This window comes from Hyaena hyaena, unplaced genomic scaffold (genome assembly GCF_003009895.1).
Source record: "Hyaena hyaena isolate Hyena2069 unplaced genomic scaffold, ASM300989v1 scaffold_193, whole genome shotgun sequence".
Lineage (NCBI taxonomy): Eukaryota > Metazoa > Chordata > Mammalia > Carnivora > Hyaenidae > Hyaena > Hyaena hyaena.
In genome coordinates, this window is record NW_024080823.1 from 345,901 (window position 1) to 488,344 (window position 142,444).

At 43.5% G+C, this 142,444-nt stretch overlaps 2 protein-coding genes across 9 annotated transcripts; one reads left to right on the forward strand and one right to left on the reverse strand.

Annotated features, from left to right (window-relative positions):
* Positions 1–19,946: 19,946 nt before the first annotated feature.
* TAF5L (TATA-box binding protein associated factor 5 like) lies at positions 19,947–51,847 on the reverse strand. 2 transcript variants are annotated; one of them, XM_039241267.1, is made up of 5 exons: positions 51,636–51,847; positions 41,601–41,745; positions 37,482–37,586; positions 29,239–29,963; positions 19,947–21,973 (listed from the first exon to the last, which is right to left on the reverse strand). In XM_039241267.1, the coding sequence occupies exons 2-5, from the start codon at positions 41,740–41,742 to the stop codon at positions 21,176–21,178; spliced, it is 1,770 nt and encodes a 589-aa protein (XP_039097198.1). In that variant the 5' UTR covers positions 41,743–41,745; positions 51,636–51,847; the 3' UTR covers positions 19,947–21,175. The 2 variants fall into 2 exon arrangements, with proteins under 2 accessions (XP_039097198.1, XP_039097197.1); XM_039241266.1 differs by lacking the exon at positions 51,636–51,847 and adding an exon at positions 50,818–50,955.
* An 88-nt stretch (positions 51,848–51,935) lies between these two features.
* Positions 51,936–81,184, forward strand: URB2 (URB2 ribosome biogenesis homolog). 7 transcript variants are annotated; one of them, XM_039241269.1, is made up of 10 exons: positions 51,949–52,193; positions 53,827–53,965; positions 55,546–55,722; positions 58,157–61,469; positions 65,832–65,992; positions 67,877–67,987; positions 69,492–69,734; positions 72,827–72,914; positions 76,216–76,355; positions 80,749–81,184. In XM_039241269.1, the coding sequence occupies exons 2-10, from the start codon at positions 53,840–53,842 to the stop codon at positions 80,944–80,946; spliced, it is 4,557 nt and encodes a 1,518-aa protein (XP_039097200.1). In that variant the 5' UTR covers positions 51,949–52,193; positions 53,827–53,839; the 3' UTR covers positions 80,947–81,184. The 7 variants fall into 7 exon arrangements, 5 of the variants coding, with proteins under 5 accessions (XP_039097204.1, XP_039097203.1, XP_039097200.1 ...); XM_039241270.1 differs by having other exon boundaries at positions 51,949–52,163; XM_039241271.1 differs by having other exon boundaries at positions 51,949–52,069.
* Positions 81,185–142,444: the final 61,260 nt, after the last annotated feature.

Below are 142,444 nucleotides of genomic sequence, written 5' to 3' on the forward strand. Positions count from 1 at the left end.
AGCATCTGACTCTTGATTTCAGCTCAGGTCATTATCTCATGTTTCATGAGATGGAGCCCTGTGTCTGGCTCTGCATTCACCACTGGGAGCCTGCTTGGGTTTCTCTCTGACCCTCCCCTGCTCTCTCTCTCTCTCTCTCTCAAAATAAATAAATAAACATGAAAAATTTTTAAATAAAAAAAGAAAATTTAAAAATAAAACAGTGAAGAAAACACATGTAGAAAAAGAAACATATCAACTAATTATACACAAAATAATTTTAACACAGAATGAATAGATAAGGTTGATCTATGAAATAGAAAGGTTTCCAATGTGTCCAATAATACAAGATCAACTGTATTCTGTATATAAAAGAAAGGTGAGAAAAAAGGGACAGAAAAATGGAAATAAACAAAAGCAAGTTCTGTGATCTTGATGGCAGACAAAGTAGAATTAAAGCCAGAAAAAAAGCACTAACCATGAAGGACACATTTTATTTTATTTTTTTAAGTTTGTTTACTTATTTAGAGAGAAAGCACATGCACAAGCAAGGGAGGTATAGAGAAAGAGGGAGAGAGAGAAAGAATCCCAAGCAGGCTGCATGCTGCCAGTGCAGAGCCAGGGCGTAGGGCTCAAACTCATGAACCATGAGATCATGACCTGACCTGAAATCAAGAGTCAGACACGTAACCAACTGAGCCACCCAGGCACCCTCCCTCCAACCCCCCACAACATCTTTCTTAAAGAGGAATCTCACTAGGGGCATTTCTGTTAAGATCAGGTACGAGAAATTATGCCCATTATCTACGTTATTATTTCACATTGTACTAGAAGTTTTAGTCAATGCAAACTCTGAAAAGAAATCAGAGACAGGAGAATTGGTAATGGAAGTAAAACGATCTCTATTACAGATTATCATAGTATCCCTAGACAGTCGCAGAGAATCAATGATAAAGCTGACAGAAACAACACAGTTTCATTATGATAGCAAAATGTGGTATCGACATATAAAAAATAAAAGCCTTCAGATATGCAACAATTATATAACAGAATATAGATTTAGGAATAAACAAAAATATATGTTCAAAGTTTATATGAGGATACTTTGAAACACTTTTGAAAGATTAAAAACATGGATTTTAAACAAATGGAAATATATCCAGTGTTCTTAGGTAAAACACTCAGTATCATACATTCTCTGTAAGTTAATTTCTAAGTTTAACACAATCTCAATAAAAATGCCAAAAATCTTTTCTATAGTTCTTCCATAAAGTTCTTACGGAAAAATAAACACACAACTAGAAAAACAGGGCCAAAAAATATGAATAAGTATTGACCTTACTAATAAAGTGCTAAGTTAAAACCATGAGATACCAATCTCTATATTATATTAACCAATTCTATTAACCAATATATTAAATGGGTCAATACATTTTAAAATATGGTGCCTAATATTGTGGAGAATGTAAGGGACATCACACTCATGCACCTGTTAGTGGTATTCTTTAATTGTACAAACTTTTTGGAGGACTATTTGACAACATGTTAAAAAAAAAAAGGAAAAATACCTTTCTTTTAGTGGTTCACTTCTTTTTTTTTTTTTTTAATGTTTTATTTATTTCTAGGAGAGAGAGAGACAGCGTGAGCAGGGGAGGGTCAGAGAGAGAGAGGGAGTGACAGACTGAAACAGGCTCCAGGCTCCGAGCTGGCAGTCAGCACAGAGCCCGACTAGGGGCTCAAACCCACAAACCGCGAGATCATGACCTAAGTGAAAGTCAGACGCTTAACCGACTAAGCCACCCAGGCGCCCCATAGTGGTTCACTTCTTGAAAGTTAGCAGAAAGAAAACATTAGGAATGGGCAGCAAACTAATGGTCCTTGGTTAAAGACTTGTAAAATGAGTTATGGCACACACCTACAATAAGGCCATGAAAAATCATGCATAAGAATATTTAATGACAAGAGAAAATATTCATGACATATTGTTAAATGAAAAAGGAAGATGACATTAGTAGCACTGAAAGTATATCCCCAATTTTTAAATGGAAAGAATTGGTTAAATAGCCAAACATTATGCAATTCTCTCTGGGTAGAGTAGTTACCTATAATTCTAATATTTATCTTTGTGATTATTGATCTTTTCCCAGGGATCTTTAATAAAAAAGAACCCTGTTTTGCTGAGAAAAAAAAAAAAAACCACACACACACACACAACCCTCATGTACTTACATGTGTCCATCTGTGTCTATACCAACGTTCAAATACCTAATTAAATACTTGAATTTAGGATGTATACATTAGTTTCATTTTCCAGAAAGGCAGTACTTCATTTTATTTTTATTAAAAAAATTTTTTTAATGTTTTATTTCTGAGAGAGAGAGAGAGACAGCATGAGCACGGAAAGGTCAGAGAGAGAGAGGGAGACACAGAATCTGAAACAGGCTCCAGGCTCTGAGCTGTCAGCACAGAGCCCAAGGCAGGGCTCGAACCCAGGAACTGTGAGATCATGACCTGAGCCGAAGTCGGATGCTCAACCGACTAAGCCATCCAGGCACCCTGGCAGTACTTCATTTTAAATTGAATGGGATGATCAGAGTTTGGGAGAAGTACATGAATTGAATAACTGTCTCACTGTATAGACTCTGTTTGGATTGCCTAAACTGTCCCTTTGGCTTAATCAATAAGGATCATCATGCCTGTGTACAAACCATGCACTTCCATCTTTGTTCTTGTCTTGGCAGCAAGTTTCCAAAGCAGATTCCTTGTTATATATTTCCAAGGGGTGTCAATGGGCTTAAATGAGATTAGGAAAAGAAACAAACAAACAAACAAACAAAAAACCCAGTGGTGTTTCTGCAGCTAAGTAAGTTTTGGAACCAGTTGTTATAGTTTCCAATAAATTACCAAGCATGACTGCCTCTTACAAATATAAAATCAAAATGTGTCAAAGATCTATTAACTCCATTGTTAATGAGGGGATAGCAGGATGATAAAACTAGTTCTGAAAGTATTGAAGAACAAGAGGGCATGTGTTAATCAGGAAAATAATTTTTTTTAAAAAATGTAGAATAATATTACAATGTTAGATACAAAACAAACATAGTTTATTTCCCACTGGGCAATAAATGATGCTTTTGGAGGTTATCTTTACTCTAATAAGACACTTACTGTTTGCTGTACTGTCAATTGTCTTCAAGTTAATCTCCTTCAGAATTGCAAATGTTCTAATTAATAGTAAGTAGCAAGTCAAACAAAGGCTTCTCTAGCAAGCTTGCTACAAACTTTGAGTGGGATGTTGAAATAATACCCAGTAATCCCTTTTGCCTGTTTCCAAACGTTGGATCATTTTTCTTAATAAGTAAGTTAAACCAAAGCTAAACAGGTTTCTTTCCCACTGGATGTCTTCGGTCAATATGTTAACATGCATATAACTGGTATGGCAAACAAGCAGGATTTTAACATGACAAAAATTCTATCTATCATCTATCTATCTATCTATCTATCTATCTATCTATCTATCTATCTATCTATCTATCCAGTCTATCTATCTGTCCATCCATCCATCCATCTAATTGAAGTATAGTTGACACACAATGCACATTAGTCTCAGGTATATAACATAGTGAGTGATTTGACAAGTCTATACATTCTGCTGTGCTCACCACAAGCGTAGCTACCATCTGTCACCATAAAATGCTGTTACAATGCTATTGACTGTATTCCCTATGCTGTACCTTTTATCCCTGTGACTTATACATTCCTTAACTGGAAGCCTGTACTTCCCAAACCTCCTTCAGTCATTTGTGCCCACCCCATTCCCTCTGGCAACCATCAGTTTGTTCTCTGGATCTATGGGTCTGTTTCAATTTTGTAATAGTCTCCCACAACACTTATAAAGTTTACTGAGCAGAGGTAAACTTCCCTCGTTCCTGGAAGAAAAGTCAGGATTTTCTTAGGTAACAGACAGTTCTAATTTGGCACCAAATCTCCTTCCTTGTAACCTCTGGGGTTATCTTTTCTATCTGACAGAAATCTATATAAATAAGTGCTTCAATGATTCTGGGCTGTAAGGAAATAATAAATCATGAAATCAGACAATGGACTCCTCTAGATGTCTAACTGAATCCTCTGTGTAAACTGAATTCACATGCCACTTACCTTTTACCTTTTGTGTCCCTTGGGGCCTCTGAGAAGCAGACACTGAGTGCAAATGGGTTTATTGGGAGGTAGATGGGTTGAACTGTGTCCCTCATCCTCAAAGAGCACAGAGGAGGGGGGAAGGGAAGCATAAAGTTCCCCTCTGGGTCAAGGAGATGATGATAAGGAGGCCACTCTCACTTCTGCCCTTTGGTTCTTTGACCCTTGCATTCTTTCTATTGGAGATAGCACAGTCCAGAGACCTCAGATTCAGTGCCTGTGACCTGGAAGAGAGCATCGCATCCTTGTTTCCCTACTGACTCAGCAATGCCAAGGCAGGCCTTCTGGTGCGCTAGTGTGCCTGCTCTGGGATGGGTTTGGTGACGTGGGCCTCCTGGTAGGCTGCTCCATGGATCGGGCACTTCCTCTGCCCCTGGGTGTGCTGCTGGCTGAGGCTCTCTGGGCAGAAAAGGCTATCCTGGCTGGAATAAGTGTTTACTCCTATGGGGGCAAACCGTGGACCCTTCCAGGATAGAAAAGACCCAATGCTGTAAACTTCCCACTAAGTGGGTGGTTGGTTGCACCAAAAATAGTGCCATATTGGGGCATCAGAGATGGTTTCAACCACTGGTAGATTGGACATTTAGAAGCAACGGTAGCTAGGGGCGCCTGGGTGGCTCGGTTGGGTGGCCGACTTCGGCTCAGGTCATGATCACACGGTGTGTGGGTTCGAGCCCCGCGTCAGGCTCTGTGCTGACAGCCAGCTCAGAGCCTGGAGCCTGTTTCAGATTCTGTGTCTCCCTCTCTCTCTCTGACCCTTCCCTTCTCGCACTGTCTCTCTGTCTCATAAATAAATAAAAAACATTAAAAATTAAAAAAAAAAAAGCAGCAACGGTAGGTAGAACCCCTTGGTAAGTGACAATCCATGCAGCTGGTCCCATGTCAGACATCCACCTCTGGCACCATGCCACTCTGTTCTGGGGTAACTGATGAGACAGCCTGGCTAATGTCAATAGGCCGAGTCATTCTGTCTATGTAGTTGACTGGCCCTTCTTCTGAGGTGGATGCTTTCACTGAACACAGCATGTACTTCAGAGATCTTCTCGCCCACTCTCTCATGTCCATCCACATTCCCTACCCAAGACTTCCTGGTCGTGGACTTCCAGGTCACTGCCTCAATCAGTCAGGCCACTCACCACCACCTATGAGTCCATATGTATTTTCATCTTGTGCTGTTCTTCCTTCCACACACCACACATAAGCAGGTGCGCTGCTCAATGTTCTGCCCAGAGGGAAGGTTTCCCCTTTCTACTTTCAAGGTCAACCCTGAATGTGGCTATAATGTAGCTGTCATTTTTGGCTGGAACTTACTCACTAGGCAACCATCATAAATTAAGCCTGGGTATTTTCTTCTGTGTCACCTGATCATTGGGGACCCTCTACCCCAATGGCTATTCATGTAAGTTGAGGGAGGGGTACCGGTGCAACCATGGAGAGTGGCAGGGGTCTGGCTACTTGCTCATGTGGTTTACTTATACCCTCTTGTCATGCTTGGGCTTGATCTGGATGTACCATTTCCATCTTATGATGGATTATCTCCAGGCTCACCTGATCCTAAGAGTTAATCAGTCTGACAGAAGCCAGGTTATGAATGCATGGCCACTTGGTGTCCATGGTCAAACATCTGATCTCTCCCAGAGCCCTGGAGCACATCAGGAACTATTTTTTAAATGTCTTATTTATTTATTTTTAGAGAGAGAGAGACAGAGACAGAGAGCGAGAGAGAGCATGCATGTGTGTGGGGGAGGGGTAGAGGGAGGAGAGAGCAAGCCCAAAGCAGCCCGACATTGGGCTCAAACTCACACAACATAATGTCACGACCTGAGCCAAAACTAAGAGTCAGACGCCCAACTGACTGAGCCACCCAGGCGCCCCAAGAGCTATTTTTTAAGTAGCAGATAGGACCTTGTTCCAGACCCTGAGCCTGCACTGTGGCTCTCCTTCTGGAGCTTGCCATCCGTTCCCTAGGGTATCTTCTCTGCCACTGACACCTCCAGTAGCTTGAGGCCTGTTGGAGGATATGGCTTAAACAGGGGCTGTGTTGCCTACAGCCTGGGTGTGTTGAAGGGTTCCTTCCTGCTCTGGGCCCCATTCAAGGGGGAAAGCCTTTTGTGCCACATGGTATAGGGGCTGGAGGGGTCATTCTGGGGGTGGAATGTGTCACCTCCAGAATGTAAAGAAGTTTTTTTCTTTGTAGTGAGGGATGTCCGCTGTAGCGTTTGGCTTTTACTTGGCAGGAGTAACCCAGCATGCCTTTGACTACCACATCCCTAAACACCAGGCTGATGAGGTGAGCCTCTGAGTTTCTGTGTACCTCTACCTCTTAGCATCTGAAGCACTGTGTCTTACCAAGCCTCCAGCACTCTAGCAATCTCTTGCTTATGCAGTGGATCAGCACAATATCAGCGTTGTATACTGTATGTACCTAGAAAGGTCAGCTACCTTCCCAGGTGTTGGGCCAGGCATGTAAAGTGCTAGAAAAACATGACATAGACCTCCAATATAAAAATATGTGGTCTTAAAGCAATAAAAGAATGACTGAGGGAGATATTTTGCCATGCCAATTTTCTGGCTTTGTTTGAGACCGAATCTTTAGATCAGGTAATGTATAACACAGCAAAAATAGACTTAAGTTTTAAACAAAGTGTTGAAATCTGCCATAAAACTGGATTTTGAGCTTTGTTTTTTTTTTTAAGTAAAAAACTTGAACTTAAAAAGGAAGAAATTTGTCTTTTCCTTAATAGGCTAGATCTAGGACATTACTGTTCATAGGAATCTCCTGACACATTGGGCACACTTACCAAGAACAAAACAAAACATTACCAGGCAGGCTCAGCCCACACCATTAGTATTCAACTTAGAGGCAAACATTTCCTGTGACTGAGTACTTCTTAATAAGAAGGCTAGCGTCTCTGTTACCTGAAAAATGGAGGTACCATTGGAACAAAGCTGGAACAAACCTGGAAGTGTGACAACTTCGCCTTGTGTCCAACAACCCCAACAACTTCTAGAAGTGGGCCCTACCTATGACTGTTTAGAGGGCATGGCTGAAGTAGGGCTAAGTGTAATGAAATATTTTACATGATCTTACAGTTCCTGGGCCACACACATTCTCTTCTTTGAACTTGCAAAACATCGCATCAGTGGGCGGGGCACCTCGCTGCATCCCCCCCATCTGACCCAGTAGAAGTATTATAGGTATTGTTATTTGCTGATAGGCTACATCCATGGCATTATGGTTCTGAGGAACTTCTGGAGTGGCTGTGCACACTTACAAGGAGCATGCAGACCTTAAGGAGCAATGCTGATATTCAGCCTGCAAGCGAACATTTCAGATCAATGATGTCCGAGCACCCACCGTGAACAAGGCCTACATGCTAACTGAAAAACAAAGTAGCAGTTGAACACCAGTCTCTATCTAGGTTCTCACGGAGTCTCTGGCACCTAGCACAATGCCTGGCACATGGTATATATTCTGTAAGTGATAGCTGTGATCACTATCCTTCATTATTATCCTATTATTCTTCTATCTGCTTCCCTCTTCCCCTCCATGCCCCCCCAAATGTCCTGGAGACCAAAAGAACATCACCCCCAAAGAGTCTTTTAATCCGGCTGCTATGCTGGGGTCCTACAGAAAAGAAACACCTGGCAGAGGGAGGGAGAAGAGAAGCTACTTCCTCCTGCTCAAGGGATTCACTTTTTATGTTCTTCATCATTCACAAAGAAGCTCAGAGGATGGGGGAGTGAGGGAAGATGTATGGGACCTTCAGAACCAATGTATAGGCCGCTGGCTGTAAGAACTGTGTCATCGGAACAAAAAGCCCTGAGAGAAAAGTCCAAAAATAGAGAGGAGAGGGGAAATTAACTCATGGCCTGCCTCTAATTCGTGTAGATTTTGCTCAGAGCCAGCAGAGGGAGATGAGCAATGTGGACAGGAAGCTGTCTGCTGCAGTCCATGGGAGACTCCCAGGTGGCCTCATCATGGCACGCTTTTGGACCGCAGCTCAGATGGGCACGGCACACAGATAGAAGGCCATTTCAGGACTCCCCAGCTGCCTTCGCCAGGCCCTCTGTGTGCTCGGACTGTGGCTGGAAGGAAGCCCGAGCAGCTCTGTCCTCACTGTTCAGGGCTCACAGAGCTCTGTCCTCACTGTGGCAGCACGCCGAGGAGGAGTGGGGCTCAGAGCCCAGGCTGGGAGCCAGAGGCCCGATCCCGGCCCTGCTCTGTGCTCGGGTGGTGGGATCCAACTGGTCACGCAGTCTCAAGTCAGATTCTAAGTGATAGTTATATTTGGGGAAGTCTTAGCAAGTCTAGAAAAGGCATGAGGCTTGAAAGAAACATGGGAGGGGCACCTGAATGGCTGAGTCAGTTAGGCGTCCGGCTTCAACTCAGGTCATGATCTCACAGTTTGTGGGTTCAAGCCCCGTATCAGGCTCTGTGCTGACAGCTCAGAGCCTGGAGCCTGCTTCAGATTTTGTGTCTCCCTCTCTTTCTGCCCCTCACCCACTCACGCTCTCTTTCAAAAATAAATAAACATTTAAAAAAACTTTTTAAAATGGGAAAACTGGCTAACAGAGAAAGAGAAGATGAGATAAGAGAGGAAGAAGTTTCTCCAAAGAGTGAGCAAAACTTTGGGGGTGACAGATTCCCAGTAGCACTGGACTCCAGGGATCTTATTCTTTTGGGGGCTTGAAAAATAGTTTATAATTAAAGAGAAATGTTTCTAATTATAGAAATACTAGTTTTCTGTCCTTTAAGAGGTGGGTTTGTTGATTTCTCTGTTTTATAGAACTAGCCCTTAACAAAGGCGATAATTATGAAGTAGATGAAGTGTACCTCAGTATATAGCACAGTATAGTGCATTTCTGAGCACTTTTGATATCACTGCAAATCACTTTATTTTATTCTTCTGAAGCCAAGTAATAATTGCTCTTGTTATGCTTACCTGTGGTTTTATTCTCAGAGGCCAAAGGAGTTTACCAACATAAATTCAATGAGCCACCAGACAGCTGTGGGTTAATTTCGGTTTGAGCTTTGTTTCATAGATAGAGACAAACTTAGAAACATTGATAAACCTCATGATATTAGCTTAGCCAAGAAATATATTTCAAATCAATTTTAGAGACACTTTTAGAAGGCATAAATCCTGTTGTTGTTTTTTTTTTAAATAGCAAAAGAAACTGGAACAATTCAAAATAGAGAGTGTAAAGCACTGAGTTGATATTTGTGGCTCTGCTCAGGTGAAGTCAGCCTGCAGGTAGTTGAGTTGAAGTCTCGTCAAGGGTGAAAGAAGCTCTGGTTATTGTTTCTCCCCCATGACTGTGTAGCTATCATTTGCTATGTATTTGCTGATTCATTTTGTGAACATTTGAGTGCCAATTATAGGCCAGTTACATCATTTGGATGTATATCGTTATCTTTTGGGAAAAAAAACCCCAACTTTTTGGTAAGAGTTGAGATTTAATTCACCCACCACACAACTTGCCCATTTAAGAGTGTACAGATCTGGGGCACCTGGGTGGCTTAGTCGGTTAAGCATCCAACTTTCGCTTAGGTCATGATCTCACGGTTCGTGGGTTCGAGCCCCGTGTCAGGCTCTGTGCTGACTGCCAGCTCAGAGCCTGGAGCCTGTTTCAGTCTGTGACTCCCTCTCTCTCTGACCCTCCCCTGTTCACGCTGTCTCTCTCTCTCTCTCTCTCCTAGAAATTAAAAAAAAAAAAAGAGTGCACAGATCAATGGTGTTTAGTGTAATCAGAGTTGCACAGCTGATGATTGATTTGCATCAGCCCTTGTTACCTTTGGATTTTATCTTTGATTTCCCCAGGCAATCTTGTTGGCTTTTCCATATTTTTGGTAAGAGATATTTTACCAAATTAGATTTTTCGTTTAATATCACTAAGATCGCATTCTGGCACCATTTGATGATGGAATTTTAACTGTCTTAAATGCTACTTCAATTCTTTTTTTCCACATTCACGGATGGAAACAGGTTCAGAGAAGCCAAGTAACTTACCCATGGCCATGGCATACCTCACTGCAGCTGGAAATCAACAACACGCTTCACCTCTTCAGGCCACAGTGTTCCACATTCTGCAAATAAACCCCGGTCTCCCTCCTCTGCACCAGCTCAAACTAAGCAAGCCAACTAAAATACCCTTTCCCCCTGCTCCCCCTCCCCCAAAGAAAAAGCCCAGATTGCTTTCTGACAAGTATGTGCATTTCGTAGCATCTGAATTCGGTGTCTACACTGCTGGAAGGGAGTACACTATACATCCTACTGCCTCTCCAGGAAGGTAGACGGAGCAACACCGCCAGGCTATGGGATGATCAGGTCTCAGCTGAAGCAGTCAGAGCTGCTGGGATTGTCCCCAGACAAAATAGCCAGCATTCACTGAACTCTCTGGGGTTTTTTGTTTGTTTGTTTTTTTCCTTCTTCATGTTTTCAAAATCAATCTCAAGTTCAGAGAGGCCAGCAGCTTGCTCTGGTTATCATATCTCTGTCAAAGCCGAGGATTGTGAACAAAACCTAACGCAAAAATACAAGCCTGAGTGAACCAAAATAAATCGTATTGGTTCATAAGCTCATTCTTTTAGTTACAACATCCCTCCTTCTCCTTTTCCTTTCTTTCTTCCTACCTGGGGAAAGGCCTGGGCCCAGGACTTCTGCCCCCGGCCCTCCTACCTACCCATCTCTGTGGGCAACACCACTCGCCTCCACCACCCCCAAGCTGGGCTCCCCTTCCCAGAATTCAGAGGGGCCCTGGGAGGTACTGTCTGATTTCTAGGCGCTAGCCTCACTAGTGGGCCATGGAATTAACCAGTTCGTTGTGACCAGTGGTAACAATTATATCACAGCACAACACACACAGGAAGTTGTTACGCACTACACTCCGTTTAGTCTAAGATTTAATTAAAAAATTTTTTGGAACATTTCTGGAATCAAGAGAGGATGAGACTTACAACTGGATGACACTCCAGCTGCTCTCGGCCAGGTGGTACTTGTGACACATGAAGTCCCGACGCCAGGACGGTCTCACTGCCACAACCTGTTAGTTTCATCAGCAGACTATTTAAGGACCATTTAAGGAAGGAATGCGAAGCCTGGTTGTTTCCTGAAAGCCTTCTGTTGACACCTAAGATAAAGAAGGTGCCAACATTAAACCTTGCAGAGTAGCTTGGAAGGAAATTCTGGAGACAACAGTGGTGCCCTTTTCTAGGATCCCTTATCCAACCTTTATTTAGGGGCATGGAAGGGAAAACTTTGATACTGATGGCTGACTCCAAATGTTGAACTGAAGGTAAAGTTTTCAGAACACGATAGCAACGTATTTCACTCATGGGAGAGGAACTATGGATGTCTGAAAGTTTAAAAATGAACATAAAGTTTTAAATAAACATAAAACTTCTAAGTGACAAGAAAGCATTGCTCAACATTTGATGATAGCAAAAGATGTAAAAGGATGGTGCCTCTTATAGTCAATGGAGTCTTAATTTAATAAAGCCCAGTATACGTGCATACTAGGTCACAGTGCAATATATATATATAGCAGAAGAGAGAGAGAGAGAGAAGTGGAGCTCACACCCAGGGCTTATTTTTTATCAAAAGTAGGGCACTGGCCCACCCAAAATGGGACTTGTGTTCACCTGAAGCAGGTTTATTTTTATTTTAGAGAGAAAGAGTGCAGGCAGAGAAACAGGCAGAGGGAGACACAGAGAGAGAATCTCAAGCAGCCCCCATGATCATCAAGGAGCCTGATGAGGGGCTTGATCCCACAACCCTGGGATCCTGACTTGAGCTGAAATCAAGAGTTGCATGCTCAGCTGACTTGGCCACGCAGGTGTCCCAAAATACATTTTTACTCTCTGCTGAGGTCTCAACATTTGAAAGCCTCCACTTTAGGAACTTTAGAGACCAAAAAACTTAGAAACCAAACCAAACTGGCAAACTAACAAGCCTCAGTCTCTGTCCCTCTTCAAGTCTCTCAAGCTATCTGCACCCTGCACTCCACTTTCTCATCCCCTTTTTACTCTTTCGGAAATGTTTTAATTGCAATGAAATAAAACTTCTTTGTACCACATAACAAAGAGTTCTCAAGTATACCATGGGGTAACCACCACCCAAGTCAAGAAGGAGAACATTCCTGGCACTCCAGCGCATCCCCCTGATTAGGACCTTCCCCCCGTTACAGCTCTGTCATCTTTGTACATATCATACTAGCATTGATACAGTCAGTTGGTCTGATTTCAGCTCTTTGTAAATGGAATCATTCTGTAGGAATGAGTTGTCTTTCTTTTCAGTCAGCACCGTAAGCTTCACCCTCGTTGCTTGTCTCTCTAGTGTTTTGTCAGAGTCAAGGCTGTCCTTGTAGGACTAGTCGATAATGTATTTACCCTTTCGATTCATGGGCATTTAGTTTGCTTCCAGCTTTGGGAAATGATAGACAATGTTACCATGGATGTTTTCATATATGTATCCTGGTGGCTGTAAGAATTGCTGGGAATAAAAGAGCTCACCTCTCTTCAGCTTAGGGGCACGGCACAATACCATAGGGCTTCTCAAATAGGTTACAAATTTACATCCTCACCAGAGTAGGCAAGCCCAGATGCACCCACACATGGCATTGTTAGGCTTTTACAGTGTTGTTGGTCTGACCGCTGTTTAACATTGTTTTACATTTGCATTTCCCTGTAATACAAAGTTGAGTAATTTTTAAGCATGCTTTTAGTTAATCTATCTATCTATCTATCTATCTATCTATCTATCTATCTATCTATCTATCTATAGAAGGGCAGAGAGAGAGAAGGAGAGACAGAGAATCCCAAGCAGGCTCCAAGCTGTCAGCACAGAGCCCAACGTGGGGCTCGAACTCAAGAACAGTGAGATGATGATTGGAGCCAAAATGAGTTGGATGCTTAACTGACTGTGCCACCCAGGCGCCCCTTGAGTAATTTTTAATTTGTTTATAGCCCATTTGGATTTCTGGGGAACTGCTTCCCTTTAAGACGTTTGCCTTTCCCTGCCACTGAATATAGGCTTTTTCTCTCACTGATTTGTAGTTCTTCATCTATTTTAGAATCCTGTGATCTGACATGTTATCCACTAGTCTCCTGTGGTCATTTAGATATAAATTCATAAAAAAATTCAGTTCCTCAGTTAAACTATCTGTATTTCAAATGCTCAGGGGCTACCTGTGGCTCATAGCTACTTTACTGGACAGCTTAGAGCTTAGAACTATAGAACCTCTTTCCTCAAAGCAGCTTCTGCAGGATAGGAGAGACTAGACTATTTCCCTCCTCACACAATGTTCTTCAGGACGGGACAGAACTAGAGAACATTCCGTTGCACAGCTGATTCCGCTGTACATGTTGCTCTAGACACTTGTGTCTGTCCCCCGTGTGGTACCAGAATCTTCCCACATTCATGGCCTGTCCATTAGTTCTTTTGATGAATGGATGCTTTGATTTCATCAATCTTTTCCTTTTTGGTTAGGGCTTTTGGTCTCTTTAGAAGTTTCTTCCTACCCCAACATCCTGAGGACATTCTTTAATGCTCCTGGAAACTGGTTTTGTGTATAGAGAGGAGGTGTCCAATTTAATTTCCACCTATGGACAGCCAGTTGTGTCAGCCCTTTAGTAACAGGGCCAAATGTTCTTCCTCCATTGCTGTGTCACCTGTCACAAATGAAGTATCCACATTTGTGTGTCTCTTAGCTTTCTACTTTTCAATCCATTTCAATGTCCTTTCCATTTCCATCATTCAACTATAACTGCTGGGGTCCAGACTGTCAGCCCCCTGCCCACTAAAGCTAACAGATCTTCTCCAATCCTTGTTTGAGTGAGTTCTCAGTAGCATCAGCAGCTGACCACTCCTCTATCTTTTTTCGAAGATTTCATTAAATTTTTTTTAATGTTTATTTATTTTTGAGAGAGAGGGAGAGAGAGAGATCATGAGCAGGGGAGGGGCAGAGAGAAACAGAGACACAGAATCTGAAGCAGACTATAGGCTCTGAGCTGTCAGCATAGAACCTGATGCGAGGCTCCAACTCATGAACTGTGAGATCGTAACCTGAGCCAAAGTCGGATGCTTAACTCACTGAGCCATCCAGGTGCCCCTAAAGATTTCATTAAATTTTTTTCATGTTTATTTTTGAGAGATAGAGAGTGACAGAGTGTGAGGACATGAGGTGGGGAGAGAGGGAGACACAGGACCCAAAGCAGGCTCCAGGCTCCAAGTGGTCAGCACAGAGCCTGATGTGGGGCCTGAACCCACGAACCGTGAGATCGTGACCTGAGCTGAAGAAGGACTCTTAACTGACTGAGCCACCCAGGTGTCCCCAAAGATTTCATTTTTAAGTAATCTCTACACCCAACATGGGGCTCAAACTTACAACCTCAAGATCAAGAGTGAGTTGCACACTTCACCAACTGAGCCAGCCAGGCCACTTGCGCCTCTGTTTTTGTTTTTTAAAAATTTTTAATGTTTATTTTTGAGAGAGAGAGACAGAATAGGAGTGAAGAAGAGGGAAGGAGGGAAGGAGATACAGAATCTAAAGCAGGCTCCAGGCTCTGAGCTGTCAGCACAGAGCCTGACGCGGGGCTCAAACCCACAAATTGTGAGATCATGACCTGAGCTGAAGTTGGACACTCAACCGACTGAGCCCCCCAGGTGCTCCCCATGCCTCTGTTTGAAGTACTTTCTTCTCCTGCCTCCTGGGACAGTGCCCCCTCCTATTTTCCTTTCTTAGTTGGCTGCGGCTCCTTTCTGAACTGTACATGTTGGAGAACGTCAAGGCCTAGCTGTAAGCCCTCACCTCTTCTTACTCTGTGCTCTTGACCTTGGTAATCACATCTATTTGGGAGGCTTCATACATGCTAATGACCCTTGCCCTTGTCAGGGACAGGTTCCATGATTAGCAGGCCTACTTGCAAATTGGAGAGGTTTGCTGGAGCTTCTAGACACGTTTTCCTTGCTCTTAAGAGCGAGGGATGGGCAGTAAGCTCACATTCCCACTTGACATGACTGAGGGGAGCCTGGCCTTCACTATTGTTGGTGGCTCTGTGACAACCACAGGAAAAGCCAGGCTGCGATCAAGCCAACCACAGAAGAGAACACAGAGGAGTTACTGCACGCAGGCGGGGGCCTTAGTGAGTTGCACGCAAAACCCACCTGACCTCTATGCTTTGTTATGTGAACCAACAAAATTCCTTATTTTTAAACCACGTGGAGTCAGATTTCTGCCCAGGACAGAAACACTCTAATGAATAGCAGTCCTAAACTACATGTCAAGGCCAGACCTCTGCTGTAAGCCCCAGCTCTAAATGCCTATTTGGTATTGCCACGTGGTTCTCTTATAGTCACCTCAGACTTAAGAGGTCCAAAAGTGAACTCTTGACCTTTTGCCTCAAACCTCCCCTTCCTCCAGGATTTTCATCACAATAAGTGGCAACCCTACCCACCAAACTGCTCATGCCAGAAACATGTGGGTCATCCATAATTCCTGTTCCCCCCTACCCCATACAACCCAATAAAGTCTAGCCAACCCACCTCTATAACATTCACTGAATTTGTCCACTTTTCCCCATTTGCCCTGTGGCTACTCTAGTCCATCCCACCCTCCTCTCTCCCCTGGACAACTGCAATGATCTTAACTGGCCTCCTTGCTCACTCTCATACCCTCAATCCATGCTCTTTACGCCTGCCAGTGGTTTTTTTGAAATCAGTAATGATCTCATTTTCTATAGGGTAGCAGTTAGAAGAATGGACTATGGAGTGGGACTGATGGGTTAGTTATCTACTCTACAGAAGTAATTATCCCAAACCTTAGTGGCTTAAAATGACATTTAATATCTCATGGTTTCTGGGAGTTGGGAATCTCAGCAGACTTACCTGGATGTCTCTGTCTCAAGGTCGATCAGGAGGCTGCAGTCTTATCTGAAGGCTCGAATGGGACAGTATCTGCATCTGAGCTCACTTGTGTGGTGGTTGGCAGGGTTCAGGTCCTCACAGACTTTTGGTTATAGGGTGCTTTCAGTTCATTGCCCAGGAGGTCACACTATGTATGCCAGCCCAGCATATGGTCACTGGCTTCCATCATTCAGCTGTGCCTGTAGTGCTTGGTACAGACAGGTCCAGGAAGTATTGCTTAGTTATCCTTATGTTGAAGTGCAAGTCCACTGCAAATGTGTCTATGTCCTCTTGCTGTCAGTGATATTAAGGTGGAACTTGGACTTCGTCGCTTTGCTGATAACCCTTCAATGGCTTCCATCCCACCTAGGATAAAAGCCAGACTCCTGACAGTGCCCAAAACTCTGCCAATTATCCAAACTCATGTTGTGTTGTCCTGTTACTTACTCACCTTGCCTCAGCTGCAGTGCACTTCTTTGAGTGTACCAGGTTTTTCCCCAGTGGGGGGTCTGGACCATTCTTTCCTGAACTCTGCCTAGCTAACTCCTGCTTCCCTTCCAGGTCTCATTGTTACTTCTTCAGGGAGGCCTTCCTTGAATGCTTACTCTAATTAGATTCTGAGACATAGTCTTTCATTGTACCCAGTACAGCACTACCTACTGTTGGAAATTATATATTTACTTACAGTATTTATTATATGATCAATATCCACCTCCCTTTTTAAACTATAAACTCAAGACAAGGTCTGTATCAGTTTTGCTTACTGCTGCATTTCTGCCCACTAACACATTGTCTGATCATAATAGACATTCACATATTTAATATAAAAATATTTATTTTAGGAATTTCAGTCAACCATGGGAAAATATCTTAAAAAATTTTTTTTAATATTTGTTTATTTTTGGGAGAGAGAGAGACAGTCAGAGGCAGAGAAAGAGAGGGAGACATAGAAGCAGGCTCAAGGCTCTGGGCTGTCAGTACAGAACCCAATTCAGGCTTGAACCCATGAACCATGAGATCATGACCTGAGCCAAAGTCAGACACTTGACTGACTGAGCCACCCAGGTGCCCCAATCATGGGAAAATATCTTAAGTTGTCCTTCAATGGGTCAAACTGACAAGGAACATTTGCATTCCTCAAATTCTATAGTGAAGATATTCTGTTTATCATAAAGTAGTTTCAGTCATTTAGCTGCTATGTAGGGTTCAATAATATGAATCCTTGCTGTGGGCTGGGCATAGATATAATGGACCACTTTTCTAAAGCATGCAACTGAAAAACAGTTGAAGTATAGATTAATCTTTTTTTTTTAATGTTTATTTTGAGAGAGCATGCACACAAGTAGGGAGGGGCAGAGAGAGAGAGAGAGAGAGAATCCCAAGCAGGTTCTCTGTTGTCAGCATGAAGCCTGACTCAAGGCTCCATCCCATGAACCATGAGATCTTGATCTGACCCAAGATCAAGAGCCAGACACTCAACCAGCTGAGCCACTCAGGTGCCCACAGAGTACTCTTTTGATCCATATACTTAGATATCAATCTGGGAAATAGCAAAATTAGAAGCCTACATACTCAATGGATTTTTTTATACATCCAAGACATTTTTAATATCTGCATAAAAACAAATAAAAAGCTAGTAATCACAGCTAAGTAGAAGTTAGATCTTGAATCTAAAAACTTCACATTGTTTCCTGTTTCATCTCTATTTATTACTTTTGCTTTATGTTAACTTTCTCTTTCTTTTGGCCAGTCTACTGCTAAATTGAAATTACAGTCAGATTTTCTGAGCCTATCAGTTAAGAAACCTCAGCTGTTTTTCCCCTCTACCTTACACACATTGCAGAGATTTATCATCGCAGCTCAAAATAATGGAATAGTCTCAAGTTTCTTTTAGAAACTTGTACATATTGGTTGTTCTTACTGTCAGTTCCTGATCCTGCTTGTCGCTGCTGTCTTTGGCAAAGGGAAGCATGAGTCTTACAACTATTGCCAGGAATATTTAGTTACTAGTAACCTCAGGCCACTCTTTACCTGGTACTGCGGGAACAAAGGGAGACCAGAGTCTGGGAAGAGCATGGACTTTGGAGCCAGACTGCCCAGGTTCAAATTCTGGCTTCATCGGTTACCAGCTGTGTGACCCTCTGGCAAGTGACTTAATCCAATAGGGCCTCAAAATCCTCATTTGCAAAATGTGGATAAAAATGGCACTTATTCTCCAGAGTTGTTATGGAGATCATGGAATGATTTATGACAGATAGTCAGATATATATATATACACATATATATATACACACACACACATATGTATATGTATACATGTATATATATATCGCATATCATATTTCCTTTTAGAAGGTTTTCTTTAAAAGAGGTTTTTCTGTCTTCAAGGCTGTATCCTCCAGCTATAACTTGAGGACACTAAATAGAGATACTCTATGTAACACCTCCAAGACATATGACCATTCCCTGTTGGGTATAGATAGTATAGCTTCTCTGGGCTTTAGGTATTTCATATACAAAGTGGTAATATCACCAGTCCCATCTGCCAAACAAAACTGCTCTGAAGAGAAAATAAAACAACGCAGGAGAGCAACCTTAAGAGTCGAACTATGTTCTTATGGACCCTTGTGCCCATAAACACACATACATACCCTTTACAATATTTCTAAGAATCTGGGGAAGTTGTAAGGAGGAGTCCATAAAATTACATTACTCCACATTAAAATTAGTTCAAAAGAGAAAAAAGAGGCCAAACATACGGATCATTAAGAGCTTCAACTGAAATTACAAAGTATATACATGATTGATAATTTGAAGACTGACCAACCTAATACATTTTGTTTAATCAGAGAAATTTTGCATTCAAAACCAAACACAAAGCCTTTCTAAATCATCTCTAATCAGTGGTATTTTCACTTCTGAGAATGATTCAGCTCAATTTAGAAATTATCGTTTCTGGCGATATACCACCCAATCTAACTTGAGGGTTCACTTCTTACAGATAAGAACACATCTGAATTCTATCTAGGCTCTTCCAAGGACTATGTGGAGGGTGATGCTGGCCAAGTTGCTAAAGGATCCTTCTTACAATATCTCAAATATATAGATTTTTATGAATGAGAAACATTTCCTATTCTCATTAGCATTTTAGGCTCAAGTAAAAACAAAATTTTAACATAGAATGCTAAAGTCTTCTTATTTAGTTTCCGATAATTAAGCAAAACGTTTTTTAAATGTTTGTTTATTTTTGAGACAGAGACAGAGAGAGCACAAGCCAGGGAGGGCAGAGAGAGAGAGAGAGAGAGAGACAGAGAGAGAGAGAGAGAGAGAGAGAAACACAGAATCTGAAGCAGGCTCCAGGCTCTGAGCTGTCAGCACAGAGCCCCATGTGGAGCTTAAACCTACGAACCACGAAAGCATGACCTGAGCTGAAGTCAGACGCTTAACCGACTGAGCCACCTGGGCACCCCAGGTTTCTTATTAATTTTTGATGTTTCACAGTACATTTTAAAACTTCTGGCATCATTTAAATTTTTGCATGAGTCCTTTACCTGGAATTGTTCAACAAATAGTTTAAGTTAATGAAACAACACAGCTCTTATGCCTCTTAGAAATCTGATCAGTTTTAGGTGTGACCAATAATTCCTGTGAATGGCAAGAGGAATTCACAGTAAGCTTCACAGGACACAGGGGCAGAGAAGAGTGGCCCGGCGTCAGGGCTGCTCTGGTCTACATCACCGGCTGCCATCCCCAAGAGAGGCGGGCTGCGTGCCACCCCGTGACAGGCCACACGCCCACCTGTCCTCACAGTTTAAATGAGATACAACACCTTTTTTTTTTTTGAAACTAAATACATTTTAATAGAAAACAAAATACAAAATAACTCTTTTCAGAAAACAGAAATATTTAATCCTTTTTCCACGAATTCGAACTTGCTTTATCCTCAAAGCACAGTTGGATATGCCTGCGGATGTACTTAACGATTTGTTCCACAAACTGTTCATTACGCCGCTATTGCAGTGCAGGAGGTGGGAACAAACAAGGTCGCAGGAAAGGATGCCGGGAAAGCCACACCTCTGGATAGATGGGCATTTGGGAATTTACCATTTTCTAACTCTATCTTTTGACTTGTCGCTTCAATTTATTTTCATTTCTTTACCGCAAGCTGTCCTTTCAGGGGAGAGAAGTGTTCACAGAAGTGCAGCCGTGAGGAGATGCTTCCTCTCCCACCATCACTGCGAGAGCCCAGGACTTGCTCACACAACCCCCCCACCCCCCGCCCACTTCTAGAAACATGTCAGCTGGAGTGATCAGTCGGTCACCCCCAAATGTTTTCCCTTTCTCCCAAAACACTGTGCTACCAAATTCTCTGAATTCCCTGAACCTCAAGATTGCAAGTATCACAGCCAGTGCCAGGGGTAAAACCTGAAAGATGAGAGCAGAGAAAGCCCCTCTGCCAGTGCTAGGTTTCCTCTTCTCAATAATAATAATAATTATAATTATAATAATAAAAAAAATCCTGGTTCTCTGTAATCACGGAAAAGGAAAGACTTTTTTCCAGGATTATCCCCGCCCCGTTCCTAGTTCCCACCCCCTCATTCCTACACCAGTAAAGCCCCCTTCCACCCAAGCGACTGAGAACATGACGTGGCCGTGGGGCCATGCCCTGAGCGCGCCCTGCGGCCATCCTTGGACCCAGTGCAGCACCCGGGGGTGGCCAGGGAAGCAGCATCTCGGGTTTGCACACGGGAAAGTGAGACAGAGACAGGAAGGTGCTCGCGCGAGGACACAGCGGGATCTCTGTAAGAACTTGCAATCTGACCTCCAAAGCTTCTCAACTCTCCATCTCGCGTCCAATTCCAGCACCTCCCCCGCCCCCAGTCCTTCGACCTTTGGGGGACCCAGAGAAGGGGCCACGAGCTCAGGATGTCTGCACGGGAGGAAGGGGAGAAGTGGGGAGTCTTTCACAGTCAGTCAGTGATTCAATCTCAATTTGTCCTAAGACTTGCAACCTGGAGCCTTTCCACTACTGCCCCAGTCCATTACGACAAAGATTAAAAAAAAAAAAAAAAAAAACCCCAACAAAAAAACAATTAATGTTCCTGATTTTCTTGTGTGATTCCAGTCACTAGAAGAAGGTTGCAGGCCATGAACTGCACACTCAGTACATTGCTCATCTGCCCGGTGTACACGCCCACGAGTTCGCCAGAGGAGCCGTCGGCAGGCGCACTGCAGTAAGTGTTCCTAATGTCCCAGACGCGCACGGAGTTGTCCATGGATGCAGAGGCGATCAGACTGCTGTCCGGACTGAAGGTGAGGCTGGTGATGTTGTCCGTATGGCCCCTCAGTTCTTTATAAAGGGTCCCGGAGGCCAAGTCCCACAGTTTCAGCCGCTGGTCCTCGCCAGCCGATGCCAAGTACTTACCATTGGGGGAAAAGGCGAGCGAGAGCACGGGGCCGCGGTGGCCGGTGAAGAGCCTCACTGAGTTCCCCTGCTGAGCGCTCCACAGCCGGACAGTCTTGTCGGTTGAGCCCGTGGCTAAGTAGTTAGAATTAGGGTGGAACTTGACACAGTCCACATCTGCCAGGTGTCCGGCATATATTCTCAGCGGGTACGTCCGATCAAATGACCACAGCCTCGCAGTGCGATCGTGGGACCCGCTGGCAAAGTACAGGCTATACGGGCTAATGTCCAGGTCCCACACGGGGTAGGCATGTCCTTGGTATAACACAGTGTTGGTGAAACTCCCGAGGTCCCAGTACCGAATGGACATATCTTCAGAACAAGAGAGCAACCCTGAGCTGTCTGCGAGGAACCTCGTGCTGTACACTGGTCCACAGTGTCCCCGAAGGATCTTCATCTCCGTGCCCGCGTTATCGTCCTCGTCATCCTGGGAGCGGTGGCGGTGGGGGTGGCAAAGAGACACACAAGAAAAAAACATTTAGCGGTCTGCCATGAACACCAAACAGTCCAGCAAAAACAGAAAGGAAAAATAAGACACTACTTGGGAAAGAGCCTCTGCTCAGGGACAGTGGCCTTCACCTAAGGGTGAGCCCAGGAAAACATCTTGTAACTGCATAATGGAATAAAAAGTCTCCTACAACTTAAAAACTGTCCTCCTTAAGTTCATCTTGCAGCTAAGATTCTATCAAATTAAAAGTATACAGGTGCAAGGATATTATAATAACACTGTGGACCGTACTGTTAGGCTGAGAATAAGAGAGTTCCAAAGCTCATCAAAAGACAGCCAAGGGTAACTTCCACTGTTAATTCTGACAGGCGTCATTTGGAAAGATTTACTTCTGAATTTACATTACGTTCTTAGATTCTTTAATTCTGTGGGCATGTCTTCAATTGTCAGTTTTAGCTGCTTTATAAGCCACATTGCTCCCTGTTTCTACTCCACTAGGAAAATTCCTGGCACATCTATTATTCCCATGACTGGGGTCAATGATGAAGGCAGATGTGGTCTTGCTTCGAAGTTAATACAAAGCCACTGTAGGAGCTTAGCCACAGTAAAGCCTGGACATATCAGAATAGTAACACAGAAAGGTACAGTTGTCAGTAAATGACACTCACACCTTGTGACCAGGCATAAACTTCTGGTGTCCAAAAAGAAATAAAGGTGTTTTTTGTTTTGTTTTGTTTTGTTTTGTTTTTTGAGAGAGAGAATCCATGCTGAGCTGAGCATGGAGCCCGACTCAGGGCTGGATCCCACAGCCCTGGGATCATGACCTGAGCTGAAATCAAGAGTCAGATGTTCAACCAACTGAGCCACTCAGGTGTCCCAAGATGAAGTTTTAAACTGTGACTTTCTGGAGGGTCTCAAACATTTTCCTAAACAAGTCATGGGTTTAGAATAGCTTTAAACAAAGCCAAGTGACTCATGGCATTCTTGAAAATAAATTCCTATGTGTGGCGACTTGTTTTCTTTTCTAAGACCATGCCACTCATGGTACTGAGGTAGAAAGTCCCCTTCCTCACTCTCTTCCCCACAAGGATACTATCTCTGTTCAAAATCCATTTTCCCATCATTCTCTTATAGATAAGCTCCTTAACACTACAGCTCTCTATCCAGGAATTCACAAATTAGCATGGGTTTTAATTAAACAGCAGGTGAATGAGGAGTAAGAAGATTTTTGGACCAATTGGTTTTTCTGGCTTAGAAATAAATATGTCTATGATTCAAAGGTTCTGGTACAGGAAAAGGGCATCTTTCTCATTTTTATTTGAAAACTATTAAATTCAAAATAAGACAAATGCCTTCAATGTGTACATATTTGAGGAAAAGGTAAGAGAAAATAAACACTGATGTCCATGAATATTCAAAATAGCTATTCCAGACACTCGACATTAAAAATACATAAGCATTCAGGAGCTTAACATTCTACCGAGGGTTACCAAGAATATTAGTAATTTTCCTTTCAAAAGAGGTTACAACAACACTTCAACATTTCAAGAATGACTCACTGCCGGACACCAGAAAGTTTATATAAAAATTGTGGGAGCAAAAAACGACCCCGGATGAATTACACAGAGACCCTTTGAAAGTTAATGGTGGTTTGCAGGGCACGTTACCATCTCTGAGGCTTAAGTGGTCTTCTTTTGGAGCAGGAAGTTAAAGGAAGTGGGTCTTCGCCTCCTTGGTGGGGTCCCTAAATAGTGTGCTCAGAGATGGAACGAGGAGGGTGTGCCAGGGTCAAGCTGGCACTTCCAGGGGTCTTGAAGATTGTCCCGAGCGCATGGAAAAGTGCCTGGGTGACTCTATGGACCAAGAGATGGGGAAACCGGAGCATTCTTGCTGGCTATCACGATCAGCTCGATGCCAGGACCACAGCTTAAAATAACCCGGCCACGTTTTCTTCTGTGGCTCAACCCAGTCCCACAAAGGCCTCAGCAGAGTCAAGCTGAAACTCTGAATAAGCATCTGATTCACGCATGCCCGGCCCCAGTTTCTCCCTCTCCTTCTTTTCGTGCTAACAGGACAAAACTCCAAACTCGCTACGACTGACTGAACCTACAGTAAATGGGCATGGATCCCGGATAGGAATTTTTAATTTGTAAAGTGTGTTTGTGTAATAATAGATCCTATCATGTCCATTATAAAACATGCATAAGAAATTTAAAAATAAGAAAAGTAAGTATAAAAAGATCTTTAAATACTGTGTTTTTTACCCCTGTGTCATGGTTTGCTAAACCCTGCTTTACATCGTGGGGGCCCTAAAAACCTCAGACTTCTTATGGATGTCTGCCCCTGGACTAGAAGGTTCGGCGTGGCTCAGCTCACACTCCAGGCTTTCCTAGCTCAAGGGTACTCTTTGGGGTCTGAGGTTTAGCCTTGGGCTGTTCTCCCGTCATTAGGTGCCAATGGAACTGGAAGAAATTAAATATGGAGGGCTTGCGAGTTGGTTAAGACTTGGAAGCAAGAGAAGGCGGCTATCGGCTCGTGGAACCAAACATGTTGCTGTAAGTGTAAAACACACCAGATTTCCAAGACTTAGGACAAAAAAGGAGAATATAACAGATTTCATGAATAATTTTTTTAATATTGCTTACATGTTGAAATGATAATACTTTAGCCACACTGGATTGAATAAAATACATCATTAATTTGACTATTTCCTTTTACTTTTTTAACGTGGCTACTAGAAAAATCAAAATTACAAACAAAGCTCACATTACACTCTTACAGGCCAGCAGAGACCTAAACAACCATTTTATATACAAATCACAAAACTGAGTATTATTGACAACACTGACTTCTTTCCTTTTCAGACTGAAAGGTTGCTGGATTGGGACAAGGCTCGCTAGACAGTGCATGAACTGAGTACTGGCGCTGTAGTGCAGGGCTGCTAGGAGGCGGGAGGCTGGCAGGGATGAGGGTGACCGTGTGCGGGAAGCTGGCAGGGATGAGGGTGACCGTGTGCGGGAGGCTGGCAGGGATGAGGGTGACCGTGTGCGGGAGGCTGGCAGGGATGAGGGTGACCGTGTGCGGGAGGCTGGCAGGGATGAGGGTGACCATGTACACATCACTGAAACACAGAGAAAATCCTTGATCTGGTATCTGCCGTCTTGCCATGTTGCTCAAATGTTAACAATACACAGCTACCAATCAACAAGGGTAAACGCTGGACCTCATTTCTAACTTAGAGGATGGAGGGTCTCAGACAGGAGGGGCTGCTGGTACCAGTGGGAAGAGTGGCACTACTATGCCAATTAACAGCTTTTCAAGGTTAATCTAGAATATCTTCAAGTTGGAGGTATCAAATGCTACAGGGCAGTGCTGTAAAACCAGTTTTATTTGACTTAAAAGAGAAAATTTTATGGCCTCATAGGAGCTTTTGTTTTGATTTTTTAAAACTGAGAATTCACGTACTATAGGGGCACCTGAGTGGCTCAATCAGTTAAGCGACTGACTTCAGCTCGGTCTCTCTCTGTCTCTCAAAAATAAATCAACATTTAAAAAAATTAAAAAAAAAAAAAAAAAAAAATTAAAAAAAAAAAAAAAAAAGAATTCACGTACCATAAAATTCACTCTCTTAAAATGTATAGCTCGGGGCACCTGGGAGGCTCAGTCGGTTAAGTGTCCCACTTGGGCTCAGGTCATGATCTTGCGGTTTGTGGGTTCGAGCCCCATGCTGGGCTCTGTGCTGACAGCTCAGAGGCTGGAGCCTGCTTCAGATTCTGTGTCTCCCTCTTCTCTGCCCTTCCCCCACTCATGTTCTGTCTGTGTCTCTCTCTCTCTCAAAAAATAAATAAGCATTAAAAACACTTTTTCAAAGCATAACTCAATAGCTTTTAGTATACTCGCAGAGGTGTGCCCTTACCTAGCACAGAACATTTTCATCACCTCAAAAAAGAACCCTTTTACCCATTAGCAATCCCTGTCTAGTTCCCTGTTCCTAGCCTCTGGCCCCTACCAATCTACTTTGTTTCTACAGATATGCCTATTCTGGATATCTCCTATAAATGGAATCCTATAGTTTGTGGTCCTTTGTGGCTAGCATAATGTTTATTTACAAGGTTTGTCCACAGTATAGCATGTCTCATGGGTCATGTATCTTTATAACTTTTTGGGGCTGAATAGTATTCCATCACACAGATATATCACATTTTGTTTTTCTATTAATCAGCTGGTTGACATTTGGGCTGTTCACATTTTCTGGCAATTACGAATAATGAGGTTATGAACGTTCATGCACAAGTTTTTGCATGGACATGTCTTTTTAAATCTTTTGGGTATATATGGAGAAATGGAATTACTGGGTCTGGTCAATATTTTAAATGCTTACTATTAACTATTAAAACATTTTATCCACTAATTTGTGCAACAGCCGCTGCTTCACAAAGGTTAAGGCAGAGGTTGCAAACTGGCTTTTTAATTGCACTTCTATGTGCTTTCGCATTTCCTACCAGCTCTCTGCTCCAGGTACCTTTACCATTTACTTTTGCCTGCTTGGCTTCTACAGGCATGTGAATTTGTGATCTTTGCGTTAAGAGTTTCTATTTTAGGGGCACCTGGGTGGCTCAGTCAGTTAGGTGTCTGACTTCGCTTCAGGTCATGATCCTGTGGTTCGTGAGTTCAAGCCCCGTGTCAGGCTCTGTGCTGACAGCTCAGAGTCTGGAGTCTGCTTCAGATTCTGTGTCTCCCCCTCCCTCCCTGCCCCTCCTCCACTTGTACTCTGTCTCTCTCTCAAAAATAAACATTAAAAAACTTTTTAAAAGAGTTTCTATTTTAATTGTGAATTCTACAGGGAAAAAACAGAGTCCAAGTTCTCATTGAAGAAACATTAAAAACTGTCAGAACTGATTGTGTAATCTTGCTTTTCCCTCAAAATGTTTCTTGTCAGAAACCTAAAAAGAACCCCCCACCCCCGCAACCATAACAACAACAAAAATTTCCCTACACTGCTATACGAAATGGATGGTGGGGGGTAGAAACCCCAAACAGGAAACCCCTCGCAACACAATGGGAAGATCTCAGCTTTAGTTCTAAAGTTAAAAAAAAAGTTGTTCACAATGAAAGCAGTACCTTTACACTGTAGCAGAATCTATGGTACTTTCCATGTGGATAATGGTGAATAAATCAGGAAGATAGTTGAACAAAACTAGTGCTCCTCTGATATCCCTTTCTCTTTGAGTTGAATAGCGCATCTCACCATCCACCCAGGTGGTCAAGTCTGAGCCACAGAGGTCATCCCCGACTCTTCCTTTCGCTCTAGCCTCTCCACTGAACCCAGGGAATGGAGCTCCGTCTAACCATCCACTGTGGTCCCTGCCTGCCGCCACTCCCCCAGCGCAGGCCGCTATAATTCCCTGCATAGCCTGTGGTGACATATTGCTTCCTGTCTTACCTCTCCTGATGCTAGCTAGATCTAATTTCTGTTGCTTCGTGGCATTCATCATGTCATTCTTCACTTCTGGGTCTTCAAATGCACAGTATACAAAGCTTGGAAATCTTCACAGAATAGGTCACAGAGCTAATTTTCAGTGGTAGCCAGGGTAGAATCTTAAAACATTTTTTGAGCCTAATGTTCTTTCCTTCTTTGTATTTATCTTTTTTTTTTGCTGTCTTCTTTTATATTAATCTGTAATGCCTAGAATAATCTCCAAACACAATATCATCAAGCTAAATAAGGTCAGCAGGAATAATTTCTTTCCTAGTATTTCCAGAAAGCTGTAACTCAATGAAGGCAGCATCCTTCAGCTGTATGTGAAGAATGCTCAACAGGCTAGAATTGTCTCCTAGGAAAAGAAATTCAAAAATTCAAATACATGTGCAGTAAAAAATATTTTGGGGGTGCCTTGGTGGCTCAGTTGGTTGGGCGTCTGACTCCTGGTTTCAGCTCAGGTCATGATCTCCTGGTTTGGGGACTGAGCCCTGCAAAGGGCTCTGCTCTGACACTACAGGACCTATTTGGGATTCTCTCTCTCCCTCTCTTGCTGCCCCCTCCCACTTGTGCATGCGCATGTGCACGCACGTGCGCGCTCTCTTTCTCAAAATAAATAAACTTAAAAAGATATTTTGGAAGGTACTATAAGATTCTAGAAATCAAGGTGTGTGTATTGGAATTTAGACCTTTTACTCATCACAACAAACTCCTCTAATTATCTCAGTCATAAGAAACAAAAATTCAAAGATCATACTAACTGGACGTTGACTAAGAAAACAAGAATAGAAAAAAAGGGGCTGATTTTGTGCATCCAATATTCTTGATATCCTTATCACCTGTGGAAATTAACTTGAAATTTTTTTTAACTCTTCAATTTTTCAACCCCATGCAAAGAATTTTCCATTGAAAGTAACTTGAGGCAGAGCTCCCTGAATTTCAGTGGGGAGATGAAAATATTCTAGCCGCCAGCTGCTGTGAAGCCACTCTCAGGGAAAATGAACTCCGTGAAATTTCTATCTCCCTTTGCCCACGTGTTTTCTAAGGCAGTGATTCTCAAGGACTTCAAACTCAGGCCATTCAGCCTGCACTTTTCAGTAACCATCCCCAGACAAACTCAACAAGATCATTACCCCAACTGATGAATGAAATGTCAACTATACTTCCTGTGCACTTTTCAAAATGGGGTTTGGGAACCCCCTGGAGCACCTGAAGCCAGAGGACGTGCACCGGCCTCCGAAAGGCCAGTAACACCCAGTGTTGGTGAGGGTGAAGGGAAGCCAGTGTTCGCATTTACTGTTGATGAGACTGGAAAATGACAATACGTATCATAATTTAAAGTGCAGACCCTTTGACCCAGTACTCGTACTTCCAATTGTTTATACTTGCACAAATGTATACCCTGGCCACCACACACACACACACACACACACACACACACACACACACACAACTTATTGTAAATCTCAAATAGTAGCTAAAGGTCTTTAATTAGGCTTAGCAATGTTATCCACATTCAGACAGTAACAAATACTGATTGATCATTAATAACGTTCAGTTAATGTTGTTAAAAATAGTTTTCACGTCTTCTGAGGTTAGGCACGAGCAGGAATTCAAAGGCTACAGGTTACATGGGTATTAGTCTGGCTGCAGCTATACGGTGAAGGAAATAACGAAGTCCATTCTCCGTAAGATCTGTCATGTGTGGTAAGAATTCTAAGCAAATTAGTAAGGCAGGTGTAGGCAAGAAAAATGATATGCATACCTCCTCCTCCAGAATGTCACAAGCCAAGTGGATGCGGGACACGTCGACTTGATGGGGTTCTGATTTTAACTTCTTGGATCGTAAACTCCACAGTTTTATACAGGAGTTGTCAAACCCCGCAGCAAGCAGCTTGCTGTCTGGGGAGATTTCCGCAGTGTTCAACAGCTGCTCCGTGTTGTAGAAGGCATAGAAACAGATGGTAGTGAGGGAAGGAGGGCCATCCTTGACGCGCTTAATGCTCTCCTGCAAGACCTCAAGGGCTGCCTCGTTCTGCAGGAGAGGGGCAGGCATGTCGGCGGGCTCTAAGCCATTGCCCTCGCTTCGGGAGGAGCTGCTGCTCGCGTAGAGCTGGTAATCTGTTCTCTTGGCAGGCTGCACGTCAAGGTGGATATGCAAGGTGAGCACTTTGCACAGGGCGGTGTTGTTGTCACTTTGGAGGTAGCGGATAAGGTAGTTGTAGCTGTCTTCCTGGAGACGGACCACGTACTTGTTATCTAGGAATGCTCGAAGCTTGAAGTTAGACAGGATGTCCTGGATGCTCTGAGTAGTCTGCAGCTGCTCAATGACATCCTTCTGGCTAGCGTTCTGCAGAAACATCCCGTGGAAGCGGCTGTAAAAACTTTCCACTGTGCTCTTAGGACTGTTCTGGACCAGGTTGAGATGGAGGTAGACAAAGAGAGGATAGAGGAGAGGCATCACTTCGTGGCTATGCTGGGAATCAGAATCTATAATGGAAAAAAAAAAGAGGGCTTTATCATCAGTGTAATTTCAAGGGACGAGGGGGCTCTCCTGGGGGCCCAGCATCACAGAACACTTTCTGGTCAGGACTATCGACTGAAATATAAGCCCAACATGGAATTAGGGAAAGTCAAAGTCAAAGCCTTTTGACGAAAGAAGGAAGAGCAGGGACTCTGAAGCCCAGCAAACCTGGGTCTGAAGTCGGTCGCGAATCAGGACTTTGATGCCCAAAGACGTAAAGTGACTTGCCTAAGTTCTCACGACACTTCAGGGCTTGGGCCCAGGTTTTCAAGGTTCAGTAGTTTCCCCCCAATACATTAGTGTTTCTCGAACTGGGGAGCACAGACTTCTGAGGGTCCTTGGATATATTCTTAGAAGACTGTGAGTTCTTCACAGGAACTTTTTAACTGATGATAATTTAAAAAAAACAATGAACACAAGCATATTCAGAACTGTCTGGATGGCCATTAAGCAAGTACTGACACACGATTTTAGGGCTCAATTTTGTTTTGTGATTACTTCTGGCATCTGCCACCTAGAGTGATATCAAAGAGTAGTTATTTTTGTGAGAACATTCCCGTGTCTACCCACCCAGGCTTGGCACACCCTGACACTAAAATAACAACTTCTATCCATAGTTGCCCCATATCTGGCAGTGTAATCATTTTGATTACATTGACTAAAAAGTAAACCTTCTCTTTTGCAGTGATAATTTACAAATGAGACATTTTCATGTCATTAAGACTAAACCATTTACTAATTTGAGCCTTGAACATCATGAAGCTACATGACAAAGGATGTTTGAAGAAGTGTTCCGCTTTAATGGCCATAGGCGAACAAGAAAAGCCCCAAGGAGTATCTGACACTTCCATACGTGAGGGCAGAGCGAGCAGTGAAGGCACAAAGGTTCCGCAGCCGTTCAGCCAAGGGTTATGGGGGTGGCAGGACCTGTGAGGGGTGCAAGCACCTCGGGGAAGCTGAGTGCAGACTAGTGTGTGTCATGCCAGCAGCACCGTCCCCAACCCCATCTGGAGCGGCAAGTTAGTTCTGGCAAAATCCGTCTGATACAGTCACTTGCTGTTAATTTGAACTTTAATGCTTTTGTGGTTTTGCTTGCACTTTATTTGTAAGTAAGTTTCAGTTTCATTCAGAAATACGGCAGCCATAAAAGCCTCTATGTCTCGTGTAATGTTTGCACATAAATAAATATCAAAATGCTTTAAGTCAGCACTTAGTACTTTTGTTAGCATTTTTTTTCCTTTGTGAAAAAGAATCCATACATGGCTCAAAATCGGGAACATTATATTACAGAATCTTACCTCCCTAATTTGAGGATAAACGGTCCCAGCATGGTATCTCTGCCTAATACCCTATTTCACTTGATCACAGGCAAATTAATTGCAATAATACGTACATTTTAGAAAAAAGGCATCCCTACTCAAAAACACATTTAGAAGATGAACTGAAATGACAATGATTCCAATGAACTAGAAATTACAACTGTCACCAGGTCACTCTGGGCTCCTCATGAATTCAGCAGGCAGAGAAGGGAGTCACAGCGCTGGCTGGGCTGACTGATCCTGACTACCAAGGGGACACTGGACGGTTACTCCACAGTGGAGGTAAAGTAGACCATGTCTGGAATACAGGAGATCCCTTAGGGTACCTCGTGGTCTCATTCTGCCCCATGGTTAAGGGTAATGGAAAACTACAAAAATCTAATCCAGGCAGGTCCGGTAATGGCCCAAGTCTCTTCAGAAATGAAGGCTTGGGTCACCCTATCTGGCAAAGACCCAGGACCAGCTGAGGTGTTTGCTGAAGGCAAAGAAAATGCAGAATGGGTAGACGAAAGTAGTTACCTACCAGCTATGAAATATATGACCAGCTACAGAAACAAAGATTAATTATTTACGTAACCCTCCTTATTTTGTTGCAAATACGTGTGTGTGTGTATATCTACCTATAAGCAAATACCTTTGTTTTTTTTTCCTCTTATTCCCTTAACATGAACATAAGTTACTCTGATTCTGTACCAGAGTAGTTAAGTATTATTAACTTTATACCATAGTATTTAAGTTACAGGATATAAAAGAGTAAATCCCCTAAAGATTTTGCTTTTTCTTCTGGGGGAGGGATTAGTGCATTTTTGTTGTATTCAGGAGAGCTGTATTATTGGGTGGAATAATGACGTTGTCAATAATGCTTATTTGGAGGTTAGTATGCTTTAAGGAGATGGAGATGGGAGCCAGGTTGACACTTGGACTTGTGGTGGTTAATTTCATGTCAACTTGCCTGGGTCACAGTGCCCAGATACCTAGTTAAACATTATTCTGGATGGTCCTGTAAAGGTTTTTTTTGTTTTTGTTTTTTGTTTTTTGGATGAGATTAACATTTAAGTCAGTAGACTTGGAGTAAAGCAGATTACCCTCCATAATGTGGGTGAGCCTCATCCAATGAGTTGAAGGCCTTATAAGAACAAAGACTGAGCTCTCCGGAAGAGGGATTTCTGCCAGGATACTGCCTTTGGATTTGAACTGCAGTGCTTCCCAGGGTATCCAGCCTGCTGCCAGTCCTGTGGACTTTGGACTTGCTAGCCTCCATAACTGCATGCACCAACCCCTTCAAATATATCTCTCTGCATATATACCCTATCAGTTCTGTTTCTATTGAGGGCCCATCCAGATTTTGGTCTCTAATTCTTTAAATGTTTCTTCTGCAAATGTTGTAATTCTTTAGAAGAGCTCTGGAAATTTTTTTTCTTTAAATGCTGTAATTTAAAAACATGGGTTTTTTTTCATGTTTATTTAGTTTTGAGAGAGAGAGAGAGAGACAGAGTGGGAGCAGGGGAGGGGCAGAGAGAGAGGGAGACACAGAATCTGCAACAGGATCCAGGCTCTGAGCTGTCAGCACAGAGCCCAACATGGGGCTCGAACCCACGAACTGTGAGATCATGACCTGAGCCGAAGTCAGACACTTAACCTGGTGAGCCAACCAGGCGCCCCTACAGGCTGTAATTCTTTAGAAGAACTCTGGAAAAATTTGTTCCCAAAACACTAATGAAAAAACCCAAACCAAAAAAACTCAACCCTTATCAGTTAGGCTTCTGATATATTCTACTGGGATGAAGATGTGTTCGCAATTCCTTAAAATCTTAGTTTCAGGCTTACTTTTCAAACTGAGAGGCATTTTAGTTTAATAAGTTTAGAAAGAACCCAGTCATTAAGAAACAGGGCTGCACTACTTCAAAACGTACTGAAATTCACTTCATTACCCCTTAGGTGGTGGTAAAGAAGAGGAAGCTCTTTGTGGAATTTGCAGAAATTAGCAGTGAAAAGGACAAAAAGTTAACTGAAAACCGACTGAAAAATCGGTCCCTGTTCTGCCCGTGTCTGCAGGCTGTCACCCCACTACCTGACACCCCGCCCTCTATTCTGCAACATCGCACTATCCAGCTTGACTTTTACCCCCCTCCCTTCTGGGCTCCGCTTCTTCCTCGCATTTCCTCAAATGCTCATCTCACTTTCAGGAGTGAACATGGAGTGTCTGCCTCCTGCGACTCAGGCACCTGACATCTATCATTGTGTCTCAGGGGCATGGCTGGCCCCGGATTCACACCTGGACCATGTGGTTCCAAAGGCTCTGCTCTTCCTACTGTGCCACCTGAAGAAAAGGGCCCACGGCAGTAGGGGAGCTCACAGAAGCTCGCCCCCCGATAACTAATGGCGGAAAAACACACTCAGGGCGCTCCAGCCTGGGATGCTCTTAGTTTCCTACTATCTTCGAGATTTACCATCTCCGAAAACTGGAAGTTGCACCTCCATGAAGCTGATGCTGAGTTCGTTATCACAAGTCTGTAGCTTTCTCCTAAATACTAGCCTGTATTTCCTACTGCAAGCTATCCCAGGGGAGGCCACCAACGTAATGACATAGACAACATGACCTGACTTCTTTCTGCCCACAGAGCCTGAGGCATCCTCAGCTCTTCCTCCTTTAATCCTGAGACTTGGCGATTCTACCTTGGAAATTCAATCATGAGATCAAGACCTTGTTTCTCTTTTTCACAACACTGCTGAGTTCTGGTCCTTATTCACCTCCCTTCTCAAGTGCTGCAGGGGCTTCACGCTGGCCTCCAGGTCCTCCCACTTGCAAACCCTTTCATAAGCTGCTTTTAGACTAACGTTCCTGTCAGCAGTTGTCTCCACCATTCAGGAAGAGGTTCACACTTTCAGGCCCGGTGGGCAGGCCTCTCTGCAGCCTGGCTCCAGCGCGTCTGCTTTTCTCTCCAATCTGAAAGCCCTATTCTCACCCAAGCTGGTTCCCCCACCGCTCCTGCAGGAAGAATTGCCAACTCTACCCTCTTGCTCTTGTCTTTCCCCAGACCACAAATCCTCCTCCTCACAATTTACTGAAATCCAACCCATCTTCCAGATGCTAACTTAAATTCTACCCCCTGCTCACGAAGGCCTTCTCGACTACCCCATCCAACTCTCTCCTTTCTTCTGGAATGCAATTCCTACATGTACAAAATTCAACACTGACTTCACACTGGCATGTGAAAATTCTTCCACTATATTTGAACTTTATTTAAAAACTTTTACTTTTAGACTTCCTCGCTTAGGACTGCTTCCTACTTAGATGAATTATTGTATCTCATACTTTATTTCGATGCTCAGGAAACACTTGTTCATTTGACTAGGCTGACTGCTCTTCAGAGGCCTGAGGGCATGGAAAAATGTTTCAGAAAAGCAGTCTGTAAAAAAACACAACAAAACCTATATTCACCCCCTCCAAATAACCTGTGCCCAGTGTATTTAGAATTAGAGGCAAAATAACAGACAGCTTCTTCAGTTTTGAAACAAGACAAAGGAGAGGACTAATAGATTACAATTTATTTATTTATTTATTTATTTTTTAATATTTTTATTTATTTCTAGGAGAGAGAGAGACAGCGTGAGCAGGGGAGGGTCAGAGAGAGTGGGAGTCACAGACTGAAACAGGCTCCAGGCTCTGAGCTGGCAGTCAGCACAGAGCCCGATGCGGGGCTCGAACCCACGAACCACGAGATCATGACCTAAGCGAAAGTCGGACGCTTAACCGACTAAGCCACCTAGGTGCCCCAGATTACAATTTATTGAAATGTAAAGTTCTGGGCAAAGGAATTTATGAGATGAGAATAAATCACATATTAGCAAAAAAAAAACCCCAGCATCATCAAATATAAGGAGTCAACATTGACTCCATGTTAGGAGCTTGAGCAAATACTTAAGAATAACATCGAGAGCCCAAAGAAAGAAACTGAAGCAGAAAACTCTGCACAGGGTAAATCGCATCAGTGTATGTATTCGTTCTCCCTGGAGGAAGTAACACCAGTTCTGTAATAAAATTATTCCAATGAGTCTATCACAGCTAGGCTTCAGCAATTTAAAAATATAAACAAAAATCTATATAACATCACTATGGTCACATGAGCATCATTCATAATGGAAATATATCATGTCTATGACAAGAGCCATCTCACGCGGTGAGTACACAGAGGGCATCACTACTGTACTGATACACTGGGGCTTCGTGCCTTTTCTGCCTCCCTCATTAGAGAGTAGGCCCCACGTCAATGCTCTCTACTACAAAATCGCTGCTTAACATAAATATCAGCTGAATGAATGAAAGAGAAAGGCTGAGAAAAGCTAGGCATTCCTTTCCAAACCAGCTTCCCCACCAGTAGCAGAGAGAGAAATATATCATGGAGTGAGAAATATAACCATATTTTAAAACCAGAGTAAAATAACTTCCTAAAGACCGAGTTAAAATTCCTAAAAAACTGCTTTAGCCTCCAAAAACAATGCTGATGATTAAATTAGCTCCAAGTTCTTGCTTACCTGTGAATGAAATCTTTCTTATAAATTCAATTTTTCTTTTTAAAATCCTTACTGGAGCTGGAAAGCAGCTGATCACTGTTCTGAGATATTTAACATTCATATAATATGAGGCTCTTAATGGAATTTCTTTCTTTTCAGTTTAAACATAAGAAACTCTTTTTACTAAACCTTTAAGTTTCATGATTTTTTCATTTTTGTAAATCATTTAAAAGACTATACTTCTAAATTCTATCACTCAACAACTCTGAGGTTGATAACCCTCTCTAAGGTTTTATTTCCTAACTTTTATTTCCTGTAACATTTTGGCCATTTTCCCAACCACAGAATTGGGAAATATGGAATCTTTCCTTTAAAATACAAACCATTAAAATAAATAAATAAATAGATCAATCAATCAATAAAATACAAACCATTATGAGGGTCAGGTAAAAATCAGAACAACCCTAAGTAAGATAAAACTAGATATATTATTTTGGTTTATAATTGATTGCCTTATATGCATCTTTATCATTAAAAAATATTATTGAGGGGCATCTGGGTGGCTCAGTCGGTTAAGTGTCCGACATCAGTTCAGGTCATGATCTCACAGTCTGTGAGTTTGAACCCCGCGTTGGGCTCTGTGCTGCCAGCTCAGAGCCTGGAGCCTCCTGATTCTGTGTCTCCCTCTCTCTCTCCTCCTCCCTTGCTCACACTCTACCTCTCTCCCCATCAAAAATGAATGTTACAAATTTTTAAATAAAAAATTATTGAGGATTTTTGAAATAAAAAAAGAAAAACAACCTCAAAGCGTTTTAACTACAATTTACTATTAACCATTACCTGCTAATTACTCTCAATCCTTTGAGGGCACAGAGTTTTGTATTTCTTACACTTCAAGGTATCATGTATGCAGAAAGTACTTGACAAACTTTGATTAATGAATCAACTTGGTCTCCCTCACTGCAATAATCTTTCCAACATTAAAATTGTAATCAGTCATATTAGGACTGGATGAATGATAGCGCTTGGTTATACCTTTGAATAGCCTTTTCTATTTCTAATATGAGGAAACCAGAGCCCCAGAGAGGCCAAGCAAGTCCACTTTTTAAAGTAATTAATTTAAAAAGTCATACAGGGAGTTAACAGAATCGACTGGAACTTGAATTTACTGATTTTGTGTTCTAGTGGTCATTACACCACCCACAAACTGGTCTAAACTACTTCTAATTTTTTATCTTGCTGATTCATGAGAACGACAGTCTTGCATTTTGGGAAATAAGGGGAAAAGCTCATCCTGAGATGTACTATATTAGTAACAGTGATTTCAACGTACATTTCAATGTCTCTGCATTGAAGGATGTTTGTCTACACAGCTGATTTAGCTTTCACTTTTTCAACACGAGTTCTAGTCACTCTGCTGACAGCCACAGATAAAACAGTGAACATCTGGAGCCCTAGTCCTTGCAAACTTTAACCCTGTGATTTAACTCTCCTAAGAATTCCAACAGATTATAATACTGAATGCGAGGAATGCGTGAAACCGCCTTTGAATCTCTACCACGTACACCATACCTGGAATATAGCAGGTTTTGAGGGAAAGTTGCAGGATTCTTTCTTGATAAGAGAAAGTTTCTAGTGCTGAGTACTTACCAGTGAGAAAATTCCGTAGTCGTCCAAACTGTACTTCATATTGCTGGGGCTCTGCCTGGCAAGGGGCTGCAGACACGATGTTGGCACAACCAGATTCGGATTGGACTAAGATACGAGAGATGGGGATGGGAAACACAGTTATTAATCCGACACGTGGCAGGATGGATGGATGAGGGTTGTTGAGTATCCATCAGTAGCAGTGGACACTTCAATACATTTTCAAAGTAGGCTGGGGCTTCTGCTCAAATATGACCAGGTGATGACACAGGTGTATCTCCTTGCCCTCCTGACACTCAAAATAAAAGGACAGCAGAGGAATGAAAAGAAATAAAGCACACAGGAAGGTGAGTGAGAGAGGACAGGTACATAAATTCATAAGACACCTATGTGAAACCCTTTGACCCCATTTTCTGACATCCTACAATAAGGTGCCTTGGTGTGGGTCTATTTTTCAATCATTGTGATAAATGCTAAGTGGGTCCTTTCAATTAAAATTCATGTCTCTTGGTTCTTTTTTTAAACCTTTATGTATTTTTTGAGAGACAGAGACTGAGTAGAGAAGGGGCAGAGAGAGAGAGAGGGAGACACAGAATCTGAAGCAGGCTCCAGGCTCTGAGATGTCAGCACAGAGCCTGATATGGAACTCGAATCCGTGACCTGAGTTGAAGTCGGATGCCCAACTGACTGAGCTGCCCAGCCCACCCCCCTTTTAAAAAATGTTTATTTATTTTTGAGAGAAAGCAAGTGGGGGAGGGGCAGAGAGAGGAGAGGGACAGAGAATCTGAAGCGGGCTCCACTCTGAGAGCAGAGAGCCTGATGCGGGGCTTGAACTGTGAGATTATGATCTGAACCAAAGTTGGATGCTTAACTGACTGAGCCACCCAGGCGCCCCCTCATGTCTCTTGGTTCTGAGAAGTTTTGTTGATTCTGTTTTCTTTCTGGGGCCCCTATTATTTCTATTTTTCTCCTTTTAAGTAAGCACTAGGCCCAATGCGGGTCTCAAACTAACAACCCCGAGATCAAGAGTCACACGCTGTACCGACTAAGCCAGCTATGCAGCCCTGGAAAGCCTACTAATTCAAGGCTAGATCTCCTGAACTGATCTGCTTCCTCAACTTTCAACCTTCCTCCTGATTTTTCAGTTTTACTACCATGTACTTAAATTTACCAAATTTCTTGATGTTCTCTGAATGTTGTTTTTTAGAAATAGCATTCTCTTCTTGTTTCAAGGGGATCAATGAAGGTATTTTTGAAGTTTTCTGGTCTCAGCTGTCTGCTTCAGGCAAGTTGCTTCTCATGGTTTCTTTCCACATCTCCTTTTCACAGAGAGAATGGTAGGTTCTTTCATGGCTGAAAGCAAGGCCCTCCAGAGCTGACAGGAACTCCGCATGCTTATCACCCAGCGTGACTTGGATGGGCTATTTCCAAATGTGTCTTCGTAGGTCTTCTGCTTGGAAGGTCAGATTCACCAGGGAAGAGTCTGTAATCACCTTCCTGAAGGATATGTGATTGGCTACTAGGGTTCTGGGTAGTGGAGTATGGGCAAGGCCGCAGTCTCAATATTCAGTACGTAAACATGCACGCAGTCTCCACTCTATGAATTTATGCTTCCTAAAAACAACATTCCCTCACACTTTCTTTGTGGGGGCGGGGGAAGGAGACACTGGGGAAGGTGGCTGGGGGCTGCAGGAGCCATCTTTAATAATCTGGATGAAATATTAATAGATTTCAGAAGATTGACTATAGATGTAGGAATGGAATCTAATGAAGCAGGACTGAGACGGCCACAATGTAAAATGTAACCGGGACGGGGTACAGATGAGAAGTCGATGTGCCCTACTCAAACTCAGAGCAACAGCCTGAAGCAGGAGAATTTGCTGCACATGGAAGAATGGGAGTCCTTTTTCTCCTCCATGAGGCTCCCAACTTGAGTTAGTAAGTCACCCAGTCCTAGAGGTCCTCAAATCTCTCCTCTCCTCTCCATTCCTATTACCACATCCTTAACTCAGGTTGCCCTCACTTCTCACTGGGTCATTCTGTAGCCTTCTAACTGGTCTCCCTGGTTCTACTCTGGGCCTTCCCCAATCAACACAGCCACCAAAGTGATCTTTCCATAATTCACAGTTGATAACTTGGACACCCTCCTTCAACTGCCCTCTGGTGAGCTCCTAATGCTTCTTTTGAAACCTAGCTCACCCCTTCTATTTACTAACCCTTGACCCTATGCTAGGAACCATGAGACCTTTTGTTTCTTTTAATTCATTTTTAAGAGAGCCAGTGAGTGTGCGTGTGCATGCTCACATGTGTGGGGAAGGGACAGAGGAAGAGGGAGAGAGAGAATCTTAAGCAGGCTCCATGCCTGGTGTGGAGCCCGATGCGAGGCTTGATCTCATGACTGTGAGATCATGACCTGAGCTGAAATCAAGAGTCAGACGCTTAGCTGACTGAACCGCTCAGGTGCCCCAAACAACCACGAGACCTTCTGGGAAGCAATCCTTGACCTTCTAGGCTAGTTGAAACGACCATCTTCTCCGTCCCTACAGAACTTGAGGCATTCTCCCTTTGCAGAACTTACTACATCATAACCCTCCTATCATCACTGATTTATCTGCCTCATTTCCTGGCTACAATGTTCAGCTCTTCAGGAGCTAGAAACAAACCTTAGTTATCTCTAGGACTTTTCAGCACCTGGTCATAGCAGATATTCAATAGGTGATCTGCTTAATGAACACATAAAATTATTCAGATTACTCAACTGACAGACCTAGGACAAAATCGTAGGATGATCACATTTCCTGTTTCTCACATCTCCTGGTGGTTTTCCACGTACCACAGTGACCTTCCTAATAAGCCACTTAAGAAGGGTCATGTTCTGGAAGTCTGTGTAATAGCTCTTGCTTCTCTCTTCCATCAACAACTGCACAGAATTACTGTTCCCAGGTTCTAATGAAAACAGGGCAGTCGGAGATGATGAGTGCACACTAAAGGCTATGATGGCAAGTTTAGAAGGCATTACTCTGGCTCTACACACTGGCCATCCTACTAGAAATAAGAAGGCATTTAGGAATCTATTCCAAGTCTGTCATCTGGCTCTGTTCTTGTCAAGGATAGCCCAGTGGGAAAAAAAGGAAGAACGGGATGGATTTGATGCTGAAGAACAGCAAGGCATATGCCTGACTGGGCTGCTTCTACTGTCTCAGGGGGGGTGTCAGGAGCCACCCCTTTGAGGGTATCCTCAGGTTTTTACTGTCCCGTCATTCTTCCTCTGTCGCAATGGCAACACACCCTTCAAGCATGAAGGGTCTGGGTTCATGACTTTGGAGGTAATGAAGGGGAGCAGAGGGAGCTGCTGCTACCGGGAAGGAGGTTGAAACCATTAACGGATGGAGCAGGTGGCAGCAGATACTTAGAAGAGCAGAAAGAAGTGCAAGAATAAAAGAGAGAGGAGTCTAGTGTGCTCAGATAAGAGGAATCAGGGCTGAGCTGGAGAAGGCACTGCAATGTCGAACTCCACATACAGCCATTGAAGAAGGTCACAATCACCCTGAACACACTGCAGCCATTCATGTTTTCTCCCAAATCTCCAGTAAGCAAATTCAATAGAAGAAAATTCTATTACCTCAAAAGCGAACTGACAACATAGCTAAGTAATAATTATTTGTTATTCTAGACAGATTTAAGACACGTTTTTCTGAAAAAGGATCTGATTTCAAAACAAGAAACAAAACCCAAACTCAGAACCTCAGGAACATATCTAGGATGCCTATCTTTCCAACCACCGGTCCCAAGGTACTCGTTCGCCCAGCAAACCTGATTCCCGGGGGCCAGGCTCCGGGCTACAGGAGAGGGACGTGTGCACAAGGGGGACAGAAATGCTGGCCCTCCAGGTCTTTTAGCATAAGAGTTCACAGACAGCAAAGTCGCACATAACATGAGCTACAGACGAAACCACTTAGAATTCTGAGGAGGGATGGATTACGACAGGAGGCTTCTAGAAGAGGCTTTGGAGGCCAGATAGCATCTCTGAAGGCCAGCACCATCATCTGGTGCTTCCTGCCGAGGCCATGGCAGAGTGGCCTGTCACGGACGTCCAGCCCCCCTGCGCGGCCCCACGGGTACCTGTGAGGTTGGCCGCCATCTCCTCAGCAGTCTGTGACAGCCGCAGTCCTTGCTTTAGGGGACCATCGGAGTCCACGTACTGCCGGCGTTTGAGGTAGCAGGACACTGCCATCTGAATCTGCTCGGTGCGCACTCGTTTCATGACCTTCAGGGGGAACCACAGAACACTGAGGCATGTGGGAGATGGTCCAACCCAACGAGGACATCACATGGGTACAATAAGGAGAGAGACTAGCCACGTGGCTAAGTAAGGGACCTAGTTGAGACAAAACAAAGTTCCTTCATTACTAACCTGGTGCACTCCTCATTTTATCTACGTTCTCAACAGTGTTACAGTCAACTTCCGTTATGGATAACAAGAATATTAAGGAGAATAACACCCCCCAAATACCCCCAAACTTCATTTTATACCATGATGTCACTCTTTCGGGTGGAACTTTTCATCAGAGCTGCCAACAAAGAGCAAACAAGACCAGGTCAATTCCAGAGTCTTTTATTTCTCCTGCCTACTCTGGGAGAGAGGTGCTAATTGGCAGTGAAGCAGTCTAATAAAGCAGGCTGGAGGCAATACAAGATCGAAGATCTGAGAAATTCAGAAACTGGATGAATAGATGTTGAAAAAGTGGGAAATTAATAATGAGGAAAGGAAGGCTATGCTTTTCCTAAGAGGAAAACGCTGGCAGCACTAAGTCAAAGACTTGAGTAATGGGTTTTCATTTTAATCACATTATTTACCTCTTTTCTTTTACTCTTTATTTGTAACCTCAGGCACAGAAAAGCACCAACACGGTAAGAGAGTATGTATATGCATTAGAGCATGTCTCATGAATTCTTACAAGAAAGGAAAGGAAATGAAGAAGTGCACCAAATAGAGGTAAATGACTTTTGACAATTCAAGCTAATTTGAGGGTTCCCCTCGAAAGGACTATTTCCCTTGACTACTAAATTATCACAAATAACATGAACTCCTGTAACTGCCATGGTCTCAAATGCTACTTTGCCACAAGTACAGGGCACTGCAGTCCAGGTGGCCAACGACACTGATGAATTCTGTGTGCTCCCTTCTGTCACATAAAAAGGGAGTGCATGCAACATTAGCCATACACATGTGACTGTCCCCATCACAGTGATCTCTAAACCAAGGGCTCCCAATGTTTCGCGGAAGATCTGCTTTTGGTAATTTATTTGGATGTGTCTGAGTTTTCTGTTTCAATGACATGGACTGGCCTTCTCCTTTGTGATTTCCTCCATTCTCTTTTAAGATTTGAAATTCCTCCCATTCCAGAAATCTGCCTTTTTTTTTTCCTTTAAACATTTCAAAATATTTTATCTGTATCTAATTTTATCCATCTGCAATTTCTTTTAGTGTATAATGGTGGTGAATAACCAAACGCTTACACAGGTACTATAGCAACAAATTGTTCTAAAGTCATTTGCAAACAATCCTTTCTGAACTGATTTGTGGTAGCCCTTTTAAAATATACTCTGATGATCTACTTTTCAATTCCAGAAAAGTCATACAACAGAGCAGACAGTGAAGGTTGGAGACACACACACTAAAACATATACATTTATACAAAAATATTAATGTTAGGGTACCACAAATATGGATAAACTATAAATAAGTTAAACTATGTATATAGAAAAATTATACTCTCCATGCATTTCCATTTTGGATTACCAAAGAAAGCACAGTATCACTTGCTAAAAAGGAAGGGTAAAGGAATGTCAACCAGGAACACTGGTTACAGTGTTACAATGAAAATTACTGATACATTTCCCTATACTGAACCATCTTTTTACTGTGGAATTTGCCTCACTCAATTTTGGTGTATTAGTCTTTTACTGTATTAACTTAGATTATTCCTTAATTAAGATTTCTTTTATTGCTAACACAAGGATTTTGATATTTTGCGAGTGGGGATCCTCGCTCTAAGCATTCATCTGCCCATCAATGAAGGTAGATAATTGTTATTTGGTGGTTATTAATAGGCATTACTGTATCATTTTGATGGTATCAGTGATTCATTCTCTAACCTGGCTATACCTAGAACTTCCTGTGTGTGCAAGTAATTTCAGCCCTGGAGATTCTGATTCAATGTTATATTTAGAGAAAAACAATGAAATGCACACAGAAACTGTGACAATACTGCCCTTTCCCAGTCTGGCCCAAAGTCAGGACTAGTCAAATCCAACCAGCTCCCAATTTCCCAGCCCCTGCCACCTCCCCTCCCCCAGGATGCTTGCTAAAGCTGCTTTCAATCTAACTTCAAGAGCTCCTAGTCTCCAAACTCTTCCAAAGCAGCCCGATTCCTTGTATTTTAGCTGAGACTGACACTTTCAGATTTCCTACTGCCAATCTCTTGTCACCATGGGAATACATGCTTGTATCCATGTGTGTCCCTTACTGCTCCAAATAAGGTTGGAGTAAGAGATCACCTCTCTAACAGGAAGAAACCATGCATGTGAAAGACACAGAAACACTGACAGAGAGAACAGAGCCTGCAATGACACATGTCCTCACAGTGGGGCAATGTTTTATGCACATCTGAGGAGGAGGGGACAAGATATGAAAGGTATGGAAGAGTAAATAGGAGAACGAACAATAGCAAAATCTGGCCATATTTGGGATTGCTAGAAACTAGTTTATAGATACTGATTCTAATGAATCTGTTTAAATTAGCTGCCCCAAATGGCAGTTTCTCTGAACCCAAACCACTATTTATGACAAGGGACCTTTCCTGAGAGTGGGCGGTGAGCCAACTGTAAGGCCAAGGGCCTTAACAGCAAGAATGCTGGCATTGACTCTCTTTTACAACTGCACTCAACAGAAATACCAGAGACATGATCCAATCGACTTAGCTGAATTTGATTCCAATGCACACATATTTCAAATGAAATAAATAAATAATAGAGTTCTGTGGAGAAACCAGTTCCCCTCCTCCTACTGATTTCCGTAATACCAATACCCATAAATGGACACATGAGGGGGAGAAAAAAAACCTCCTTAAAATAGACCTGAGTCTTTTGCGAGACTCAGACATGAGACTAACCCTGCAATTTCGAGTTACTCGCCTTGCGTTGCCCAGAATGGTAAAATCTTTACCATTTAACAATGATTTAATTTGAATTATTAAGTTTGGATATAATTACATCTTTGTTAAAATGTCAGGATTTCCCACAACATTCAGTTTGCATGATAGCTTAACTTCTCAAAGTAAAAATAGATGATCCCATACCTTTCTTTTCATGTCATATTAGTAGCATTTCTAGAAATGGGGATTCGGACACAATATGTATCTATTTCTCATATGTCAATAGTTGCCTACTGTTTAACTCATACTTTAACAAAGTTGCTACATAAAATCAAGGCATGATCATCTTCCTGTCTCAAAGTAACAACTGCCCAGGAAAAACCACTGGATATTTAACCACAGATACAGGGAGAGGCAAAGACACCTGGAACCCAGGCACACTCTTAAGATGAAGGGGCAGCACCCAAGTAAATTTCTTACCGGCTACAGCCTGCATCCCAACCCTGCCCACTTATGTTCAAATGTATGTGCTGGTGAGGGGTGCTAGGAGAGACACCCCCAGCCCACCATGTCAAGGGCTAAGTGGGTGAAGAGCGACACAATTCCATGAAATGCCAACAGAATACTGCACCCCCTGGATAAGGTGGCAGCTTTGAGTGAGTTCAAAATAAATCCAGGCAAACTCACCACCACCATTCTCCAATCAGCTCCCTGAAGGAGTCTACTGGCAGGTGGCTAGGAGTGTGAGTGTGCTTTGGAAGAAAAGTATTCCAATTATACATTTATGCTTCAAACAGATAAAAAGGATTGTGAATTTTTTGTTAAATGTCTTGTAAAGTGCCTACTGGATACTCAAATATATCAGTCTCTTTACTTGCAGTAGTCTAAAAAAATTGTTTTAATATTTATTTAGTTTTGAAAGAGAGAGACAGGGTATGAGTAGGGGAGGGTCAGAGAGAGAGTGAGACACAGAATCCGAAGCAGGCTCCAGGCTCTGTGCTGACAGCTCAGAGCTCGACGCGGGGCTCGAACCCACGAAACGTGAGATCACGACCTGAGCTGAAGTCAGCTGCTTAACCGACGGAGCCACCCAGGTGCCCCTACTTGCAGTAGTCTAAATGTGATATCTATCAAAAGGTCATTCTAAGGAGGACTTAAAAAGCTAGCTTTTGCATTAACCATCATGGTAAAGCGTATTCAATTACCTTTGTGAAAGTATAAAACACAGATGACAAGTGAGCTACACTACTCTCTGTTTTAGTAATACTTCATGTAAGGTTAACATTACAATGGCCTTTCATATTTGATCTTTGCTCACTGACTGGCATGATATACTTGAATGAGAAGCTGTGCTCTTTCTTATGGTGTCCCAAGAAACAAATGTATGAAAATAAATAAGGCTCATTGCTGAGGGCTCAGGATGCAACATAGCAGGGTTTTTTTTGGGGGGGGGGCGGTAGGTGTGGTGGGGAGCATAACTCACACAACTAGGTGGACACTAGTTGTCACTCGAAATTGATTTTCTCCAACATCAGCTGGGACCTCTGTGATGTTCCAGAAGTTTTTTTTTTTTTTTTTTTTTTTACTCACCAACGACTTTCTTTCCCCATAGCTCAGGGAATTCCAAAACTCAGCTATTCCAAAACGGTACCAGCCTCCTTATCCAACCAACTGGCCCTGCTTCCCACCTTAGCAGGCTATTTACTAAGACTTGAGATTCCTCAACTCTTGCCAAATCAAACAGTCCCTTTCCACACTATCCCACAAGGTCTCTTGGCTGCTGAACGCGCCTCCTCCCTTGAAGCTCCCCCTCCCCCATTCTCGGTCTGCTTCTCATTCTTCACATTCCCTCCATCATGACTCGACTTAGACAAGACTCACACCGTCTCTAGTCGGACCACCTTCCCGAGCTCCAGCCTGAGGGACATCTTCCCCTAGATGTTCCAAACGTCTACATTCAACACGCGTAAAGCTGTTACCTTCCTTCAAAACCTCTTCCTTCTCTTACCGTTCCTAGCCAGCTGGCGGGTGCCATCGTCTGCCACGGACGCAAAAAGCTCAGGCGGCGTTTTGAGATTTTTCTTCTCCCTCTCGTTTCTAAGAGACCCCAACTCCTATTCCATATAGAATTCTGTCTTGCAGCCATTGCTGCTAACCCATCCTCGCCGCTATGGGACAGGACAAATCACTTCGCAGCCGGAATATTCCAGTGTCCTCCCACCTCGAGTCCTACCTCAAACCACCCTCTAGAATGCAGCCAGGGGGGAAGACAGATCTGATTATGCTACTCCCAAGCTTCAAACAGCTACCCTCCACCCTAATGCAGGTTGTCCAAACCTGCCATCACTGTTTCTCAGTTCGCCCAGAGAGAGAGAGACTGCCTGGAGCACAGAGCCTTTCTTATCTTTGAAACTTACATTAAGAATAAAGTGAGTGCTGTCTAGCTTGTGTTTGGAATTCATGACAGTTTACGGTAGGTTCATCATTTTTCTGAATTTTTATGAGCCACAAATATTCAACTTCCACTTTAAAAACTGTTTTACAGCCCAGAAAAAACCATTTCTATCAAAACTTCATTAACACGGAACAGTATGGAACAAGAATGGATATAACATTATTTACTATGGCTTCAGAACAAAAGCTTTCATCCATGCTCTATTTGCAAATACTACTGTAGACAGAAAAACAAGGATGTTTTACTCTCAGAGAATAGGGGGAATATATCAGAAACAATTTAGTGACATTAAAACATTTAGGTGTGTGTCTCAACTGGAATGATAGGCAGTTTTCATTCTAGAGCAGGACTGTCCCTTTTTGCAAAAAAAAAAATGTTCTAAGTCTGCACTGTTCGGTTCGGTGGCCACCAGCCACAAAGGGCTAATGAGCAACTAAACTGTGACTAGTGCTGAACTTTTAATTAAATTTAAGTAACCACATGTGGCCAATGGTAACTGGAGTGGACAACAGGGTTCTAAGAGCATGGCATTACTTTGTGAAACTAATGTATCAGCATTTAAAAATGCTGATTCACAAAGTTGGGCAAAACGCTTCTGATTACTAAATTACCAGACATCCAAAAGTTAGTTCAGTTGACCCTTGAACAACATAACTGACTCTGCCTGCCCCCCAGTCAAAAATCTGCATACAACTTTTGCCTCCCCCCAAACTTCACTGCTAATATCCTGCAGACTGAAAGCTTTACCAGTAACGCATACAGTTGATTAGCACATATGTCGTATAAAAACTATACATTGTATTTATAATATAAAGCAAGCTAGAGAAAAGAAAACGTGAAGACAACCATAAGGAATATATTTATAGTACTGTGCCACCTTTATGGGAAAAACTCTGTATATAAGTGGATCCACACAGTCAAACCTGTGTTGTTCAAAGGTCAGCTGTATTTTGCTAGTAAAACAGAACTATCTTTTATTTTAACCAATCACTGTAAGGTGACTAAGATACATTTCAATACATTTTACCAGAAGAGTATCTTATTTGACTGCTAAACAAAGAATTATGAATGGAAGTTCTCTGCAGTAATTTCTAAACCTTGCCAGTACCCAGTGTTCTTTAAAACCTTCTAAAAGTTAAAAAAATAAATAAATGAGAAATGGGGATCTGTTTTAGAGAAAAAGATCAACAATTTCCGTGAAGTGTCCAAATAAAAGGTTAAGGTCAAACCTAAGACCACGATAGCCCTTGCAATGAGAAAATTAAGAAGAAATTGTGAGGGTTAAATAAAACCTTTGAAGACTGTAGATGAAATACTCAAATGCCTGCTTATAATCTTTAATTTATTAACTCGCACAGATTTAAAGATACATTACATAAGGCAATATGTTAATTCATGAAACCATCTTATTCTATTTCACTTTCAACCTCCATGTTATCAGGGTGTCTGTGGTCACTTCAGCCCCTCTGAATGACCGAATTCCATTTTCTAGAGCACGTCACCTTCGCATCTACCACACCAGCTGTGATAGAAGGCTTTTTGAATCCACACACGATGCTCTCATTGGAAATCTCAACCAACCAAAGCCATCAATACCTATTCAGGAGGGCAGGGCATTTTTTCAGTCATCACTGACTGGACTGATTCATTGTATAAACATACCAGAGTAGCATCAACTGAGGTTGTTTCAGTGCAATACGTATTTCCCAAATGGCATCCAGTTGTTCAAAACAGACTAACTGAGAGGGCCCTGTGAGAGGAAAGATTTGAACATGTGGTGACACCCTCTTTACAGAGAGATGTTTGGGGGGAGCTTGGTCTCGGAATCAGGTATACACAGTAGATCCCTGAAAACAACTTTTAAGAGGTAAGGATGCCTGGGATGATCTAAGGGCTGCTTCTTCACGCCTTCTGTAAATGCTCTCTAAGCTTCCAGATTTGGAAAGAAATGCCTGTCTCTGCTAAGCAGTCATTTTCCTTTTTGAGTCACAGGCAGACAAAAAGCTGCCAGGACAAGTGGATGGATGGGCCTTCCCTACATTTAATCCAATCCCACACCACCGCAGGCACAATCTTTCCAAAAAGCTCATCTGTCGGCACTGTGCCCCAGCTTTAAACTTTCATTTCCCGCGCCGGGTGTGGAGGATGAAAACATTCAGTCTTCATGGTGCCATTTCTAGGTTACTCTGATCCACCTCTGCTTACCTAACTGGTGACACCCCACTCTCTCATCTCAGGGGCTCTGGCCAAGACTTCTCCATTGACTGGAGGCACCTCCTTGCACCGGCATTCCAACCTGGTTAAATCCTACGCCTCCACACGGCTCAGCCCCTTTCACTGCTGAACCCAGGAACAACTGGTCTCACTGCTCGCCACACTATGTGTTTCCTACACTACCACGACTAACACCTAATACTTATTGAGCGTATGCTACTGCTTAGACACGATTTTAAGCACCACACAGAGATCATCTCCTGTACACCTCAACAGCCCTGGAAACTAGGTAACATTCTTTGGAGAGGAAAGCTGAGGCCCATAGGAGTCAGATACTATCCTTAGGTTTCATAGTGGAAACTCAGGTCAGCTGGCTTCAGGGTCTGAGCCCCGACCCTTTACAATGTCCTCCTGCCCAGAAAGGTTCGACATGAAACCAGAGGCTTCCTGAAGGCTTACCAGTTGCTTGTGAGAGAACGATCAGAACAACTGCTACCTGAGAAGCTTCCCCTAGCACGAAAGGAGGCTGGAAATGACTCCCAGTAGTGTCCACTGGATAATGGTGGTTTAACAGAGGGTCCCTAGGGCTCCCTTCCAGCTAAAACCAATCATCCAAACCCAAACCCCTTCCCTTTCTTCCCATGATGTCCTTCACAGGTGTTACGAAGGACATCGGTTTGTGAAAACAAAACCCCCCAAACCAGTTACTGAGCAGTTACGCGAGGCCTTCATCTAGCTTCACAGGGACAGAAGCACACGTAAACTTCACATTTATGGGCAGGAGCAACAACACTATTCCAAGACACAATAACCTGATTTATTGTTTGATGACAAAGAAAAACACTCAAGGCAAGTCCACCCATTGGTTTCCTAGTTTAACCCTGCACTTTCAGAGGCAAGAAGGATTTGTAATTCATAAAGAAAATCAAAGTTACCTGCTTCACATTTAACACGAAGAACTTAGGCCTACAAGGAATCTAAAAGGTATTTTCCCTGAAAGGAAATTACAACAGCTACTACTTAGTGCTTTCTATATGTCAGGCATTTTCACATTCCTTATTCCCCCCCCCCCCCCCCCTTTCTGGTACCCTTTCAAAGATCCACTTTTAAGTTATCAGTCCTCACGTCCTTTTACAGAACAGGAAGCTAAGGCTCAAAGAAGTTACACGGATAGTTACATGGTTTCAGCCTTAGGTCTACAGAGTCATCAAGCCCCAGCCATTACATGAAGTTTCTCCGAAGTTTAAAGATGTGTTAAAAACTCCCTTTCCTACTCTCACTTTCAAGCAGGGCTGCGAGCACGGGGAGCGGCCGCCGTGTCCTCCTCCCACCCCCCGACTCAGGTGTGTCCCGCCCTTGTATCACCGAAGAGCAGACAACCTCCACCCTCGCTGTTCCTCCAGACGGGGCACCCAACTACTCGTTCCCGGGAGTCCCCATTCCAAGATTTCAATCTGCAAGGTCAGAGTTTGGGTAATTGAAGGCGAACGCCGCATGGGATTGGCAGACTTACCTTCTGATCCCAGAACCATACAAGCTGCGAGATCCGCAGTGTAACGACACTTTCACAACTGATGGGAAAACTGCATGAGGCTTTCAAGTCGTCCACTTCCGCTAAGTCTAAAATGACACCACTATTTCTAACCATCAACTGCCTTCGGACCAACGCCTCACCTGATACATTTTCAAAAAGCCCCGGAGCTTCGCGAGTACCGCCTAAGCGCACAAACCTCTTGCTGTCATGAGTTAAAACAACCTCTGAGGCAGCCTTGCAGGTCGGTATCCTCCAGCAGCAACTAGTCTAACTCGAGATCCCCGCCCTGTCACATGCAGAGGTCGATTTCACACCCGGCCACCCGCAAGCACCATGTGCGAAGTTTAATCGTGAGTTCGGCCAAAAGGCATTTCCTTTTTCCTTAAATGAAAAGGAGATGCGGACCTGTGCTCCTGCCCCGGGTGCCCGGCGCTCAGGACCCCTTCCCGGCGGGTGCCCGGCAGCCGCCCCGGCGGGACCCACCCCGAGCAGGAACGCGGAGCCCTTCAGGTGTAGCCGCGGACTGCAGGCCACGCCGCCCGCGGCCGCCTGGGACTCGCAGGCCGAGGGCGGAGGCGCGGCCGCCGCGCCCGCGCACAGCCGGCCCCGCCCGCCCGCCCGCCCCGCCCCCACCGCCCCGCCGGCGGGAGCTGCAGGCGCGCGCCCCGCCTAGGCCTCGCCGCGCGCCGCCGCGCCGCCGCCCGCGCGCCCTCCCTCCCGGCCCCCGCCCGCCCGCGCGCGCGCTCGGCTCGCGACCCCCTCCCCCGGCCCTCCCCGCCCGCGCGCCCCGCACTCACTGAACATCCCAAGCGGCTCCGGCTCCTCCCGCCGCCACCGCCTCCGGGATCGTGTTGCTTCCGCCTCCGTCGTCTCTGCCGCAGGGTCTCGCTCCGACGGCCGGCTCAGCCGGGCCCCCGCGCCCCGCGCCCTGCCGCCCCCGCGGCGGCGGCTATGGGCGGCCGCTCCATGACTGACTGACACGGAGCGGGCCGCGGGCTGGGCCGCTCGGGCCTCCAACGCGCAACCGTCTCCACCAATGGGCGAGGCGCCTCGGCGCTCTGCTGGCGATGCCTGGCGTGCGCGCCGCCCCGCCCCGCCGCGCCGCCGGCGTCGGGCGGAAGGAGCGCGGGGGCCGCTCCCACGTGGTGGGGCAGTGCGGCCGTCGCGACCTGCGGCCGCCTCCACCGTCCCGCGTCCCGGCCCACGGTCTCTAAGCGGGGCTGGCCTCCAGGTGAGCGCCTTAACCTGCGGACTGCGCTCCCTCCGCGCCCGCCGCTCTGCTCGGGGCGGGGCGTGACGTCAGTTTACCTGGGGACGTCCTCCAGGTGAGTCCCTCACGGAGGGCCGGCCCCGAGGTGAGCATTCCCTGCGGGTTAGGCGCTACGTCCCGGCCCAGGGTCCCTATCCGGGGTTGGCCTCGAGGTGGGCTCCTTAAGCGAGGAGGACTCTCCGCCCTGGGTCCGCCCCGGCCCCTCCCGCGGCGGCGAGCGCAGGGGAGAGCCATCAGGGCTCACTCTTTCGGCCGCCCCTTTTCGTCGCTCCTTGGCTGCTCTCTGATTCTGTTACTTGGTTTCATTACGCTCTGCGGGGTTCCGAGCGTGGCCGCACTTGAGCGCCCTTTGCGTGGGTAACAACGAGGGTTTGCGTCCGGCGTGGAGCTCTTCACGCCGTCTCGCAGAGACCGCTGGATGGCACCGGGAGCAGAAAGTTGGTAGTCTCCGGGAGGGCGTCTGGGGCGTCTTTGTAACCAAGTCTGCAAACACATTTTAAGTACTTTGTAGCCGGCACGATGGCTTTCTGACACACTGATTTAGAAGTTAAGTTCTTTGAATGGGCGCGTAAGGACGTTTTGACAAAATGGGAAAACTAACAGCCCTTGACTCTTCTTTAGTAGAGTGAAGGATGCTGTGCTGATAGTAGTGTTCTTCACGCGGTGTTTGCTCCTTCCTTGTAGTTACCGATTGACGTTAAGTTCTGAAGGTAGGTAGGGTTTCAGGCTTCATAGATTGAAGAATTTCAAGTGATCCAGCCCTTCATAAAGCAAAGTTTTGCCTAGATAGTATATTAAAATCACGGGACTGCAATCTTTTTTTTTTTTTTTTGCTGTTGTTCCATTTTGTTTTTATTTGTATTTTAATTTCAGTACTAAATAGGAAAAATTTTCACTTTTGAGGAACTTGTTTTCTTTTATATAACGAATATGACTTAACGTGATAGGTTTCTCCTTTTTATGACTTTTAGGAAACTCAAAGCTGTATTTACTTCAGGTTTATAGAATCATAGCTGGTCAGTATGCTTGCTTTCCTTAATGATTTTATTGTATCTTATTGTTACCGTTTCAATTGTGTAACTTTTTTGTGGAGTCTTTTCTGAAGCAGAGGGTGTCTTTAAACTTATATGTATATAAATGGAATAAAATTGTAGTGGAAAGTTACTGTTGCAGCTAAAATAACAGTATATCTGTTGGGACTAGATTTATACTATATTTCTTTTTTACCTTGTGAAATGTTACTTTCTCCAAATATTGCTTATTTCTCTCTGGAAACAATTTAGTGGAGCTTGTCATATAGATGATACATAGTTTCAGGTGATTTATGCAGATATTTTGGGGAAGTTTTCAGTCTAAAACCACACATGAATCTCCTTTCACAAATAATTTGAACACTTTGGGTTTTGTGCGGTTGTATTCCTGCACATTCACATCTGAGGATATGATGTTTGATCACAGCAGGAATACTTGTACATATGTGTGTGTAGTTCTTTTTATGCCTGCTTTGGTCAGACTTTCTCCAAGAAAATTCATGGGCTAAAGCATTTTATGTATCGATTTGTGCCCCACAACTCTGTTGATGTATTTTAGTTCGTAAAAAAATTTTATTAAGGAATGTATATTATATAGTTAATAAGATACGTGATATATTTTTTTTTTGGTGCCTATTGAGTTTGACCATAATATAATAAATACTATTTTTCTATTTTAAATTTTAGATAAAGTGTAGCAATGGCTGCTGTTTATTCTGGCATTTCCTTTAAGCTCAAAAGCAAGACAACTTCTTGGGAAGATAAACTAAAACTAGCTCACTTCGCTTGGATTTCCCACCAGTGCGTTCTTCCAAATAAAGAGCAAGTAAGTTTAATGTGAAATTTACAATTTTTTTTACAACTAAAAAGAATGGTCACTTACATAAATTATATATTGAAATTTAATTAAAATTTAAAAAGAGAAAAGGTTGGGGAAGGGAACATAGAGGTTAAAAGTAATGTCAGCGAAAAAAAGTGAGTCAAATATTTCATTAACAAAGTTTTCCTGTTACAAAGTCAACATTTCTTTTGTGTTTAGAGACACCTCTCAAACTAAGTATGAGCATCAGTGAATGAACTGGGAACTGGGTTACAAAACTTAGGATCTGAGTCTGTGGGTAGCTCCATTTATTTGTAAATCCAGGGTGATGCTCTATAAGCAACTGCTTTTTGGTAATTTGTTAAACATCTTTGGAATTTGACCAGCTGGGAAGTAGAGAAGCTTTAGTATTTGTAGTAAGCCATCCTAGAAATAGGTTAGGAACCAAGAAAAGCATGTCTTGTTGTTAACGTTTTTTAAGCTTATTTGGCAAAAAATAATACTGTTAATACATTAGAGCCCAGGATGTTAGGCTCATGCAATTGTGTTAACATACAGCCATATGCCGGTATTAAAGAAGACCGCACAAAATGTGTCAAAGATGGGTTACGTCTGTTAAGTTGGGTGATGATGATGTATGGTATGCAGCACACTCTCACATCCAGTGGGTTCTAAACCGGGCTATACCTGAGAATCACCTTGCAACTTGATAGTCACCTGGCAGGTGCTACCCAGGGTGAGCTAAAAGGGGAAGTAGTAGTGGCAGTTTCATCAAGGTCTCCCTCGTCTTATGCTGAAAACTTTTTTCCCTTTCAGCATCTGTCACAATTCATACTGTTACAACACTTCTCTTATCATGAGCTGAGGCCTCACCGCCTTGACAGACATGTCACAGTAATGACCCCCCTTTTCATATAGCACTTGTGCATTATTTCGCAGAAGACTGCCCCTTCCTTCCGGATGAGGTAAATACATCTAGAAGTTTTACAGGTCACATGGAAAGCCAACACAGACCTCTGTCTTTCGGCTCTGCGTTTTTGCTTCTGTTTGTGATTTACTTTGTGGCCATTTTGAGCAATTGTTGTACTTCTAACTTTTGAAATTTAGTATAACTTGAGAAGACTCAGGAGAAGCTGTTAGAGTTTCACTTGAAAATTTTTATTGGCCTCAGATGATGATAAAATTAGTTTCTTCTTTTTTCTTTTCTTTTCTTTTTCCTTTCATTTATTTTTGAGAGAGTGAGCAAGCAGGGGAGAGGGGCAGAGGGGGAGAGAAAGAATCCTGAATAGGCTCCATTCTCAGCGCGGAGCCTGACCCTGGGATTACGACCTGGATTGAGAGTTGGATGCTCAACCAACTGAGCCACCCAGATGCCTCTAGTTTTTTTTTGTTTTTAACGATTCTTTAGTAATAAGCATTTTAAGTTACTAGGACGTCATATTATATATAAAATAATATTACCAAAGGTAGGTTTTAAAGGACAGGTTTTTCCCTGCCAATTGGATTTGATTATACATGGAATGTCCTCGTAAATGTCCTGCATCTTTCTTTCTTGGTAAGGAAATACATATTTCTTCCAAATTCAGGTACTGCTTGATTGGGCAAGGCAGTCATTGATTGCATTTTATAAGAAAAAACTTGAACTGAAGGAAGACATTGTTGAAAGGCTTTGGATCTATATAGATAATATTCTCCACAGCAGAAGACTGCAGAATCTTCTCAAGAATGGAAAGACAATTAACCTTCAGATCTCCCTAGTTAAGGTGATTATCTGTTTTCTGTGTTATCCTATTTGTGTTACGTGCACCTCTGTTGATTTTCCTGTTAATGCTATAGCCTTGTTTATTTTTGGGTAAATTATTGAAGATCTAGGAAGTATCAAGGTAGAGAAACAGGAGAAGGAAATAATACTACTAGAATTTTATTAACGACTGATACTTATAGAATGCATTTTGTATGCTCTATACTGTGCTCTACACTTTATGTTTAATATTCAAGGAGAGCTTAGAACTATTTCAGAATAGGGGGTGATTATCTTTTATTAATTAATTTTAGAGAGAGAGAGAGAGCAGGCAAACAGAGGAGAGTGACAGGGAGAGAGAGGGACAATCTTAAGCAGGCTCCACGATGCGGAGCTTGATCCCACGACACCCTAGGATCATGATGTAAGCCAAAATCGAGTTGGACACTCAACCCACTCGACACTCAACCCATCAGAGCCACCCAGATGCTCTGATGACCTTTAAAAAAAAGTTTTTTTAAATGTTTTTTTCATTTTGGGGAGGGGGGATCAGAGAGAGAGGAAGACACAGAATCTGAAGCAGGCTTCAGGCTCTGAGCTGTCAGCACAGAGCCCAATGTAGGGCTTAAACCCATGAACTGCGAGATCATGACCTGAGCTGACTGAGCCACTTAGGCGTCCCACGATTCCTTTTTGATTGGAAAGGTGGCCAGCAGATTATGCTACTTTGTGATTCACCCTCCACCTTTTCCATTGGCCTGCAGGAAGATGAAAGGCCAAAATCTGGACAGGAATTTCCTCAAAGATTTTTGAGTCAAAGTGATTTGGAAGTCTCAGAATTATGAACTTTGGTGTCAAAACTGAGTATTTTTGAAATAGTGTGAGAATAGTTGGTGACAATAAAAAGAACTAATAATAAGCACTTGGTGTGTGGGGGGCTCAAAGAGTTTCAGTAACTTTTACAACCCAACACAGCTAGTAAGTGGCACAGCTGGGATTTGAACATAGATCTTCCTGATTACCAAGCAAAAACCTGTGTTCTTATCCATCATTCTCCTTCACCCACGTGAGTGTGCACGCAGAAAGAGAAAATCAGTGAGGCTGATAATATTTAATATTTGAGCTGCCTGATGGTTCAGAGGCTTTAGTGGTTCTTGAAATTATGTTCTCAATTATATGTTACATTTTAAAATAATTGGTGATCAGCAAAGTGGGTTATTCCGAATTGTCCTTTGGGAGTATGGAAAGGAAATCTTAAGCTTTTAAATGTCATGTTTTAACTTTATGCATGTTTTATGTTTACATGAGTTATTAGTATGATAATATATGCATGTGGTTTATAGATAAGTTAGCCTTTTTGGGTACAAACGTGAAAAAGTTAGGAAGACAAGTTGTATAGTCAGAAATGTTTAGAGTCACTGTAGCAGTGACTTGGCATTTAAGTATCTGACATTCTTGTTTCAGGTTTTCCAGAGCCAGCAGGTGCTTGAATAGAGATAATCACACCTGTGTCATTGGGCTACTATAATTTAGCACTCAGGATAAATTTGATTCTCAGATGTTGTAAGGCTGGGAAAGCCACTTAGTGAATTTTGGAAGAAGAAGACTGTGGGTTTGCCAATGTTTGCTTTCCTCTTGTTTTTTTCCCTTAATGTTTATTTATTTATTTTGAGAGAGAGAGAGTCCCAAGCATTCTTTGCACTGTGAGTGCAGAGTCTGATGTGGGGCTTCATCTCATGAACCGTGAGACCATGACCTGAACCAAAATCAAGAGTTGCTTGACCGGCTGAGCCACCCAGGTGCCTCTTTTGTTTTCAGATTCTTTTTCAACGTTGGTTCATTTTTGAGAGACAGAGCATGAGCAGGGGAGGGGCAGAGAGGAAGACACAGAGTCTGAAGCAGGCTCCAAGCTCTGGTGTCAGCAAAGAGCCCAACATGGGCCTTGAACTCAGGAACTGTGAGATCATGACTTAACCAACTGAGCCACCCAGGCGCCCTTCTTTTCTTTTAAGAGTACCTTTTGCTTTGTTTTTTAAAATAGTGTAATTGTCTGTGAAAACCTATTTTGGACCACAGGATCATAGCCCAAAGCCACCGTCCATCCATGTATACCTTCTAAGTTGAATTTCAGGCCTAGGATATAAGGAAAAGTGATCTTTGGAGTTTAAATCTTATAAAAAAACAGCTCTTTAAAAGGGACAGAATGACAAAGGCACTGATCCCTGTTTTGAATTTATATTGGTAGGAGATGGCTGTGTGAAGGACTTCAAACAGGTACTCTGCCTTCCTTTGGTGCACTAAGCAAAGGTCAAGGTGATTTAGGTACGGTAACCTGGGGATGTCCTTCTCATCAAGATAAGGACAAAGAGTGAGCTCCTTGGTTCAGTTATGTTTCTCTTGTGTTTATGTGGGTGTTGTAATGCGGTGATGAGTTTTCTTTCTTTTTTAACGTTCAGATCATAAATGAGAGAGTAGCTGAATTCTCCCTTTCGGAATCCCAAAGAAGCACGTGTGCCATGCTGAGCTGCTGCCAGGGCATCCTCTCGACACCCGCCCTCGCCGTCATCTACACAGCGAGACAGGAGCTGCTAGTGGCGCTGCTAAGCCAGCTGTGCCGCCTGGCCTGTAGGCAGCCGGGAGGAGCCGAGGTAGCCCAGTTATTCGAAGTCATTCACCTGGCGCTGGGGCACTACCTCTTGATCCAGCAGCAGCAAGTCAACCCAAGACGTGCCTTTGCGGAGGTGACTGGGCACTTGCTCCAGCCCTGCCTGGTCCTGAGGCACTTACTCTCAGGGGGCACGTGGACACAGGGCCAGCTGCGGCAGGCGCTGAGCCGGGACGTTAGGAGTCAGATCGAGGCCATGCTTCGAGCTGGAGCCTTTCAGCCCGAGTTGCTCTCGTCCTACAAAGAGGAGCTCTTGGACCAGCAGCAAGGTGACACGAAGATAGGGGCCATGAAGAGTCTTCTAGCTCCTATGGACACTGTGATTGCCAGGCTGGTGGATCCTGGCTACTGTGAACCGTCCCTCCGTGCTGCTGTTATAGCCAGCTCCGTGGCCTTGCTGTATAAGCTCTTTCTGGATTCTTATGTCAAGGAGGGGAACCAGCTCCTCTGCTTCCAGGTGCTCCCCAGGCTTTTCGGCTGCCTGAGGATTTCCCAGCTGCAGGAGGAGCACGTGAGCGCCCTGACCACATCGGACTGGACCTCAGAACTGCTGGTTGTAGAACAGCTGCTAACGTCCGTGGCCAACAACAATATCTACAACATCGCCGCCGACAGGATCCGGCACGGAGAGGCTCAGTTCCACTTCTACCGCCGCGTGGCCGAGCTACTGATCAACCACTCACAGGCCTCTGTGCCCGCCTGGTTCCGCTGCCTCAAGGCTTTGATGTCTCTGAATCATTTAATTTTGGAGCCGGACCTGGATGACCTGTTGGCGTCAGCTTGGATCGATGCAGAGGTGACAGACTTGCGGACGAGAAAAGCCCAGGAGGCACTCATTCACACTCTCTTTCAGACGTATGGGAAGCTCCGGCAGGTGCCGCGGCTGTTTGAGGAGATTTTGGGGGTACTCTGTCGCCCAGCTGCTGAGGCCCTGAGGCAGCCCGTGCTGGCCTCGGGCCCCTCTCGGGTGCTCCGTGAGTGCCTCCTGGAGTTGCCTCCGAGTCAGATCTTGGACACGTGGTCCCTTGTGCTGGAGAAGTTCCAGTCTTTGGTCTTGCCTTATTTGCGGGGTGATGCCGACATGGCCTTGAAGTCGCTGTCGCTGAGCTCCCTGCTGCACTGCATCATGTTCAACATGAGGAGCCTGGACAGCAGCACACCTGTGCCCATCATCAGGCGGATGCAGCGCACCATGGACAGGATGCTCCAGGAGCTTGTGAAGCCCCTGCTGGACCTTCTCCTGGAGCCCCCGCGCCCAGAGCTGGAGCCTTGGCTGAGGAAGGTCAGTGACTCTGCACTCCTGCTCTCTTACACTTGGGCCCAGGTTGACACCATGCTCAGTATAAACTGTAGCCAGTACCAGTCTGCGTCTGGGGCTCTTACAGATGCTGTGGTGGAGATCCCAGGCCTCCCCTCATTGCTCCCAGGTGTTGAAACGCACCACTGGAAGAAGATAGAAAAGTTTACAGCTCAGTTTGACTCTCTTAGCAAGTACTGTTTAGAACAGCTCTACCTACAGAAAATGAAAAGGACTTTAGTGGAAACTAGTTTCCAGTCTGAAGAAGCCCTTTGCGCTCTGAGGCGTGACGCTGCCTACATCCTTGGTTCTGGCAGAGAAAGCTTGAATCAGAGGACAACCGCTTCCTGGGATGGCCAGGTTGGGACAGTGAGTACACTCACATACCCTGTAGCTCACTGGCACTTGGTTGTGTCAAATCTCACAATTGTAATATCTTATCTTTGTCCGAATGATGTGAGATCCTTGGCCAGTGTGCTGCTGAGAACTTTGCCAATGAGCAAAGCCCAGGAAGGCTCAGCAGAAGAAGAGCCAAGCATCACACTTGAAAAAATATCCAGTGCTGTCCTTCACAGCCCCCTCTTCCCAGAAATGCAACCCCTCCATTCTGCTTTCTTACTGTGCCTGACCGAAGGATGTGCTAGTGTCCTGCGTTCCGGGGCCCAGGGTGACCCGAGTCTCCTCGGTCAGCAGCTGCCCTGGCTTTTTGAAAAGGAACACACAATTGTGACTCTCTGGGAAAACCGATTTGCAAAAGTCGGACCCGAAGGTGTGGAACCAAAAGGAGAAATTGCCCAAAACTTACTCTCCTTGGTCAAGAGCGACTTCCCCGTTCAGCTGGGGGGAGAACAATTAGAGAGCATCCTGGGATTTTTGGAAGTTATTTCTGCTCTGCAGCTGGACAGCCTTTTGGCCCCCTATCACGTGCATTATTTTCTTCTCTTATTGTCCACGGCCGTCAGCAAGCTGGGGGCCCCTTGCCCTTGCCCGCTGAGCCTCAGGTGTTTGATGACTTGCTACCGGCTTCTTGGCTACCTGCAGCGAGGGAAGAGTGCCCGCTCAGTGCTCAAGATTCTATATGTTAGCGAGATCTTTGAGATCACTCTGACCTCATTGTTCAAAGCCAGTAGTAGATTTTCTGTTGATACGGATGACCCCTCCTGGTTGGAATTCCTCCAAGTGATAGGGACATTCTTAGAACAGCTACTGCAGATGCTTATCCAGACGAAGCTCAGCCTGGTGCTCAATTTTGGGAAAATCGTTGCATTCCTCCGTACACTGTACACCGAAGCAACTTCAGGCAAACAGGTGGAAACTCAGAATCCTCGGGGCCAGCAGCTCCTTCTGGTGTCTTTAACCAAGCTGTGCCAGGTCCTGGGGCCTCTTGTCCAAGAGCGGAAGCAGCAGCAGGAGCCCTCGGGTGCGCTGTCTGCGCTGCTGCCAGAGGCCGTTCTCCAGACAGGAGCTGTGCTGTCGCTGTGCTGGGCACGCGGGGCCCAGGGCCGGCGCCTCCCCTCCGCCCTCATCTCCTCGGTCAGCGCGCTCTTGGAGGCAGATGTGGGCCAGCGCTCCACGCACAGGACCGACGTTTCCCTGGCAACCGGCGAGAGGCTGCCCTCCCATACCGCCTTCTACCAGGACGTTTACTCTCAGCTGCTGTCCGGGTTACCGGCCCTTGCAGGAGACCCTCAGTCTTTCCAGGCAGCCATGCGGTTTTTGACTCTGTTCCTTTTGGCCCCAGAGCTCCATCCCAAGAAGGATGCGGTTTTCATCTCCATGTTTCATTCTGTGAGAAAAGTTCTGGCAGGTAAGGGATTTTCTCTTGAGCTAATTCTGTACCACAGAGCTGTGGGTGAAAGCTGGTAAGCCCCCGGCAAGGTGAGTGCCCCCCACCCACCCCCCTTTGGGAACAGCTGTTCCCTGCAGAAGGCACAGGCGGTGAGCCATGAGACAGGCCCCCCACGCCACTCCCAGGACCTCACGTCTGTGTCTGCCTTCTCTATGCATATGAACAGTTACCTCACGCGCTCTTTTCTTCACAGATAGCCTTCTAGGTATGGCTGTTTGACACCCTAGTTTTTTACTTACTTTGGGGATTGTTCTGGTTTATAGTTTTGAAATCTATTACTCTTTTTTTTTAGCTTTTATCTGTCTTGGCCCTGATGGTCAACATATGTAATTTCATCCTTCTCAGTAGGCTTTTTATGTCCTGTCTGCTGCCATCTTCAGTAACCTAAGCCAGCTTAAAGAGAAAAATGCAAATAATTTTTAGGGAGCCTCATAAAATTCCTTGAGGGCCGAACTTCCACCCCTCGGCCTCAGTGTAATGCCTGGCCATCGTCCGGCTACTGGTGCTGACTGGGCAGCAGCTTAGCTGGCCTCTTGGTCTTTTAGTTTGATATCCTCCTCCTGGGGCGGCCAGTCAGGACCGCAGACCCAGCCAGTGGCTGTGTGCAAAAGCGTTCGATAGCTGCTGTCCCCAAGGTCAAAGGCCCTTGGGCCAGACTTGTCTCCGTTTCAAGTTGACGTGGGTTTGTTTTCTTTTGGTTGTTACGGAGGGTTGGGGTTGGTTAGGATAGTCCTTAGAGGTTAGGCTGGGGAACGTGCTGGCTGGCGTGGCCCCCAGAAGGCGTGCCGACCTGTGTTTCCCAGAGGGAAAGCTGTGACAGGCGGGAGGGGCTGCGGCTGCAGGCCTGCTCAGTCACAAAAGCATTTAGTAGGACCTTGTAGGAAGCAGGGCTGCCTAGACCAGCACCAGGACCAGAGTGGTGAGGCCAGAATAACACTGCCGTCGTCTCCCTGTCTATAGCCTTTCCGTCCCCGCCGTGATTGTGGATCGACTGAAAAGGCTTTGGCGTCACATGTTCTATCTTATTCTGTCAGCGATTCTTTTATTTTTTTTTTTAATGTTTTTTTATTTATATCTAGGAGAGAGAGAGAGAGAGACAGCGTGAACAGGGGAGGGTCAGAGAGCGAGGGAGTCACAAACTGAAACAGGTTCCAGGCTCTGAGCTGGCAGTCAGCACAGAGCCCGACACGGGGCTCGAACCCACGAACCGCGAGATCATGACCTAAGCGAAAGTCGGACTCTTAACCGACTAAGCCACCCAGGCGCCCCATGTCAGCGATTCTTTTAGGCAATGCTGTTCCCCTTAGCGGAGGCTAGAATTTTAGTCTTTTACGGGCACTAGTTACAGTGTCCTCAAAGAGTGATCTAAGCAATGGCAGCTCGGAAGCTCTGGCCCCCCTTACCGTTTGTTACACAGATACTCCATGTGTCTTTTTTCCTCCAACCCTCTTGACTTGAGGTAGACTTGGTCCTAGCTTTGTGTCCCTGGTCTTGAGGGACAGAGCCTCTCTGTGCCGGAGGCCACCTGACCCCTGTCCCTCAGACCACGGGATCAGGTGTTGCTGTTGGGTCCAGGCCTCCTATCCTTGAGCTGCTAGGTTTTGTCTAGAAAAGGGACTAGAGTGAGAGGTGTGGAAGAGGTGCCTCCTGAGAACTCCCTCAGTTCAGTGATGAAAACCCATCGCTCTTACAAGTGCTTCATACATGCGTGGAACCATATCCTACTCTGGAGATGAATGCAGTGTTGATTTTTTTTTTTAAGTTTATTTGTTTTGAGAGAGAGAGAACGTGGGTGTGCACAAGGGAGGGGCAGGGAGAGAGGGAGAGAGAATCCCAAGCAGGCTTTGCACTGTCGGCGCAGAGCCCTGTTTGGGCCTTGATTTCCCGAACCGTGAGATTGTGACTGGAGCTGGAAGTGAGAGTCAAACACTTGACCAACTGAGCCACCCAGGTGCCCCTGCAGTGTAGATTTTGACCTACGTAATCAGTAAACATGTTCGCACAGATCACAGAGCAGTGCAGCACTCTCCAGAACACCAGAGCTGGGGACTGTGGGTTCGAGTGTGTGCAGGCTAACCATCAGGAAGCAGTGGCCTTCAAAGGGTGGGTGGGGTATGCAGACACGGTGGGCTGTGCTGCTGCTGAGCCTTCTCTGTGGCTGGAACTCTGCTTTGCCCTTTCTTTTATTTGCCAACCACAGGAGTTGGTGCAGTTATGCCCATTTCACTGATGATGGAATGGAGGCTCAGAGAGCTCAGGAGCTTGTTGGACAGTGGGGCTGTGGTCTTTATCCATCAAAGCATGTGGTCTCCTCCACCCCTGATGCTTATGTAGCAAGCAAAGACTGGGAAGGTATTCTGGCCATGTGGAATAGTCTGGTGAGCCGAAATGTGACTGGAAAGGTAAGCTGGGGTCAGATTATAAAGGGCCTTGAATGCCATGACCTGGGACCAGCCTTCCCTGGGAACATTGGAAGGCTTTCTGGCATTAATTGGGAAGCAGTTCCCTGAAGTTTAGAGTTCTTTTCATGTCTCTAAAAGAGCCACGCTGCTCCTGTGTCCCTACTGATTCTATAAAAGAATATGTGCACACCTTGTTTCATTGAGCTTTTTAAAAAAAATTTTTTAACACTTATTTATTTTTGAGAGAGAGGGAGACAGAGGGCGAGTGGGGAGGGGCAGAGAGAGAGGGAGACACAGTATCTGAAGTAGGCTCCAGGCTCTGAGCTATTAGCAGAGTCCGATACAGGGCTCGAACTCACAGACCATGAGATCATGACCTAGGCCAAAGTCAGAAGCTTAATAGGCAACTAAGCCCCCCAGGGGTCCCCATTGCTCTTTTCTTAATTGAGCTTCACAGAGATTCCTTTTTTTTTTTATAGTGTGCAGGTTTGTGACAACCTTGGTCAAGTAAGTCTGTTGGTACCATTTTTCCAACAGCATTTGCTCACCTCATGTCTCTCACATTTTGGTAAATCTTGCAATATTTCAAACTTTTTTTGTTGTTACATTTGTTTTGATCTGTGATCAGTGATTATAACTCACTGAAAGCTCAGATGGTGGTTAGCATTTTTTTAGTGACAATGTATTTAAAAAATTTTTTTAATGTTTATTTTTGAGAGAGAGAGAGAGAGAGAGAGAGCAAGTGCACATGAGTGGGGGAGGGCAGAGAGAGTGGAAGACAACAGAATCTGAAGCAGGGTCCAGGCTCTGAGCTGTCAATACAGAGTCTGATGTGGGGCTCAGACCCATGAACCATGAGATCATGACTTGAGCCCAGGTCAGATGCTTAACTGACTGAGCCACCCAGGTGTCCCATGGAAAAAGTATTTAAAAAAATTTTTGTTTTGATGTTTTTTAAATTTATTTCTGAGAGGGACGTGGAGGACCAGCATGAGCAGGGGAGGGTCAGAGAGAGAGGGAGACACAGAACCTGAAGACAGGCTCTGAGCTGTCAGCACAGAGCCCAGCACAGGGCTCGAACCCACAAACCGTGAGATCGTGACCTGAGCTGAAGTTGGACGCTTAACCGACTGAGCCGCCCAGGTGCCCCGGAAAAAGTTTTTTTTTTTTAAATTTTTTAATGTTTTTATTTATTTCTGAGAGAGAGAGACAGCGTGAGCAGGGGAGGGTCAGAGAGAGAGGGAGACACAGAATGTGAAGCAGCCTCCAGGCTCTGTGCTGGTTGTCTGCACAGAGCCCGATGCAGGGATCGAACCCACGAACCGTGAGACCATGACCTGAGCCGAAGTCGGACACTTAACCGACTGAGCCACCCAGGCGCCCCTGGAAAAAGTATTTTTAAATGAAGGTATGTGCGTTGTGTTTTAGATGTAATGCCATTGTATCTTAAATAGACGACAGTGTAGTGGAAACATGGTTTTTATCTGTGCTGCAAAACCGGAAAATTCATTTGGTTCACTTGATTGCGACCCATGCTCCCTGGCGGTGGTCTGGAGCCTGTCATGCCGTATCTCTGAGGTCTGCCTGTACGAGGAGAGTAGAAAACCATGTAGAGGAAGTAGCAGTCACCTGTGTGCAGAGCCCAGCGTGCAGCACTGGTAACCACCGTCATCCTCCCCCCCGCACCATGCGTGTCCGCACAGGTCACCCCCACCCTCACGCTGCGCGTGTTCTGCACAGGTCAGCCGCACGCGGGGGAGCGCTGTCACGCCGCACCCCACGCCCCACGAGTATTCCACACTCCTCAAATGGTGGCTTTCAGTGGCTGGGACTCTGTTCCATCCTGTGGTTTCTCCAGTGTATTTCACCTGCCCCTCTCCTGTCACGTCTTAGCCATTTGGATTTCTTTTCCACACAGATCCTGCAGTTTCCGGTCAGGCAATTCAGGACTTGGAGCCTCATTTGGGAGCCTTGTTCACCCAAATGTTAGAAGTTGGGACAACAGAGGACTTTAGGATGGTAATGCAGTATGTTCTCCAAGGATTAGACGTCAGTAACATGTGGAAAGCAGATGTGCAGGTGGGTACCCGTTCTCCCTTGTATGGCAGGGGCAGAAATGATCATCAGCTCAAAGGGGAAACCTTACTTGAGATGTGATGTTACCTCTGAAAATGAACACACAATATCAGCCTGGTAGAGACTGTGGGCCAGGGGGTTGTATGGAGGGAGCCGTGGCCTGCGGGGAGGCCTGGGACTTTAGTGTAAGGGGCCTTCTTTTTCAAAGGGGAACTTTTTCACGTTACAACTGTGTGTGCTGTTATATGAAATACTAAACATAGCGTCCTTATATTCTTGGCATATAAAAAAGCCCAGTTCTGCTCATCCTCTGCTTAAGGCATCTCTCATCATACTTTTTAAGACCTTGATTTGATTCGGTCACATGGCCCCGATCCTGTTTGAGAATCGCTCTGATTAGCGAGCTGCCCTGCAGTCTTTTGACCTTAGTGTATGTGGGGATTGCTAACAGAGCCCCACATTTGCACTCAGCACTGCGTATTTTGGAGCCTCTGCATGGAGCTTCCGTGCTGGCACTTCTGCTTGTAAATGGCTGCATGCCCCGGACTGATGAGCTGTCCCTGCTCGCACGGGAGGAGGAATGCCACAGCGCCAAGTATCTCAGAGCCAGCCATGCAGCCCATGCCTTCTGATTCTGAGCTTTCCCTGCCTCGTTGGGTGGCGTCTTGACCTGTGGTTATAATCAGCACACTGGCTTTGGGTTTGATTTGGATGGAGAGAGAGCTGGAGAGGGTAATTGAGGCCCTAGAGGGGCAGGAGGGCCAGCGCACATCTCTCGTTCGTGAGCAAGAGGCCCAGGCTGGACCAGGGCCACTGCTGTGGGCCAGCCCACTTGTCCTTGCCCGTGGCACGTGCCCCTCTGGAAGTTTCCATTGTGTGCATTTGCAGCATGATTGCGCCCCAGCTTTGAGAAGGGTCAGTCTCAGTCAGAGACTGGTTTACAGAGGAGGCAAGACTGGAGGCTGAGCATTCAGAGCTGGAGAGGATTTAGATGGGGGGACGTTGCTATGGAAACAGGGAGGCAGGTGTTGTTTGTTTGCACAGCAGGGCAGAGGTTGTGTGAGTGTGAGAAGGTGGACAGCAAGGGAGGCGCCCATGTGGTGGCCCTTGGTGGGTACAGGTGGCTGGGAGAGAGCCCCCAGCTCAGGGCAGAGGGCGGGGCTACCTTGGGCCGAGGTAGCATGTAGGGGTATGGCTAGTCAGGGCTTGAGAGAGAGAAAGGGAGAGCCAAGGGCAGAGGCCAGTGTTGTGTGGGTTTGTGGGGCTGCAGTGTTAGGGGAGGAAGGGCTGGCATGAGGCTGAAATCGACGGTATTAAATGCCAGCATGGGGTCAGACGTTTATTGATATAGGTGCTCGATAAAGTGAGTTCTTTCCCACAAAGTTCCCTTCTCCAGGTATAAAACCATCACCTGTACTCAGCACCTGATCTAATCACCTTGCTGTGTCCATCTTTCCCCCTGGCTCCTCCTTTTCCCCAGGAGCACATGGGATTCTTGTGCAGGTAACTTACAGCTTGCTGCTTCTTTGCACACCATCTTGGCATGATGAGGCCTCTGTAATTAGGTTGCTGCACCCATCTGTGGCCTCGTTTATTTTATTCTACTGGCGCATTTGCCTGCATGGGTTAGTGAGATGCTACTTGAAAAGGCCTCTACTTTGTCACAGATCAGCTCATCTGACTCCTTGATTTCCTGATTGTGTGAGGATGGAAGGGGCCTCACCCTCAGGGTTTATCCCAAACCAGGTCTTGTCCATGCCCATGACACCGGGGTTCCGGCAAGCCCTGCTCTCTCTCTTCAGCACCTGTGACCAGGCTTCCTCCCAAGATATACTTCTTAGGAGAGAGCTGGCTGTTGCTGCTAAGGTTTTGTCCCTCTTCCCTCAGGCCACTTTGGCAGCTATTACATTGATCAAGTTGCTCCTGAGCTGCCCACTCAGCGGAGAGAAGGCGAGTCTGTTCTGGCGTGTGAGCCCCCAGATAGTCATGGCTCTGACTGTAAGTACCCCTGGGTGTGCCCTCCGACTCTTCACCCCTGTTCCTGTGTGGACAGAAGGCTGCATTTCGGCTTCTTGCATCTCTGCCTTAATGCAGAGCGTGTTTCTGGGTGCCGTGTCCTAAAGACGGGTGCCAGTAGAGTGCTTTCCTGTGTGTGTGTGCTGTCTGTGGTGTGTCCACCGCAGAGATGGTGTGTGGGTGTGTCAGGGAGCCCCGGGAAGCAGTTGGTGGGCTGTATAGGAAGACACGCAGTGGTCAGATGGGGCTCCGTGGAAGCCTGCTTAAAGTAGGGGAGAGGAGAAGGAATTCTGGGTCTTGTTTTGTCCCCAAGAATTCTGAGGTCAGTTTAGTGCATTCATTCATTTGTAGGGGTGGGTATACCCTTAAAATCTATGATACAGTGAGAAAAAAGTGGCTTTATAGAATGGGATAGTGATGTTGCACATAGATTATTGTTACAGTCGCACCTGATTGTTAGATTTTGGCACCTGGTGAACATGCGTGGAGTCCCATGACTTTCTGTTTGACCTGCACAAAACCCTCGTTTTAATCGGCACTGCCTCAGTGTTTCTGCCCTCTAGAGTCTCCAGTCAGTATTCTTGCACTGGGGTTCAAAAGAGCAATATCTATTGTACCATCATTATTTGCTGTAATTCTCTTGTGCTGCCTGAGAGAACTGGCCTGGATGAGTGTGTTCTCAGGGCAGAAGGATCTAAGGAGCAGACTTAACGCTGTCTCCTCTTCTGGTCTGTTGCTTCGTTGTTTTTCTGGGACTCTGCATTGGTGGGTGGCAGTCGTCTTTCCCTAGTGAGTGTAGTGGGGACGAGGAGGGAGAGTGCTGGCTCGGGGCGGGGGAGGGGAGGGCTCGTGTGCTGTGTGATCAGTGTTGGTGGTGTGCATGGTAGGGCTGCATTAATACGCATGTTGGCAAATCTAACAGGGTGAAGCCATCACAGCCGGCGTCCCTGGGCAGATGGGCACCATGAAAGCCACTGTGGGGCTGCTGCTGACATGTGGCGGCGTGAGGAGGGTCACAGGAGAGCTCTCCCAGCTTCCATAGTCAGACCCTGGGCTGCCCCTCATCATTTTGAGTCCTGTCTCTTTATTCTCTAGAACAGTAACCAAACATCTTACCTAGAGCTGATTTTTAAGAAATGTAACAAAGGAACTTTAATTTATAGATATGTAAAACTAATGACCGTTTTGGGAAAATATTATTAGGTATATCTGATGTGAAGGTTCCTTGTTCTGAGAAACTGGGTGACTCAGTTCTTGTAAGAAATTATTTCTCTTTGAGGCACTGAGTCCAACAAGCCCACAGAGGTCGCCACTGGAGATGGAGCAGCGGCCTCCTGGTCTCTTCAGAAGGGGGCCTCCTGTCAGTTCATTTTGCACATTCTTGCCTCTGTCGCTTGAGTTCTTATTTCTGTCTGCTTCACGTGTTACATTTTCCCTTTAGAGAATCACCTTCATTTTCTTTCCTTTATTCTGTCTTTTTCCATAGCTGCAAAACCGAGAGGCTTGTCAGGAGCAGCCTGTGCCCCTGGCCGTGGTGGGGCCCATCTTGGACGTGCTGGCAGCCTTGCTGCGACAGGGGGAGGCGACCATCAGCAACCCGCACCACGTCAGCCTGGCCTTCAGCATTCTGCTCACTGTGCCCTTGGATCACCTGAAACCCGCTGAGTATGGGAGCGTCTTCCTGCGGGTGCACAACGTGCTCTTCTCCATCCTGCAGTGTCACCCGAAGGTGAGGAGGCGGGGCCGGCGCCAGCGGCAGCAAAGCGGCAGAGCTCACTGCTGGAGGACAGGAAAGCTAGTGGCTGGCTACGCACGCTTCTGGGTTCCCGTGCTTTGCAGGGCACAGTGGTTTCTCAGGCACAAAAATGTTTGATCTTCACACCAGGCTGTTTGAGTGAGTTTCATCTTTGTTGGGTCTGACGCTCAGAACAGCGTTTGTATACTAGCTATTTAAGGAAGCTCATTGTGAATTATTCTGTTTTTGCGGATCACTTATCTAAATGTCACTCACTTGCCTAGGTCTCTTCATGGGTTTATAACTCAGATGGGTGGGTGTAGGAAGTGAGGCGTCCTGAGTTAGTTTTACAGTACGCCGCCTTTGAAATTAAACTAAATGTCCCGTAGAAAACAGTCCAGTTCAGCCAACATGTATTGAACATTTGCTGTGTGTGTTGCTCCCCCCTTACAGCAAGCATGTAAAGTAGATCATAGTCCATTTTATTGGTAAAGGAACTGAGGCTCAGAGCTGCTAAGGGATATGACCAAAGTCACCCAGCTGAGTCTAAATCTTATTTTCAGGACTATTGATCTTTGGCCTATGTTTTTCCCAATGCATCAGTGCTAATACATGTGATGTGTGGGAACTATAGATACGCTGTATACATATAGATGCGGACACAGGTGAATATTTTTAACTGTTGTAATGTCTTCAAGTTAGAGACCTGACAGCAGTGCAGGTTTTTAAAAAAAAAATCCTCTGGTAAACTAAGCACTCATGACATTGGGCCTTACTCCAGTGCCTTCCCCGCTTATCAGTTGCCTTTGGCCCTGGCTGTCTTGTGTGCATCTTCGTTTTAAATCTCTCTGCTGATGGTTAGATTTTTTTTTTTTTTAATGTGACCGTATGATATGCATGCGGTACAAATCAATTAGGAGCTGAAATTGCTGGCCTTGCAAAAGACGCAGGATTCCATGCAGTCGATGAAAAGCAATATTAGAGGGGGTGCCTGGGTGGCTTGGTCAGTTAAGAGTCCGACTTTCACTTAGGTCATGATCTCGCAGTTTGTGGGTTTGAGCCCCGCGTCGGGCTCTGTGCTGACTGCCAGCTCAGAGCCTGGAGCCTGTTTCAGTCTGTGACTCCCTCTGTCTCTGACCCTCCCCTGCTCACGCTGTCTCTCTCTCTCTCCTAGAAATAAATAAAACATTAAAAAAAAAAAAAGAAAAGCAATATTAGAAAGCCATGGGAACCTCCTGCAGAACCATTAACAAATGATCATTTAGCAGAATTAGACCATTTAGTGAAAGGAGAAAATTGACAGGTATAACGACGGATTGTAGTAAAGCGTGACGTGACTCATAATAGCAGCTCTCACTCACTGCCTGCGAGTTAGACTGGGAAAGGGGGCCCACGTGGTGCGTGATCACACTGATGGCCGGGTGCATAGTTGAGCTGATAAAAGCACCAGGCTAGGATCTGCATAGGTAAATCCAAAGGGGCCGGCGTGAGGCCCTCTCAGCCGGGGTGCCCAGCACAGCGACCAGCAGCTGGTGCCGCACTAAGCCAGGCTGTGAACTCAGTCTGGCTCTAGATTCATGTGCTTTTAATGAGTTTGAGAGCAGAGGATTCTGAGGGGTCCTGGGGAAATTTGACGAAGCTCTGGAATTCTTCTGCAAAACTGAGTTCTTTCCGAGCATGCTGTGACGTTGCTAATTTGATGTAGAGAATGAGATGTTATGCTATCAAGAATTTGGTTGCATAAATTATACCAACGAAAAAAATCCCAGCGCTTGATTGACTCCTGTTCCTTCTAAGAATCCTGAGAAAAGAGCAGTGTGTCCCCTAGGTCTTGGAAGCAGTCGGGCATGTTCTGTATCCGCATTGTTCACAGCAGTCGCCAGCCACGTGTGTCCTGACCACTGATACGTGATCTAGGAGCTGTCTGACTAGAAACTGAGTTTTTATTTTACTTAAGTTTAAGTAGTCTCATGCAGCCCATGGCCGCTTTATTGGGTAGTGTGTTGTTTTGATTCCCATCTAAAAGGGGTTGAATATAGGGGCTCCTGGGTGGCTCAGTCGGATAAGCATCCAATTCTTGATTTCACGTCCTCATGATCTCATGGTTGTGGGATTGAGCCCCGAGTTTGGGCTCGGTGCCTGCTTAAGATTCTCTGCCCTCCACCCTTTACCTCCTAGCATACACACATGCCCTCTCTCTCACTCAAAAAAAAAAAAAAAAAAAAAAACTAAACTAAAATTTTTGTATCATTTTTCAAGATAAATTCCAGACCTTTTCATCACTAAAAAGTGAAAAGTTTTGAATCTTATTTTAAGTGGATTTGCTTTATACCATCTTTTTCTAGTGCAGTTATACTTGACTATGTTGGTTGTTGTTTCTTCTGTTATTTATTTTACCCATTTCCAGAATGCATTAGTAACAGCTTACAGTAACAGAAACAGATTGAGCAAATTCTAAACTGATCACTCTCTTAAATTCCTAAAGTTTTGAAGCTCGGAAGCCCTATCCCAAATCATTAAAACAAATGCTAAAGAGTCAAGTAAGGTGGATGAGCAATTTCCCCAGAAAGTTCAAGCAAAAAGAGATTGCCACACTGTTTGGAGCATCCTGATAGATACAATTAAGAAGGAAATAAATACAGTGCACCTGGGTGGCACATTTGGTTAAGCATCCTACTTCGGCTCAGGTCATGATCTCATGGTTCATGAGCACAAGTCCTGCTTTGGGTGAGCTTGAGCTCTGCTTCGGGCTCTGCACTCTCTCTTCCTGCCCCTCACTCAGTTGTGTGCTTTCTCTATCTCAAAAAAAAAAGAAAAGAAAAAAAATGGGGCTTCTGGATGGCTCAGTTGGTTAAGCATCTGACTTCGGCTCTAGTCATGATCTCATGGTTTGTGGGTTCGAGCCCTGTGTTGGGCTTTGTGCTGACCGCTCAGAGCCTGGAGTCAGCTTCAGATTCTGTGTCTCCTCTCTGTGCCCCTCATTGGCTCGTGCTCTGTCTCTCTCTCAAAAATAAATATTAAGAAAAAAAAAGTAGAACTTGAACAGTAACTTACATGTGCTTATGTTCTTTTGTCTCTTACTACAGGTAATGCTGAAAGCCATCCCTTCTTTCTTGAACTGTTTTAATAGATTGGTATTTTCAGTTATGCACGAAGGGAGGCAAAAAGATAAAGGTAATTAAAAGTAACAGTATTAGATACATGATTTCAAATGTGTTTATCTTTTGGTGGCTCTGTCTTCGTATGTTACGGAAAATAAAACCACCCAGTTGAGTTTAATTTTGTTTTTAATGTTTTATTTTATTTTTGAGAGAGACAGAGTATGAGCGGGGCAGGGGCAGAGAGAGGGAGTCAGAGAATCCAAAGCAGGCTCTGGGCTCCGAACTGTTGGCACAGACCCCAGTGCGGGGCTTGAACTCACAAACCATGAGATCATGACCTGAGTCGAAATTGGACACTTAACCAACTGAGCCACCCAGGTGCCCCTCACGCAGTTGAGTTTAAATAAGATATATTCAGATCACTAAATGAACACCCCAAATAGATTTTTTTAAATTACAAGCTGTCACTGTTTTGTTTTTGTTTTTGTTTTTGCTGTGTCCAAAGCGGTGAGTGCATTTTTGATTTAACCAAATTAGTTGTTTTTCTGGGAAAAAGAAAAGGCTCTAAATTCAAGAAATGTTCACTGTCATGTAGGAGGGATATAAAGTGAGTACCATCCCATTCTTGCCCTAGAGATGTCCCTTGTTTGCTGAGGAAGTTAAAAAAGAACAGGCATTTACAGAGCCGTTTCATTTTATTAAAGGGACGAGATCTGGCAAGTCACCATTTCAGCCTTATCTTGGCACGGTTGTGTTTGTTTACCAGTGAAGTGAACTGCCATGTGGGGATAGCACAAATTATGCGTACAGCTTGTGTTCAGCCTTGAAGGTTGTTGATTCTTGCAAAGTTTCTAATTTGGGGGAGATTCTCATTATTTAAAAATTTACATATAAATTGAGGCAGTCTATATTGCTCTATTTCAAATTTGCATAGCATGGAACAGACCCTACCGTTAGAAGTGCTGCTGAGCACACGGAGAGGGTGCCCGATGGAGTGCCCTGGGACCTCAAAGAGGGTGTCTAACTCAGGGGGTCTACAAGGCCTCCTGTGGCCACAGGTGTAGATGGACTAGGAACAAATGCATGATACTCAACTCCTCCCCCTCCAGCCTGAATCACTTGAATGGGTTCAGACTTGTAGACTTCAGTAACTGTTGCGAACAGAGAAAAGGGATGCGGGCCTGTCATTCCCAAGTTTACTCTGCTTGGTTTTGAGATGAGTCCGTGGTAGAGTGAGGTGTGTCGCTTTCTCCCAGCCCGGGGCAGAGCCTTGTAATGTTGGTGCCAGTGTGGTAGTGTGAATGTGTTTTAGAGCAGGATTGGGAAACAGGTTCCGTCTCCCTTGCTAGCCATGATCAGCTGGTGGTGGCTGATGGCAGCTCTGTGTCAGGGCCCCTGAGGTCATGACTGAGCTCAGCAGGAAGATTCCCTGTTTTACTAGTGACCCCTGCCTGCACAGGAGATGGGAAATAGCCGTGTAGGGAAGACCCTGCTCCACCCCTTGCTGAGCAGTGGGGGATCAGAGCCCTCCCCACACACTGCTACAGGCGTGTCCTGCGTGTTGTTGAAAACGTGTCCTTTGTCATGTGTTCCGAGGGGCGTGGGGAGTGGTCACGAGCATGGCTCTGCCCTGTCTGTGTTGGTGCAGCTCAGTGACCTACCTTCCGTCTGCCAAAACCCGGTTCTCTGATGTGCTCACAGCTTAAACGAGTAGAATTTTACCTTCGTACTCTTTTCTTGTTGGCATCTAATGCACTCGTTAATAACCACACATGAAATCTGTGGCCGTAATAATGCTGCGTATTCATGTGAAACGCATATGTGTGCTGAGCAGTGGGAACAGGGAAGAAACAGTACATACTAGATATCCAAGCACTTCACTAAAGTACGTCCCTGTTGAAATGTCCAGTGTATGTTAGAAATTTATGTAACTTGGCAGTGCCTGTGTGACTTAATTGGTTAAGCGTCTGACTCCTGATTTCAGCTCATGCCATGATCTCACAGTCGTGAGATCAAGCCCCTCATTGGGCTCTGTGCTGATAGCGTGGAGCCTGCTTGAAATGCTCCTTCTCGGCCCTTCCCTGGCTCATTCATGTGTGTGTGTGTGCTCGCACTCTCTCAAATAAACTAGGAAAAAAAAGAAACTTATATAATTTCATAAAGTTACATTGTATCTAGAAAAAATGCAAGATGTTTGTATGTATACACAAGGTGTTAAAAAAAAAGGCATTATGCGTTCTAAAACTCAAGTTTATTGAGTCATAAAATATGTGTAACAAGCTGCATCTGTTTAAAGTATACAATTGAATCAGTATTGGTTTTTTTGTTTTGATTTGAGAGAGAGACTGTGTGCACAAGTGGAGCAGGGGGAGAGAGACTCCCAAGTGGTCTCAGCACTGTCAGTGCAAAGCCTGACGTGGGGCTTGATCCCACAAACTGTACGATCATGACATGAGCCGAAATCCAGAGTCAGACACTTACCCGACTGAGCCACCTGGGTGTCCTGAATGAGTGTTGATAGGTAAACACAATCAAAATATAGAACATGTGCACTGTCCCCAAAACAGCCCTCCTGTAGCCTCTTCCTGCTCTGGCCCCTGCCGGCCACGGATCTGCTGTTTGTCACTAGATTTGTTCGCAGTTTCTAGAGTTTTCTAAAAATGGGTTTATTTCTTGCTGAATGAAAGTTGGGGAAGGTGTTCTGGCAGGTCCTGGGGTTCCCCACCTGGCTGTGTTGTGAAGGCCTCGGGGAGAGGCTGTGACCAGGGCCTTGGGGACAAGGTAGGCCCTTAGAGTTCTTGAGAGCAGTTTGTTAAGGCCTGGGGGTGGGGGGTGGGGTCCTGGCACCCTAAGGTGGGAAGAACTAAGAAATGGAAAGTAAAGCAGGGATGATAGGAAGACCTCTACTAATGGTGGCTGAGTCTTATATCCATCTGCCTACACAGTTTCTGAAACATAAGCAGGCAAAGGCATAATTAATTAGGCCTTTGATCTTTAAAACCATGTGATGTCAAAACAATGTTTTTTAAAGATAATTTTCCAACTTAAATTTTACTTATAGACCCCTATCTCCTTTTTAAATACAATAGCAATCAGATTTCATTCTCACAATCTTGATTATTCTAGGCCTCTTAAAAAAAAACAAAAAAAACACAACTGTGTAGTGTTGAGTATGTTAAGTGTTCTTTCCTTTGTGATCTAAATATTTGGATATATTGTCTCCTCCATTCTGTCTGCAAAATAAGGCAATTAAAGAGTCTGGGGAAAAAAGAGAAGACTTGAATAATTTTCAGCTGTATTAAATGTATAATGTTAGAAGGGTTAAAACGCCCAGGTTTTGTACTAATCAGTTTGGAAACACTTTCCTTCCACAGGAAGCACGGATGACCTATCGGTGGTCCTAGAGTGTGCCCGCCTGGTGGAAAGGATGTACAGCCACATCGCGGCTCGGGCCGAGGAGTTCACAGTGTTCTTCCCCTTCATGGTGGCCCAGTATGTCACGGAGGTGCAGAAGGTAAACCGAGCTTGCTCGCTCTCACCTATGCCTTCACGTGTAGTCCTTGGTAGAGGGCTCCTCACCACAGTGGCGAGCGACATTGGGCCCGATGGTCCCAAACCGTGCGTGGCAGCAGGCTGTCCTGCTCGTGTGCCGGGTGCAGCAGCTCCCCCCGCAGACGATGAGTGAGGGGACGTTCAAAGGCTGGCAGTGCTGGGTACACCCTGTACTCCTTGCTTTAGCACAAGCCTCGGGGCCTCTTGTAGTTAGTCTGTGGAGTGAGAGCAAGATGAAGTGCTCTCCAGGCTTGAGAACAGGCACTCTCACGGGGCCAGGCTTGGTGGTGACCCGGAACGGGGTCTCCTGGAGCGCATCACACATGTGAGTCAGCTGCTCTCCAACACTCAGGGTGAGGACACGGTAGAGAGAGTGGCAGATTCGTTCAGCCACGTGAAACAAAAATGCTTTTGTCCTGTTTAATCTGACTTTTTGACTCAATACCGTGGATAGTTAATTCATCGTGCAGCAGTGCTCTCACTGCGGAATGTCAGTGTGCTATTTTCTAAGTTCCACGAGGCCCTGTGTGACCTGCGTGTAGAAGTTCACAATAGGACTTCGTATCTGACTTTAAATGGAATGCCAGGGTTTTTAAGTCTAGTGTGTTTATGTGTGTGGCTGTCTACTTTGCAGGTGTAGATGTACATCTGTGGTGTTCGTATTGCTCTCTGCAGAATAGCCCCCCTTTGTAAAACTTGTAAGAGTAACGTTAAACCCATTGGTAAACTTGTCACGTTAGAGATTTCTCAAGGGAGATTGGGTTGAATGAGCTTTCTCAGAAAACATGGTGGTGTATCTGTTTTCATCCTGACCCCATTTCAGGACGAGTCTAATTATAAAAATAATTTTCAGACACACTGGCCTTGCTCTCTCAGCGAGCGGAGATGCTCGTCATGTGGGTGGGCACCTGGGTCTGAGATGGCGCGTGGGTGGGGAGGACCCTGCAGGGTGCAGCCCAGCCCCCGCAGCTGTGCACAGGGTCTCCCCCAGGCAGGGAAGGGCTGGTGGCAACCTGGAAAGACCCCTTCGAGTCAGCCTTTGAGTGAGAGATGGGCTTTGGGTTTGGTTTCCTTGGAATTACTTAGCATTTTTATAGAATCTTGAGATTTCCCAAGCACCCAAGTCATTAATATGTAAGCCTTTGTGGGAAGAAAAGCTGGCATTACGTTCTGTTTCAGTGAAGAATGAAATGGGAGCTAGTAATATCCCTTAACTAAGGACCAGGAAGGGAGGTGATAATTTGAACCCTTAAGTCGCTAATTATTATTCTGAGATTTACTTTATGAGAAGTCTCTGGTTTCTTGGCCTCATTATTCATGTCTAATTTATGCCTATCAGTTATTTTTTTATTTTTAATCTTGAAAGCTAAAGGCCTTGGGAATTATCTAAGGCTGTAGCATCCTAGAATTCATTGGCAAGAGTGTACATTTTATCTTTCATTTGGTTTTTAACTCAAGTAATAAAGAAAATATTCCATATGTATTCCATTACAGAGGCTTCTGCTAAGCGCTGTAAATCTTTCTAGACCAGAAAGACATTTGTAAGTTTAATTAAAGGCTAGAGAGCAGGTATAGCTAAATGGGGAGAGGGCATGGGTGCAGGTCTGGCAGTGGTGCGGGTAAGTGACCTGGTGAGACAAGCAGTGGCTCCTACAGATCTTGTACCCTCTGTGTAGTGATGTGTCACAGTGGGGATGTGCCATGGGTACTTTCCTCTTTTATCTGTAGATCAAATTTACAGCTGTGTATTTTGATAGCCTAGAGTAAATAGCTTTGTACTGCCCATCCTGCGTAAGGTCCTTTTAGGCTATTTAGAGATCTTTTCATTCATAGGTCAGTGATCCTAGTGTTGTAGAAACTGACGTTTCCCCCCCCCCCCTTGTTTTATAAATAAATTGTCTGAGACACAAAGATGTGAGGTGTTTGTGCAGACTGGATGCTACTGGTCTTCTGTGACCCAGCAGAGCAGTGTGCCCTGCACTGGCCTTTGACTGTTGAGTTCCCATGGGAGGGGACAATGGAGCTCACAGGACCTGGCCTTCGACTGTCGGGGTTCAGGTCTCAGTTCTGCCACTGGGAGAAGTACTTCACCTCCTTTGCCTTTGGAGGTAGAATTATTTGTCTAGTGAGTGATGAGTAGATGAATAAATGAGCAGTTAACTTCCAGTATCCACACTCAGCTAGTATGACTCAGTATATTTGTTTCATTTTGTTTTTTCCTTCCTTCCCTAATACTACTTCCAGTAAAATCATAGCTCCGCCTTCAGTCCTTGAGTGTTATTTTTTTTTAAATTTTTTTTAAATGTTTTATTTATTTCTAGGAGAGATAGAGACAGCGTGAGCAGGGGAGGGTCAGAGAGAGGGAGTTACAGACTGAAACAGGCTCCAGGCTCTGAGCTGGCAGTCAGCACAGAGCCCGACGCGGGGCTCGAACCCACGAACCGCGAGATCATGACCGAAGTGAAAGTCGGACGCTTAACCGACTAAGCCACCCAGGCGCCCCGAGTGTTATTTTTTTTAAGCTTATTAATTTTTGAGAGAGAAACAGCACGAGCAGGGGAGAGGCAGAGAGAAAGGGAGACACAGAATCTGAAGCAGGCTCCAGGCTCTGAGCTGTCAGCACATATCCCAACATGGGGCTCGAACCCACGAACTGCGAGATCATGACCTGAGCCAAAGTCAGACGCTTAACTGACTGAGCCACCCAGGCTCCCCAGTCCTTAAGTGTTCTTATCATCTATAAACAGTAAAACGTAGGACGATCGTCTATCAGACAGTTTTTGAGCTATCATGTGAAAATGACCGTAACTTTGAAGACGAGCACCATCTTAGTGACAGAAACAAATCGCCTCTTTAAATATTCTTTTTTTAAAATTTTTTTAGCGTTTATTCATTTTTTAAAAATTTTTTTCTGAGAGAGAGAGAGAGAGACAGTGTGAGCAGGGGAGGGTCAGAGAGAGAGGGAGGTACAGAATCTGAAACAGGCTCCAGGCTGTGAGCTGGCTGTCAGCACAGAGCTTGATGTGGGGCTTGAATCCATGAACCATGAGATCATGACCTGAGCCGAAGTCAGATGCTTAACCGACTGAGCCACCCAGGCGCCCCTACTCATTTTTGAAAGAGAGAGACAGAGCGGGAGTGAAGGAGGGGCAGAGAGATAGGGAGACACAGGATCTGAAACAGGCTTTGAGCTGTCAGCACAGAGCCTGATGCAGGACTCGAAACCACAGATTGTGAGATCGTGACCTGAGCCAGTCAGACACTCACTCGACTGAAGCCACCTGGGCGCCCTACAGATTGGCTCTTGAGGGACATACGTCCCAGCATTGCTTTGGCTTTGGTGACTCAGACTTCTGGTTAATACGGTACATTCTCACCAAAAGCCATATGTTTGCAGTTTAACTCTTAGGCCATTAAGACCTTCCTAAAGAATCTGCCAAATCCCAGGCCTGCCTGCGGGAACCTTCCTGTTGGTTTTGGTTACAGCGCCTGGGATATCCGACGGTGAACACCAGGTTCAGCTGAAACCGGAGCAGCTGTGGCAGGCGTGCACGGAGCCTGTCCCCTTGGCCTGTCTGTCCAGACGGTAGTAGGGACCTCTGGTCTGAGGGGGGGTGTGCCGCATCCAGTGTCACCAGGCTGGAGCTGGCTGCGCATCCTTCCTGCTGGGCCCCCCATTTTAGTTGACCCAGAAGCTCAGGGAAGAAAGGCCTTTCTGGGCTCAAAGACTCATTTGGCCGTTCTGGGGATGTTATAAATTTAGGTCCCATTGAGTCATTGTTGACAGAAATAAAAAGATGTACTAACTGTCATCATAAATCACGTCTGATTTGTTTGGATATGATGTGGTCTAAATACTAACTGAGGCCTATCACTGATCTGTTTGCAGAGCGTTGGAGCCTGCCCCCCGTCCCCTGCCCCCCTGCCCTGCTGTGTGTGCGGGGGCAGGGGTGAGAGTCAGTCACGTAGTGAACATCGCTGCTGGTATCCCAGTGAGAGTAGCTTGCAGTGTGACTGGTCAGGTTGAAGAATGTAGCACCATGTGCGGGTGGCCCTTATAAGATTTGTAAATTTAAAGGTTCTAGTTTGTATGTGCCCCTGGTAGGCATGGAGGCATCATTTACTGAACAGCAACGCTACCACTGTGGTTCTGTGATGTTTTATTCCAGGTTTTTGTCACTCAAGTTGGCTTTTATTTCCCTAAAATACAAACTTTTAAGATACGAATGCTTATATGCAAGATGATAATTTTCTCACCTTGGGGGCTGAAGTTGAAATTCCTGGTTGGGTCGGGTTGTCCGAGGCTTGTTCTCTGCATGTTTGCTCTGACAGAGGGGCGGGCCCTCCTTTTCCAGGTCACCCTGTACCCCGCGGTGAAAGGTCTCCTGCAGGAGGGTATCTACCTGATCCTGGACCTCTGCATTGAGCCAGACGTCCAGTTCCTGCGGGTGTCCCTGCAGCCCGGAGTGAGAGACATCTTTAAGGAGCTGTACAATGACTATGCGAAGTACCACAAGGCGAAGCATGAAGGGGAGAGAAGATATGCCGCCTGAAGCTGGGATCCTGTGGGGCGGCTTTGGCTCCCCACTCTGAGAGAGCTGGACAGTGAGACTTCAGGTGTCCTAATTTGTAGTGTTGAGATATGTGGGTTTATGTGACATATACTGTATTTTACAGGAAGCCATGTTTTCCAAACTGAATGTTTTTCTAATGTGTCTTTTTATGCAGTATGTGTTGCTGTAGAATCCTGATAATAAGGTGAATTTAATAAAAAATGGCCATTGTGGATGTTCCAAATGTGGTTTTGTCTCTGTCATCCAGGGGTTTGGTGTCTCTTCCCCCCACTGGAAGCTGTGTAGGTACCTGGCTCTGTAATTTAAGCCCCGTTTAAATACCGTTGCCTTTTATATCCTTCAGATAAGTTGGGAAGTATTCCTGAACTGTCCCTTGTTCTGCCTTCCCTCCGAGTATACCTTCTGATGGAGCCGGGGACTGTCGGAGCTTTGAGACTGGCTTCGAGACAGGCACTGAGGTGGCTGCCCGGCAGGTGGGGGTGTGGGGCGTAGACCCCTCCAGGGCTGCCTGTTCCCACCTGCTCTTCCTGCCTCAGCTCTCTGAAGTTTCTTTTGGAATTTTTTTGTTGTTGTTGTTTAGTCTAAGAAATACTCTTAATTATCGTTTCAAGATATCTAAGCAATATATTTTCTTGTGGCAAAACCTCCGAAAAGAAAAAGAAGGAAATTGTAAAAACACTCCTAGTATCAGCTGCAAACAGCGTGTGTCATCTTGCGTACCTTATTTTCATCCCTCTGCATCTATCTAGATGTATCTATAAGGAAATGTAAGTTGCCAAATTGGATCTTAAATGCAATTTTGTTTTGTTTTGGTTACCTTGCTTTTCCCCATGTAATACTGCAGTAACATCTTTGGGTGTATAAAGACATTGGAGATGCTTAATGGCTACCTAGTAGTCCATTGAGTCAGTCCCGTTGTTTACCTTAATAAATCTTCCATGGCTAGACATCAGGATCTTTCCAAACTTCCTTTTATAGCTGATGTTTGCAGCTGTTTCCTTCTATCTTTTTCCATAAGATGATCTCCCATAGTTGTATTGTCGCTCAAAACATCCTATCCAGTTTTTGTTTTTGTTTTTTAAATTTTTTTTAATTTTTAAAAATTTTAAAAACATTTATTTCTGAGAGAGAGACAGCATGAGGAGGGGAGGGTCAGAGAGAGAGGGAGACACAGAATCTGAAACAGGCTCCAGGCTCTGAGCTAGTTGTCAGCATAGAGACCGACGCGGGGCTCGAACCCATGAACCATGAGATCATGACCTGAGCCGAAGTCAGACAGTTTTAACTGACTGAGCCACCCAGGCGCCCCTTTTTTTAAATGTTTTTTTAACGTTTATTTATTTTTGAGAATGAGAGAGCAGGGGAGAGCAGAGAGAGGAAGACAGAGGATCCAAAGCAGGGAGCCCAGTGCGGGGCTCGAACTCCTGAAGCGTGAGATCATGACCGGAGCTGAAGTCAGATGCTCACCCAGGTGCCCCATAAAAAAATCCTATTCAGTTTTAAAGATTTATATAAATATTGCCAAACTGCCTTCCAGAAAGTGTACTAATTTATTTTCTTACTAGTGAATCAAGTTTAATATAATTGATTTTCTTGGTTTTATGCTTCCTTGATAGAGATATGTTATTTTCAATTTCTTTAGATACCAAGAGCTTATACATTTTTCATATTTACCTTTTTTAGATCTTATATAGACCATGTTTGTGTAATTATGTTTCTAATGTAATATTAGCCTGTTTCTCAGTTGGAGTATTTGCTTTTTTTCTTACTATCTTTGTGGAATTTATACTGGAATTCTTCTGAAATACAGACTTATTTGAAGGATCATCTCTAAGCAAAAGGTTTATTTTACTCTACTTTTTCAAGCACATATAATTGGAACAGACAATATAAAGTGGATTTTTTGGCTACCTACGAGAAACAGTTCACATTTCTTGCCCCACATTTGATTTTGTTTCTTGCATTGGCTGACTGAGCTGGGGCGATGGTTCCTCTTTGCATGCTACATGCCTTACCCACTTCCTTCCCTCTGTCCAGACAGTATGTGTGTAGAGGCTTCTAAGCTCTAGCAACCAGAAGTGGATTCAGATGGTCTGACATCTTTTTGCTTAATGCTCTGTATTGATGAAATTTTGTTTCTGTGCCCAATCCCCTGCAGGAACTCTGAGAGGTTGATGACGTTATTTCTTGTTCACACCTGGAGATGCTGTGTTGGAGCAAATAGGCGACCTTTCAAAGACACAGGCTGTAAATGAAGCTGGAATTAAAACCATGTTCTTGCTTTTACCGTTCTGGTCACAGGCCCAGATAGGAGGGTCGCTGGTCTCTGAATTTCCTCATGAAGTTGTACCTATTATTTTTTTCTGCTAGCTGTTCAGAGGCCAGAGATGAGCAGTAATTGGTTTTCTCCTGCGCTGGGAATGCTCATGGAGTGGGTGCCAACGCGGAGCAGTTCATCAGACGTCCTCACGGTGGCGCTGTGGGCCGCAACTCCAGGCCCTGCCCTGCTTTGAATCAAGCCCAGAGACACCTGTATATGAAGTGCTTGCTGCCTTGGAGGAAGAGGAATGAGGAAAAGAAGGCTGTCAACCCTGTGGCGTTCTAGCAGGCGGCCTTGGCCGGATGCCTGTCCCTGAGAAACACTGTCCACCGTCCTCATCATCATTGCTCGGGGATTGCTGTGACATCCACCTGGAGCCAGCAATCAAGTAACCATGATCCTTCCAGGGGGTGGTCACGGGGATGGGAAGCAAAGGAAACCAGCGCAGGGTCCGGCAGGGGTAGGCCTTGGAGGTGACGTTTGGGCTGATACGTGCCTGAGATGAGGGGATGATTGTTGAAGGGCAGGGGTCAGACAGGTTTGGGCAGAGACAAGGCCACCGAGGTGAGGGGGGCGTGGGGAAGGTTGGAAGGGAGAAAGCTTGATGTGGGGGCTCTGCCTGGGATGTGACTTCTGCAGGTGCTGCCGTGGATGGTAGTACCTCAAGTGGCCCAAAAGGAGACAGACCGCCAGCTGCCCTGTTCCCAGCCTTGACTTTGACCACTACCCATGCCCCACAGAGGGTAGGTCTTCACAGCCTGTCTTTCTCTACAGCCTCCTGAAATGTGGACCTTGCCTCCTTTCTCCCTGCTGCTCCTTTGTGGAAACCGCCCAATGCCGTGGAAGGATGTGAAGGCTTAAGAAGCAAAGACATGTTAAGGAGGGCGTGTGTATATCCAGAAGGGATTGGGTTGAGTCTTCCAAATAGTTCATAGAGGTGATTCTGACTAACTGCTAACATGCCAGGCTACAGCCCTGGCTCTTTTGTCTAATAAGCTCACATCCCTATGCTTCGAGTCTCATAAAATCCACCGCAAAGGCAGCAGCTGAGTCAGGGTTTGATTCTTTGTTCCCCGTTGGGTCTTCTGTCTTCTCAACAGTCTTGCTTTCTCTTGTTGATTCCTCTTCCCTTTTTGAGGGGCTCAAGTTTGTCTCGCTTCTTCTTTAACGGCTCTTCCTTTTCTGCTCAGCCTGTAGGTAATTACTGTCTCTCTGACGGGTGTGACCTGTCTTACCCTGGGCCGTGGGGCCGGAGACACATCTTGTCCCCAGCACTGTTCCGGACACGGCGCTGCATCAGTCCTCAGCAGCGTCTGTTCCCAGGCCCTCTGGCCAGCCGGCCGCGGCTACGCCTACTGCTCCCAGCCCGCTCCTCTGCACCATTTCCCCTCTTGTTGCCTCCTGGCTTCCACACGGAAAACCCTCTGATGCTGTGGCCCTCACATTTCCAGGGGCCTCCACCTCTGCTCTCCTTCAGCATCCATCTCTCCAGGGCGACCCTCACTCCAAGGAGCCAGGGTCCCTCCCACTCTGTACCACCTGCTCTCGGTCTGTCCGCCCTGTCGTCCCTCCCCCAGCCTATTCATTTTGCCACTGTGTCCACCATGCCCGTATTCCTGTTCCTGCATCTGACGTCTCCCTCCTTTGGCTGCTGTGACTTTGTCAAGCTCTGGAGAGGCCCCTACTTTATCCCACCGCTTCTTCCACTCGGGGGGGGGGCAAGCTCTGTTGCTATAGAAGGTAAGAGAATCCTGGTGATGATTCTCCATAAAATCCTCTTCTCTCTCCTCAGCTGGGTCCACCCGTTTGAAGGAAAAGATTTTTTTATTTTTATTTATTTTTTAAAAATTTTAATGTTTTATTTATTTCTGAGGGGTGGGGGGCAGCATGAGCAGGGGATGGTCAGAGAGAGAGGGAGACACAGAATCAGAAACAGGCTCCAGGCTCTGAGCTGGCTGTCAGCACAGAGCCCAATTTAGGGCTTGAACCCACGAACCGTGAGATCATAACCTGAGCCGAAGTCAGACGCGTAGCCGGCCGAGCCACCCTGGTGCCCCGGAAAAGATTTTTTTTTTTAATTTTTTAATGTTTACTTATTTTTGAAGGAGAGAAAGATAGAGTGGGAGCGGGGATGGAGACAGAAGGAGACTCCATCCAAAGTAGGCTCTTAGACTCTTGAATGCTGAGAACAAACTGAGGACTGATGGGTGTTGGGGGGGAGGGAGGAGATGGGCATGGAGGAGGGCACTTGTGGGGATGAGCACTGGGTGTTATATGGAAACCAACTTGACAATAAACTACTTGTAAAAGAAAATATTTCCCTCTCCCTTCAAGCCAGGTTAAATCTGAATTTAGGTTAAATTACTTTATATTCCTTTAGCTTCCTGCATACCACTTTTTGTAATATTTAACTCCCTTGAAATTATGTTTTCAATGTCATCCCTGTAAGGGCGGGGATCATTTTTATATTCTTAGTACCTGGTACAATGTAAGTGCTCACAAACATTTCATTCGATTGATAATTGATTCAAAGATNTGGGCATGGAGGAGGGCACTTGTGGGGATGAGCACTGGGTGTTATATGGAAACCAACTTGACAATAAACTATTTGTAAAAAAAAAAAAAAAAGTCGGCTCTTAGCTGTCAGCACAGAGCCTGATTCAGGGCTCAAACCTAGGAGCTATGGGATCATGACCTGAGCCGAAGTCAGACACTTAACCGACTGAGCCACCCAGGTGCCCCAAAAAGGTTTTGTTTTGTTTTTTTTTCTAATCAGAGGAAGAAGCATCTGTGAGATGTTATGGTTTAGTGGTGACTGGATTATTGTAATGGTTTTAGTACACGCACGGTTCTGGGTGATTGTATAACATAAATGTTATGGATGAGAGAAAGAGGTTTGTAAGAGGCTCCATTGCGGACACAGAGATGTGAGGAAGGGTTTTCATTACAGAGGGGGACAGAGGGCTGTGATTAGCACCAGCCACGTGACGCACAGTAGAACCAGGCTCACCTGGTGTGTGGGATGAGGTATGCATTCAGAAAACTGGGACCATGGAAGATACTACTGGGAATGCCCAGCCAGATGCCACCTTGGTGCTGCGCCCCAGAGGAAGAGGACTGAGGGAGGCCCTACAAATAAATGAGCAGGGAAGTATTGGCGTCTTGCTAGAGGACATGGCCATGCTCACGTTTACGAACTGTGGCCACTTTGAAAACTGAGGTGATTGCCCTTGCGTGCGTGAGCATGGATACCCACAGTATTCAGTGCTTGCTATTCTGTGGGCTCGCAGTGTGTGCTGGTGTTCTTTCTAAGTCCTCTTTGAGCTTTTCATCCCAGAGGAAATGAGCCAAGCAATCTCTTTTCCAATTTTCTAACCATATCCCTTCTGTCTCTTAAATGTCTGTCACTTTCTGTTTATAGACACAGAACATCCTTTTTTTTTTTAATAGTTTATTGTCCAGTTGGTTTCCATATAACACCCAGTGCTCATCCCCACAAGTGCCCTCCATGCCTATCACTCCCTCCTCCCCCCCACACCCATCAGCCCTCAGTTTGTTCTCAGCATTCAAGAGCCTCTCATGGTTTGCCTCCCTCCCTCTCCCCCACTATTTTTCCCCTTCTTCTCCCCCATGGTCCTCTGTTAAGTTCCTCCTAATCCTCCTATACATGCAAACATATGGTATCTGTCCTTTTCTGCCTGACTTATTTCGCTCAGCATAACACCCTCAAGTTCCATCCATGTTGCTACACAGACACAGAACATCTTTGATCTAAGAAATTTGATTGTTCCCGTTATCCTCCCAAATCACTGGCAGTCCCTTCCCTTGACTGCCAACCAGATACAAGGAATAGCCTCCATTTGTTGTTCATACCTTGCCACCCTTTATCTTCATAATCCTCCCCATTGAAACTGCCCTCTGAAAGGTATGGGATCAGTTTTAACTCCCCAGCATCATGGCTGTTTGGTTGGTCTTTGACCTTGCTCATCTTGAGGGCCCATTGGTTTTTTGGGCCCGCCATTGACTTCTCCTACTCTTCTATCTCTAGGGACTTGCGTGTCTCCAATGCTTTCTTACTGGCTCCTTTTTCTCAATCCCACCCTGAAATGCTGGTGTTCCCACCAGGATCAGTCATTGGCAGTTCTCTCTCGACCTTCCCCCTCCCCCAACCCTGACCCCTTCCATTTCTCTGATGTCACCAGTTGCCTCTGTGCAAGGCCCTCTCAAATTGCCCGATGTCTACATTGAATCACCCTGTCTTGCTTCTTGAGTTGACAGCCTGAGAGGAGAGGGTGCACTTCTCCCACTTGGGCTTTAGACTCTTCTCTAACTCTTGGCTTGAGCTCTTGTTCCCAGCGTCTGTATTGACGAATCAGCCCCTGCCTCTCCTCCTCTGTCTTGCCACCTCTGCTTATCCATCCCATGTATTGTTCTAAATCCCTCTGTCTTGCTTAAAAATCTTCAAAGGACCCTTTCTCTTCTAAAAACATAAGCTTTATTGCAGCACCAGAGGCTCTCTGTGATCAGACTAGAGTCCGTCCACAGCCTTCCCAGCTGTCAGGGAAAGGCCCTCACCAAAGCGGTTTCTCTGCCATCTGTGCACACATCCTGCTTGTTAAGCCTGGACCCGCAGTGTCCTGCCTGATTCAGATCCAGTGTTAAAATGACACCCTTGCCCACAAGCCTCATGCCCGGGTTGCCTTCTCCTGATCCCTGTAGGTGAAAATAATGGCTTCTGGAGATGAAATCTCGAGCTGAGCCACGACCCACTGCTGCCTTCCACCGTGTTTTCGTGTGCGCCATCTCACCTCGCTTACTGGTGTGTTCCTTGAATGTAGGTCCCACGTCCGTGCTTCCCTCAAGCGCAGCCCAGACCAGAGTAGGGACAGGGAAACCTTCCACTGCACTCTGGTAGGTTCCAAATCCTATGCCAGTTGCTCTTCGAGTCTCCCTCTGCCAGGCACCCACACAGTGAGAAGTGAGAGCTCCAGAAAACTCAGGCCACAAGTGACCAGCCTGGGAATTGAACCTGGCATTTTTATACCATGGAGGGGGGATTGTTTTCTACCCTACCCCCAGGCCCCTGCTCTCTTTAGCAGGGAATGATTTTCCGAAACGAAAATTGATGTAGAACATCAGTGTTTTTGAACAGATGAAAATAGGGCTGCCGTAGTTTGAAGCCCGGGGCGTCCTGGCACAGCCTGCTGGGTCTGCCCTCCCTTGTCCTCCGTCTCTGATCCACCTCCCCTTCTCTCCCCTCCCACCTCCACCCTGCGGCCCCAACTTTCCTGGCTCTGCCTTCCCCAGTCCTCCCTCCCTTCCTCGCTCGCTGGACCACTAGGGTCTCCCTTTGTTTCAGAGCTTTACTTCAAAGTCTCTCTGTGAAGCTTTCCCTAGAAACCCAACTGAAAGTCCCAGCCTCCCTGCTTTATGACTTCTTCGTATCATTACTACCACTTCTATTATTATTACTATTATTTTTCAACTTACTATGTCTTTTACTCATTAGATTCATCTGGGTCCATCTCTCCCATGAAGAGTTGGGAATGTTTGTGCTGTTCATCACTGTATCTCAGCACCCAGAACAGTGCCTGGGACATAGTAGGTGTTCAGTTCCTATTTGTTACATGGAGACCCCCTGGGAACCCTAGGCTTTCGGCAGAACAGTTTGAAAACCTGTGCCCCACCCCCTGCCTCCTGCATGTCAACGAGTGCATCTTTATAGAATATTTGGAAGAACACGTGACGTGGCCAGTGAGGTCTTCTTCCCCCGTGTGCAGCGTCACAGCCTGGATCTGCAGAGGCCGCTGTTTACTGCAGGGAATGTTCCTAACGGCTGTGTCGTCATTCTACTCAACGCCCCCAGCTTACTTACATTTTAATAAAATCTGGGGAATGTGACACCAGTATCGTGTTCTTTTCTTGTTTTTTAGTTTCCTGGTTGTCACGGTTTCCAGATGCATCGTCCCTAATCCAGCACATGTCAAGAGGGCTGCTTTAAGTCCTAGGGGCTGAGAGTTTTGGAACCTTTTTGCCAGCACCTCGTTTCGGCCGTCACTTAGATTTGAGAGCAGGTGGAAGATAGTTCCGCCAGATTTGATATTCAGACGAGGCTCCTGGCAGCGCGTTCTGCTGCTGGCGCCCGTGTGCGTTGCTGGAAATGCAGGGACCGGTGGCTCCCTTTGCAATAGGAGCCCCAAAGAGGGGAGGAAGCACTCGGACAAGCTGCGGTGCATTTAGAGCAGCCACCCGTCCCCCCGACCTCCCCCACCCTGTCCCCCATGCCTTTGCCTGGAACAGGGGCACCGCACAGACCTAAAGGCTTACTTGCCTCTTCGGATTCTCCAGGTGGCATTTGGATGGCACTCTAGGTTTTCAGCTGACAGGCTGTCAAAATGATTACCATGCGTGTCCAAGACTTGCATTAGCCCTGCATTCCAAAATTGCTAATGGCTCCCTCGAGCCCCTTAAATGCATATTCATTGCAGATGCAGGCATGTGGCCTTCCCTCTCCAGAGGAGAGCAGGGAGGGCTGCAAATGTTCCTTTCAAAGTCTCCAGAAGTTCAGGGTATCTGGGCTGGAGGTGACTTAAAGAAGTCTCTGCAAAGCCCCGCTGACATTTCCTTCCTTGTGCAGGGGTTGTGGGGGGGTTGAGGGGGCGTGATTCAGGTGGCTGTCCTCGAGAGACAGATGCCTGCAGCAATGGGGTGAATAGCTCTTCCTGCCGGTGGGCTTCCGGGCCTTGGAAGGTTTTGCAACCAACTTTCATACTGAAAAATTTGGATGCTTCTTGCTAAAATGCAAAGGGCCTTTGGGGAAAAGACTAGATAAGCTGAGACTGGGCTTCCTGTCAAAAGCTGGGGGAGAGACATGCTTTCCTACCTCAAAATCCAGTTTTTAAACCCTCACCCAGTTCTTCGGAATTGTTGACAGGTGCATCATTCCCCTTTGGTTTTAGCTCCTGGTGAATGTTTTGAGCTGCCGTGTGCTGTGCTGAGCTCTCCATGACCAACTCGAGTTTTCCTAGAATCAGAGGTCCTAGATGTCCTGGTGTGTCCAAGAATAAGAAAAAGAAAAATGTGCTTCTATGTAGAAACCATAACCTCTAACTTTATTTTCTTTCTTAAAGTTTATTTATTTATTTTGAGAGAGAGTGAGCAGGGGAGGGGCAGAGAGAGAGAGAGAATCCCAAGCAGGCTCCATACTGTCAGCGTAGAGCCCAATACAGCTCTGTCCCACAAACCCTGAGATCATGACCGGAGCCTAATCAAGACAGGGATGCCTAACTGACTGAGCCACCCAGGCACCCTTTTACCTTTCTCTTGAAGGCCACGTTCTTAAGCTGACCTTCAGAGGAGCCCAAACTCACTGAGATCCCAGGCCTCAGTTTGTATGTGGAGCTTTTTGAGGAGTGGGTTTGCGGCTTTCATTTATTCTCTTAGCTTGGGCTCCCCAGAAAGCAGACTGACACAGAGAACATGTGTGATCTTATTTTATTAGAGTCCAGTCTCAGGCAGGGGCACTGAGGGACACCGACTGGGAAGCAGCGGAGAGAGAGCTAATAGATGGCATGTTCCACTTGTGTTGTCCGGCAGGCATTTGCATTCAAGTAAGGGATGAGGAGGAGGCCTCCATCAAGGGAAGCTGTGGAATGGGAGGCTAGGCTGTGTCTGCAAGAATTCAAAATCCCCAGTGTTGGAAATCTACACAGAGCTCTGTGTTGAGACCAAGAGGGTGTCTGATCCCGAATGTCTGTCTAACCTGTCAAATTTCTGGGCTGGTATGTACAGTTGTTCAGTTTGTACTTTGCCCAGAACTTCCCGGCTGAGGGAATAGGTCAGAGCTCGACTCTGACTGGACCTCTGTTTACAGAGCCTTGTACTGGATCCTGTATCCACCCAGAGCAGGTGCCTTATTCTCTTAGCTCTGGGGGAGTTCTGCTCACCTGCTTTTCCAAAGTGATCGGGGGTCACCCAGGCAACTTGACCCAGCTGGGCACCTTGAAGCACAGCTCAGATACCTCCTCTTGAGCAGTCACTGCTTGTGGGGCCCCCTTTCCTCTCCACCTGCCCCCAAGTTTTCTGGAGGAAGCCGGTTTTGCCCTGGATTTCTTGTGCCTGCTCCAATGTGAAGACTTGGCCTGAGCTTCATTCCCTTTCCTTCCTGATGCTTCCCTCAGCTCCCTCCCCACTCCCACCAGTCACCCCCAGCACGGCCAGGGGCAGGGCTGCCAAGGCCTCCTGCAGTGTGACATGGTGTCACAGTTTTCCTCTCGACAAACAGTGACATCTAGCTTACGGCACGTATGACAGTCTCTGTATTTTTATTTTGTAACATGAAACTATTTGTGCTTTCATTTAGCAAACTTTTTTTTTTTTTTTTTTAACTATTACCATGTGGCAGGAAGTGCTTCTTAATCGTGAGACTCTGGGGAAGTGACTTAATTTCCCGAGTTCCATTTTCTCATCTGTGCAGTGCAGATAGTTATTATTTAACCCCTAGAAGGGTCGTGGACCTTAAACAAGATAGTGGATTTTAGGGTGTTTTTTTTTTTTAATGTTTTTTTATTTATTTCTGAGAGACAGAGTGAGCAGGGGAGAGTTAGAGAGAGGAGGAGACACAGAATCTGAAACAGGCTCCAGGCTCTGAGCTAGCTGTCAGCACAGAGCCCGACGCGGGGCTCGAACCCACAGACCGTGAGATCATGACCTGAGCCAAAGTTGGACACTTAACTGACTGAGCCACCCAGGCGCCCCAAGATAGTGGCTTTTAAAGGGCGTCACCCAGCACCGGCACATAGAAGGAGTTCCGTGAGTGTGAGTGCTCTCCCGTGCCAGTCCTCCCTCCCGCTCCTGGAGGGCAGTGTGGTGCAGTGGCTCCACCAGAGCACTCGCGGCCAGTCCTGCCCTCACGTCCCTTCCAGTGTGACAAGTGATAGGGGGGCCACCTGCCAGCCTGTCATGCGGTGGTGAGTAGTACATGCTCTGGAATTATGTTATCCAGGCCGAACTTAGTACCCACACCTGCTGTGGCTCGTTTTCCTTCTAGAATGTGCCTCACAGAGTTATTGGCAGAGTTCAGTTAAGTCCTGTAGGAAGAGCCGGCAGAACAGTGTCTAGCATGTAGCAGGTGTTCAGTAAATAGTAGCTTGAAGTTACCATCCTTGTTACTTGTAACAATGGATGTAACCAATGAGAGAGGAGTCAATGGAAATCCAACCTTGCCAGTACTATTTGAAATTGACTAGCACTGCGGCGCCTGGGTGGCTCTTTGGTTAAGCCTCCAACTTCAGCTCAGGTCATGATCTCACGGTTTGTGGGTTCGAGCCCTGTGTCGGGCTCTGTGCTGACTGCCACCTCGGAGCCTGGAGCCTGTTTCAGATTCTATATCTCCGTCTCTCTGTGACCTTCCCCGGCTCGCTCTCTCTCTCTCTCAGAAATAAAGCATTAAAAAAAAAAAAGGAATTGACTAACGCTGGCCCTCTGCTTGTGGGTAGTTGGGGAAAATCATGGTGGTTACTGGAGACATCAGACTGACCAGGGGCTTGTTGTGTGAGGGAGAAGTCCCAGCAGGTCTGGTCCTGGGAGTGGGTCCACACCCTCAACTGCAATCATGGTGCGTGACCTCACCATCAGGATCCTGAATCAAGATTTTAGTTTCTCTGAGTTCACATCCCATTGCTTCTGGGTCTTTAGAATGAAGATTGAGCTTGGAAAGACCTAGAAAAAGGACTAGCATTCCTGAACTAGCATTCTTTCTTTTGAATGCTGAGGACATGATTTATCTTTGTGATTCAAAACTGGGATTGCGAGTCACTCAATTCAGTCTTGTCATTCATTCAACGCTCTGTGGAACTTAGTGCAAATCACCTAACCTCTCTGTTCCTTGTTTTCTCTGTCAGGAAAAGTAGGATAATAATAGGACCCACCTCAACTGGTGGTTTCAGGGATTAAATGTGATAATGTATGAAAGACTTTTAATACTTTTGTACAGAACTCAAAAATGTTGCCCTCAGCTTTTTACTGTGAAAAATTTCAAAATTATAGAAAGATTGAAAATATAGCACAAGAGATACCCATATATTCTGTACCTAGATTTTTTAAAATTGTAAACATTTGACATGTTTTATCTCCTTTTAATTTTACCAACTTGTCTATATATAAAATTTTCACTAATACAGTGTGAAAATAAGTTGCCAACATCATGATGTTTCATTTCTGAAAACATCTAATATCCAGTCTATATTCAGATTTTCCAGTCATCCCAAGAATATTTGTATGAAGCCAAAGTATCACTTCAAGGATTACTTATTGAGTACAAAGAGGGAGGAGAGGGTATCTTCATCATAGAGCAATCCGGCCATGTTAACAAAAAGCATAGTATCATTAAGTGGTGGTCTGCTTACATACCATCATGTAAGAGATACTGCCACCAAAATTTTTACCTGTAATCTATTCAGGCTTCTAGATCTCCTGTTCAATATGGTAGCCATTAGCTAGCCATATGTGCTACTGAGCACTTGAAATGTGACTAGTACCAACTGAGGTGTGTTCTGCGTATAAAATATGTTCTACATTTAGGAGATTTATTGTGAAGAAATTATGTAAAATATTTCATTAATAATGTTTAAAATACTGATTGAGTGTTGAAATGATAAGATTTTCGATATAGTGAGTTAAATAATATTATAAAAATTAACTCCACCTCTTTTAAAGCTTTAAAAATATGGCTACTAAAATCTTTAAATTACATATGTGGCACACATCATGTATCTATTGGACAGCATTGCTCTAGACCTAACTTTCAGAAGGTCAAGAAATGGCAACATCTATCTTTGGAGCATTCTGTAAAACTCTTGAGAAAGTCAGTGTCATGAAAGAAAGAAAAAGACAAGGGGGTTGTTTTAGACTGCTGAGACAGAAAGAGCAATCCTTGAATCTGGATTAGATCCTACAACAAAAACAACCAAACATCATCTCCCCATTCCCATCACCAAGTAAGTCATACAGCATATTTGTACAAGCTGTGGTTATTAAAGGTGAGCAAGAACTAGGTGCTGACTGGCATGCTCTATATTTGATAAAGACAATGCAAATATCTAGGAGGGGTTTATTATGAGATCTGGGTCTTGAGATTGACATTGGAAATGGGATGCTGATGTTTTAAGATGTCAAGGTTTGGGAAACTCTGGGTGATCAGACAAGCTCATCCTCTTCCCCTGGGACAGAGTGACATAGGAGAAGGACATTTATGTTGAGAGATCATATAGCATGGAAATGGGTTTGGTGGGCTTTCATTGTGGACATGGGAGCCACTCTTAGAGAACAGAAGTTGGGGTTTATAAGAGCACCAGCAAGAATAAGTTACATAGTAAAATGTAAGGAAAGTCTTGACCTTTTTTTTAAAAAATTGTTTTAACGTTTATTCATTTCTGAGAGACAGAAAGATACAGAATGTGAGCAGGGGAGGGGCAGAGAGAGAGGGAAACACAGAATCCGAAGCAGGCTCCAAGCTGTGAGCTGTTAGCACAGAGCCTGATGTGGGGCTTGAACTCATGAACCGTGAGATCCTGACCTGATCTGAAATTTGGACACTTAACCGACTGAGCCACCCAGGTGCCCCTAAAAAGTCTTAACTTTCTTAACCATTGTTCTTTTTGTGGTCCTTGCCCTGTGGTCATTAGACTTCAGTTTATATCTCTTGCTCTAAGCAATGAAGGATAATTAATTAATTATGTATGTATGTATTTATTTTAAAAATTTTTAATGTTTCTTTTTGAGAGAGCGAGACAGAACACGAACGGGGAGGGGCAGAAAGAGAGGGAGATGCAAAATCCAAAGCAGTCTTCAGTCTCTGAACTGTCAGCACAGAGCCTGACCCAGGGCGTAAACTCACAAAAGGAAAGATCATGACCTGAGCCGAACTTGGATGCTTAACCAACTGAGCCACCCAGGTGCCCCAGTGAAGGGTATTTTAATACAGAAAAAGAAAGCCTCTTTGGTTTCCTAAAGTGGACACAATCCTGCTGGAATCAAAATATCCTCTAAGGTGGCTGGGAGCTTATGATGCTACAGATAGTTCTCTGCAGGTTTTGCAAGTGTTCGATTTTTATTTGCTACCTCTTTTAGAAGCAGCTCACTTTCTGGGAGTTTGAAATTGTTTCTGCTCTATTTCATTTTAGAAACATCTAAACACCAACTGATATAGATGAATTTTATCCCAGCTCTGGGCTTTTCTCCATCCAAATTACACATTTATTGAGAATAGCTATGTCTGTAATCTCCACCGAATATGAAAAGATCACTTAAGAAAATTGATAGGCAGGGTACTATGTACCTTCGATTATATTTACAATGTATTCCTGATTTTTTTTGAAAAGTTCTATTATTTTATTTCCATTGTAGCCATTGGCAAGAGATCTGTTACCCTTTTCTCCCCTGGTACATGAATTACAAATCAGAGATGTTAAATCAGAAATAGTGGTCTTGGAGCGACCAAGTGGCTCAGTCGGTTCAGCTCAGGTCATGGTCTCAAGGTTTGTGAGCTCGAGCCCCACATCGGACTCTGGGCTGACAGTGCAAAGCCTGCCTGAGATTCTCTTTCTCTGTCCTTCCCCAACTCTCAAAAGTAAGTAAATAAGCATTTTTAAAAACTCAGAAATACTGGTGGTCTTATTTTTGAGAGCTAGGGAAAAGACATTTGGGGATTTCCGTGCTCATTTGCCCTAAGAGTTTCTGTGATTCTTGGTGACTTCAGTGGCACCTTCTGTCTCAAATGCAGAGCTGTATGGACATGCCTGGCATCATGTAGCACCTCTTAGCTGGTTGGCGGTCATTCCAGCATAAACATGCACACACAAGCCACGAGACCACACATTGTCAGGCTAACCTTCTGTTGCCATGAAACACGCCTGTGATAGAAATGCTGAGGGGGTGCCACGTGGCTCCCTGGGGTTATGGGCAGGCCAGTAGAGGATCCCTGTGTCCTGGTGACATGTGCTCACCTAGCAGTTTCAGAAACTTCACTGTATCAGTGAACTGAGCATTAACTAGGTCCTCAGATCTAACTCATAACGTCATGGTCACCAAACCTGAGAGAGATGTACAATGGACAGGATCCATTGACAGTGACTACCAGATTTGCTCTATTGAGGAAGGCACCAAGCTCTAACGCAATTTCAGAGTCCTTGGGAAGCTGGTTCCTCATCTGGGGTTTGCTTGGTTGGATTTGTGTAAAAGGAGCTGCATGGCCATAAAGGATTATCTCACGTAGGCTTTTCCACGCCATTCCTCTGTGCTTTAAGTGCTGACAGTACCAATCTGCTTGCTGGTCTCACACGTGGCTTTTTAATCCATTGTCTCTGAGCCTGTGCCCAGGCTGGTGCACTCCCTGCCCACCTAATTCTAGAGTGGTTCTGTGTGTTTCTCCCAGCTCTTCCCCGCTGCTGTGGCATAATTGCCTGATGGGCTTCATGGGCCCACCAAAGCCATGCTCATTTACCTGGATGTGGTGGCTGCCTCTCTATGCCTTGTTCTTCACTCAGATTCATGCCAAACTGAAAGACAGTGAGAGGGATATATAATCTGCAAATTGCAAATAGTCGTTCACAAACATCCATATTTCAACTTTCACTGTAGCCAGATTACAGGTACCCAGGAAATGATCCCAACACACCTGTGATGGATTCTGCCCTGTGTTGCCCAGTATGTGCCCTCCCTTCCAGTTACAGAGTTTTACCAGGTATGTGGCCCCTGCGCAGAAAGGCTACCTGTGTGGCCGTGTGGCTAGTGGGATATGACCCAAAGTAGTGCGTACATCTTCAGGGCCACTCCCTTAAAAGGAAAGGACATAGGTTCTTTTTCCTGTTGCCTTGGCCATGCAACATATGCATACCCCGGTCATCCATGCATACCCCGGGGATGGTGGATGACCAGCCTGGGTTTTGCACCTTGAGTGCTGTACCTGCTACAGCAGACGTTTGTCGCAGTTCACCAGACCCCCTCATGCCCCACCCCCTTCCCTGGCAGTTCACTTGTGACCTAGGATCCCTCCTGGGCTGAAGCACATGCAGTCATCCAGTCTGTTCTTTTCTGGTGCAAGTGGAGACAGTGGGGGTGCATGGTAGGGAGCAGCTCCACATAAGGCTTGACATGCTGGGAATCTGTCTTGTTAGCACATCTTGGATCCTTCTGGAGTAAGAGAGGATTGGAGGCTTGTGTGGAGCTCTCCTCGGACAGCCCCCGAGCCTACCTCTCCCACTTACCAGGTTGTGAGGCAGTTTCCCATCGCTCCCCTGGGTTCTGAGTGGCGGTGCTTCCCTCCACAGGCCCTCAGGATAAAGCTGCAGACCGTAAAACCACTTGATGGATGTTTGCAATTAGCTTGTCAGCCATGGGGTGTCCCACAGCTTGGTGTTGCAGTCACCCGACCTCTTCTGCTTCAGGTCCATCCTTTCAGGTTGTGTGGTGAGGACCTCAGGAGGGAGGAGGGGGGGCTTTGGCTCTGCTTCCTCACTGTCCATGCAAGCAGTAAACTGTGCATGAAAAAGAGCTCTTTGTTGCTTTCTCAGCTGACCAGACAGGCCTTGAGCCTTGCCTTGGCCTTGCACTTGACAAAAAGATTGATTCAATCCAGATCCTTGTACAACTGCCTCAAGTAGCAGAGCAAAAGTAGTAGCAGGGGGGAGAACCAGAAAAGTGTTTAATTATTCAGCCATTGAGATTGCAGTGTTGTTTTCCTGCAGCATTGCTTAATCTAACCTGACTAGCACACTGGCTGTTGCCGAAGCAACTTCGTGGAGCAGAGTCATGATGTGGTCTAGATGTATGTGTGTCAGAGAAACATGGTTCTGTCTGCTCACGGCGCTTATTCTCGGTTTTCATCACAGCTAACTGATCCTGTATCCTGATGAACACCCAGGAGTCTTGACATCTCATGTGAGTAAATAGTCTGGAAATGTTTATTAACTGAACTGAGCCCTGGTTAAGCCAGGTAACCCATCTCTGTCCCCAAAGAGCCGGTATCATTCTGGTGACCAGAAACCCTCTGTTGGACAGATTCAGTGATTCTTTCTTCTGGATCATGGCTGGGTTAACATGGACAAATTCTTCTGTGTGTGAATAAATGAGTGAAAGAATGGTCTGTCCCTTCATCTACCTACCCACCGATACATCCATCTCAACAGAAAAATAATCTCTTCCCTCATGGAGCCTACTTTCTTGCTAGGAAGGGATTCAGAAAAATTAAAAAAATATTTTTTTTAGTATTTATTAAAAAGAATTTTTAAATGTTTATTTCTGAGAGAGAGAGGCAGACAGAACATGAGCAGGGGAGGGGCAGACAAAGAATCTGAAGCAGGCTCCAGGCTCTGAGCTATCAGCACAGAGCCTGATGCAGGGCTCGAAGTCATGAGCCACGAGATTATGACCTGAGCCGAAGTTGGATTCTTAACCAACTGAGCCACCCAGGCGCCCCCTTTTTCTTAGCATTTAGACATCATTTACATATTTTGAATGTTTTTTCTTTCCAGATATGTGTAGGTTTAATTTAAGGAAAATACCATCTGTAATCTCAATTTTTATTTACCATTAGGTGGTAAATATTTTGTCATCAAATATACTTTAAAAACTTGGTTTTTCTTTATTTTATTTTATTGTTTTTTAATTCTAATATAATTAACATATAACATAATATATTAGTTTCCGGTGTACAACACAGTGATTCAACAGAAAAATTAAAAATTCTTCATCTCTGATCCCTTATTTCCCAGATCCCATTCAGTTCAATAGTTTTTTTTCCAGCAACATATAAAAAATTAGTCTTATATTTTTTGAGTTGAAATCATGTTTATATCATGACTCCTGATACTATCCCACATATCTTAATTATACCTTGAAGTCCCAAATCCCCTTCTTACATATATAGGCAATCTTTTGGATTTTTTTTACAGATAGCTATGGACTTTAAATCTATCTTGTTTTTTTGCAGTTTTTAATTTATTTTTTAAAATTTATATCCAAGTTAGTTAGCATACGGTGCAACAATGATTTCAGGAGTAGGTTCCTTAATGCCCCTCACCCATGTCCCCCTCCACAACCCCTCTAGTAACCCTCTGTTTGTTCTTCATATTTAAGAGTCTCTTATGTTTCATCCCCCTTCCTGTTTTTATATTATTTTTGCTTCCCTTCTCTTATGTTCATCTATTTTGTATCTTAAAGTCATCATATGAATGAATTCATATGATATTTGTCTTTTTCTGACTAATTTTGCTTAGAATAATAATCTCTAGTTCCATCCATGTAGTCGCAAATGGTAAGATCTCATTCTTTTTGATTGCCAAGTAGTACCCCATGGTATGTGTGTGTGTGTGTGTGTGTGTGTGTGTATACACACACACATATATGTATATACCACATCTTCTTTATCCATTGATGGACATTTGGGCTCTTTCCATACTTTGGCTATTGTTGATAGTGTTGTTATAAACATTGGGGTGCGTGTGCCTCTTCGAAACAGAATACCTGTATTCCTTGGATAAATAGCTAGTAGTGCAATTGCTAGGTTGTAGGGTAGTTCTATTTTTAATTTTCTGAGGAACCTCCACACTGTTTTCCAGAGTGGCTGCACCAGTTTGCGTTCCTACCATCAGTGCAAAAGAGATCCTGTTTCTCCGCATCCTCTTCAAATCTGTTGTTGCCTGAGTTGTTAATGTTAGCCATTGTGGTTAACTCTTTGTGGTTTTGATTTGTATTTCCCTGATGATGAGTGATGTTGAGCATTTTTTCATGAGTAGTTGTCCATCTGGGTGTCTTCTTTGGAGAAGTGTCTATTCATGTCTTTTGCCCATTTCTTCACTAGATTATTTATTTTTTTGGGTGTTGAGTTTGATAAGTTCTTTTTTTAAAAGTTTTTGTTTATTTATCTTTGAGAGAGAGAGAGAGAGAGAACAAGCAGGGGAAGGGCAGAGACAGAGAGGGAGACACAAAATCTGAAGCAGGCACCAGGCATCGAGTTGTCAGCGCAGAGCCTGATGTGGAGCTCGAACCCACCAATGGTGAGATCATGATCTGAACCAAAATCAAGAGTCAGACACTTTAACCGACTGAGCCACCCAGGTGCCCTGAGTTTGAGAAGTTCTTTATAGATTTTGGATACTAGCCCTTTATCTGAATGTCGTTTGCAAATATCTTCTCCCATTCTGTTGGTTGTCTTTTAGTTTTACTGATTGTTTCCTTCGCTGTGCAGAAGCTTTTTATTTTGATGAGGTACCAATGGTTCATTTTTGCTTTTGTTTCTCTTGCCTCTGGAGATGTGTTGAGTAAGAAGTTGCTGAGGCTAAGGTTAAAGAGGTTTATGCTTGCTTTCTCCTTGAGGAGTTTGATGGCTTCCTGTCTCACGTTTCGGTCTTTCATCCATTTTGAGTTTCTTTTTGTGTATGGTGTAAGGAAGTGGTCCAGGTTCATTTTTCTGCCTGTCCAGTTTTCCCAGCACCACTTGCTGAAGAGACTGTCTTTATTCCACTGGATATTCTTTCCTGCTTTGTCAAAGATTAGTTGGTCATATGTTTGTGGGTCCATTTTCTGGGTTCTCTATTCTGTTCCATTGATCTGAGTGTCTGTTTTTGTGCCATCAGTATATCTTTTTTTAAAAAATGTTTTATTTATTTTGAGAGAGCACAACCAGGGGCAGGGCAGAGAGAGAGGGACAGAGGGTCTGAAGTGGGGTCTGCACTGACAGCAGTGAGCCTGATGTGAGGCTTGAGCTCACAAATCGTGAGATCATGACCTGAGCCACAGTCGGAGGCTCAACTGATTGAGCCACCCAGGCACCCCTGGTCTTTTAGTATATCTTATTATTAGTTTCATTCCCAGATGGTAACCTTATTCCCAAGGTTTGGCAGGCATTTACTTTTGCATCTAAATGACGTTTATTCACTCACTCAAAAACATTCAAGCAGATACCTCTCGAGCAGCAATTACATGCCATGCTTGCTCTTGTGGGTACGGGGAGTACAAACAGACCAGTCTGACCTCAGGGGCTTATAGTGCCGTGATGCAATGGATTGGTGTACCATTCAGCTTCAATTGCAAAGGAATGTGTGAATGAGATAAGAGGAAAGAGTATTTTGACCAAAGTTTTAAAATTCTAGTTAATACTGAAATTGAAGAATTTTCCTAAAATCAGCATCCTAACTTAAACTTCGATGTATAATTTCTCTATCTTCTATCACAACACTAAAAATGGTTTGTAAAAAGTTGGTATAGGTCCCCATTTTCCCTTGGGGAACTTTTTCTGGGTTCTCTAATTAGTTCTATAAAGAACTCATTTTCACTAATTATCATTCTCGGTTTTTTTCTCATTAAGATTTACACTCAATACGTTCCATTTTTGCCAAGTCCTTGGATTTAACCACCATTAATTTCAAACTGTATTATGAAAATCATTTCACAAGCAAAAACTATCATAGATGATTCTCAAGTGGACTTAACAGTTGAGCTTTTATGTTGCAACCCAGGGATACTTTTTGATGAGCCAAACTGTGAATTCTTCACTTTGTAGCAGTAGGCATATTAATTGTACATCTTATTCCTAGCTTAAATAGACACATCTGAATATTTTGTTCTCTAGTCTACCGTATACAGACTGCTACCTGACTGACATTCCAAGTAATATTTTGTTTGACATCTTCATATATTTTGACTTATGTTCCTTACCAATACATCTTCCTTACCAATTTCACCTCATTCCAAGTTTTTAATAAAATTTTCATTGCTTTCTTTCAATACCTAATAAAAACTTCATTTATAAGGCCCTTTATTTCCATTATAAAGAAGAGGGGAAAATCTTTCAAACAACAGTTTTGTATTGAATGATCAAAATTATGCCAATAGGGAGCTGCCTTACTAACTTCTGTCTGTATTCTGATTGCAGACACTGGTCTTTATTTATTAGATTATTAAAATGTTTTTTCCTGCTTGAAGTTTAAACAGGAAGGATCACCGTTTTTGTTTACAAAACAATTGAGGGAATGCAGAATAGCATTGGCATATAAATTTGTATTTCACATATTGTTCTTAAAATAATTTTCATAGAATTTTGCTTTTTAACATTTTTATGAGATAATATTGATCAAAACCAAATTATTCTATGTAGGTAGGGGTGACCATCCATCCAGGTAAATGTTTCCTTGTGCCATAATTTTAGCCCACATCTGTCTCTTGGGCTCTGCTTTTAATTAGCAACATAGACTACACTCCAAGTTCATCTCAGAAATCCCAACTAGCACTCCCTGTGTAATTCTTATTCAAATATGTGTGGTGGATTCCCTGAAGGAAGTGCAGTCCATGTACACACACACACACACACATGCACACACACACACACACACACACACACACACACAGATCTTAGTTCTAACTAGTTCTTCAGGGAGCTATTAACTGGACTGTATTAGTTTGGCCTCATAGAAAACTTCCTAAACTCACATGTTCTTTGGTTTTATGCTGACTACAATTAAGTGTGTGAATTGCAAATGTATTAGTTATAAAAGTCATCATATAATTAACTATAAAGATGTCATCAGGACATTATCCATGACATCACACTGTATTATTCTCTTTTTGAAGACTCATGGGTAAAATTCTCTCAGTATCAGAAAAATTGGGGCTATCCTAAATTTATCTTAAGGATATTGTGATTCTTACAACTAGTGTTCTTCCTTTTTTTATTTACTAGGAATCTTTAATATTTTTGGCTTATTCCTGGCTTCTCATTAGGACAATATTAATATAATTCTAGGGGATAATCAGGCTGTAATTTCTTAATCATGTTTCTCCTTAACCTTGACTTCTCAACTATTTAGCAAAACAATTAAGAGCTTGTGGGCTCTTACTTGACTTGAATTCTAGCTTGCCACTTATTAGCTGTATCACATTGTGCAATTACTTAAAGACTTTCCAAATCCCATTTTTTTCCATACAAAAACAAGGAGGTAATAATACTTCCTACTGTGAAAGGTTACTGCAGATCAAATATAATAGTGTAGGTAAAAGCTTTAGCACATACCTGCCACATGGTAAATGTTTGATTAGTAATTTTTGAAAACAGTATATTTTTATATGCGTCTCAGAAGCTTTATAAAAACAAGGCATTGTATCAGTAAACAAATAAAATCATAACTATATGAACTTTTCTTTTTCACACTTGCTCAGACTGGCAAAATATATTTCTACCCAAAGAGTTGCAGTGATGAGCAAAGGAAGGAGCATAGGCTTTTGAATCAGATACATTTGGTCTTAATGTTCAGTCTGCGTGTTACTAGCTATGTGAACTGAAACCTTCCAACTCCCTCTGACCCACCTCAGGTCCTGTGTTTCCTGTCTCCACCTTGCTAGAATTGTCCTTGGTTTTGGCTTTAGAAAATAAAAAAATAAACGAAAATATAGTTCAACCTTGTATGTAGCTGTTGTATTCAATATGGCAGCTTCCTTTCTGTTCCTACTATGTAGATTCTAGAGTCCCTCTGATATGGTCCTGTGCTTCCACCAACCTTTAGTACATTGTATTATTCATTATATTCTGATGCTTCCCACCCACCATTGTGGATACTTCTTGGTTTGTCTGTTTTGCCCCTCAAATCCATGTAATAGCCAAGGGAGGCCCTTTGTAGCTCTGTGTGCTATATGATTCTGTCTCCCTGGTTACAGTTAATTGGACCAGAAGGCAGCTAGTTTATTGTCCCTTACTTAGGGTATAGTTGAAGAATTAATGGATGGAGACTTGTCTGTGATGTCTCTTCCTAGGAATTTGGAATTGGGACACAGGAGAAACATGCCTAGACCAGTGATGTGAAAATATGGTTGATATCTTTGACCACGTTTGCTACCATACAGATGGGAATAGCAGTGGAAGTGAATCTGTGAGGAAGAGAAGAAAGACGCAGATAAGAGAGATGGTGGTGGAGGGCCTCTTGAGTACCTTCTAGCCTTCTAATTCCTGGTTGCCCTATTTTTCTGGGGCCTGGCTGCCATTCTTAAATTCTGGGAAAGACTTATCTCACAATAACCCCCCTCCCCTTGTTTCTCAAGTTAGTTTTAGTGAGTACTATAACCTGAAACATCCTAATGCATACCCCACTTGAAAGTGGAAAGTATATACCCAAGAAAACTGAAAACAGGGACTCAAATATTTGTATACCAATGTTCATGGCAACATTACTCACAGTAGCCAAAATGTGGGGTGCAGTGTAAGCCCAGAACTCCCTGATTGCAGACTGAGTCAGCAGTCTGCTTCCACAGATGCCTGCAGTTCATCCCCTTCTGCTAGGCAGGGCACTGTTCCTGCCACTATGGGAACATCCAAATTTTTGTGTCCTTTATAGTCCTGAGAAGAAGCACCAACTTCCACCCTTCCACCTGGGGTGATCCTTCAATATTATTTTAATTTTTAAATATTGTAAAATACTCATAATTTAAATTTACCATTTTAACCATGTTTAGGGGTGTAATTAGGTGGCATTGAATACATTCACTGTATTGTGTAACTATCACCACTATCTGCTTCCAAAACCTTTTCAACATCCCAAATTGACATTCTGTACCCCCCAAGGCAATAGCTCTTTATTACTCACTCCAAGAAGCCCCTGGTGATCACCATTATACTTTCTATGACTTTGACCTCTCTAGTTACCTCCTATAAGTGGAATCATTCAGTATTTGTCCTTTTGTGTCTGACTTACTTCACTTAGCAAAATGCCTTCAAGGTACAACCATGTTGTAGCATGGGTGAGAACTTCCTTCTTTTTTTAAGGCTGAATAATATTCCATTTTATGTGTATATCACATTTTGTCTATCCATTTATCTGTTGATGGACACTTAGGTTGTTTCCAACTTTTGGCTGTCGTGAATATTGCTGCTGTGAGTGTTGGAGGGGAAGCGTCTATTTGAACGCTTGCTTTCAAGTCTTTGAGTATATACCTATGAGCTGAATTGCTGGGCCACATGATAAGTCTATGTTAACTATTTGAAGAACTGCCAAACTGTTTTCCACAGCAGCTACACCATTTTACATTCCCATCAGAAGTGCAAGAGGGTTCCACTTTCTCCACATCTTTGTCAACACTATTTATATTTTTAAAATTTAATAATAGACAATGTGGTTTTGGTTTGCATTTTCCTAAAAGATGTTGAATATCTTTTATGTACTTATCCATTTGTATATCTTCTTTGGAGAAATGTCTACTCAAGAGTTTTGCCCATTTTTGAATTTTTGAGTTTGAGCCCTGTGTCCAGCACTGTGCTGAGAGTGTGGAGCCTGCTTAGGATTCTGTCTAAAATTTCAGTTCTTAAAAATAATTTATATATCCTTATTGATATTGTCATTCTGTTTATACACTGTAGTCCTGATTTTTCTTTCATTCTTTACCATGTTTTCCTTTTCTGGTTTGATCTTTTAGACAATTAAAAAATATTTGTCTAGTAAATCTGTTTTCCAGCCTTCCTCAGGGATAGTTTCAATTAATTTTATTATCATGGATGAGCCTTACTTTCACTGATTTTCCACTGAAAATTTTACACCTGGCTGTTATTATGTGGTGATTTTGGAAACCAAATTCTTCCCCTTCCCAAGGATTTGCTGGCTTTCTCAGTTGTTGAAGGCTGTAGTAGCCTGTTTGATTAGCCACATCCTCAAAGTATTATGTCAAAGGCTTTTTCTTGTTAATGTGGTCATCAAAGTCTCTGTTCCTTAGCCTGCATTCAGCTGATGGTTTGACAGAGAATTCTTTAAAAGCCAGAGCTTTCTGACTCTTTACAAATTGGTTCTGTGGCTGGGTTTTCCTCCACCTTTTAGTCAGGCCTGCACTGTGCCTAAAGATCAGTTCAAGGGGAAAGCTTAGAATCTTCTCAGGTCTCTTCTGAGAATGCATCTTGCCTTAGGAATCCACGTGCATATAAATTCCCTGGTTGCTTTAAAGGTCCTAATTTCCTAGAAGAACTCTACAGCTTTGCCTTACATTGTCTATAGTATGTTGGACTGTAATCTTTTGCTTTAAATGTCCTCATTTCCTAGATGAACTCTCTACAGCTTTGCCTTAAATTGTCTGTAGTATGTTGGACTGTAATCTTTTTTCCAGGCATCTGAAGGTTATTAATTCAGCTTGCAATATTTTTTACCTTTTTTGGTCTGAGTTCTGAGTTGGCAAAACAGAGAGAAGCACTTTTGTATCAGCCCTTCAGGTAGTCTTCAGACAGATTAGAAGAGACATGTGGCTCACATATATGTGACGTACACAAGAATTTGCAAATAAAGTGTTCTGCTTCCTCTCAAAACCAGAGAAGTTGCCCCAGACTGGGAATTCAGGCTGTTGCCTCTTGAAGCTTGTTGTCACCAAGACTATTGCTGCTTTAAGACTGGAGCCACTTTAAGGCTGTTGCCACTCTAAGATTACTGTCATGTAAGGGAAGGGATGGGGGAAGAGCGTACAAAATAGCTAGAGAAGATTTGTGGAATTTTGAAGTGTCCTTTTCTTGATCCAGTTTTCACTTGGTTGCTGTAAACTTTTGACTGTTTTCCAGAGTTCTTACAAAATGTGTTCTGACAGTTTCTGCTTGTTTTTGAATGTTTCTGTGGAAGAGATGAGAGCTTGGGGCTTCTTATCTGTCATTTTTTTCTGACATTACTCTGCTATTTGTTTCTACATGCACGCTTTCCTTTTTTAATAAAATTTGCCTTCAAAAGAACTATATTGATTTCTGGCTTAGGAATATGCAATTTCTTCCAATATCACAGGTGGAGATATCGGTGTCCCAGGAAGGGCTGGCTGTGCTCTAGAATACTGGCTGTCTCACCACCTCTGCCACGTCCATCAAGTGGTAACCCTCCTCCTATCACAAGAGGTCTCAGTGCTTTCATCCAGGCAGCAATATGTGTGCCTTTATTTGTGGCACAGATAAGCATGTTGTAAAATCAATTCAGTTGAAACACATTTATTGAGTGCCTGCTGTTTGTATTTCAGGAAAGCCCTGGGATATAACTGGGGATAAAAATGGAAGCTCTGTGCTAAAGGAACTTACTTCCAGTGAGAGAGACAGATGGTAAGCAGACAATTCCAGAACAAAGTGAAGTTTCCATGATGGGGTTATGTGGAGGGCCGCATGGGAGCACAGAGCAGAGACTTTATGGAGTCGAGTCTTGAAAATAAAATTGGTTAGGAGTTAGCAAGACAAAGAAGGAGGGACTACCAGATGGAAAGTTCATAACACAGCCTGAATGAAAACTCAGGTCGCCTGAGTTCTGGTTCAGGATGTTTCGTGCTTATCCAAGTTTTAGAGTCTCATCTAAAGCAGACCCACCTTCTTATCGAATCTGGTGGGGCTTTTTTTTCCTAGTAAGTTTTGTGGCATTTTGTGCTACTTGAATACTTTCATTTATTAAAAATGATTACATGATCACTGTTCTAGACAACCACTTCCTCAGTGAGGGTATAATCTAACAGATGCCATGTCCTAGTCTTTTCCATATTACTAGCCATTGTTATAACCCATGTTCCAACTCTGCTTGATAGACTTTAGCTTCGTGGCCTCTAGAAGTGAGGCCTTGCCTTTCTAAGATAGATTCATGGGAGTGCTTTTCTCAGCTCAGTTCTAAGAAATCAGTCTCTCCTGAAGGGTGGGTCTGGGTGGCATCCCATGTGACCCAGTCCCCCAGGAATCTGATGAGTGGATTGGGGATGGGCCTTGCCAGTCTACTTGAACCACAAGATCCTTTCTCCAAGCTCTTGAATTGGGACATGCCCAACTACAAGAATTATTTGGTAGCTGCAGGGGCCAAGTACAGTTAGAGGCAAGGCTCATGCTGAGGCATGTGAGACAAAGCAATTAATAGGCTAAAAGGATAAAGGAGTAGAAGCCCTGAGCAATCAGAGAAATCAGTATGTAGAGAAGATAAATGACCAGGCACACAGAGAGAGGCTGAGATGAGAGATGACATAGTGGGGGGGGCGGGGGACGTGTAGGGAGAGGAGGAGGAGGAGGAAGACAGAGAGAGAAAGAGAGAGAGAGAGAGGTGTTGCTGTTCATTCTTCTGTTTGCCTTGAGGTCCAGCTGTACTTCTTTGGTCAAGCTAGGTTCTATTAGGTTTCCCTAGATCTTAAAAAAATTTTTTTTAATGTTTATTTACCTTTAAGATAGAGAAGAGTGCTAGTGGGGGAGGGGTAGAGAGAGAGGGGGAGGCACAGAATCCGAAGCAGGCTCCAGGCTCCGAGCTGTCAGCACAGAGCCCAATGTGGGACTCAAACTCACAGACTGGACTGCAAGATCATGACCTGAGCCCAAGTTGGATGCTTAACCAACTGAGCCACCCAGGTACCCCTAGGTTTCTCCGTATCTTAAACAGTGAACCCTTTGCATTAGCTTGCATTAGCTTCTGTGGGCTTCTGATCCCTCAATGAAAACTGCTCCCAATTCCATCAGGCTCACATCTGTTTCTCCCCAGGCCCTTTGGCTGACGTTTTGCCTCAGAGTGAGGGAGATTCTGTCAGCCTCAGTAAATTCCTTTTCCTAGCTGTTGTGAAGGCATTTAACATTGACCAGGGCTTGGAGGCGGTGACCCTGACTTTTCCTGTGGAGGTGGAGAAGTCTCTGAGGTTGATGAGGGCCACTTACGGGCAGTTCCACATAAGCCATGGATTAGCCATTGGATTGCCTTCTACACAGAGACAGTCATTAATTCAAAGCACAACCATACTAATAGAATCGACACATGGCTATGTGGTAGTCTATGAAATGTACCAGACCAGGAGCTGGGGAGACAAGATACCCAGTTCCAAATCTGCCTTTAATTGGCTACTGATCTGAAGCACCAGTGGCTTTACCCACAGTGTGGGGTTTTGATGCACAAGCAAAATGAGACAAGTATGTGAAAGCTCTTTGAAAAAGTGCAGAGTGTGTTATCCTGAGATATGTGAACAACTGTACTTGGCTAGTGGGAGCCAGAAAGGGCCAAGTTCTTTCCCATTTGTCCCGTCAAAGACCCACCCTGGGAGGACAGCTGAAAGATAATACAGAGACTGATGAAAACGTAGATCTTACTTCTGGCTATGCTTCAAATCATGGTGGTGCTTTAAGAACCCTGAGGGGCTCTGCTTACCCAGTCTCTGGATCAGAGGCTCCTTGGGCAATGGTAAGAGGCCAGGGATGACAACCTGTTCTGGAGTCCTATCTCCTTTGAGGGCAAAACTCTGGGAGGTGGGCTTCTGTCAGATCCAGGTGGAGGATGAAGTCAGAGCCGAAGGAAGAGGCAGCAAGAGGCAGAGTGCTGGGCTGAGCAAAGAAACATGCCCGTCTTCCCCTTTGCCATCACACTGATGGGAAGCAGGAGGAGACAGATGTCATTGGGACTGACAGCCTGCAGCTGTTGGAGTGGCCACTGCCAGATGGTGAGTTGGGGTGGTTGAGCCAGGGTTAATTTGCAGTGGGAAGGGGTCAGGGCAGCTTCACCGTCTGCCTCCCTCTGTCCCCAGCAGAATCCTGCCTCTTGCTGAGCAGTGCAACTGGGAGAGACAGTGGATTTGATGAACATCTGGTCGTACAGAGACAGAGCGCTTTGGGTTTTTCAATTAAAGGCAAGCTTTTTAGTTTTAAGATTTGACTCCTGGCACCTGAAAAGACAGATGATGGGAAGTAATCTCGTGTGTTTGTGGTTGGAATTTGGCTATTTCAAATAGCCAGCATATACTAACTAATGGAATTTTTTAAAAAAAAATTTAAATGTTTTTTATTCATTTCTGAGAGAGAGAGGCAGCGTGAGTAGGGGAGGGCCAGAGAGAGAGGGAGACAGAGAATCTGAAGCAGGCTCCAGGCCCTGAGCTAGCTGTCAGCACAGAGCCCGATGCGGGGCTCGAATCCACAAACTGAGAGATCATGACCTGAGCCGAAGTCGGATGCTTAACCAACTGAGCCATCCAGGCACCTCTAAATAATGGAATTTGGCCAGTGAAAATGAGTTCTGGACTCTTCTAGAGTCTGTTAGAGAATGGCCTAGCTCCTTCCACCTCTCTAGTACCATCTCTTACATCTCACAGACATATTGGGGTCTTCCAGATATATGCCTGCCCTGCATTTCCACTCTGTGCATGTTTTTTTCTCTGCACAGATCACTTTCACCCTAACTAACCCCTTGCCCAGACAGCCGCTAAGCATCCTTCAAAACTCAGGTCAGAGGTCATGTTTCCTGGAAACTTTGTAGGTGCTCTCCTCCCCTTCAACAGAAGGCATCTCCTGATCTGCTGGACTTGCCTATCTGAATAATAATAATAAAACCTACGTCTTGAAACATGTTTGTTGCCTTATGGATGTAACCAGCACCTAAGTCAAGAAATAACACTAGCAACATTTCCAGGAGCATCACACCCTTCTGTAATTCAGCAAACATTTATTAAGTGCCTTCTATTCACTCATACATTTACATATTCGCCAAATATTTACCAATTATCTACGATGTGCTAGATAGTGTGATGGGAGTCATTACGTACAGAGATGAAAAAAATAGAGCTTCTGGCTTCACCAAGCATGTCTTCCAGTGGAAAAGACAGTTATTAGTCAAACGACCACACAAATGAATATGCAATAGCAAACAATGATAAGTGCAAGGGAGGAGAACCAAACACTGCTCTATGCAGGTCACTTCCCGTCCTTTAGCCTGCCCAGAAGTCCAATTGGGTGGATACTATTGGTATTGACAGTCTAGACATGAGGAAACAAACATGAGGCTTTACCCAAAGCCATGTAGCTAGAGAGAAACAGAGCTGGAATGAATCCCTGAACAGCTGATGAGTGTCTTCACCTATACCCTTCCCCATTGCCACAGAACTGCCAAGCCCTTGCCCAGCCACAAGTTCTAAGAATGCAACATACTCCATGGATAGCCACACCAAAGCCTCACTACATGTTTGCCCTTCTTACACTCAATGCCTGGGAGCTACCAAACTGGATTGGGTGAGGACCTAACAAACAAGCTTCTATCAGTGGGAGCTGTGTGTTAGGAACCATGGACACCAAATATGTATAAGATATGACCTGCATTCAGAGAGTAAAGCATATAACCAAATAAGAACTTCAGGTAACAAGAAAAGAACCATCATAACAGTGGATGTATTGGCAAGTGGATGATAGCTACAATGAGGGTGTGTCCATTTCAGAGGATGGAGAAATCACTGACAAGGTCTAGCCTGTCAAGAAGACATGGGGAAGGGGTAAAACTTGACCTAGGTTGGGTAGGCGAAGCTGGGAAGGGCATTCCTCAAGTCACCATCTGATTTTTGGTCCTTGCTGTGAAGGTGGGTGCCTGCTAATGTACTCATTGCCTCATACCAAGGAAAGAATGCAGAATTCTGTTTTAGCAGGTGTTGGCTCTCTTCAAGGCTCTTGGGTGGCTCAACTACAGCAAAGACCTTCCAAGCTAGGACTTCACGCAACATCTCCAGTTTGAGGGGGAAGTTTTCTGTTACTCAATCTGGTATTGACCTCTGACATCCTGCAGAAGTCAGCCCAAAGCTTGAGCCTTCTGGCTGTGTGAGGCTTCCTCAGAACAGGCTACATATATACAGAAAGAACTGCATAGGAGACTTTAGGAGCCTTGGGTCTTGGGAGGGGCTCTCTCACTAAAAGCAGAATGACCTTGGGCCAAATGTTTAAACTTCACTTCTTAATTGAGTGTTGGGACAAAGCTAGAATTTTATATCATCTGAGGAAACATCAACTTCTACAGATGAAGACCACATAATTGGAGATCCCAAAAAATACCCCAGGCAAAATCTGACCTGCCCAGTGAGGCTGATACAGAATTATATGCTACTTTTCTCCCAGTCAGATAGGTCCGCTTCCCAGGGGTGACAGTGGAAATATACTTCTTCAGGAGAGAGGCAGTTGGTGCCCTGAAAGGAGGCAGAGCTTTCATGGAGCTGAATCCTTGTTTTGCCACTTAATAGCTATATTACCTGTACAAGTGACTTACTCTCTGTGAGCTGGTTTCTGCATTGATCCAATAGGGATACAGTGTGAGTTTTATTAGATAGTGTTAGATATAGAGTTCATATTTATCTGGACATGGGCACTGAGCCTAGCATGGAGCAGGCAGTGCTGACGCCCCACTTTCACTCATCTGATTGGGCTATGTCTTTTGACAGCACTGGAGCACACATTTATCATAGGGAGTTGAACAGCTAAACCAACAAACTCTGGGCACTGGCTGGCAAGCCTGTCATGATGGCACTGGGATGAGGCGGTCCTTTTTCATACCTTCTTCTTCCTCCTTTGAAAAGTTTTCCTCCTCTGAGACTCCACCCAAGGCCAGACTTAACCAGGCATAACCATGGGACCAAAGACACACCCTCCAGATTATTGCTGTGCACACACCCAAGTGACCTCAAACACCCTAGGCCCTGGCTGGCCTCAATTTTGTAAACACACGATGCACAAGACCACGTGTCCCCTGGGACTTCTGAGTCCTGTGCTAGATAGCTTCCCTGGGAGCATAAATGCTGAGGAAATAAGAAATTTCCATACCAATGAGAGAGAACCACTTACTGGTTTCAGGCCAGCTGGGGCCCTTGATTGTGACTTGTAGGAGGATGCTTGGCAGAGATTAAACTGCCTCTTTAATTTTTGATGTTGTTTCTTTGTTGCTTGCCTTGACCCAACAGTGTCTTAGAAGTTTTAAAAGAAAAAAAAGTCCCCACCGTGTAGCATTGACTTGAGGTCATGTACTAACTGATTATAGTTTATATACATTTTAGTTATTTTCATTAAATATTTGGAAAAATAACAGAAAAAAAGATGCCATAAAAATGAATAGTTCTTTTTGCACGTAGACTCAGTCCAAAGGAGGAACAAATTTGCTATTTATATATGTATAGAAAACACAGCTTCAGTCTTGATAGATATTTCACAAACCAATTTATATTGACTTTGCTTGGGGCAAGGAAGTACATTTGGGGTTCCTTCTGACTATTTCTGTGACAGAAACAAATACCTGCCCTTTATGGCACTAGATTAGAATGTTATGCTTTGTCTACTTTTAGGGACAAAAAATAGGATTCAGGGAAGGTATCGTCTTTGGTTCCTAGACTTTAGGATAGATTTTGCTAGCTGTCAACATATATTGTCCTTTACTGTAAATGCTGGAGTCACCTTGTCCCCACCCTTGGGGTGGAGGTGGTGTCCCCGATGGGGAAGGAAGAAGGAAATGTTTATTGTATGTTAATCTATGCTCGTATTGTGCTAATTCTGGTAAATGAAGGTAAGTGGAGCCAAGGCTACTCCAGAGACTATTTATGTTGCTTACCAGATGGAATCAAAATGCCAGTCTTTGTGAGGGCATGCTGATGGTTTATCCAGGAATCATATCTTTGTATTTCGCTTTAAAAAACTAATCAAAAGTAAACTAGCAGAGTCTTATCTTTTTTTTTTTTTTAATGTATTTAGATATCTTGTTACCAACCTCCCAATTATGTAAATAGCACCTACCCTGGCTCACCTCACAATCAATAGTGTAATTTCTTTAAAAAAAAAAAAGGTTTTTTAATTAAATATTAAGTAGACTCTCCACCAGTAGTTAAAATGTAGAATGCTGCTCTTACCTTGAGGAGAAAAAATCCAGATAACCTGCAACATTATAACTTTTTAAAGGCCTTCATAAAGCTGAAATTGCTGTATACTGCAGGCAGGTAAGATGAGAGTGTGGCTGCACAACCTTTTGCCAGTACCTCAGAGAGATCAGAAGGTAGGAGTATCAGTCACACAAAAAACGTCTTTGAACAGATGAAGGTCCTCCAATTTAAGAGCCTTGAGATGGGGAGATTTATTCCGGATTATCCAGCTGGGCCTGATGTAATCATATGAGTTCTTAAAAGTGGAGAACCTTTTCTGGCTGCAGAGAAGTGGAGAAATGGCAGCACAAGAGAGTCTGCCCATCATTGCTTTGAAAATGGAGGAGGGGGATCACCAGCCAGGGAATGTGGGAGGACCCATTGTAAATATCAAGACATATATTGGATCAGAATAAATGGATGAGAACAGTAAATAAAAGAAATCAAGGGTGGTTATATTAGTATCAAAGTGAATTTCCAACCTAGCAATAAGGAAGGACTTCCTGTAATGATAAAGGGTACAGTAGCTTAAGACGATGTTACAATCCTAGATGTGTATGCATTTAAAAACTCAGCTCCAAAATACATAAAGCAAAAAATGATAGAACCAAAAGGAGAAATAGACTTAATCATAATTATAGTTGGGAATGTCAACATTCCTCTTTTAGTAATTGGTAAAATAAGTAGACCAAAGAAAATCTATATGGATATAGAAACTGGAACAACACAGTTGCAGGATCTGGTCCCACCTTCTGGTATTCATACCTATGTGTAGTCCCCTTCACATCATACCAGTGTTGATCTGAGAGCCCTGTATCATATGGCAGAGGTGATGGTGTGTCACTCTTAAGATTAGGTTGCTAAAGGCTGTGTTCCTATGGAGAGGCCTGGAACTAAGGAACCATGGCCTCCTGCCAATAGTCATGTGACAGAGCTTGGGATTAGATCCTTTAGCTCCAGTCAAGCCTTCAGAGACTGCCGCTCTGGGCAGCAACTTGAGAGATGACCCCATGAGAGACACTGAGCCAGAACTACCTAGCTAAGCCACTTCCAGATTCCTTTAGAAACTTTGTGAAATAGGGGTGCCTGGGTGGCTTAGTCGGTTAAGCGTCCGACTTTCGCTTAAGTCATGATCTCGCAGTTCGTGGGTTCGAGCCCCGCGTCGGGCTATGTGCTGACTGCCAGCTGAGAGCCTGGAGCCTGTTTCTGAGTCTGTATCTCCCTCTCTCTCTCTGACCCTCCCCTGCTCACGCTGTCTCTCTCTCTCTCCTAGAAATAAAAAAAAAAAAAAAAACATTAAAAAAAAAAGAAACTTGGTGAAATAATCAATGTTAATTGTTTTAGGGTAATTTGTCAGGCAGCAATAGATAATACAACGACCAAAGATTTGACCTAATTGACATTTATAGAATACTCCACCTAAAAGAGCATAGTACATATTCATATTCCTTTCAGTTGCCCAAATTTCATTAAGATAGATTATATTCTGGGCTGTAAAACAAATCTTGTCCTTTCTCCAATAATCTTCTTATAGTTTAATTCTCATAATTCTTTCCTTCCTTCCTTCCTTCCTTCCTTCCTTCCTTCCTTCCTTCCTTCCTTCCTTCCTTCTTTCCTCTTTCCTTTCCTTTCCTTCCCCTTCCCCTCTCACCCCTCCCCTCCCCTCCCCTTCCTTTCCCTTCCCTTCCCTTCCCTCCCATACCTTTCATCTGGGATCACTTTCCTGGTGCTTGGAATCTATCCTTTGGAATTTGTTTCTGAAGTAAGAGTATATTTGCAGCTAATTTCAGTTTTTGTTTTTCTTTCATTTAAAAAAAATTTATTTTACAAAGAGAGCACAAGCAGAGGAGATGGCAGGGAGAGAGAGAGAGAGACAGAGACAGAGACAGAGACAGAGAGAGACTTTTTTAAAGGCATTTCTTTGTTTACTAATTTTCTTCCTTCCTTCCTTCCTTCCTTCCTTCCTTCCTTCCTTCCTTCCTTCCTTCCTTCCTTCCTTCTTTTCTTTTCTTTTCTTTTCTTTTCTTTCTTTTTCTCTCTCTCTCTTTCTTTCTTTCTCTCTCTCTTTCTTTCTCTCTTTCTCTCTCTCTCTCTTTCTTTTTCTCTTCTTTCTTTCGGTCTTTCGCACAAGAGAGAATCTTAAGCTCTGTGCTGAGCATGGAGTTGGATGCAGGGCTTAAGCCCATGACCCTGGGATCATGACCTGAGCTGAAATCAAGAGTCAGGCACTCAACCAACTGAGCCACCCAGGCACCTACAGTTTTTATTTTTGTTTTTTAAAAAGTTTTTTTAATATTAATTTATTTTTGAAGGAGAGAGAGAGAGCAGAGGAGGGTCAGAGAGAGGTAGACACAGAATCTGAGCTGTCAGCACAGAGCCTGATGCAGGGCTCCAAATCATGAATGGTAAGATCATGACCTGAGCCAAAGTTGGACACTGTGAAACTGAGAGCTTGACATAGGCAAAAAGAAATTAAAAACAACTAGAGAGGAAAGACAGATTACCTATAAAAATATGACACTTAGATTGGTACCTGACTTCTCAATAGCAAAAATTAAGACAGTGGGACCAGGTCCTCAACATGCTGACAGAAAAAACACCAACCTAAAGTTCTATCAGTCAAAATAACTTTCACAGATGGAAAGAAGAAAAAAGTTATTTATTAAAAACAAAAACTGTGAGGGGTGCCACAGTTAATTTTAAAATTAATTAATTACTTTTATTATTTATATATTTATTTATTTTAATATTAATTTATTTTTGAAGGAGAGAGAGAGAGCGAGAGAGAGAGAGAGCAGAGGAGGGGCAGAGAGAGGTAGACACAGAATCTGAGCTGTCAGCACAGAGCCTGATGCAGGGCTCCAAATCATGAATGGTAAGATCATGACCTGAGCCAAAGTTGGACACTTAACCCACTGAGCCACCTAGGCACCCCTCACAGTTTCTGAGACTCCTATGATTGAGATGTTATTCCTTTTTAGTAAGTCACTGAATTCTCTAATTCTTGTATCGTGTTCTTTTGCCTTAGTTTCCTTCTTTTTTTCTACTTCATTATTCTCCATAATTTTGTATTCTATCTTGCTAATTTGCTGCTCTACTTTGTCCATCCTTGCCACAATTTCGAATGGCCTCCATTCGAAATTGCATCTCAGTTATAGCATTTTAAATTTCATCCTGACTGGATTTTACTTCTTTTATCTCTACAAAAAGGGATTCTATGCTTTTTTTCAATATCTGCTAGTTTTCTTAGTATCGTGTTTCTAAATTCTAGTTCAGACATCCTGTTTAAGATCTATGTTGATTAAGCCCCTGGCTGTTCTTTTTCCTGTTCTTCCTTTTAGGGTGAATTTCTTCATTTTGTCATTTTGGAGGAAGAAAAAGAATAAAATTAAATTAAAATTAAAAATGATTATTTTGCTAGTTTCTTGAGGTCTAAAGTTGAGTTCTTCATTTGGGATTGTTTTTGGTGTAGGCATTTATTTCTATGAATTTTCCTCCTAAAACAGCATTTGCTGCATCCCATAGGTTTTTTTTTTTTTTAATTTTGAAGTATAGTTGATATACAATGTTACATTAGTTTCAGGTGTACAACATAGTGATTCAAAAACTCTGTATGTTATTCTATATTCACAAGTGTAGCTACTATCTGTTAGCATACAACACTATTACGATACCATTAACTATATTCCCTATGCTGTATCTTTCATTCTCATGACATATTCATCCCAAAACTGAAAGCCTATATCTCACACTCCCTTTCACCCATTTTGCCCACCCCCCTCCCCTCTGGCAACCATCAGTTTATTTTCCTTATTTATGTGTCAGCTTCTTTTTTCTGTTTGTTTATTTTCTTATTTTGGTTTTGTAGATACTACATATAAGTGAAATCGTATGGTATTTGTCTTTTCCTGACTTACTTCACTTAGTATAATATCCCTTAGGTCCATCCATGTTGTTGCAAATGGCAACATCTCATTCTTTTTATGGCCGATTAATACTCCACTCTGTGTGTGTGTGTGTGTGTACACTACATTTTCTTTATCCATTCATTTTTTGATGCATACTTGTGTTGCTTCCATATCTTGGCTATTGTAAATAATGCTGCAGTAAACATAGGGTACATATATGTTTTTGAGTTAATGTTTTTGTTTTCTTTGGGTAAATACCCAGTAGTGGAATTACTGGATCATATGGTATTTCTATTTTTAATTTTTTGAGGAACCTCTACACTGTTTTCCATGATGGCTGCACCAATTTACATTCCTACCAGAAGTACATGTGGGTTCCTTTTTTTCAAGGAGGGTTCCTTTTTTTTTTTTATAACCTTGCCAACATATGTTATTTCTTGTCTTAAAAAAATTTTTTTTGAATTTCATTTTAGAGAGAGAGCAAGAGGGGGAGAGAGGCAGAGGGAGAAAGAGAATCTCAAGCAAGCTTCACTCTCAGCTCAGAGCCCAATGCTGGGCTCAATCCCATGACCCTGGGATGTGAACCAAAATCAAGAGTCAGACACTTGATTGACTGAACAACCCAGGTGCCCTTATTTCTTGTCTTTTTGATTCTAGCCATTATGACCAGAGTAAAGTGATATCTCATTGTGGTTTTTAATTTGCATTTCCCTAATGATTAGTGATGTTGAGCATCTTGTGTCTGTTTGCCATCTCCATGTCTTCTTTGGTAAAATGTCTATTCAGATGCTATGCCCATTTTTAATCAGATTATCTGTTTTTTGGTGTTGAGTTGGTTAAGTTTTTTATATAGATATTAACTACTTATTGGCTATACCATTTGCAAATACCTTTATCCATTCAGTAGGTTGACTTTTTTCCTTCACTGTGTAAAATCTTTTTATTTTGATGTCATCCCAATAGTTTAATTATGCTTTTGTTTCTCTTGCCTTAGGAGACATATCTAGAAAAATGTTACTATAGCTGATATCAAAGAAATTACTGTCTGTGTTTTCTTCTAGGAGTTTTATGGTTTCAGGACTCACATATAGGTTGTTTAATCTGTTTTGTTATTTTATTTTATTTTACTTATCTATTTGTTTATGTATTTTTGAGAGAGAGAGAAAGCATGTGCATGCATGTGTGCACACACACACACACACACATGGGCTAGCATGGGAGGGGCAGAGAGAGAAAGAGACAAAAGGAGGGAAGGAGGGAGGGAGAGGATCTCAAGCAGGCTCCATGCTCAGTGGAGCCCGAAGTGGGGCTTGATCTAATGAGAGCTGAGCTGAAGTCAAGAGCTGGAAGCTTGACTGTCTGAGTCACCCAGACACCCCAGAGTTGTTTAATCCCTTTCATTTTTGTGTGTGGTGTAAGAAAGTGGTCTAGCTTCATTTTTTTTTTTTCTTTTTGCATGTCCAGTTTTATTGGCATCATTTATTGAAGAGACCGTCTTCTCTCTATTGTATATTCTTCCTTTGTTACAGATTAATTGACCATATATGTGTGGGCTTGTTTCTGAGCTCTCTATTCTGTTCCATTGATCTCTGTGTCTGTTTTTGTGGTAATACTATAATATTTTGATGACTTTAGCTTTGTAGTATATTTTGAAGTCTGGAGTTATAAGGTTGCTTTGGCTATTTGGAGTCGTTTGTTCTTCTGTAAAATTTTAGGATTATTTGTTCTAGTTCTGTGAAAAATGCTATTGGTATTTTGATTGGCATTGTATTGAATCTGTAGATTGCTTTGAGTAATATGGATATTTTAACAGTATTGGTCCTTCCAATTCATGATCATGGAATAGGTTTTCATTTGTTTGTGTTGCCTTCAATTTCTTTTATCTATCTTTTATAGTTTTCAGTGTAGCCTTTCATCTTCTTATTTCTAGGCATCTTATGCTTTTTGGTGCAATTATAAATCAAATTGTTTTCTAAATTTCTCTTTCTGCTACTTCATTTTTAGTGTATAGAATGCAGATGATTTCTGTATGTTAATTTTGTATCCTGGATTTCTTACTGAATTCATTTATCAATTCTGATAGCTTTTGGTGGGAGTCTTTAGGGTTTTCTCTATAGTATGATGTCATCTGCAAATTGTGGAAGTTGAACTTCTTTACCTGTTTGGATGTCTTGTCTTTCTTTCTTTCCATGTGTGTGTGTGTGCATGCGCGCGCCTATGACTTCCAGTTCTATGTTGAATAAAAGTGATGAGAGTGGACATTCTTGTCTTATTCCTGATCTTAGAGGAAAAGCTTTCAGTTTTTTATCATTGAGTATGTTATTAGCTGTGGGTTTTTTATGTGGCCTTCTTTTTGTTGAAGTATATACTCTCTAAACCACTTCATTGAAAGTTTTTTTTATCATGAATGGATTTTGAATTTTGTCAAATGTTTTTTTTTCTGCATCTACTGAGATAATCTTAAAAAAATTTTAACGTTTATTTTTGAGGGAGACAGAGAGGCAGAGACAGGGTATGAGCAGGGGAAGGGCAGAAAGAGAGGGAGACACAGAAACCAAAGCAGGCTCCAGGCTCTGAGCTGTCAGCAAAGAGCCGGATGAGGGGCTCAAACTCACGAGCCTTTGAACCGTGAGATCATGACCTGAGCCGAAGTTGACCACCCAACCAACTAAGCCACCCAGGTGCCCCAAGATAATCTTAATTTTTATACTTTGTTTTGTTAATGTGATGTTATTATATTGTGAATATTGAATCAGCCTTCCATCCAGAATCAGTCCCACTTGATCAAGTGAATGGTCCTTTTAATGTATTTTTGAATGTGTTTTATTGATATTTTGTTGATGATATTTGCATCTATGTCCATTGGATATATTGGCCTATAGTCATCGTCATCTTCTTCTTCCTTCTGCTTTCTTCCTTCTTCTTTCTTCCTACTTCTTCCTTCTTTCTTCTTCTTCATGGTATTTTTGTTTTGGTATTAGGGTAATAATGCTGGCCTCATAGAATATATTTGGAAGCTTCCCTTCCCCTTTTATTTTTTGAAATAGTTTGAGGATAATTGATTTCCTTTTTCTTTAAATGTTTGGTAGATTTCACCGTGAGTCTATCTTGTCCTGGATTTGCATCCAATAAGTTTTAGTTGTTGTGTTTTCATTTTCATTAGTCTCAAGGTATTTTTTAAATCTCTCTTTTGAATTTTTCTTTGGCCCATTGTTTGTTCAGTAGCATGTTGTCCAATCTCTACATATCTGCACAGTTTCCAACTTTTTCTTGTAGTTGATTTTTAGTTTCATACTACTGGGATTAGAAAAGAGACATGATATCATTTAAATCCTCTTACATTTATTGAGACTTGCTTTGTCCTGGAGAACGTCCCATGTGTGCTTGAGAAAAATGTGTATTCTGTTGATCTTAGATGGAATGTTCTGTATATATCTGTTAAGTCATATGTTAAGTTAAGTGTGTTAAGGCCCATGTCTTTCATTGATTTCTGTCAGATTTATCCATTGTTGAAAGTGGGGTACTAAGTCCTCTAATATGATTATGTTACTGTCTATTTCTTCACTTAGGTCTGTTAATATTTGCTTTATATATTTGTTGCCTAAATACTTAGAAGTGTTATATCCTCTTGGTGGACTGACCTCAGGATCTGGTTTTTCTTTTTTTTTTTTTAATGTTTTATTTATTTCTAGGAGAGAGAGAGAGAGCGTGAGCAGGGGAAGGTCAGAGAGAGAGAGGGAGTCACAGACTCCGAAACAGGCTCCAGGCTCCGTGCTGGCAGTCAGCACAGAGCCCGACGGGGAGCTCGAACCCACAAACCGCGAGATCAAGACCTAAGCGAAAGTCGGACGCTCAACCGGCTAAGCCACCCAGGCGCCCCTGGATCTGGTTTTTAAAAATGTTTAGTTTGAGGTTTTTCAAACTGTACAGGTAGGGTGAATTTGGGCTGCTTCTATGTGAGAAGTATCATGAGGGTATAAATCTTAAGGTAGTTCTTCCCCCTTGTTCATCAAGGGCCAAGGGGAGTCAGCAGTTTTCTTTATAGTCCCCTATGGATGAGGACAGATTTACTTCTGATTCACCCTTGCGTTGAGGGTAGAGTTCTTTGAGATTCTAGCATAATGGGAATATCCCCTAATAAATTTACCACCTTGGGCAAGCCCTGGTCTTTTTCTCTTGTGTCTTGTGGTCCTTTGAGGGCATAAAAACTGACACTAAAATTCACTGGTCTAACAAATGCTTTCAAGGTGAGTGTTGGCTTCAATTCCTCATCTACCTCTTCAGTTGTCATTTTCTTAAGGTGTTACTTAATTTCTTCCTAGATTTTTTGTGTTTAAAAGTTGTCTTATGCATTACCCAGCACTGAAGATATTGAAAGTAATCTTACAAGATTACTTGGAAGTCAAGGTAGATAGTCTGCTATATTTTTTAAAACAAAGGATTTCTCTGTCTGTGGATTCAGATAGTGTTTCCCAAAATGTGGTTCTCTGCCATCCTCATCAGGACTGGTTATTTAAAATAAAGGGTTGTAAGTTTCAGACCTATTGAAAACAAGGTTTTTTGGCAGGGGGCGGGGGGAGCCTATGAATCTTCTCTTTTACCAAGTAACCATGTTGATCTTGATGTGCACTCCTGTACAAGAATAACTCCATTGAGTCTTCTGAAAAATGGAAGAGTTCTCACATAATTTCATTGGGTATTGTAAAGATTAATTAAAGATTATGAAGGCATTCAAAGAATGCTAAAAATTACTATTTACGAAGGTAGCACAAAAAGTCATTAAACTACATTGGAAAGCCCTTATTGGACTTGATTGAAGGGATTGGTCAATAAATTACAAGGTAACAGAAGCTCAGCTTTAATTTATGCAGCAATGCATTCCCCAATGGAGTGTTGAACTTAAATCAATCCATCATTGCTTGCCCAGTGACATAGCAAAATGTTTGTAATATTTGAGGGGAGAAAAAAAGCAGCAGCTTTTGTTCAGGTATTTATGGATAGAAAAAATAAGCCTATTCAAATGAGGGGGAAATATTTGTATTAATTAATAAAAATAAAGTATCTATTATAATTTAAATTAATTTAAAATTAATTTCTTCTTCTATTGGTATCTGATTGCATGTTGCACATGCTCTTTTTTTCATATATTTTTCTAACATATATATCATACCAGGGTTCTAAATTAAAAGTGGTATCCTGATGGCTACTTCCATATATTCCCTGTCTGTCTAGATAAATGATTCTTGACATTTTCAGGAGTTCTGGGAGGCTGTTATTATTCTCTTATGCCCCAATCTCTCTAAATAACAGTCATTCAACCTTGTATAGAAAGATGAGGACAGGGTACTCTCTAATTTTTAAGGGAAAGTTAAGGTCCTTACTTCTTTTAACTTTTTAAGTTTTTTAATGTTTTTATGTATTTTTGAGAGAGACAGAGAGACAGAGAGAGAGAGAGAGAACTAGGGAGAGGCAGAGAAAGAGGGAGACACAGAATCCCAAGCAGGCTCCAGGCTCTGAGCTGTCACTACAGAGCCCGATGTGGGGCTTGAACCCTTGAACTGCAAGATCATGACCTGAGCCAAAGTCAGATGCCCAGCCAACTGAGCCACCCAAGTGCCCCAAGGTCCTCACTTCTAACCCAGTTTTTTCCCTCCCTAATGAAAAGTATTGATGTGGATCAGGGACCAGTATCTGGGTACATTTCTGGGGGTAGGAAGACTTTTCCAGGAGAAACAAAAATGTTAAAAGCTTTTGTTCTGTCAAAAAGAGGTACACTTTTGGGAATACCTCCCTTTTGATGCTCCAAATCCCTTTTTTGGTTTGGACCATTATTTCCTCTTCCCTCTCAGGACATGGGTGATAAGGTATACTTAGAATGTCTTCCAACTAGGGAAGAAGTAGCTCTAATCCTCTATTTCTTTGTTGATCTTTTGCTAGAAGTTGTTCTATTCATTACTGAATGTAGTGTATTAAAGTCTTCAACTATTATTGTTGAATTGTCTATTTGTCCTTCCAATTATGTCAGTTTTCCTTTGTGTATTTTGGGCTCCCTTGTTAGGTGTATATAGGTTTATAATTGTTATGTTATCCTGATCGATTGCTCCTTTTTTTTTTTTTTAATATTTTTATTTATTTCTAGGAGAGAGAGAGACAGCGTGAGCAGGGGAGGGTCAGAGAGAGAGGGAGACAGACTCTGAAATAGGCTCCAGGCTCTGAGCTGGCAGTCAGCACAGGGCCCGACGCGGGGCTTGAACCCACGAACCACGAGATCATGACCTAAGCGAAAGTCGGAAGCTTAACCGACTAAGCCACCCAGGCGCCCCTTGATTGCTCCTTTTATGGTTATAAAATGTCCTGCTTTGCTTCTGTTAACAACTGTTGCCTTATACTATTTTGTCTGTATAGCCATAACTTTCTTTTGTGTGCGATTTATATGGTGTATCTTTTTTCATCTATTTGATTTCAACCTTTCAATCTATTGTGTCTTGAATCTAAAGTGTATCTCTTGTACACAGCATATATATAGTTGGACCATAGTTTTGTTTTTTAAATTAAACTGTGCTGCCAATCATTTCTATTTTAATTGAGGTGTTTAGTCCATTTACATTTAATATAATTATTGATGAAGTAGAGTTGATCTATTTTGTTATTTGTTTTTAGTATGTCTTATTTATTTTTTTGTTTTTCTATTTCTTCATTACTGCCTTCTTTTTAGTTTGATATTTTCTAATATGTTATTTCTATTTCCTTGTTGTTTCTTCCAATTTTTAGTTATTTTTTTGTGGCGTCCCTAGGGATTACAATTAACATCTTAATTAGAAACAATATGGTTCAGATTAAAAGTAGCTCAATTTCAATAGTATACAAAAACTTTGTTCTAATATAGTTCTGTGTCCCCCACTCCTTTGTACTGTTACTGTAAGATAAATTACATCCTTATACATTATTAGCTCATCAATACAGTTTTATTATTACTGCTTTGTGCAGCTGTCTTTTAAATCAGATAGGAGAATAAAACAGTTACAGACAAAATACATTCATGTTGTCATATTTACCTATGTAGTTATTATTATTAGTGCTCTTTATTTTTTCATGTGAATTCAAGTTATTGCCTAGTGTCTTTCTTCATCCTGAAGGGTTTCCTTTAGTATTTCTTATAGGGCCAGTCTGCTATTGATGAATTCTCCCATTTTTGTTTTTCTGGGAATATCTGAATCTCTTCTTTGTTTTTCAAAGGGTAGTTTCTCCAGATGGGAAATTCTTGATTGTCTTTATTTCAGCACTTTGAATATGTCATTCTACTAGCTTCTGGCTTCCATGTTTCCTGATGAGAATTCAGATGTTAATCTTATTGGATATCCCTTGCATATGATGAGTTGCTTGCTTCTCTTGCTGCTTTTAAGATTCTCTCTTTATCTTGTCTTTTAACAGTTTGACTGTTGTGTGTGTCAGTGTGAAACTCTTTGATATTTCTGACTTGGAGTTTGAGTTTTTTAGATACGCCACTTAATTGTTTTAATCAAATTAGAATATTTGGCCATTATTTTATCAACTTCTCTTTCTCTTCTTTTTCTCTCTTCTCTCTCCTTTGTCTGTTAGTGTGCTTGATGACGTCTAACAGGCTGTATTCATTTTTCTCTGTTCTTTTATCTTTCTTATCCACAGACTAGATGATCTCAATTGGCCTGACTTCAAGTTTATTGATTCTTTATTCTGCCAGTTCAAATCTTCTGTTGAATATCTCTAGTGAATTTTCATTTCAATTTTTGTACACTTCAACTCAAGAATTTGTTTGGTCCTTTAAAAAAATTCTGTCTATTTATAGATCATCTCTATTTGGTGAGGCATTCTTCTCATAGTTTTGAAAAATCTAAGGCATAGTTTCCTTTTGTTCTTTGAATATAGTTATAATATCCCATCTAAGATATTTTTCTAGTAAGTCCAATATTTGGGCTTCCTCAGTGACTGTTTATAAATATTGTTTATTTTAACTGTATATAGGCCATATTCTCCTGTTTCTCTACATGTCTAATATTTTTTTTTCTTTGAAACTGGACATTAAATAATATAATGTGGTAACTCTGGAAATAAGATTCCTCCTATTTCCCAGGATTTATTGTTTCTGTTTGTTATTATTGCTATTTGTTTAGCGACTTTCCTAGACTAAATTTGTAAAATCTGTATTCTTTGTTATGTGAAGCCATTGAAGTCTGTGTTTGGTTAACTTAGTGGTCAGCTAATGATTGGACAGAGATTAATTTAAAAGCTTTGAACTCATATAACTCCCAGATTTTGCCATGTGGTGCTCTCTCTCTCTCTCTCTCTCTCTCTCTCTCTGTGTGTGTGTGTGTGTGTGTGTGTGTGTGTGTGTGTGTGTGTGTTGAGCTATGCCATCAATGGTACTATGAAGCAGTTTACTACCCTTCCTTAGTCTTTACTTCTTGCTTTTGCTAAGACTAAAATTAGCCTTCTTCCAGAAGGAAGAAATTACGGCATTCTCAGTATTTCCTGGACATGCATATAACCCCACACATGTGTGTGGCCTTCTAGATTCCCAGTATTATATTATAAATTTTCAGTGCCCCTTACAAATATTCCATTCTTCAGTTTTTCCTTTTAAGTTTTTTGGTCAGCCTGTTGTCAACTCCAACTGGTAATGCTGACTCAGGCAGCTGAGATATTAAACAACTGCTGCTGATTGTTTTTGACAAATACCCGGGGGATAAAACTGCCTGCACTGAGTGACTCTGAGTCAGGTCAAGCAAAGACAGATCCTGAGAATGGGGCTTTTGAGCTGTCAGATGTTTACATAGTGATAATTCCCTGGGGATACAGCTTTGACGGTGCTCCAATTCCATTCTGCCCCCTCCAGTGACTGTTAGGCTGCTGATTTAACATAGCTACTGTATTACTAGGCTGTTGGTGTTCAAGGCTATTATTGTGGAGCTCAGAAGATGACTGTGGAATTAGGATAAGTTTAAGTGCTACAAAGCTTATTCTTCTTACTGATATTCAAGTGTTCTTCTCAAATATTCATTGGATTGTTTCAAGGTTTTAGTTATTTTTCAGAGTTTTAAAACACTGATCTGTGTGGGTTTGTTTTGTTTTGATTTTATTGTTGTTGTTTTGCCACTGGTCTGGTTGTTTTATAAAGGGCAGGATTTTGGACGTCCTTAACTTTGCCCCTCCAGAAGTGCTTCCTCCTCTCCCATCATCTTAGAAAGTCATGTGGAAACAAGGACTCTTCTTTGGGGAAAGGAAATGTGGAACCAACAATTGGCTCTTAATCTAGAGAGGCTACAGGTGTTTTCACAGCCTAGTTCACTAGTATAGGAAATAAGATAGGGCTTTGGTGCTAAAATGTGCATGGGTCTAAACTATATTCTAAGAAAAGTTTGGGAATCTACTGTAAAAATAGGTGGAATTCTGGGGTAAGAGGCCTTGGGCTTAGTAATTACAGCTACCAGGTTGGCCAAGGATTTCCTCATTCTTCACTCTTCATTCTGTCTTTTAAATTCCTTTTACATGTGGGTAAATCTTGGCTCACTTCCTCAACAATATATCTACTGATCTGTCCATTCTTCCTTCCTTACCGTTCTTTTTTATTGTTAACTATGCTGTACCTTTCTGTGTTCTAATAATTTTAATAGTACTCTCTAATTTCAAAGACTACCAAATGGGTCCCAATGTTACAGTTTAGAAGAAGAATCTGGGTGTGTTTGGTTTCATGGAGAGATGTCACAGGTGAACTCTTATAACCGAAGAACAAGGGCAGATATTGTTACCATTCAAAGTCAGTGTGTTAGTTATTCCAATTGATCCTTGAACAAAGCAGGGGCTCAGGGCACCAATCCTTTGTGCCATTGAAAATCCTTATAACTTTTGACTCCCCAAAAACATAACTACTAATAGCCTACTGTTGACTGGAGAACTTACTGATAATATAAACAGTTGATTAACACTTATTTTGTATGTTACATATACTATATATTATATTCTTATTATAAAGTAAGCTAGAGAAAAGAAAATGTTACTAAGAAATATTAAGGAGAGAAAATACATTTACAGCTGTACTATAGTCATTGAAAAAGCAATCTGTTATAAGTGGACCCAGGTAGTTCAAATTCATGTTATTCAAAGGTCAACTGTATATGATAAATAGTAATCTTAGTAATTGCAACATTTTTATGGTAAATGCCAACTCTAGGGTGGTAGTTTATATGGAGCATACAAAAAGAGTTCAGAAGAAAAGCATTTGTGTTTAGCATTGTCTAATGGGAAGAGAAAGGGACTCTGAACTTAGAAGAGATTAAAATTATAGTTACAACAGTAAACTCTAGGGGAGCATTGAGATCATTCTTCATGGCCTTCCCTAGATTGGATAAAATAACCTACAAAACTCCCTTTGCTCTGATTCTCTGCTTAATCTTCCAATTACTGTTTCAGATAACTTGCATAGTGAGGAAGTGTCAGCTTCCTCTGAATGCTTCAGTCTATAAAATGCGTATCTCCTTCCTCCCACCTTACTCTCACTCCCCAGCTGTACATCAGTGGTCTCCTTTACAACTCAGTCTCCCTTGGCCTTGGCTGGTGGGAGGTAGTTCCCCCTGAGACGGGTCTGATATCTGCAGATTCCCTAGAACTCTCCAGCTGAACTTGCCTTCCAACTTCTCTCTTGTTCTCCATTACAGCTTTGGAGAAATCCAACATCATGACCACAGGCACAGAGAAAAAAGGCACCATTAGAAAGCCTTTTGGCGATAGTGCAAATGAAAGTGACAAGCCGGTAACCTTGTGTGCAAATAACCAGGTCAATTCAAAAGAGCTGCTGATGTGGGTAATTACAAGCCTCTACCATTCATCACCAGGATCTGAGTAGTACACATCCCTACCTGTGAAGGGAGGCCTCTCATTTTACCTACAACACTTCAGGTCTTCTCATTTGAAAACACTGTCTTTCTATCCCTGCCAAATGTGAGCCACGTTCATTTATATTAGTGAGGATTTTCAGTGCCTCTGGGTTTCTTGCTGGTGTCTTTCAGGACCACAGCTCCTCACATTAGCGAGGCTGTGATATGCTTCTGAGCAAAAGGAGCATGTCCACAGAAACAGATGTTAACATCCCGGGCACAGCGTGCCCTCTTCCTCTGATAGTCTCTCCAAATTTGCATTTGTGCCGTCAGCTGGGGAATTGCACAGAATGACAATTGATGCCACCAGTGAAAGAAGTTATGACCGGAATAAGGGATGGGGAGAAGCAGTAGACCCATTAATTAATGGCTCCAGAAGGGGACATGGGCTCTCTGGGCTCACAGAGGCTGTTTGAACTCTAGTTGGGCTAATTGTTTTCTATGCCAGCCCCACGGTAGCTTTCATCTCAGGAGATGGCTGCGAGTGAGTCTTAATTAGCCAAGCTGACCTAATCCCATAGTCAATTACATATAGGACATCACCCAGTTTGTTCTCGGTTTTCCCGGAATAGATTAAAGCACACACGTACTCCCTAACCTGAACACAGAAAGCGGTTAGTCATCCTTTCATTGAAAGCTGTGGGCTGAAGTGTGCCTGTTGTCTGTCACTCTAAAATGTTTGAACCAAGCTTTGCTTCAGGCAGAGCTGGGTGTGGGTGTGGGTGGGTGGCTGTCTGAGGTTCTTCACTGAGAGACAGACTGGGAGGCGGAGACTGTGCCGTGGTGGTGGGGGTAACTGGGAGGGGGTGTGCGCAGGGACAACAGCACCAGTGAAAAGATGAGGGAAGCAGAGGAGCAAGCTGGATAGTGACAGAGTTCTACCAAAGGCCTCGTACATCTCACAGGGACTCTGCAGCCGGGGCAGTCCTCGGAATCGTCCTGCAATGAGGCCAGGGGACTGGGCCATTGGACTCCCACACGATGAGGCTGTCTCCAAGGGGCAGTGTGTAACCTGGGTGCCTTGGCACTTCCTTCAAGCAGGGGCAGTTCTCAAAGGGGACCTCAGGTGGGGCCCGCAGCCAGCACCTGAGGGGCGGGACACTGTGGCCTCCATCACAGGGCTGTTGCCTCCTTTAAGTGAACAAGACAGGATAAATGTGGGTGTGTATCTACCACCTCACCGACTGCTAGCTTTCTGTGCAGAGTGGAGTTTAGAAAATGGTTCTGGTAATGTAATAAAACAAATACAGAGATTCTAATGGTTATTTTTTTTTTTATAGAGGTAGGAAATGAAGGAACTATCCTTGATTTTCCTGAGAAGCAGGGGCCTGGATACCAATGGGTTCAACATGCCTTGGGAAATGCATACTCTCACTGTGGGGGTGACATGAACACACTGAGGCATTTATGTGTCATGAAGCAACTGGCCCAGAGCCACTCTGTAAGCTGAGCTGGCATTCCAGGTCTCCTGAAACCTAAGGACTGTTGCGGTCTCTTCAACTTCACAGTGCTGCCATCAAAATATGCTATTTTTAAAGAGTTAAGAGAGGACGCATTTGTAAATTTTACCATTCCTGTGATATGGCCCTCTTTTTTTTCTAGCTTTATTGAGATATAATTGACATATAGCATTGTGTAGCGTGTAAAATGTGATGATTTGACATATGCATCTATTGTGAAATTATTTCCACAATGTTAGCCATCTCACATAACTACCTTTGTGTGTGTGTGTGGTGGGAACAATTGATATCTACTCAGGTATACAATATACTGTTGTTAATGTAACCGGCATGCTGTACATTAGATTTCCAGAACTATTATTTGTCTTAGAACTGGAAATTTGCACCCTCGGTCAATCTCTCCCCTTTCCCCCCACCCCCTAGTCCCCAGCAAGTGCCAGTCTACTCTCTGCTTCTATGAGTTTAGCTTTTTTAGATTCCACATATAAGTGGGATCATATAGTATCTGTCTTTCTTGGTCTGATATATTTCACTTAGCATAATGCCCTCAGGGTCCCTCCATGTCGTTGTAAATGGCAGAATTGCATTCTTTATTGTGGTTTTGTGTGTGCATACATATGTGTATGTGTATAGATATATGTGTGTATATACATATATAAAATCATATTTTTATTAAAAATCATATATATATAATCATATTTTCTTTATCCACTTAGGTTGTTTGCATGTCTTAGCTGTTACGAATAGCACTGCAGTGCATGGGGGTGCAGCTATCTCTTCAAGGTAGTCGTTTCATTTCCTTTGGATAAAAAGCCAGAAGTGAAATTCCTGGATCCTTTGGTAATTTCTATTTTTAATTTTCTGAGGCTCCAGTTTGCATTCCCACTGACAGTGCACAAGAGCTCCCTTTTCTCTGGTCTTTTTGCTGATAGTGATACGGCTTACTTGAAATCCATCTCAAGCTACAAGCAGATAATGATCACCTGGTGGGTTTCTGGGCCCATGTGTGCTCTAGAAAATCAGACTTCATTGAGAAACAGAGTAGTTGAAGTTCCTTCCCAATTTCCCACTCTACCTAGACCAAAATGAGGGATTTTGTTAAGTGCCTGCTGGTTCTGTGTGACACAGAGCCCTACTATCCTTGTGGGGCAAGGATATCTCCCTTGGAGGACCTCTAAAGTTTGGAAGCAGAAAACACAGGAGGAGGAGATTGCACTGGATGCTGGGTAGAGCCCCAGGATGGCACCCAGTGACTTACCTGCCTGAGGGATTGCTGGCCAGTGCTAGGCAGCCACAGAGACTACTGAGGTCGTGTGTCACCTTCGATCACCTTGTTTTGTTTTTCATTTTTTTCTCCTCCTCCTCCTCCTCCTCCTTTTTGGTTTATTTATTTATTTTGAGAGAGGGATAGAGAGAATACCAAGCAGGCCCTGTACTGTCAGCATGGAGCCCAACGTGGGGCTTGTACTCATGAACTGTGAGATCATGAGCTGAGCTGAAACCAAGATTTGGATGCTCAACCAACTTAGCCACCCAGGTGCCCTTCCTCATTTTTTTACTAGTCTGTTCCTGCCCCCTTCTTTCCTACTTCTTCTGGTGTGTGGGGGTTTCTTTCTGAATGAATGCCAAAGGCTACACTGATGCCCAGGACACTGTATTTGCTTGATAGACATTTGTGGGTTAATGACTATTGTTCTCAGAGGCTCACAGGATTGGCCCTGGAAGAGACAGTAGGATCTTATTAATCTTCCCTGATTATATTCTGTCTGTGGCCAATCTGTTACTCCTCAGGCTGAGCTGATGTTTGCATAACCTCTTGCAAAAAAGGCCCTTATACCATACAAATAACTTACCTGCCGCAGTCACAGGTTATAACCAGCCTCTCTTAAGTGTCAGAACTGTGGCCTGGGAAGAGTGAGTAGGGATGTTGATAGGTATCAAGGAATCCTATGGTCACACAGTAGGATGTTTTCAGTAAAGGTAGACCTGACTGTTCTCAGGGAATTGCTGAGAGCAAGATAGCCAGGCCTTCTGGGGAGTTTATAGGTCATAGTCCTTCACTCGGGTTGGGCTGCTTCTCCAGACTTTTCTCATTTTGCTGTGGGTGGCCCGGGAAGGTGCTCGCAGTGGCCCTGGCTTCTGCTTCTTTCTCTCAGAAGCAAGTTATCAGTGAATGCAGAAAGGCTTGGGGAGGGCTGAGTTCCTTCCAGTCAGCCAAGGGACTGCAGAAAATGAGGCATGAGGAAACATCATGCACACTGTTTCCCTTCCAGCCTTACTCATGAAGGAGGAGACACATATACGTATATGCAGATACCTATGCACACATACATTTTATATAAATGTGCTACTGAGGTCCGAAAACACATGTAAGCTTTTGGGAAAGGAACCAAACCAAAAACTAGAGGCCAGGGCAGACAGCTGACAACCTGCACAGCCTGAGGTCTCACTCCATCCCTTCTATTAACTTGTAGTGCTGACTGAGCAAGTCAATTAACCTGCCAGTATTCTACTCCCTGAACTTCTAAGCAGAAAAAAATAACACCGACCCAGCTCAGAGGGGTGCCGGGAGATTAACCTACATCTCTGAAGGGCTCATCCTCATTAGAGTGCCCTGTAAAGGCGAGGTGTTGTTACTTTCCTGAAAAGTTGCATGACTATTCATGAGCGCTCTCCGCACCTCGCCTTCCCCTGATTCTGCTGAGTGATGGGGTAAGTCTTCTGGAATGTGTAAAATAGAAATGTCCTGGGCCTCAAATATTCTCTGCAAATAGCACTGGTTTTGGTGCAACATGAAGATACTTCACTAGTGTGTATCTACTGATGAAATGTTAAAGAACAGGAATGGCATTTGGGTGTGAAACCAGAGTAACCTTTCAAGGTGGTGGGGGTGGAGGGGGGCGGTAGCGGGAGAAGGAACATTTAGTGAGTGCCAAGTGCTGTGAGCACGTCTTATCTGATGTGACTAGGACTGGCATTTTGGTCTGTTAAAAAGTCACCGGAAGCAGGGGATCATACAAAGTGTTGTACCAAACCTTAAACTTCTACTTTAACTTAAAACATAAATCTGTACGTTTCTTTGCCAACCTATTGACTTATGGCTGAGATCCCTTTTTTGAGGATGGTACTTGACTGCATTCCAGATCATTATTCTTGCATAAACCACACCTGCGATCCATTATCTAAGATTTCCAGGTTAGGATTCTTTAAAGTGGAGCAAAGACAAAAAGGTATGTTAGGAGCAGTTGAGCAGAATCTTTCTAGATTTTTACTGTTCCTACCTACTCTTCTACAAGACATCTCATGTGCATGTAATCTGATAGTAATTTATTATTTTAAAAAATTTTTTTAATGTTTTATTTATTTCTGAGAGAGAGGGAGAGAGACAGCATGAGCGGGGGAGGGTCAGAGAGAAAGGGAGACACAGAATCTGAAACAGTCTCCATGCTCTGAGCTAGCTGTCAGCACAGAGCCCGATGTGGGGCTCGAACTCACGAACCGTGAGATCATGACCTGAGCTGAAGTCGGACGCTTAGCCGACTGAGCCACCCAGGTGCCCCTGATAGTAATTTATTTTAACAACTTGCCTTTATGGAGACTTTCCAAAGCATTCAAGTTATTTTGTTCTTTTTGCACTCATATTTCAAGGGTTTAAATAATATTTAGTTAAGTTATATAGTGACAATATGAAAGGCAGCTGGTGAACGGGTTTGAGAGTAAATGCACCTGACTTTGGAATATCTTTCACTCTGTTGGTGAGGATAGAAATGCAGGGAAGAGCTGGGAAGGGCATGTGGCTGTGAGCCTGCTGCTGGCTTGGCCAACGGGCTTAGATCAGGAGGAAATATGGTTAAACCAGCAGGCTGTTTATGGAGAAATTGGGTAAGAGACTTTTTTCTATTTTTAACTTACTCTGCCTCATCTAATCTCTATATAAGCCCGTGAGTTTGCTACAATCATCTCTGCTTGATAGGCTCAGTATTTGAAATCCAGAGAAGCTGGATATTTCACCAAAGTCACACAGCTAGTGATCAGCATACTCAAAAATTCAGTCCACTTCTCTATTTGCCTATCAGGTCTCACTGAGGATTAACTTGCTTCATGAACTGGTTTCTTCACCTGTTTTACTGAGTAAAATTAAAAAATGTGTTTAATATTTATTTATTTTTGTGAGACACAGACAGAGAACAAGGGGAGAGAGGCAGAGAGAGAAGGGGTGAAACAGAATTCGAAGCATCCTCCAGGCTCCGAGCTGTTAGCAAAGAGCCTGACATGGGGCTCGAACCCATGGACTGTGGGATCATGACCTGAGTCAAATGCTTAACTGACTGACCCACCCAGGCACACTACTGAGTAAAATTTTAGCAATCACACACAAGAAAAACCATATTTCTTTTTCTTTTAATATTTATTTAATTTTGAGAGAGAGACAGAGCATGAGCAGGGGAGGGGCAGAGAGACACACACACACACAGAATCTGAAACAGGCTCCAGGCTCTGTGCTGGCAGCTCGAACTCAGGAATGGTGAGATCATGACATGAGCCAAAGCTGGATGCTTAACCAACTGAGCCACCCAATGCTCCTTCTTTTTCTTAAATCTAATTAAATTTGACTTTCAGCAAGCCCTATGCAGGGTAGCAAGAAATTCAAGCTCAGTCATGTTTTGGGCTCCTCAGCCTAGGCTTAAAAATTTTTTTAATGTTTATTTATTTTTGAGAGAGAGAGAGAGAGAGAGTAGGGGAGGAGCAGAAAGAGAGGGAGACAGAATCCCAAGTCAGCATAGAGCCTGATGCAGGGCTCAAACTCATGAACCTTAAGATCATGACCTGAGCCAAAGTCAGAAGATTAACTGACTGAGCCACCCAGGGGCCCCTAGCTTTATCATTGTAAGTGAACAATTCAATGGCAATGTTTTTGCAATCATCACCATAACCCATTTCCAGAACTTTTCATCATCCCAAATAGAAACTCTGTATCCATTAAACATTAACTCTCTATTCCCATTCCTGGCAACCCCAGGTTACTTGCATTCTCCTTTATGCCATTATGGATTTGCCTCTTCTGTGTGCCTCATATAAGTAGAATCATACTGTATTTACCCTTTTGTGTCTGGGTAATTTTATCCAGCATAGCGTTTCCTGGGCTTACCCATGTTGTAGCATGTATCAGGATTTTATTTATTTTATGTTTAGTTAATTCCATTGTATGGATATGCCACATTTCCTTTATCCATTCATCTGCTGATGGACATTTGGGTTGTTTCTATCTGTTGGCTACTGTAAATAATGCTGCTATAAACACTGGTGTACAAGTATCTGTTTTAGTACATGCTTTCAGTTCTTTGGGCACATACCTAAGAGTGGAATTGCTGGATCATATGGTACTTCTGTTTAACTTTTTGAGGAACCACCAACCTGTGTTCCACAGTGGCTGCATCATTTTACATTCCTACCAGCAGTGCATGAGAGTTCCAATTTCTTCACATACTCACCAACACTTGTTATTTTCTGATTTTCCATAATAGCCAGCCTAATGGGTGTGAAATGGGTATCTTATCATGGTTTAGATTTACATTTCTCTAATGACTAAGGATGTTGACATCTTTTTATGTGTTATTATATGTCTCTTTTGGAGAAATGTTTTTCCAAACCCCTTTGCACATTTTGAATTGGGTTTTTGTCATTGAAGTTGAGTTTTAGAAGATCTTTCCATATGCTATATATTAACTACTTATCAGATACATGATTTGGAATATTTTCTTCCATTTTGTGCATTGTCTGGCCATGCTGTTTACAGCATCCTTTGATTCACAAAGTTTTAAAATTTTGATGAGGTCTGGGCTGCATGGGTGACTTAGTTGGTTAAGCGTCTGAATTCTGCTCAGGTCATGATCCCACAGTTCATAGTCCTGCATCAGGCTCTGTGCTGATAGCTCAGAGCCTAGAGCCTGCTTCAGATTCTGTCTCTCTCTCTCTCTCTGCTCCTCCCCCCCTCTCAAAAATAAATACTTACAAATATAATAAAATTTTGATGAAGTCCAATTTATCAATTTTTTTCTTTTGTTGCCTTACTTCTGGTGTCATATCCAAGAAATTACTAAATCTAAAGTCACAAGGCTTTTCTTCCATATTTCTTCAAAGAGTTTTATACTTTTAGCTTTTAAGGTTAGGTCTTTGATTCATTTGAGCTAGTTTTTGAATATTAATTTTTGTATAGTATGAGGTTTGGGTCTAACTAAAGTGTTTTTGCATGTGGATATCCTGTTTCCCAGCACTATTTTTTGGAAAGGTTGTCTTTTCCCTGTTGAATAGTCTTAGCTATTTTTTTAAACTTTTTATTTAAAAAATTTTACTTTTATTATTTTTTAAATTGAAATATAGTTTACACAGTGTTGCATTAGCTTAAGGTGTACAACTTATTGATTCAACAACTTTATATGTATGCTGTGCTTCCTGCAATTGTAGTACATCTATCACCATTCATCAATATTACAATACCATTGATTATATCCCTATGTTGTACCTTTCATCCCCGTGACTTATTCATTCCAAAACTGGAAGCCTGGACCTCACACTCTCCTTCAGTCATTTTGCCCATTCCTGTCCCCCTCCCCTCTGGAAACCACCAATTTGTTCCCTGTATTTGGGAGTCTCTTTCTGCTTTGTTTGTTCATTTGTTTTGGCTTTTAGATTCTACATGTAAGTGAAATCTTATGGTATTTGTTTTTCTCTGAATCCACTTACGATAATACCTTCTAGGTCCATTAATGTGATTGCAGATGGCAAGATCTCATTCCTCTTTATAACTAATATTCCTTTGTGTATATATACCACCTCTTCTTTATCCATTCATCTATTGCTGGACACTTAGGTTGCTTCCATATCTTGGCTATTGTAAATAATACTGCAACAAATATAGAGGGCATATATCTTTTCAAGATGTGTTTTCATTTTCCTTGGGTTAAATACCCAGTAGTAGTCTTGGTAATCTTGTCAGCAATTGACCATATATATGAGAGTTTATTTCTGGGCTCTCAATTCTAGTCAATTGGTCTATATATCTACCCTTATGCCAGTGCTATTCTGTTTTGATTAGTGTTGTTTTGTACTAAGTTTTGAAATCAAGAAGTGGAAGTCCTCTAACTTTGTCCTTCTTCTTAAAGATTGATTTGACTACTCAGTGTTATTTGAGATTACATATGAATTTGGGGATGGATTTTTCTAATTCTGCAAAAAACACTATTGGAATTTTTTTTAAATTAAATATATTTATTCATCATAAACCCTCCTGGATCAATTCATTGTTGTGTAACAGAAGGTTTAACTTTAAGGAAGTCCCATACCAAGAAGACAACAATATTTTATTTCAAATGCATATCTTTTTCTTTTAAACAAAGAATAGCACATTTCCTATGGTCAGACTTATAATGCCACACTCTTAGGTAAGCTCCTACCTAAATTCTTCTTTTTTTTTTTTTTACATTTAAGCTTTTTTTTGTTGTGTACAAATAGTTTATTGTCAAGTTGGTTTCCATATAACACCCAGTGCTCATCCCAAGTGCCCTACTCCATGCCCATCACCCCTCTTCCCCTCCCCCCGCCCCCATCTGCCCTCAGTTTGTTCTTGGCATTCAAGAGTCTCTCATGGTTTGCCTTCCTCCCTCTCCCCCACTATTTTTCCCCTTCTTCTCCCCCATGGTCCTTCATTAAATTCCTCCTAATCCTCCTATACATGCAAACATATGGAATTTTGATAGGGATTACATTGAATCTATAGATCACTAGTATTGTTGTGTTAATAGTATTAAGTCTTCTAATCTATGTCCATGGGATACCTTTCCATTTATTTAAGTTTTTGAAAATTTATTTTGGCCATGGTTTTCAGTGTACAAGTCTTTTGCCTTCTTGGTTAAATTTATTCCTAAGTATTTAATTCTCTTTGATGATATTATAAATGATTTTGTTTCTTTTTTTTCCTTTTTGAGTTGTTCATTGCTAGATATATAAATGCAGTTAATTTTTGAACATTGATTTTGTATATTGAAGGTTTTCTGAATTCATTTATTGGCTCTAACAATTTCTCCTTCTTTCTTTCTTTCTTTTTCTTTCTTTCTTTCTTTCCTTTCTTTCTTTCTTTCCTTCTTTCTTTCTTTTTCTTTCTTTCTTTCTTTTCCTTCCTTCCTTCCTCCCTCCCTCCCTCCCTCCCTTCCCCTCCCTCTCTCTCTGTCTCTCTCTCTCTCTCTCTCTCTCGTAGAGTCTTTAGGGTTTTCTACATATGAGATCATGTCATCTGTGGACAGAGGTAATTTTACTTCTTCCTTTTCAGTTTACATGCTTTACATTTCTTTTTCTTGCCTATTTGCTCTGGCTAGAACTTTCTTTTCTTTCTTTCTTTTTACATTCATCCCTTTTTTATTTTTTTATTTTATTTTTTTTTACAAATAGTTTATTGTCAAGTTGGTTTCCATATAACACCCAGTGCTCATCCCCACAAGTACCCTCCTCCATGCCCATCACTACCCCTCCCTTCCACACCCATCAATTCTCAGTTTGTTCTCGGCATTCAAGAGTCTCTCATGGTTTGCCTCCCTCCCTCTCCCCCACTATTTCCCCCCTTCTTATCCCCCACGGTCCTCCGTTAAGTTTCTCCTAATCCTCCTATACGTGCAAACATATGGTATTTGTCCTTCTCTGCCTGACTTATTTCGCTCAGCATAACACCCTCAAGTTCCATCCATGTTGCTACACATGTCTGGCTAGAACTTTCAGTAATAGCTGTGAAGTGGGCTCCTTGTCTTGTTCTGGATCTGAGGGGGAAAACTTTCAGTCTTTTATCATTGAATATGATGTTAGGTAAGAGTTTTTCGTGTATAGCCTTTATTACATTGAGAAAATTTCCTCCTTTTACTGGTTTGCTGACTGTTGTTTTATCATGAAAGGGTGCTGAAATGCTTTTTCTGTATCAACTGAGGAGTCTCTTTAAATTCCCTGGAAGCTACTCTAGCCCATGAGGATTAAAACAGTGGCTGCCAGCCCCTCAGCTCTCAAAAGAAACAATCAGCAATCAGAACACACAGTCTTGATATTTGGAAGACAAGGTGTGCTTGCTCACCCTTAGCTACAACAGGCCACCCAAGAAATTCAGGCTAGCCATCCCTATCCCCACAGAGGCTTGCCACTATGGCTGGTAATCTCTACCATGCAAAGAGGCTGAAATTCACTGAAATTTACTGGCCTCTTCATCGAGGTCTTGCCTGAATGCTATATGTATTTGACTGGATACAGAGTTCCAAAATAGTTCCTATAGAGAGTTGTAGCCAGCTTAATAGTTGTATGGGTGGAAAGATGGATTTCTGGGAGTTCCTATTCTCATTTCTTCCAAGATGTCACTCCTGGGTTGATCTCTTCCTGCCATTACCGTGTCCAACTTTTTTCTACTACTTTGTTTAAATTCCACTTAAGTGGCTTTTTAAGATCAATCAGCTTAGAATCACTTTCCTCAAATCACCGTTTAGCACTTTATTGTGGTCTTTGTTTTACATTTTATTTTTGTATACTTTCTCCACCGTGAGATTCTTAGCATCTTTTTTTTTTTTTTTTTTACAAATAGTTTATTGTCAAATTAGTTTTTACATAACACTCAGTGCTCATCCCCAAAGTGCCCTCCTTCATGCCCATCCCCCCCTCCCCCCCACATCCATCAGTCCTCAGTTTTTGTCAGCATTCAAGAGTCTCTCATGGTTTGCCTCTCTCCCTTTCCCCCACCATTTCCGCCCTTCTTCTCCCCCTTGTTCCTCCGTCAAGTTCCTCCTAATCCTCCTATACGTGCAAACATATGATATTTGTCCTTCTCTGCCTGACTTATTTCGCTCAGCATAACACCCTCAAGGTCCATCCATGTTGCTACACATGGCCAGATTTCATTGTTTCTCATTGCCATGTAGTATTCCATGGTATAGATAAACCACATCTTCTTGATCCATTCATCTGTTGATGGACACTTAGCACAAAAATAAACTCAAAATGGATAAAGGACCTGAACGTGAGACAGGAAACTATCAACACCCTAGAGGAGAAAGCAGGAAACAACCTCCTTTTTTTTTTTTTAACCGGAGCCGGGGCAAGACCAACGTGGATGCACTGCCCTGATTAATTCTGGTCACTGGCTTGCTTAAACAGTCACATCTAACCCATTCTCTATATGTAAATTCCACACCTCCACCACTACCTTTTCATTTCTTTCCCTCTGGAGTAATCAGACTATATAGTTTCTCTGAGTAGCAGTATCATCATTTCTTTCACCTCCTCTCCAACCATATTCCCCTCTTTCTTTCTCTGAATTAAGCCTCTTAGTCGTTCTACCTGCTCATTTCATTTCCAATTTCGCTTCCTCCCTGCCCTGTCATTTCTCTCTTTCTTTATGCTCTTCCAAAAGCACTGCATACACCTGGCTCTTTACTTGTAGCTGGGAATTCTGGTTCTATGCTTAAGACTGTCCTTTGTCTATTGGGTTTTTTTTTTCCTTTTCTACTTTTCTCTTTTTTTATGTATTTTTATTTTTATTATTTATCTTCCCTCCTTCTTCCTTTCTTTTTTTTCTTTTGTATGTGTCCCTTCCATTTTTCTTTTTCTTTTTCCCTTTGCGTGTCTGTTGGATTTGTCTGTGCGTTTGTGTGCCTTTGTTCCCTGTATGTTTGTCTGTCTGTTCTCTTTTCCAGGTCTACCTCAAGGAACAAGCCAAAGTACACATGGTGGAGAGTCCCAAATACCACTACGAGTAGGAAAATAAAATAACCAAGATCTCAACAATAGAGACCAAGAGACACCATTCAAAGAAAACTTTCTAAACGGACATGCCCTGGACAGTCAAAGAGCCTTCTTTGGTACAGCAGCACTCACAGGTGCAGAGTGCATAACAAGCTTTTAAAAATAACAAGAGAGGGGCGCCTGGGTGGCTTAGTCGGTTAAGCGTCCGACTTTTGCTTAGGTCATGATCTCGCGGTTCATGGGTTCGGGCCCCGCGTCGGGCTCTGTGCCGACTGCCAGCTCAGAGCCTGGAGCCTGTTTCAGTCTGTTGATTCCCTCTCTCTCTGACCCTCCCCTGCTCACGCTGTCTCTCTCTCTCTCTCTCCTAGAAATAAAAAATAAATAAATAAATAAATAAATAAATAAATAAATAAATAAATAAAAATAACAAGAGATAGGGGCACCTGGTGGCTCAGTCAGTTAAGCGTCCAACTTCGGCTCAGTTCATGATCTCATGTTTCGTGGGTTTGAGCCCCATGTCGGGCTCTGTGCTGACAGCTCAGAACCTGGAGCCTGTTTTAGATTCTGTGTCTCCCTCTTGCTCTGCCCCTCCCCAACTTGTACTCTGTCTCTAACTGTCTCAAAAATAAATAAACTATTAAATTTTTTTTTAAACTAACAAGAGATAGAAAGCTAACCAAAATGATGAAATGGAAGAACTATCCTCCAAAGAAATTCCAGGAAGAATTGACAGCTAAAGTACTGCTCAAAACAGATATAAGCAACATAACTGAACAAGAATTTAGAACAATAGTTATAAAATTAATCGCTGGGCTTGAAAAAGGCATGGAAGACATCAGAGAAACTATTTCTACAAAGACTATGAAGCTTAAAAATAGTTGTGATGAATTAAAAAATGCTATAAATGAGATGCAAAATAAAATGGAGGGATCCAATGCACGGATTGAAGAGGCAGAAAGGAGAATAAGTGATTTAGAAGACACAATTATAGAAAAAAGAGGAAGCTGAGAAAAAGAGAGATAAACTGATACAGGAACACGAAAGGAGAGTTTGAGAGCTCGGCAATACAATCAAACGGAATAATATCCATATCATAGGAATTCCAGAAGAGGAAGAGAGAGGGAAAGGCACTGAAGGAGTCCTTGAACAAATCATAGCAGAGAACTTCCCCAATCTGGGGAAGGAAACAAACGTTGAAATCCAAGAGGCACAGAGAACTCCCCTCAGACATAACTTGAATCGATTTTCTGCACGACATATCATAGTGAAACTGGCAACATATAAGGACAAAGAGAGAATTTTGAAAGCAGCTAGGGAGAAAAGGGCCCTAACATACAAAGGGAAACCTATCAGAGTGGTGACAGACCTATCTACTGAAACTTGGCAGGCCAGAAAGGAATGGTAGGAGATCTTCAAAGTGATGAACGGAAAAAATATGCAGCCAAGAATCCTCTATCCAGCAAGCCT

Coding starts and splice junctions, on each gene's coding strand:
- TAF5L (XM_039241266.1), bottom strand. CDS start 50,952: ATGGTTAGAAATAGTGGTGTCATTTTAGACTTAGCGGAAGTGGACGAC. Junction 41,746..50,817: donor TATGGTTCTGGGATCAGAAG/GTAAGTCTGCCA, acceptor TTCCCCCTGAAG/GTCATGAAACGAGTGCGCAC. Junction 29,964..37,481: donor ACTACGGAATTTTCTCACTG/GTAAGTACTCAG, acceptor TTTCCATTATAG/ATTCTGATTCCCAGCATAGC.
- URB2 (XM_039241269.1), top strand. CDS start 53,840: ATGGCTGCTGTTTATTCTGGCATTTCCTTTAAGCTCAAAAGCAAGACA. Junction 55,723..58,156: donor TTCAGATCTCCCTAGTTAAG/GTGATTATCTGT, acceptor TTTAACGTTCAG/ATCATAAATGAGAGAGTAGC. Junction 61,470..65,831: donor TGTGAGAAAAGTTCTGGCAG/GTAAGGGATTTT, acceptor TTTTCCACACAG/ATCCTGCAGTTTCCGGTCAG.